General features: G+C 34.5%; 1 protein-coding gene and 1 long non-coding RNA gene across 7 annotated transcripts; both read right to left on the bottom strand.

Annotated features, from left to right (window-relative positions):
• Window positions 1–12553: 12553 nt before the first annotated feature.
• Window positions 12554–59724, bottom strand: PTGR2 (prostaglandin reductase 2). 6 transcript variants are annotated; one of them, XM_074290056.1, is made up of 11 exons: window positions 59519–59601; window positions 55367–55422; window positions 48336–48419; window positions 42097–42215; window positions 30089–30280; window positions 27774–27944; window positions 26470–26679; window positions 22853–22974; window positions 21622–21709; window positions 13947–13986; window positions 12554–12981 (listed from the first exon to the last, which is right to left on the bottom strand). In XM_074290056.1, the coding sequence occupies exons 3-11, from the start codon at window positions 48373–48375 to the stop codon at window positions 12917–12919; spliced, it is 1047 nt and encodes a 348-aa protein (XP_074146157.1). In that variant the 5' UTR covers window positions 48376–48419; window positions 55367–55422; window positions 59519–59601; the 3' UTR covers window positions 12554–12916. The 6 variants fall into 6 exon arrangements, with proteins under 6 accessions (XP_074146157.1, XP_074146154.1, XP_074146156.1 ...); XM_074290053.1 differs by having other exon boundaries at window positions 59473–59592; XM_074290055.1 differs by lacking the exon at window positions 55367–55422 and having other exon boundaries at window positions 59473–59724.
• Window positions 59725–100210: 40486 nt separating this feature from the next.
• On the bottom strand, window positions 100211–104338 carry LOC141553474 (uncharacterized). The gene is made up of 3 exons (XR_012485465.1): window positions 104218–104338; window positions 102442–102586; window positions 100211–100573 (listed from the first exon to the last, which is right to left on the bottom strand). It is a non-coding gene; the product is annotated as an uncharacterized LOC141553474 (long non-coding RNA).
• Between the last annotated feature and the right edge of the window lie 31496 nt (window positions 104339–135834).

The raw sequence follows: 135834 nt of genomic DNA on the forward strand, positions 1-135834 counted from the left end.
ACCTGCAGAGACAACTGATGAACTCCAAATGCACTTTAAATACGCTTTTTCACTCTGTTGTTCTTACTTTTCCTGCTATGTGGCTAATAGAGAAATATGTTTTGCATGATTTCATTTGTATTGTTGACATCCTGTTGCTTATCTTCTCAGGTAGGGAAGGAGATCAAGTGAGAAAGGGAATTTTGAACTCAAAAAAAATTTTTAATAAAAACTTTAAAAATGAATTATAAAAAAAGATGATACCTTCGGAAGCTAATAATTAATGTGCAACAAGAAAATGGTATTTACACACATATATTGTATCTAGGTTATATTGTAACACATGTAAAATGTATGGGATTGCCTGTCATGGGGGGAGGGAGTGGAGGGAGGGAGGGGATAATTTGGAAAAATGAATAAAAAAAAAAAAAAGATGGATGAATATTGAATGGATGAATGAGTTTTAAGAATGGTTAGTTGAAGGAGATGTAACGTAGTGGATAAAGGGTTGAACTCAAAAGTCTGAAAGACCTGGGTTCAGATCCTACTTCAAACCAGTTGTGTGACCTTAGACAAAGTCACGTAGTCTTTCTCAGGGTGTCCTCATCTATAAAACGAAGGCGATGGATTCCACGCCATCTGAGCTCCTTACAAGTCTAAATCTATGAATAAAGTAAGCTAAGTAATGACAGCTAGCCTTTATATAGTACTTACAGATTTACAAAGCATTTCCATATATTATCTCATTTAATCTTCGCAATAACCCTGGAAGGTAGTGATACCATTCTCTTCATTTTACAGCCGAGGAAACACGACCAGAGGTGATTTGCCCATAGTCACAGAACTAATAAATATCTCTGGCTAGATTCAAAAGCTGCTCTTTCTTACTCCAAGCCCCATGCTCTATACACTGCCTTGGGGCGTTGGTTTCCTCATCTATAAAAAGAAGGGGTCTGATTCTATCATTATCATCTAAAATCCCTGGAAAGTCAAAATCTATTTTAAAAAAGCAGATAAAATCTATTTAAATTTTTAAAATCAAATTCCATGTGATCCCAATAATATCCCATTTGATCCTTATAATAACCTATCCCCTTTTAGAAATAAAGTAACTAAGGCTGCCAAAGGTTATATAACTTCCTTAAAATCACACAGGTAATTTAAGTTTTACAACTACTACTAATAAACTACAATGTTCTTATCCACTGGGCCACATAGCATCACTATTTGCTGAATACTGAAAGAAAAGCAAGAAAGTCCCTCTTAAGGTCTCATTATTTTTTTAGTAGTATTTCATTTTTCTAAATACATACAAAGATAGTTTCCAACATTCACCTTTGCAAGACCTCTTGTTCTAAATTTTTCTCCTTCCCCTACCTCTTCCCCAAAACAGCAATCAATCCAATATGGATTAAATGTGCAATTCTTCTAAACATATTTCCATATTTGTTATGCTGGAAAAAAAATCATATCAAAAGAAAAAAAAAACATGAGAAGAAAAAAAAAAAACAAGCAAACAACAACAAAGGTGAAAATACTATGCTTTGATCTGTATTCAGTCTTCAAGGAGTTTCTATTCTAACGAGGGAGACAAAAACTTAAGGTTTCAGCTATAATTCTGTAATGTTCAGGCTAGCATTCTGGAAGTCCTTCGGAGTCTTTAGGTGAAGTGATGAAGGCAGGAGAGCCAGGAGATTTCCAGTCCTTCTCAGCCCTTACATACCTTGGTATGATTATATCATTACAGCACACTATGTATGTGTGAACTAGAGAACCATTATATCACCACATTACATCACCATGCTAAGTAATAAGTATATGTGTACTACCATCATCTATCAATTCCCCTGAATTAACACCTTATTGTAAGTATCCTTGTTTCAAGTATACTTCTCCAGAGTTCTGGCCCTTTGCATCATTCAATGGCATTAAACTCTTTCTGCAACAACAATTACTGACATTTGTAATGGCTACTTTATAGTATCTTCTTTTTCTTTCTTTCTTTTTTTTTTTTTTTTTTTTTTTTGTTCCTTTCATAAGAACAAATAGATATGTAATATTGATGAGAGTTAGGAAAGGGGGAACCCCTTTTGGTTCGACACAAGGATAGTCTAGTGCGCAGAGTACCCTGTAAAGGAATTTACAGGCCCGAAAACCTAGATTGATTTAAAAAAAAAAAAAAAAAAAAAAAAAAAAAAGGTTTATTATAGGAGTTTGGAAGTAAGGGTAAAGGTAGAAAAATGCCAGGGCCAGATGTGGTCCCCTGGCGGACAGGAACCCTTACATGGCCAGAAGGATACCATGTTTTAGGGCTCCTGCAAGGAGTGGACTTCCAGGGTTCCCCTCTTTATAATCTTGAAGGTGGGTGGAGTCCCAGGCTCCTGGCTGGTTTCTGCCAGGGTTGGCATTGAATAGAATTCAGTAGGTTTTTAGATAAGGAAGAAGCTGTGGGGGTTGTAGAAACCTGAGCAGATAGTGGGGGGCTGAGAAAGCCCAAGTTAGCTCAGATCCGGTGGGGGCTGGGAAAGTCCGGATATCATTGGAATTCAAAAGGGACCTCAATCCCCATCAATATCATGTTCATAATGTTCATAAGAACAAATAGATGTAAAATAAATAGGTGAGATAGTTTCATACACATTTTACAGATGAGGAAACAGATACTGAAAAATTAAATGATATGTCCATCTTGCATGGCTAGTAAATATTTAAAGTAGTAATGAAACTTAGGTCTCAATTCCAAATATAGTTCAGAAACTTGTAAATATAGTTTCCTCCAAATTACAATGTGTTAGAGTTAAAAAGCCTAATGAAATTCATCCAGATGAACTCCCTTATTTTATAGATGAGAAAACAGATGCTAAAATATTTAAATGAAAATTAATTAATTTAATTAATTGTTAATTAATTAACAAATTTAAGTGACTAGCCCAAAGTCATACATGACAAGTACTGAAACTAAGACCTGGTTCTAGATCTACTTACAGGTTAATTATTTTTCCTTTTACCTTATCTGAGAACACTAATCATGTTTTTTAATTCCATAATAGTCAAATATAAATTCTATGATTAATTTATTAACTAGAAGAATTTTGACTTGGAGTCAAAATAATTGAATTTAATTCTGACTCTGCAATAACTTGCAAACAAGTTATTTTACCCTCTGGGATTCGATTTGAACTAAATAATCTCCAACTTCTCTATCATTGTTTCATTCCTATCAAAAATCAAATTGGTTTCCAAACTTCAGAGCACTTAAAAACCAAATATGCATATCTTAATGAAAATACACCACAATATATGCAGAATAATCAATCGCATATGCCATTCATTTTCATAGCTTTAAAAGTTCTTTTACAAACAAAGTAAACATCAACACAAAAAAGACAAGTGAGGTAAAGTAAATCAAAGGTTTACCTTCAAATCTTTAGACTTTAACAATCAGAATCAAACAAAGCAATCAAAGAAAACTGGAGAAATACTTAGAATTAGATGGACCAAGATTTGACCATTTGATTTTCCAAACATATTAGCTGCAAATGTTTTTTTTTAAAGTTCCTATTTTATCTCATTTAGATAACTTATTAGATTTATGTAATTGTTATTTAGGAAGTCTTTGTTTAGCATATCTTTTAAAAGTTTCTATGAAGTCCTATACTTTTTCTTCATTGTATCATCATTTATTATTAGTTTTGTTTCATTATGGTCCATAATTATGGAATATGTGTGTGTGTGTATGTGTGTGTGTGTGTGTGTGTGTGTACACAAATAAGCCTGTTTTGATTTTGATTTTTTTTTTTTTTTTTAGTTTTATTTTTTACTTAACCCAAACCTAAAGCCCCATTGGTGGAATTCTTCTCACTGGTAAAATTCAGAGCCTTGCCTGTATGAGAGGTGGGGCACAGTTGGTAGAAGCAATCAGAGGAAAGATTTAATCTGTATCTTTGAATGCTTTTCTAATTCAATCCAATAAACATTTATTAAGCACCTACAAAGTACCAGGTACTATGCTAAGTTCTGGGGATATAATTAATTTTAAAAATTGTTCCAAGCTCTCGATAAGTGCAAAATCCAAGTGTCAGCCTGCTTTGATAAACAGTAGAACAATTTACATATAAGGAGGTGGGGATAAGTATTATCTCAGCTCCTCCCCCTAACAATCATCACTGAAAGATTAGATTAGTTAGTTCTCTCCATAGATAGTGCTTTGTAATTGCTGAGTCAGCTCAATTGTGCTCTACTTCCATTTGGGATTTTCTTGGCAGACATTGGAGTAGTTTTGGTGGGGTTCTAGTGGCAATCAGAGAGTTGTGGAAATCCCCTTTTGATGGGAGGTGAAGGTTCTTCATGACAAAAAATTCACAAACCTGATGAGTTTTAGGTGGCAAAAATGGAAGTTTATTATTGGATGAGAAGTCAGCTTTGTTAGAAAAAATTGATTTCTTCAATGGCAAAGTCCTATTAAAGAAATGGAGGCTGGAACTGAGAAGAGAATGTCTTCTCATCGGATTGAAATTGCTTTGAAGACTTTTTTCAGCCTGAATTTGAATGGAGATTCGGCTATTAATGGAGGTGATTTGCCTTAGAAATGGCTTAGCCAGGAGGATATGCTGTCATAGACTCTCTGGAGTTTGGGGTGCCGGTGAGAGGGTGTCAGGAATCAAAGGGGACAGAATTTCAGAGTGTTAATTTTACAGATTAAAAGAGAACACAGTTTCACACCCCCAACTGTTCCAGCTCACTTCACAGATAAAGAAACTGAGGCAAATAGGAATAAGATCACACTAGTATTTGAGACTTGATTTGAATTCATATAGATAAATGTTCCTGATTCCAAGTACCATGCTCTATCCATTTCATCACCTAGTTGCCCAACAGACAGTTCTAGCTTTATGTAAATTCACATTAAGCAAATTCAAAGAATTCTGGGGAAAAAAAGCCACATTCCCTAAAAACAATTTTGTTACCTTTACTATACAGTATCTATGTTGTCTGTCTCTGTTCCTAGCTCTTGGCTCAATACTCAACAGCCTCTCCACCCTCTCCAAATCAACCACACAAACAAAAAGACACTAACAAAAAGTCTCCAGGTGAAAGCATGGAGAGACAGCTACCGCTGTTGCTACAGCTGAGACCTCCACTACCAAGAGAGATCTTTGTTTGGCTTTGTCATCCTGTCGGAAAGTGTGACCCTGAGTACTGTTGTTGTTTGTCCATTAGTCTGGAAGAGAACCATGCCATCAGGAAGGTGATGTCATGAGATGCAAATGAGTTGGATTTAAGTGATTGAGGGCTGTGCAAAGTCACCAGCCTCACGCTTTCTTCCAGAACCATCTGGCTCCAGTGATCAGATATAGATCAGGATGACTGGAGATTGTCCCAGATGCAGTGAGGGACCTTGGCCTTTCTAAGTGAAAGTCTTTTTACAAGTCTCATTTTGACTGGCACCCATTCACTGATTAAGGATAGGTAAGAAAGAAATGAAACAAAGAATAGCCTGTTTTAACTAGTTACACACACCAAAAAAATCAGTCTGGGAGGGGAAAATCCTCATGATTTCTGGTAGAACAGAAAGAATTGTTATTCAGGATCCAAACAATGATCAAATAGGTTTGACTTGGCCAATCTAGGAGAGCTAGAGTGATTCGGGTTTAAAGCTTGGTCCTTAAGAAAGAAATCTCGCCTGTAAACAGGAAGGAAGGAGGGAGGGAAAGAGGGAAGAATGAAAGAAGGAAAGAGGGAGGGAGGAAGAAGGAAGAAAAATGGGAGAGGAAAAGAGGGGAGGAGAGGGGAAGAAGAAAGGAAGGAGGGAAGAAGGAGGGAGGGAAGGAAAAAAAAAAAGGTAGGAGAGAGAAAGGAGAGGAGGAAGAAGGAAGGAATGCTATGTTTCTGTCCTTGAACCAGCCTTTCCCTTTCTTGTCCTGTTGAGAGATACAAAGCAGACTTTGTTTCCATAAAAGGATTTAATTTTACTAAACTAAAGTACTAACCAGCAGGAGAAATTAAGCAAAACAGGATGTCAGGGCTCATTTTAATGGTCACACAATGTATATGGTGGAAAGGAAAACATACCAAGGGGAAGTATGAACAAGGCTGACTGGGAGGTTGTATAATCTATAGTAATCAGCCAATGGGGAAATAGAGAGGGGACTTGACAGTTGAACAGGTATAAAAGTGCTTGCTCTCTTTTTGGTAAGGTGTGTCTATTTTATACAACACCTGCAGTTACTTAATAAAATGGATTTTAAATTCACCCCTCCCAAGTCCAACAAAGTTATTTTCACACTCTGATTATGTCTGTTCCCCACATATCTGCCCAGTGTCCTTGAACCATCACAGGCAGCTGTGCCAAGAGAGGTCCCTTGGCCTAGCATGATTCCTTCTTTTGCCCTCTCTGCCTGCTGAAAAGACATTCTTTTTCAATGTAGCCTCTCTTTGTCTCTCTCACACATTTCCCTAACAGCACCTTCCCCCTCTTTACCTTTCTATAGGTATTTCTCTGCTAGAAACTTTCTCTTTCTCTGCTAGAGGATTTCTCTGCTAGACCTTTACTTCTCTGCCGGATCTTGCCACTTGGAAGTCAGTCTTCCTAGCAAAGGCTAAATTCCTTACGCCAGGTGCCAATAAGCTTCTTTTGCCAGTCTAACTTTTCGGGTTCATAAATTCATTTACGAAGGATTTGCACCAACCAGAAGGGGATTCCCACAACTCTCTGCCCTGCTCAGAACCTCATCATTGTGAACTCTAGCCAAGTCCATCCTATTCTCATTGACAACTTTATCACATATATAAAGTGAGGCTAAATTCCTGCTTGTTCAGCTTACTCTACTCAAAGGATCCTACAGATAAGGGACCCTTCCCTCCCTGAGCAGGGACATTCTTGCCCTACTAATAATCTTTATGACCAAACACCTTCATTATCTTGAATTATAAAATAGCCATAAGTGGGAGAATTAGGGTTAAGAAGCATAGTGGAGTTAGGGGAGATACAGCATGGAGGGATAAGGATTAAGATACTGGGAGGCAGAGTACTATGGCAAACTGACCCAAAGGAGAGCAGCAGCCATAAGATCCATAAGGTCCATAAGTTCATTAACAGGGAGAATTTAATATCAGGGAGATGAGTGGGATTTCTGACAGGACAGATAAGGATAGGTCTCAGGGGTTTGGCATAACTTGGATTTCTAACTGGAAGACCTCCTCAGATAGGATCATAGGCCTATGATCTCTATTAGCACTTTCTTCCTGCTTGCCTCAGGCATCAGTTCTTTAGTTTCTCTCTAGCAAACTCGACATTCAGAACCTGATCACCAAGGCTTCTACTTTATCCTAACTTACCTCTTTCTCTGGTTAGCATCAACATCCTTCAAGCCACTTATATTCAAAGATCCCCCATGAGGGATCTTTTGTATTCAAGAGTGCCCCTGACCCCTTGTCTTATCTGCTAACATGATTAATAAAATGGTTATTATCCAGAAACTTTGTCTCTCTCAAACTTTGTATAATCCCAATAGAGGCCTTGGGCCATTTCTTTCCTAGGACAATATGCAGTTCTGTTCTCATAGGTCTTGGTTCTTTACCTGACCCCTACTTAAACTCTATAGTTCATTATGATTCTATATGTTGTGCCACAGTTCCCTTTTATTGTCCTGCCTCAGTTTCCCCGAATTGTTCTGCCTCAGTTTCCCTGAATTGTTCTGCCTCAGTTTCCCTGAATTGTTCTGCCTCAGTTTCCTTGAATTGTTCTGCCTCAATCCCGCTGGCTGTAACTTCCCTTTTTTGCTCATTAGAACTGAGATAATTAGGATTATGGAGATCTGACATTCCAGAAGATAAGACTCCAGATGTCCTATCTCAGATACCTAATTGGCATTGTCTATATCTCTAAGTTTCAGACTTCCTGGCTCTAGTTGACCACCCCTTAAGTCCTCCCAATTTGTAAGAATTTATGGTCCTATCTCCAACTTGTCAGAACTACATTGATGGTCCCTGCCTGGAGATTCCTGATCACCAGATTTTGGACTCCACCCCCTGCATTTGTCCATCTACCAGAGCTTTTATATATATATATATGTCATTGAGAACTCTCATTTGCTGCTGGATGCTATGAGACATCAGCCCTAGGAGCAACATGCCCCAAGCACAATCTCTCCCTCTCAAATAAAAATATTAAAAACTCTCTAATTTCTATCTTCCCTCAGGTTCTCCAGCATTACATATAAGGGGTAATTATTGCAAATAATTTACTATGCTCATCTAGGATACATATTTAGTCAGTCATCTATTAATAGATATAAGGATAAATAGTGTATTAACCCATATTTTGTATAAATTACATAGGAATATAGGTTCTAATAGAAGGGCCTCAAACTTATAATAGGCCTCAAACTTTAATGTAATGTTCACTACTTGTTTATCAGCTTTGGAGCTTACTTTTGTAACCACAAGAATGCTGATATGGTTATCTCCATTCTATTTTACAATTCCATGACCAAACCAAGCATGGGCAGTATGTGTATATTAAATCATCCCTGATATGTTCTTGGATCATGTGTATAACCCATACCATCTTCTCTTGCCCAACCTAAGGAAAAACTTATCCATCTTGTGACCATCTAATCAGCAGAAATATTCCCTGCTTTACCCAACTTGTGACTCTGCTGAGACATTATTTTTTATTGTAGCTTAAGTGTCATATGTCAAGTAATGATATTCTTTATTTCCTATAGCTGCATTAGAATATTTAGATCTGGTATTAAGCCTTAAGAAGGTACTGGAAGGAGGGGATGTCTCAGACCATGAGGAAGATCAGGAGTCCACTTCATTAGAAGGGTCTAGGTTCCTTTAATAAAGTATATTGGCTCAGAGTTCTGCTTCAGTTGTTATTCAAGGTGGTTTTTGTTCCATCTGCCTCAGAATGTGTTCTTTCAATGAGGCAATGAAATTAATCTTGTGTATTTTGAAAGGTCAGAAGAGTGAGTCTCTATGGGTCTAGGAGCCAGTGTTCAGGACAGGTTTTGCATTGATCCCAGAATCACTACAGAATGTGAGCTTTGGTAGCAATCTTAAGGACCCAATTCAGTGCAAACTGAGATAAGGATTTATCTGACAGTCATGCTACATTTAGATATGAAATCAGTAGGACCAATAGTACATAGAACTATGTCTGAGACTACTTTTCACAGAAAATGAGGTTGTAAAAGAAGAAGTATTTCCCTGAAGTATTAAAGGAGAAGCTAGTATTTTTGTTGTTATTATTATATCTTCAAAGTGAATATGTTATATAATTATATAATAAATATATATTAGAATAATAAAAATATTAGAATATTTAGGTAATAAATCTGGCATTAAGCCTTCTTAAAATAAGGTACTGTAAGGAGAGAATATCTCAGGCCATGAGGAAGATCTGGAGTCCACTTCATTAGAAGGGTCCAGGTCCCTTTAATAAAGTGTATTGGCTCAGAGTTCTGTTTCAGTTGTTATTGAGTGAATTTTGTCCCAATATCACAACATTTTATCACATAGTTTTTATACTTGATAAGTCAATTTTGGACTCTAATCCTGACAAGATTTGAAAGACTGTGGGTTTTTTTTTTTTTTTAATGAGACATTATTTTAATTGTGAACTTGAAAAATACCAACAAATGTGAGCATTTCCAAATACAAAGAATAGAAAAGGAGGCTTATACATACAAACACAAATCTTTTTTTTTTGTTTCTTTTTAAGTATAATCCACACATTACTTTCAAAGTTGTACAACTTATCTATTTTCCCTTTAGTCTATTAAAAAATACTTCACTGGTGTTCCTTTTTTTCCTCTGCCTATTATTACTGTTCTCTCTCCTATAGCTTTCCTTTCCCCATTAAAACGCTCCTTTGTAATTGATAAGCAACCAAGGAAAACAAATATGCAAACTGGTGATGCAGAAAAATGTGTATCTCATGAAACTATGGTCTTGAAAATAGCTTTCTGATCAAGGTAGCCCAATGACTTGACGCCATAGGACTAAATTGTCTTGTTTGATTTTTTTTGTATTCAAATACATTTGTAAAGGTTTATATTCAACAATAACAAGCATTTATCAATAGCGTTCTACATTCTAGGAATTGTGCTTTAGAGAGAGGTGATAAAAACAGAAATATTGGAAATGCCCAAAAGAAGCTTACTTTTTTTTGGTAATTATATTATGTAAATTAGTAGCTGAAGGTGAAAATTATTCATCATTTCACATGGTGACTTAAGAGTTTAATTCTGAGGTTTAAAGAATGATATTGTTTAGTACCTCTTACTCAAAAATAAGCTGTTTTAATGAGTGGTATTTTACAAATTCCCACTGCACCTTGTAAAATGATATGCTTACAATAGGTGTTTATTAAATATTCACCATATAATCTATTGAATTATTTAAGAACTATTGTGTAATAATTACATGCAGAATACTTGATAGTAAAATGAATCTTAGGTTTATTGTGTAATAATTACATGCAGAATACTTGATAGTAAAATGAATCTTAGGTTTCCCAATTCAAGTTAGAGATGAGTCACTACTCCTGAGGGAATCCTGATTTGGGGGACATGGTGGGAGTGAGGGGGAGAGAAAAGAGAGAGATATAAGAAGAAAGAGAAGACAATATCCACCTGAAGAGATAAGCTGATAACAGAAAGAGAAACAGAAGTTGGGCAGAGATTGCCTACTGATGCATGAAAAACAGCAGCAGGAGGAGAAGAGAAAATAAATTTAAACAGCAGTTTCCAGTAGACAGAACATAAACAGCTTCTTAAGGTGCTGCTAAGAGCTGATTAGAGAAGGTAAAATCCTGCTGTAAGAAGAGATGAATTGCTCTTTTGCAATGAACCAGAAAGCAATTTAAGGAAGCAAATCTGGAAAGCTGAAGACTGTAGAGTTAGGTATGCTATTTCACTGAAAGAATATAATGCAACTGTTGTTTAGGGAAAAAAAAATTTAATGCTGTTTTAAGAGAATAGAGGCCTAGAAAAGGAATAAGTCTGCAGAGCAGGTGAAGCACAAACTGTTTAAGCTCTGCAGTTCAGCTGTAAATTGCCCTGGGCACATTAATATCTTTCTAGTGGTCCACTACTAGGTTTCTTTGTGGGCCCAATTTCCCCCATGGACATAGTATACATTGGTGGAAGAATGTGTCTCACTTTTATAGGTATACTGTTATATTTTAACTATTCAAGCTTTTTTTCTTCTCTTGAAAATATTATTTTATGATATTTTTGTGTGCTTTCCTTATTGATTACTAAATATTTGATGTTTAAGAATCATTTTGACTACTTTGTATAAATGAGAAGCAAAGCAAGTTGTAGGAGTATATCCCTTCCCCATTAGCAGGGTTATTGTTGATAAGCAGTAACTGTATGGTCAACCATTTGGAGGGAACACCCTAACCTCCTGCAGTAGGTACCAACAGGATGAGTGAGTCGGCTTCAGCCTACAGAGGGAAGCTAGAGATATAATTAGAAAACTAATGCCATATTTGTGTATTATTTTAATTTTTAAAAATTAATTATTTTCAATCTTTGAAAATTTTAAATGGAATTGGAGTATACTAAGTCTCTGTTGGCTAATAGTGAAAGGGGAACATAACTGACTGGCCTTAGAAAAGACAGATTTTGCATGTGGATGTTACATAAAGACTTAATGTGTACCTCTTTACTACATTTTATAGAAATTCCTATGAAGATTCTGTCCCTGCTTCCAAAAGTTCTTTTAGTTCTTTTCAAATTATATCTTGAAAGGTAAAAGAAAATATAAATATTTCTGCTTTCCCTTACTCTTAATATTTGTCATTTCATTTATTTTTAAAGAAAGTGCCAGAGAGTTCTTGAGTGACCTGAAGCCAAATTACAAAATCTTAGTTTGAGTTTAGGACATTAACAATATAAGTTCTACTATCCACAAATGCAGTTCTGTTCCCTATTCCCAAAAGTAATTGAAAAATAATATTCATAGTTCTTATACTTTTCCTAATTTTAAACACTTTGAAGAACCACTCAGCTCAAAATACTTGGTAAAAAGATCTAACAGGAATTAACATCATAAATTAGGAATCTAAATTAAATTTTAGGAGTCTAAAATTAATTCAAATATCACTTTCCCATTCATTCCATCTTATGTTTCAATAGATTTTCTACAAATTAAAAGGTTTTCTTCATTGTCAGACTTTTCTTTTCTTTTCTTTTAATGACAATATAGGCAAAATGTGGCTCCCAGAATTTCTTAATGGCTCAGGTGAAGTACACTTAGTAAGATGTAATTGTCACAAAACATAACCAGGATCAAAAGTTATATGTCTATTTTATGCTCCAATAAAACCTTTATACAATGTTCTTAAAGTACTTAAAGACTTGAATTTGTTTGTCTTATTTAAGACATAACACAACTGAAAGATCTAAATACTATCAATGTTTACTTTTTCAGGATTTTAATGCTATTGTTATAGAAGAACATTGTTCCTACCAGAAGCCAAAAGCCAATAATTTGCACTGAATTAAAAATGAAAAATTACCTGAGAAGATTGTCCAAAAGATCCTTGTACAAAGTATCTTCTCAAATATTATTTTATTCAGAACACTAAAAAGTAGCACAAAAATATCTAATACAAACATCATATATAATGCAATCTCCTGAGGGGCAGGGGGATGAAAAATGACTCATGCTGACTTTTGTTACATTATAGTTAGTTATACATTAGGTTTATTAAATTGGAAGAAATAATTATCATTAAGGCTTCTAAGAAGCTAACTTAATCAGTGCTGCAGAATATAGGAAATAAAATGATACAAAATAAAAGTTAAATTAATATTGTAAATCTATTAGTAGATTTCAAAACCTCTCTTATTGAAATTAAAAAGAAATCTGTTTGATGTTCTTGTTCATGTGTAATTCGATGAAGGGAGAAAGATTTTTATTCAGAAATATGAACTATTTGTTTCCCAATATTGCCTCCTGTCATCATAGATTGGAAGGCAACTGAAAAAGAAAAAAAATTATCTTGAATAATTAATGTCAGTTATATAATATCACCAGTTATATAAAAATTATTGTAATAGCTCAAAATAACATTATATATCCATATATTGAAATGGAGTTTTATAATTTTAAATGGTGTTTTAAATTATATCAGTTTGGAAGCATACAGATTAGTCCAAATCAAGGGTAAGAAATGACTTAAACATTGATATCTGCACAGAAAGAAAATGTCCACCTGTTACTAATTATATTCATTCACTGTAAGTTCAGGATAAAAAAATAAGTGAAAAAAAAAAGATTTAAATAATCCCATAGGAAGAATATAAATAACAATGATTATATAAGATGAGAAAATCAAACTAACATCTGTTAATTTAAAAGACTCAGGGTTTTGTGTAAACATGATATTTCACAAGAATAGTTGTTTTTACATTCCTGACAATTATGGATTTCTCCTAAAGCAAAAATAATTCATATTTTCAAAATTGAAAATAAAAGATTTCAGAAAATAAAAAGGTTTTAAGTAAAACAATTCTAAAACAAAATTCTATTGGCTAAGGACATGTGGACACAAGAGAATTTTGAAAATTATGTATGTGGGGACAAAACAAATCTATTTTCATGAGAACTAAATATTAAAAATGTTTCCCAATCTGTGAAAAATAGATAAACTGTGTAATGTACTCCTGATTAATTCTGTAAAATATATGTGGTGCACAAATTATTTGAGAAGTTCAAGAAAGAAGCTTATAAAATGAGACAGTAAAGAGAGACATTCCTCTTAAATTTATTAAGTTGAATTTTTGGTAGAGGTTGAATAAGTTCATATTTCATTCAAATTGTTGTAGTACTTCCCAAAAAACAAAACCATGACATACAACACAGATACAGAAAGGAATGTCTGTTAAAGTACTGTTTCAGAATGAGAACATAAACTTCAATTAAAAAATTTCTGATCCTCTTACCTCCCATGTTTTCCAAACCACTGATGACTGTTTCTCTGATCTACAAATCAGAATAATTGGAATTAATTTTCCTCCTTACTTTGCAAAAAAAAAAACACAACAACAAAAAACTATTTAGACTTCCCTCGTCTGAGAAAGTTAAATACTTCTAATATATAACAAATGGTGTATAAAAGCATATTTATGCTTTTTAGCAGTTTTTATCTATCAACTAATATTATAGTTTTGTTTCTTCCCCCTCTCATACTCCCAAGTTTCTTTGTCAAATAAACAAATACGATTTAACTTTTTTTAAGTTGGAAAATTTAATATGAGTCAATGGTTTGCAATGTTCAAAAACCTTATATCTGTATAACATGACTATTCTTTGATAGTTCTAAACATGGCAGTATTCAATACTTGCAATATCACACATAGGAAAGAAATCAATTATGCCATTATTGTTAACTACATGTTAATGCAGAAGAAATAACAAACTTTTTTTTTTTTTTACCAAATTAAAAAAGCCACAAACAAAACACAAATCTTTATTGTTATTCAATCATTTTCAGTTGTGTTTAACTCTTCATGACTCCATTTGGGTTTTGTTTTTTGGGGGGGTTTGTGGCAAAGATACTGAAGTAATTTGCCATTTCATTCTTTAGTTCATTTTACAGCCTAGGAAACTGAGGCAAATGGGGTTAAGTGACTTGTCCAGGATCATGCACCCAATAAAGTGTCAGAAGCCAGATTTGAACTCATGAAGCTGAATCTCTCTGACTCCAGGCCCAGTACTCTATCTACTGCACTATAACTTTTGTAACGGACTTTTAGTAGAATAACCATATGCTTATTTTCTATTATATAATTTAGATTTTTTACATTAAGTAACAATCTTTTAAAAATAGGGATGTGTGAACATTTTGAAGGGTATATGCAATATTTTGAATCAATCATTCCTCTCTCTTCCCACTCCTATCCCCAAATGACTAAGAAATTAACTGATTTATTTTGAACAGGTTCCTTCTAATTTCTGGTCTCCTTTCCCTCCTATACTTTATCAAAAGTAAACTATTGGATTAGATGATCATTAAGAAATATCTTCTACCTAAAATGCTTTCTTTGATGCACCTGCCCTCTATAATTAGACAGATAGAAAGACTATGGGAATGGAATATTGCATACACCACCGGATTTACTGGGTTGTCATTGTTTATGTTGAATCACTTTTCTCCTTCCCCTCTCCCTTATTCTTTATTATAAGACATGACTCACTGGGTAGGAGGGTGATAAAGGGTATATTAAAAATTGATTTGATATTGAAACAAAAGAAATTTTAAAAAGAAATCCTGCCATGAAAATGGTTTTTTTTTTAAATATTTCTGGAACTTACTGCTTCCTCTCTGTTTCTACTGCCACCTGAAGGAATGCAGTAACAAGGTGACATAATATGGAGAAGAATAAAGATCAGAAATACCAAACTTTGACTCCCTACTTTAGAATGACCAAGTCTCAAATATGGCATGTGGAGGATGATATTAGTTTCAGTTCACAGTGGATCTTTCAAAATAAACTGATAATGATAAACAAGAACAACACCAGAAACATCAGGGCCACTGCACAGATGAGAACATTTTCAGCAGTCACCAATCTATTCTGAATATTACAGTTATCAGTATAGTAAGATAAAAGGTCATTACCCCAGAGAAAGTCAAGATAGTGGAGTAGCTAGAAAAAGTAAAATGAGCTCCGCAAGCAACTTCTCTAAAGAGATTTTAAAAATGCATAGGACTGACTATACATATTTGTACTGGATTTATTTTTCTTTCTCTATGGGCAGAGGGAAGAGGAAGAAAATTTGGAACTAAAAATAAGATTTTTGAAGAAGAAAAGAAAAAGATGTACTAGATTGAATCCTGATTGAGAAACTGGAGGAAAAAAATTTAAAGAGTCATTTTTCAAGCCCATGTCAAACAGAAGTTTGCAGACACTGGGGATCTGGTCAGATGTACACTATTTGAAACATTCCATTGTAGAGAGTTTAGGAGTATTCTACTGCAACTTTACATGTATGCTGCTTAGGCTCACACCCAGGTTAGAAACAAACAGAGCTTAGACCAGTGAAGGAGTAGTCAGACTTTACTCTGAATCATGACCACTCAAATAACACTAAAAACTTGTTAGTCCTCAGCATGATCGGTCCGGCCCTGAGATTCTAGAATAACTCAGTCCTCAGTACCCCTAAGAAAGTAGCAACAGGACTAGCCCACACCTTTCCTACAAAACTAAACAAAGCTTAGACTGAAAATCAGGAAGCAGGCTGGAAGAATGAGCAAACCAAAAAAAGAATCCCAAATTAAAAAGCTATCATGACAACAGAAATGTTCAAGACATAAATCCAGAAGAAAAGTATGATTACAAAATGTCTATAAGCAGAGCTTCAAAGGAAAACACAGCTTGGGATAAATTCAATTAGAATTCCTGGAAGAAATTAATCTAGTTTTTTTTGTTTGTTTATTTTTCATTAAAAAAAAGTTATTATTTTTATAAATTAGAACACTAGAGGAAAACAATTGGAAAAGAAATAAAAGCTAAAGAAGAACAAATGGAAAGTGAAAGAGAAATCTTGACACAAGAGGTATAAAATCTTGCCCTGTGCAACAAATTCCCTGAAAATGAGAATGGATTAAATAGATGCTAATAAATTTATGAATCAGTAAAGAAGTACTAAAACAAAGTAAAAAATGAAAAATATAAGAAAATATAAAACTACCTTATAGCAAAGGGACAGAGAGTTTGAAATATGATATTTCAAAAGCCAAAGAATATAGGCTTACAGAAAGAATCATTTATCCAGCAAAACTAAGCATAATGTTATAGGGGGAAAAAATGAACTTCCAAGAAATAGAGTATTTCCAAGCATAATGAAAAGACCAGAGCTGTAAGGAATTTTGAAGTGCAAACACAGATTTTAAAAGAAGACTGGAAAGGGAGGAGAAAAGAAATATACTATGTGGGGGAAAGAAAAAGTGGATGGGGAAAGATTATCTCATGTAATTAGGGTTGTATGAAACAGCTGATTGAACCTCACTTTCATTTGTATTGATTGATCAAAGGAGGGAAGGATACATATGCATGCACAGTTGAGTACAGAAATACATTTCGCTAAACAGTAAATAAGAAGGAAAGGGGAAAAGAGAAAAAAGAGGGAAGGTAGGATAAGAAGAAATTAGTATCAAGAAAAACCAAACTATAAATCTGTTCAAACATATTCACAGTTCTTGATGATGAGTGAAATGAGCAGAACCAGGAGATCATTATATACTTCAACAACAATACTGTTATGAGGATGTATTCTGATGGACAGGGACCTCTTCAACAATGAGATGAAACAAATCAGTTCCAATAGAGCAGTAATGAACTGAACCAGCTACATCCAGGGAAAGAACTCTGGGGGATGACTATGAACCACTACACAGAATTCCCAATCCCTATATTTTTGTCCGCCTACACTTTTTATTTCTGTCTATATTATAAATGGTGCACATCTGATTCTGGTTCATTATTCATTCACAGTGAATATCCACAGTTCAAATATGTATTGAATGTCTGTTCAGTGAATAAAGCACTATGTTTGATAAAAAGTCCTTACTCATGGGTTTACAATCTAGTTAGGGAGATAAGCCATTCAGTAAAGATCTCCCTCAAAGGTAACACATTCATCAGAAGCTGTTACATGAAAAGTCACTTTTAGAGATTTATATATCAGGAACTCAACATGTAAAATAGCTTTTTGGTGGTATCATCTACCACGATCTGGAATTGGTTAAAAAAAAAAGTTCAGAGTTCACTCTGGTATAGTAGACTAAGAGACTAGGTTATTTTCTTGCCCTGACATTCAGATAGAGCTCTGCTATTTTTGCCTATATTCTTGGTTTCCCAGAATGTATAATAATAAGCTATGGAAATTTCCCTGCATTACAATTCACAGTTATATTGGAACCAGAAAAATGGGACCAGATCAACCGGTTCTTCCCATACCTTGTGATTAATAGATTCCTGCCTCTAGTTCCCAGTATCCCTGTAATTGAGATTGTCATTTACTGAGGTGAAAACCCACCTCTGCTAACAATCTTTACTCTCTTATCCTTAAGTACTTCAGTTCTTTCCCTTTCCAGACTTTCTAGTCCTCCCTTCTATTATGCTTTTTGGAGGCCCCACTTCATGGTAAAACACATAGAAATCTGGCTCTGTCTTATAGAAACTACATCCCTGGCCATCTTCTCTGGAACTGGTGCCCTTTCCAACTGGACCAGGAAGAGAAGTTGACATACTCCTTGATCCTCACTGTTATATCTGTACTGTCCCTTTACCACATTATTCAGCAACTTGTTCTCCTTTGAAGTCCACTTCATCCATCTCTATTACCCTATACAAGTCCTAGTCAACCATCTTCTGGCTTCCAGGTGATTCTCCCACCTTTCTAAAGGAAGTCAATAGCTGTCTCATAATCTACTCACATATTCAAGGACTTGAGTATATATGTTGATGGTCCTGGAAACTTCAATTTACCAACTTGTTCAGCTACTATTTCTTTCTTCTGCCTATAGCTACAGTCATATCTTAGAATTGAAAACTTCACAACTATGCTATTTACTTCCTTGATCTTGAATTCTGGAATACTCTGATTATAATCTTCTCTTATCTTTTCATTTATTCCTTTGTCTCAGTTCTCCTAAACTTATCCTTTGTCTTTAGCACAACTTCCCTACCCCTTCCCCTTGATTGATATTTTTCTTTCCTGTCATCTCTGGAATCAGTCACTTGCCCGAAAGTTTAATCTTGCTCTGTTTACTAGTTCTTTCCCCATTGCTTACAAACAAGTCTAAATCTATTTTTTTTAAAAAAACCTTTACTTGACTCTTCCATTTCTTTAATCTACTGTCCTATATCTCTTCTCCCTTTCATTTCTAAATTCCTAGAGATGATTACCTATACTTGCTTACTTCCTTACCTTTCATTTTATCAATTTCTTTCCATATGATCGATATTAATAATTCCCTATTGTCTTTAAGATAAAATACAAATTCCTCAGGCTGGCATCTAAATCCCTCCATTGTTTGATTCCTACCTATCTTGGGGGCAGCTAGGTGGTGCAGTGGATAGAGCACCAGCCCTAAATTCAGGAGAACCTGAGTTCAAATCTGGTCTCAGACACTTACACTTCCTACCTATGTGACCCTGGGCAAGTCACTTAACCCCAGCTTCAGGGGAAAAAAAAAAAAAAAAGGAATAGATTCCTACCTATCTTTCCTGATTTAACCCATATTCATATTCAGGCACTATATATTCCATCAGGAAGTGGGTAACATGTTTTATTATTAGTCCCATGGAATCATAGTTCATCATTGTTACCCTAATAAGAATTTCTAAGTTTTTGAAAGTTGTTTGTCTTTACAATATCTATTCATTGTATAAAATATTCTATTTATGCTCACTTCACTGTCAATTCATATAAGTATTCCTAGGTTTCTCAAAAACTCTCTCCTTCATCATTTCTTATAGTATAGTAGTAGTAGTAGTAGTAGTAATTCCCCCAATTGATAGATACGCCCTCAGGTTCCAATTCTTTGTCACTACAAAAAGAATTGTGAATGTGTTTTTTAATTAATTAAATTAATTTTTACAAAAATTTTATGCATAGGTAATTTTCCAGCATTGACAATTGCAAAACCTTTTGTTTCAACTTTTCCCCTCCTTTCCTCCACCCCTTCCCCCAGATGGCAGGTTGACCAATACATGTTAAATATGTTAAAGTATAAATTAAATACAATATATGTATACATGTCCAAATAGTTGTTTTGCTGTACAAAAAGAATCGGACTTTGAAACAGTGTACAATTAGCCTTTGAAGGAAATCAAAAATGCAGGCGGACAAAAATAGAGGGATTGGGAATTCTATGTAGTGTTTCATAGTCATCTCCCAGAGTTCTTTCTCTGGGTGTAGCTGGTTCAGTTCATTACTGCTCTATTGGAATTGATTGGTTCCTCTCATTGTTGAAGAGGGCCAGGTCTATCAGAATTGATCATCATATAGTATTGTTGTTGAAGTGTATAATGATCTCCTGGTTTCACTCAGCATCAGTTCATGTAAGTCTCTCCAGGCCTTTCTGAAATCATCCTGCTGGTCATTTCTTATAGAACAATAATATTCCATAATATTCATATGCCACAATTTATTCAGCCATTCTCGAACTGATGGGCATCCACGTAGTTTCCAGTTTCTGGCCACTACAAAGAGGGCTGCCACAAACACAAAATGTACTTTTTGACGGCAGGGATTATTTTGTTTCTCTCTTTATAAGCCCCAGTTACTAGCACGTAGTAACTAGTTAATAAATGCTTGCTGTTTAATTAAGCTAATGATCCAAGTAAACAATTTTCACAATTTAAAAAGGTATTGATCTCCTGAAGAGGCAATGTTCCAGAGAATATGAAAGAGAATGGAATGAGATGTACAAATAGAGGGGTAGGAAAAAAAAGATCCAAAATAAATAAATAGGTAGACCTTGGCAAGGAACTGCCTTTTATTTAGAGTTTGAATCAAAAGAATAAATAATGAGGGATAAATTAAGTCAAGTTAATTATCATTTATTAAGTACCTACTATGTAACAGTTATTGTGCTAAATGCTGGGGACATAGAAAAGCAAAAGATAACTCCTGCTCTTAAGAAACCTAATCTAATAGGAGCATACAACTTGGAAGGAAAGTCCAATGGCTTCTAATCATTAATATATTCTCTAATTAAATAGTAATAGTCTAAATCAAAGAAACTGTGGGTTGTGACCCCAAAGGAGTCATGTACCTGACTAGGAGGGCCATGAAATTATGATTTATTATCAGAAAATGTTGGACTTATTTACCTATTTTATATATCTATATACCCAGGGTGGCTAAAAAATTTCTCAGGCCAAAAGTCATCTTAGGTAGAAAAAGTTTAAAAAATCCTATCTAGATCAGAGGTGTCCAAAATGTGGCTCACAATAATTCCAGCACTTCCTCTAAACCAGATTAAAATGTAATTGAGGAATGTTTAACAAAATAAAAATGTAACACAGCATGGATTTGTTAATTTCTGTTTGGTTTAAAATATATGAAAAAAATTCAACCTTGAATGGATGTATATAGTTGGGAAATAGGTATTTTAATAGGAAATACTATATTAGTATTATTATGAAAATAAATTTGATCTCAACAACCGTCTAAAAGGTTTTGTGGATCCCAAAAGATCCATGAGTGACCCTTTAAGAATCCATGATCTAGAGTTTTATTCTAATCCTATCTCAGTACTGGAATCCTCTCAGAAACAAAGTAATATAATCTTCATATCAAAATGGTTTTTATTTAAATTATCTCTAGTGAGAGATATTGAATTGAATTGAATACTTATCTCACTCCACTTTGAATTTGCTTCTTTGGCTGATCTCAATTCGGAATAAGATACTCCTTGATATTCCCCATAGCACCCCCCCCAACCTTTCCTTCCTCCTCTTGTATGCTGTCTTGCCCCATTAGATTGGAAGCTTCTTGAAGATAAAGAACTGTCCTTTTCACGTTACACAGAAATTCAGGCTGACTACATTAAGGAACAAGATAAAAAGAATAAATTGATAAGGACAAAGGATCAAGTCCTACCTTTAACTTTCCTTCTTTAAACCACTGACTCAGTTGTAGAATTCCAGATTCAAATTTGTCTTTATAATTCAATACCATAAATCTTTCCCTATAAAAAAATAAGACAGCAATCTAAAACAGGAGAAAAGCAATTATCAGACAATTTCGCAAGCTTCTGAAATCTTTTCATGTAACAAATTTCATGGATTAATCATACTTAGTTCAATCAGATGTGGTTTATTTATTTTTTTTTATGTATACACATTTTTTATTCAGAAGATAGAATTTCTTTCTTTTTTTTTTTAATTTTTTATTTTATTTTATAATTATAACATTTTTTGACAGTACATATGCATGGGTAATTTTTTACAACATTATCCCTTGCACTTACTTCTATTCAGATTTTTTCCCTTCCTCCCCCAACCCTCTCCCCCAGATGGCAAGCAGTCTTATATATGTTAAATATATTACAGTATAATTTAGATACAATATATGTGTGTAGAACCGAATTTTTTGTTGCACAGGAAGAAGTGTTTAAAGATGTTTAAAGTGTTTTCAGATGTGGTTTAAATAAATGTAATGGAAATGACATTAGGGAGTCAATGTCAAAATCATTATCTGGGTTAAAAAAATCTATATTTCATGTGGTTTTTAAATATATATCATTTGGTTTCAACTCCAAGGAACAAGATGCCTCTTCCAGGATAAACTCATTATATCTAATCTCATTACGATGATGCTAAATCAAGCCTTGATTAATATTCTCTCCTTCCATCACTTTGGCTGATTAGAAGGCTAGAAGGTAGAGTGCCCAGTTCTTCCCAATACTTTCCTTTGTAGAGGACAGAAGTAGACTCTCATCTCCTCACTCCACTTTGCATCTGCTTCTATGCTTGATCTCAATCCTAGGGAACAAGATGTTCCCTAACATCCCCCTCCCAACACACACCGAAACCTTAACTCCCTCCTTTTGTATGCTATCTCTCCCATTATATTGTAAGTTCCTTGAAGATAAGAACTGTCTTTGTTTTTATGAATTGTATCCCTAGCACTTAGTACCATACCTGGCCTGTAGTAGGCATTTCATAAATGTTTATTGGATTGGATTGGGATGGGACAGTTCTGGGCAAAAAACCTTATCTTTATGTGTATATGTATATGAACACATATATAAATAAAATACATACATAAGTATGTATGTATGTATGTATATGGTTTTAATATGGTGGTAAATAAAGGAAAGAAAGAATACCTGGTGATGTTTCTTGTTTTCAGAACTGACTCTATTTCCGGCAGCAATGGGGGAGGATAAGGGACATCTTTGTTATACTGAGAAATCTGGCCACACAGGATAACATGGCTGTTTTGATTCATCTATTCAAAGAAAATTGATTACAATCCCATCTAAGAAATAGATTTTTCTCTATAAATACTGAATAAAGAGGTGTTTTATAAAAAGTATGTTTTCATAGAATAAATGTCAATGAAAGCATCTTTTGAAGGCACCCTCTCCCCAAACCCTATTCTGTTAAGAATAACTTTGAGGGTATTTTTTTTGGGGGGGGGCGGAGAGACTATCCACAATAATTATTTATGTACATGAAGTGATAAAGAAATGGATACAGAGAGAGGAGGTAAAACTTGCAAACCAGAGGAAAAAAATGTAACATTAGATTTTATAACTTTAAGGAAATAGAAGTTCATCTTCCAAAATATACTTACCTTGAAATTATGCTAAACAATTTAGTTAAGTGTTATATAACAATTCATAATGAAATACAACAACTTTACAAAATATACAACATTTATCCACTTGGAGTCATTTAAGTTTATTCTCCTGGTTTCTCTACTGGAAATGTTGGGAGCAGTAAGTAGAAACTGGATAGTGATAAGACAAACCCTAAAATAGCTTTGTTTCTTTTTGAGAAAGCTTGAGTGAATTCCAAGATCATCCAGCATTTAGTTAGAGCTATCTCATGTATGCCTTTTTCTCAGTATGGCCTGATTAAATTTAATTCTTTTTTCTTTCTAATATATTCTCCATATTCTTTGTGACAAGCATGAAAAACAACAAAAGTTTACTAATTATGAAGGAACAATTTTAATTCATTAACTTGGAAGAATGGGAAAAGGATTAAATTCTCTCATTTGATAGAATGCCTTCCTTAAGGGCAAGGACTGTTTCATTTTTGTATTTGTATTCCCAACTCTGAAGGGTGCCTGGAACCCAGCATAATGCTTAATATATACTTGATGATTAGCAAAAAGCTAAATGTTTGATACTATTTGCAAAACATCCAGCTCCATATCCTTTCACTTCTTCTATTCTGTTCTCTGGAATTCTTGTTTAGTATAATTAACAAATTTATCTGCATCTTAGATCTTTTTCTCTTATGCTACTTCCATCTTCTGATATTTATTGAGACCGACACTCAATGACACTTCATCACTTGTATTCTTTCTAGGATGGGTTGCACTTTTTCTTATGTTCCCCAACTCACTGGTCTCAGGAAGGAGAGGCCCTCACTTCTTGGTCCTCATTTCTGCTTTCAGACAGTCCCACTACTCTCACTCAGCAAACTGGCCACATTTAAGAGTCACTAAATTCACACTGATTATCACTCAGATTCAGGTGTCTATTATCTACCAACCCTCCAGGACATTTCCTCCTTTTTTTTTCTCAATAAATTCAGTACTTGACTCACAGGCTCCTTTTCTGTCCCCGTTCATGCTTTATATTAAGGAACTCAACATGTATTTGATATTTCCTTAAATACTGCTAAATTTCCATGAGCCATTTCTTCACTCATCTCAATTTGATACGTTTTATCTATCCATTATCCAAATATATTATTTTTCCATAATGAGAAACTCTGCCATTTCTCTATTTTATTCTAATCTCCTATAGTTACATCTGTCTTTATGCTGTGAAGACCCATACTCCAAGATCACTCCTCTTTTTATTCCTCTCTTTTCTTATTATTAGAAGATATCTTGTTTTCCAGAGCTAAGGCCCATCAATTCAACTGTGTCCTGAGTTTAGCATAAAAACAATCTTTGCACTCTCCATCAGGATGAAATTTGCTGCAACTAAATCATAGAATTGGCTTAAAACAGCTCCAGGAGGTCCTTGAGCTCACACAGGTATCTCAAGATTTTGGTCCATGAAATGACCAGACTTTTTCTCACTAGGCAAACTTACCACTTTTACACCTCACTACTGTGGTCACAACCTCACTGCTTGGTTCTTTGTCGAGGCTCCACTATATGTATGAAGGCTTAGTCTTGCTGCCTTGGTCTGAGAGGAGACCCTGGCACATATGTCTAGTTCTCCAGCAGAATAAAGAAGACATTTTGCCTATAATCTCTGTGAACTCTGAGTTTTTTTTGTTTTTGCTTTTGTTTTTTTTGGTTTGATTTTGTTTTCAGAATTGATAGTTGACATAAAGCTTTTGCTATAAACTCTGTGGCTCTTTGGTTTTTTATTTTGTCAGAGTTAACAGCTGGTGTACAACCTCTGTCATTCTATTCATTTATTTTCAGTTTGAGATGCCTTATTCCTCTTAAACCTATCCTTCATGCTCATCATGACTTCCAGATTCCTCCAATCTTCAGTACTATCCCAAGTCATTAGCCTCCCTCTCACTCATCCCTTATATCCAGTCAGTTGCATGTCTTGTCATTTCCCCTTCTTCAATATTCTTTCATTCACACTGCTGCCACCCTCGTTCGACCTGGTCAGTACTTTTTGCCTGGATTACTGTGGCAGCCTCCCTTCCTCCTGTGTCTCTCCTTTCCATTCCAACCTCCACAAAGCTGGCAAAGTGATTTTCCTAAAGCACAAGTCTGACAACATCATACCTAAACTCAATAAACTCCAGTGGCTCCCTATTACTTCTAAAATAAAATAAAAACTCCTGTTTTTCACTTAATGATCTTTATACCTGGTCTCTTCCTACCTTTCCAGCCTTCTTAATATATAACTCTTCTGTATATTTTCAAGAGTCTAGCCATGCTGGCCTACTTATAGTTCCTCACACAAAATGCTCATTATGCTTTTGCATTGTTGTTCAGTCATTTTCAGTCATATCCAACTTTTTCATAAAGACACTGAAATGGTTTCCTGCTCCATTTCTTTCTCCAGCTCACTTTACAGATGAAAAAAATTACATTTTACAGTTTTACAGATGATACAAACAAAGGTTACGAGACTTGGTTTATATAGCTAGCAAATGTCTGAGAACTAATTTAAACTCAGGAAGATGAAGAGTCTTCCTAGATCCAGATCTGATGCTCTATCCACCGCTATCTAGCTGCCTTTGCTTGGCTGCTCCCAAATGCCTAAAGTTCACTCTCTTCTCTTGGAAAGAATTCCCATTTTCCTTCAAGATTCAGTTCAAGTACAAGACTCATGCCCTGGATGCTATTAATGCCCTTCCTCTCCAAAACTACCTTATATTTATTTTGTATATGTTTATGAACATATGTAATGTCTCCTCTATTAGAAGATCTACATCTGTTTTGCTTTTACCTGATACTTAGTAGATAATTAATAAGTGCTTGTTGACAATTATCCTTACTATAACTTTGTAAGAGACACAAATTAGATACTGAATATAATTGTACAACAGAATACAATAATAAACTATCAGGCTGTTCTATCAGAGCAAATGAATTTTTGGCTGGCAGTTCAGAGTAATAAAATAGGTGTGGGTGTATACACATATATGTATGTAACAAAACAGGTATGTATGTATAAACATATATGTGTGTGTGTGTGCAAATATATATATATATATATATATATATATAAAATAATAGAAATAAAAAGTTACTTATTTAAATGTATAGCAGGAAGTCATCAATCACCTGGCATATAACAGTATCACTGATGTCACCACCAACATTGTCAAAGTAAACATCTATTCCAGATGGACACAGCTCATGGAGTTGATCTGCCACATTTCCTTTCTTATAATTAATTGCAGCATCAAAGCCCAGTTCTGAGACCAAGATGGAGCACTTCTCATCTGTTCCACAAATTCCCACCACTCTGGAACAGCCTTCCAAATGGCCAATCTATAAGAATAAAAGTCTGAAAATTAAATGATTTTATAGTGTTACACCTAATAGGCAGAAAAGTTGTAAACTGCTACAAGGATGTGCTGGCATTTCAGGTCAGAGCAAAATATTTTAATTTTTAGTCAAAGACTATCACAAGATTTAAAAAGCAAAGCCAGGATATAATACAATGTTTAAAAAACATTATAAAGAAAGACATTATATAGAGTGACTTTATGGATATACAAATGGACATATTAGATACAATTTTATAAAAGAAGTTACAAGATCATTAACATCACAATGCTACATGTGAACCTCAGTTTCTGAGCTTGAGAGCTGTCCAAAAAAGTATTCAAAAAAAATTACACTTCTATAAGTTCTCATTTTGAAGATGTGTTTATTACATTCGTCTGTATAAAATACACATACTTAAAGATATGCCTAAAAAGCATGTTCTAAGGATCACTCATTGATTCTGAAAAAAAATATCAGATAATACAATCAGCGAACAGATAGTTTCATAGAAATAATACTTAACACAGTAATAATTCAAGTGATATTCAAAAGTTACAGTCACCGGGGACTAGACAGGAGCTCAGATTGACACTATTTGATTTGTTCCAAATTATGGCACAACAATTTAACAAAATTATGTATTGTTTAGTTAACATTAAACTGAGTGTCTGGCTTAAGTTCTATATTTTCATCCCCATTAATTTATTGTTTATTTGGAATTTTTAAAAATCACCTAATTTATGATTTTAGTAGATTTACTTTTCAGAATATGAAATTACAAAGAGGTAGATTTTTTTTCTGATTGTTTCTATTATAGCATTCAATTATTTACATCTAATTTTGGTTTTTCTAAATTTCTCATAAGTGGAAAACTAGGCCCCCAAATCAGTATGTTTATTTTTTAATAATAGCAGTAATATAGTTGGCTATTTATATATAACACTTCTATCATAAATATTTAGGCAAAACATTGTGTGTTTTCTCAGTGTATGCTTTTCAGTTTTATACTTTTGCCTGAACAGTTTTATGTTGAGACTTCAGTAATAGATGTTTCTTTTTAAAAATCAAATAAGTCAATGATAAGAAAAGTTTACCTGGCCAGCCAATGATCCACAAGCACCTGCAGCCCCACTGACAACCATTGTCTGGTTGGAACCAACAGTTATGTGACCTTTTTCTTTAATCCCAAGTAAAGAAGTCAATCCTGGCATACCAATAGCACCCAGAAAGTAAGAAAGGTGTCCATCTACAAATTGCGGGTCTACCTAAAATAAAATAAAATATGTACATATTTTATTTCACCCAAGGAATTTTATTAAAGTTTAAGCAGAAAACATTGGTGGAAATGAACCCTGTGTGATTTCTGGTAAAGTAATGATACTTTATGGGAACTAAAGTATAAAGTTTGACTGAAAGCAATATGTCAAAACAGATAAAGAATTGGGATTGGAAATCAGGAAAACCTAGTTCTGCTTATCACAACTGGCTATATGACTATAGGCAAGTCACATAACCTCTCAGTGACCATAAATAACCATTAGACACTAAGCTGCCAAATAGTTGTTAATTTGCAATGGGGGGAGTTTTCCTCAGTGGAACACTATGACATGCCATCAAACAGAAATAGCAACATTAGACTATGGAATCTCTAATTAAAGCCTCAAGCCAAAGTTCAACCTCTAAAATGTCAAATGTTGTGGCAGTGGGAAAATAGGAACTCAAAAAAAGGAAAAGGTCCCTATGTATATAAATACATTTATGGTAGCATTTTGTAGTGTTAAAGAAGTGAATTGTAGGGGCAGCTAGGTGGTGCAGTAGAAAGAGCACCAGCCTTGAAGTCAGGAGGACCTGAGTTCAAATTTGACCTCAGACACTTAACACTTCCTGGATGTGTGACTCTAGGCAAGTCACTTAACCTCAATTGTCTCAGAAAAAAAAAAAAAAAAAAAAAAAAAAAGCAGGAAGAAATTAAATTAGTATTATTTGAATAGATGAACCAGTTGTGATATAGTAATGAAAGAAATAATTTCAGAGAAACTTGGGAGTACTTGAACTTATGCAGAGCATGGTGAGCAGAACCAGGAGAATAATTTAAAATACAACAGTATTGGAGGAAAAGCAATTTTGGAAGACTTGAGAACTTTAAACAATGCACTGACCTATCATAATTTCAGAATACCAATGATGATAAAATCTCCTGACAGAAAGATGATAGACTTAGGATTCAAAGTGAGACACATTCCTGGACATGGTCAATATGAAAATTTGTTTTGCTTGACTATGCACATTTGATATGCAGAATTTTGTTTTTATTTTTTTAGTGGGGAGGGAATGAGATATCAAGGAAGTGAAAAGAATGCTTAAAAATTGAAAAAAAAATTAAGTTTAACCTCCAAGTTTCTGCTTTAGCTGATCAAGATTTTTTTTATTCTATATAGTTCATCCACTAATTAACTATGTGATCTCAGGAAAGTAACTCAATCTGTCTGTTTCATTTTCCTGATCTGTAAAAGAAGGGGGATAGAACTAGATAACCTTCAAGTTCCTTACAGCTAAGATCAGATTTGTAGATCAATCACCAAAAAGAAATGATAACTTTTCACATTTACATAATAACATTTTCAGGTTTGGAAAGCAAACCTTATAACCATGTAAGTCAAGTAATGCAAATACTGTTAGTGGCTGTCACCAGGACTAGCATTAGGTAAACTGTGAAGTAATATTTCAGGACTTCTTCATTGCTCTTTCTGCACCCTACTGCTCCTTTTCCTGCCTCTAAGCACTTATTGTTCTCATGCTGTCTTTCATCTATTTAGCTCTCAACTGCAACATTCCTCCAGTCAGCCACAGGCCAAATTCCTGAGCCTTTTTCCTATGTACTCCTTTCAAAACTGTCTTTTAAGTTAGTTCTTCAGAAACCTCCAACTTCTGCTAGAAAAAAATCTAGTTGAGATGTGTGCTATATTAATGCTGGTACACTAATCATAATAACACATATATGTATTTTAACAGTTACCTTTAACTAATAATGAAAGTTTCAAGTTCTGAGGTAAGTGAGAAATTAGGAGGAAGTGCTCCCAAACCACCATAAAGCATTTAGCTATTACTATGATGTGGCAAAGGTCTCGACTCAATTTTAAGCATAATTATTTCTTCTATGAGTTAGATAGTAAATGAAAGTCATTAACTATACTTTCAATGAAAACATAGCTAATTTTATGTTATTCTTTATATAAATTTTCAGGCAATAAAAAAGAATGAAAAACAAGTAATCAATTAATTATTGGTATAGATTTTGCTACATTTAATGAGCTAACAGGCAGAAGAAATTACATGATTTCATTACTTTCTTGATATTAAGCAGAATCAAATGCCAAGGAAAATATACACACTCTTTATTAAAGATTACCTTTTCAAGGATCTTTCCTTCTAAAATAACCTTAGTTTGCCAGGGCCAATAAAAAGAAGTCACAAAATCGCCTTTAGCCAAATTTGCATATTGGCTCTCTTCTATAATTCCAACTCCTCCACCATCAACCACTTCTGACAGCTGCCAAGGTTTTATATAGTCAGTACCAGTGTCTTCGTTCATTCTACAACGCTGAAAAACGAAAAATTGATTAGGAGAATTCTGAAAATACTGAAATCACCTGTATGTATATATTTAGAAACTATTAAAAAGGGATATGTTAAAAGTATTAAGAAAAAATAAAATAGTGTTATGTGTAAAGCATCCCTCTGAGATATAAAACAAAATTTTATCTTGCCCTTTCCTTTGTCTAAACTATTGTCTATTTAAAGAATGTCTCTTTAAAGGGTATCCGAAAATGCATGTTTAAAGGATATAGAGGACTTCTAATATCCTCTGTTACAATTACATAATACATAATTACGATTATACTGAAACCATGAAGCATTATTATCTCACAAATTCTTCCAATATCAAAACCTGAAAGTATTTATTTTGCTCTTAATTGTCCTTCCCAAAGCCCTTACCCTGACTAAGAACTGTTTTCAATTCAGAATTCACTGCCAGTACTACATTTTTTTTTTGAGCTTATTTCTGGAGGACTTTATTGAACAATGCCAGAAAATTTCACAATGATTATAGTGAAATTTTATATTCAGCTTTAAGTTTTGCAAAGGGCTTTACATAATTTATCTCATTGGATACATTATGAATTTAATGCCATTACTTTTTTTTTTTTTACTTTTAAAAAAATTATAGCTTTTTATTGACAAAACATATGCACGAGTAATTTTTCAACAATGGCCCTTGCAAAAACTTTTCTTCCAACTTTTCCCCTCCTTTCTTTTACCCCCCTCCCCCCCAGATGGCAGGTAGTCCCATACATGTTAAATATGTTAAAAGTATGTATACATATTTATATACTTATCTTGCTACACAAGAAAACTTAGATTTAGAAAGAAGGTAAAAATAACCTGGGAAGAAAAACAAAAATGCAAACAAGCAATAATAGAAAGAGTGTAAATGCTATGTTGTGGTCCACACTCATTTTCCAGTGTTCTTTTACTGGGTGTAGCTGGTTCTGTTTATTACTGATCAACTGGAACTGATTTGGATCCTATCATTGTTGAAGACAGCTATGTCACTCAGAATTGATCATCATATAGTATCGTTGTTGAAGTGTATAATGATCTCCTGGTCCTGTTCATTTCACTCAGCATCAGTTCATGTAAGTCTCTCCAGGCCTCTCTAAAATCATTCTGCTGGTCATTTGTTACAGAACAATAATATTTCATAACATTCATATACCACAATTTATTCAGCCATTCTCCAATTGATGGGCATCCATTCAATTTCTAGTTTCTAGTCACCAGTACTACAGTTAAAAAGAGGTATGCTGAAGATTAGCTATTACTATTTTTAGACGTGTTATTCTTATTAAAAGGTAAGTCTTTAATATTAACAGTGAAAAACCCAACTAAAGAATTGATTCAAGAGTCCCCAGAAGAGGACACTATTAAATCCTAATCAACTTTACCAACAAAAGGAACAGTTCCTAAAGAAGTTAAATATTAATAAGGAACACATTGTTCTAAATAATTTTTAAAATTTGTGATTTAAAAAAATGTAAAGGATACAGGAAGACAAAGCCACAAGCTACAAGGCTTCTTTCTTGATTCTCTGTACATATATAAAAGATTTGGTTACTCTCAAGCAGTCAGGAAAAAAATGCCATTGACAGTGCTCAAAGGGGTATGATTTATTCTATCAGGCAGTTCCACAAAAATCAAGAAAAATCTCCCATTTTAGCAACATTATAAAATAAGGCTTATGAAACCCTACCTAAACAGGAATTATTTAAGTGGTTTGCTGATCATCATAATGACCTCTTGAGGAACAATTTTCATAACCTCATACAAGTTATGAGATGGTTTACTAATACAAATATATAAAAACTTTTAAGTATGAGAATAATAGAGATGACTTGAACAGAAAGAAAGGACAGATAAGGAGCTTCAGAAATACTACAAGCCTGATATAGATGCATGATATATTAATGATGAAGTGTTTCAATTATTAAGCAGAGAAACTAATAATACCTTTTTGCCTTAGTGATAATTTCACCTCTCAAAAAGTGGAGGAACTGATACAAGGAGAATTTCTACTCCAAATCTCATTCTTACTAACAGGGAAAACTGGTTACTGAGGTAGAAATAATGGGATCCCAGGTAAAAGTTACCACTTCTTATGAAAGTTTATGATAGAAAAGAGGAAATCTAGACATTATGTTATCAAATTCTAGAAAGAGAACTGATAGTCTCAGAGTTCAGACTGAAATATTATATTTTGTCTTTTTTTTTCTCATTTTTTCCTATTTGGAATATAGCTAAAGAAGGAAATTGTTTTATATGTTTATACATATCTGAAATAGATTTTATTTTTCTTGCCTTCTCAATAAAGATGTGGGAATAATAGGAAGGAAAGAACTCAAAATAAAATAAAAATGAATTTAAAATTTAAAAAATAGTTAAATCTTGTACTCTCAAAACAAAAAAATTGCTAGGAATACTAAAATTTAGAATTTGAGGATGGTAAGGAAATTTCAGGACAACAAAATGTTTGTTTTTAATGTTTCATTGAAAAAAAAAAGGAAACAGAGGAATTTTGCTTGAGTGGATGATATAACTGAAAACAGAGAAAAGACAGAGCTAATCAATTCTTATTTTATTACTTCATTTCTTTCTGCAGAAAATGATCTTTACATTAAAAATGACAGAACAAAACTAACAAGGAATTGATACCGAAAATATATAAGGAGAGCCTAAGAGAGTTCCTAGCTTTCCTAGATTAAGTCCAATGACTTGGTCCAGATAATTTGAAAAATCTGCCAGATGTGACTATTGAATCATTATCAGTGGCATCAGAAAAACCATGGAAAATGGGTGAGGTACCAAAGGATTGTAGATGGACAAAAACCTGGATTTTAAAAAAAAAAGTGGGAGGGGGGCCAGCTAGATGGCGCAGTGGATAGAGCACCAGCTTTGAAGTCAGGAGGACTTGAGTTCAAATCTGTTCTTAGATACTTAACACTTCTTAGCTGTGTGACCCTGGGCAAGTCACTTAACCCCAGTTGTCTTAGGGGAAAAAAACCAAAAAAAAAAAAAAAACCAACCCAAAAATGGAAGAGAACAGAGACTGCAAACTATTTGCAAAGTCCCCAAATGGTGGGACTTTGATCTCTAAGGAAGTTATTGAAAGGATCATTAGAGAAATGATTGGTAATTATTTAGAAAAGATGAAATTATAGCTATTTTAATAATCTGTGTGTGTTATTATTGTCTTTAGGGCAAATTTATCATTGGATGCCTCGAACATAGTAAGTGCTAAAAAATATTTGAATTTGAATTGGAAAAAGAAACAAAGATCTAGAAGGAAAGCAGTTGTTGCTGTTCAACTTTCATTCTTAAAAAGGGCCAATGATATCATAACGTGATCTCTTGACTAGCTTATGAATTGAGTTAAAGTGTGGCAGAGCTGCACAAGTTGTCAGCCTCAGTCTTTCCTCCAAAGTCACTGAAGTCCAGTGGCAAGACAAAAGTCCGTGATTACAAAGAGACAGCATGGCTTTATCAGGAACAAGTCTTGGCAGACTAACCTTATTTCCTTTTTTGAAAGGATCACTCAAATAATGGATGAAGAGAATGCTATAGATATAATGATTTTGAAGTATGTGAATCTTTGTTGTGTAAATGTTTGCTCTTATTGTTATTAGTCTTTGATCCTTGGATTCTTTGATCCTTACTATAAAGGAGTAGCTTTTTTTCCTTTAATTCCAGGAATAAAATCTAGACTATTATTTTTTATGTTAAACATTTTAAGTACATTTTTCTGAACAAAGAAAAGAGAAAATACTTGGTACTGATATATTTGTCCAGTGAAAGCTACTTCTTAGTTGTATGTCCTTGGGTAACTCACTTAATCCTATTTGCCTCAGTTTCCTCATCTGTAAAATAATTTGGAGAAGGGAATGGCAAACTACTCCAGTATCTTTGCCGAGAAAATACCAAATGGAGTCACAAAGAGTCAAACACAACTAAAAAACAACTGAATTACAAAGTAGTGGTTCTTTTTTTTAACCTCAAGAATATTTACCTAAAATACTATTTTTGTATGCTGAACATTTCAAATACATTTTCTGATTACTGATATACAATAACTCTATAGTTTTTTACATTTAATTTTACAAGTAAAATTTTTAATGATTGGCTTTAAAGCTGATCACCATTTCTTTTTCTTTTTCTTTTTTTAAGCTTTTTATTTCCAAAACATATGCATGGGTAATTTTTCAACATTGACCCTTGCAAAACCTTCTGTTCCAAATTTTCCCCTCCTTCCCCCCACTCTCTCCCCTAGATGGCAGGTAGTCCAACACATGTTAAACATGTTAAAATATTTGCTAAATCCAATATATGTATACATATTTATATAGTTTTCTTGCTACACAAGAAAAATCAGATCAAGAAGGAAAAAAAAAAAACTAGGAAAGAAAACAAAATGCAACAGAAAGAGTGAGAATACTATGTTGTGGTCCACTCAGCTCCCACCAGTCCTCTCTTTGGGTGTGATGCAGATGGCTCTCTTTATCACTGAACAATTGGAATTGATTTAAGCTGATCATTATTTCAAACCTAAATGTCATTCATCTACTTTTCCCTAATGTTTTAAGATATTTCTTAGGGACTTCTCTCTATGACCAAAACAATAGTATTTATTTTCCCATACTTTAATATTTATTAAAAAGTGCTCATTTATATAATGCTTTAAAGTCTTACAAAGGAAGCATTAAAGGAAAAGCCTTAGGCTGGGTACATTTCATTCTCTAGACTCTGCTTCCATGATTCAGCAGCCTTTCTGCTAGTGGTCCCTTCTCCCATAGTGAGTTCTTTCAGGAAGCTATTTTCAGGAAAGCCTCAAACTATCCTTCATTTTTCAAACTTTTCCACTATGCCCCAGAAGTTTTGCTGGGGTAATTCCTGGTTTGAGTAGATTGCTCCCTGCTCCCACCCCGGCAATTTTTATATATTGGTAGTGCAGTAGCTTAGAACATAGGGCCTGGAGTTAGGAAACCTTGAATCAAATCCAATTTCAGATACCTACTAGCTGTGTAATATTGGGCAAGTCACTATTTGCCTCACTTTACTCAACTGTAAAAGTGCGATAATAATAACACTGACTTCCCAAGGTTATTGTGAAGATCACATGAGAAAATAATTATAAAGCCTTTAGCACTATGTGCCTGGCACATAGTAAGTACTATTTAATTATTATTAAATATTGTCTTCCCCCCATTAGAATGTAAATTCCTTAAAGGCAGGGACTATTATTCTTTTTGCTTGTATTTGTATCCTCAGTGATTAACATAATGCCTAGAATATACAAATGCTTACTTAATAAATACCACTGAACTTGACAAGCATTTGTCTATGAGTTTTGTTCAGCTCTTCATGTCTCCATTTGAAATTTTCTTGGCAAAATTTACAGGAGTAGTTTGCCATTTTCTTCTCCAGCTCATTTTATCAATGAATAAACTGAGGCAAACAGGGTTATAAATTGCCCAGGATCATTCAATTAGTAAGTCTGTAAGACCATATTGGAACTCATGAAAAACTTCCTGATTCCAAAACCAACACTATGACTATGGGGTAGATATTGCAAATATTCCAGTTTTACAAATGAGAAACCAAGAACCAAAGAATAACAATAAGAGCAAACATTTACATAGAGCTTTAAGATTTTCTAAATACTTGACCTATATAGTATTATTCCATTTGATTTTTATAACTAACTTGTAAGACAGAAGTTATTCTCATCCTTTTATTTTGTTTTTATTTTTTAAATACTCTTTTATTATTTCCAGTTACATGTGAACATAATCCTCAATATTTATTTTTATAATATTTTTGAGTTCCAAATTTTTCTCTTTCCCTTCTTCCCCTCTTCCCCAAGATGGCAAGTGATCCAATTACAGGCTATATACGTACAATCATATTATCTTCATTTTAGATGAGGATAAAAAAAGGCAAAATTTGCTTTTTCAAAAACATCAGCTGTCCTTTCACAATCCAATGCAAACAATATATCCACAATTTAAGAAACATAGCACTGAACAATATCATCCTTTATAAGTTTAAATAAGAAAAAATATAAAGAAAATGTTTGTTAGATAAAAGCACCAAAACACTGAGCTTCCTAAAGTTTGCAGAAGTAATTACACATCTTAGGGATGCTGTTACGGGTGTCAAGAATAAAAGCAAATTACTTTAGATACTTCATCAAAGTTGTTATAAGATGTTAAAATATACCATTCTTTGAAAATTAGGCCATGCAGTACAATGATCCATGAGTACTCTGAAGGACTTACATTGAAAAATTTTATCTATATCCAGGGAAGGAACTAATTGTGAATGAATACTGATTAAAGCATTCTCTCTCTCTCTCTCTCTCTCTCTCTCTCTCTCTCTCTCTCTCTCTCTCTCTCTCTCTCTCTCTCTCTCTCTCTCTCTTCTTTTCTTTCTTTCTTTTTTTTTTTTTTTTTTTTTTTTGGACTTAATTTTCCTTGAGGATTTTTATTTTCATTAAGGTGGAAAATCTGTTTTCTTTCACAACTTTTTTTTTTTTTTTTTTTTTTTTTTTTTTTTTTTCCTGAGGCAACTGGGGTTAAGTAATTTGCCCAGGGTCACACAGCTCACAACTTGACTTAAGGAAATGTTTTATATAACTTTACATGTGATTTTTAAATTGTGGGTGGGGATAAGGGAGAGAACCTAGAACTCAAAAATTTTATTTTATTTTATTTATTTATTATTTATAATTTTTTTCACAGCATATATGCATGAGTAATTTTTTTTTATAATATTATCCCTTGTATTCATTTTTCCAAATTATCCCCTCCCTCCCTCTACTCCCTCCCCTTGATGACAGGCAATCCAATGCATTTTACATATGTTACAATATAACCTAGATACAATATATGTGTGTAAATACCATTTTCTTGTTGCACATTAAGTATTAGATTCTGAAGGTATAAGTAACCTGGGTAGATAGACAGTAGTGCTAACAATTTACATTAAATTGATCAACTGGAAGTGGAACTCAAAAATTTTAAAAACAAATGTAAAAAAATTGTTTTAAATGTAACTGGGAGAAAATATTAAATAAATAAATCAAATACAAAAGAAAGAAAGAAAGAAAGAAAGAAAGAAAGAAAGAAAGAAAGAAAGAAAGAAAGAAAGGAAGGAAGGAAGGAAGGAAGGAAGGAAGGAAGGAAGGAAGGAAGGAAGGAAGGAAGGAAGGAAGGAAGGAAGGAAGGAAGGAAGGAAGGAAGGAAGGAAGGAAGGAAGGAAGGAAGGAAGGAAGGAAGGAAGGAAGGAAGGAAGGAAGGAAGGAAGGAAGGAAGGAAGGAAGGAAGGAAGGAAGGAAGGAAGGAAGGAAGGAAGGAAGAAGAGAAAGAAAGAAAGAAAGAAAGAAAGAAAGAAAGAAAGAAAGAAAGAAAGAAAGAAAGAAAGAAAGAAAGAAAGAAAGAAAGAAAGAAAGAAAGAAAGAAAGAAAGAAAGAAAGAAAGAAAGAAAATCAGGTTATCCAGTTAAGATATTCCAATACCCTAGTACACTGTACTAAACTCTGGAAATACAAAGAATGGCTAAAGATAGTCACTGCTCTTATGAAGTCTTAAAGAGGAGACAAGATGAAAACAAAACTGAACAAGCAAGAGATAAACTAGAGATAAATTAATCAAGGGAAGGTACTAGAAATAAGGGAGGTAAGGAAAAGCTTTTTGTAGAAGATGGGGTATTAGCTGGGATTTGGAGTAAGCCAGGGACACCAAGAAGTGTAAAGGGAGAGACTACTAGGCACAGTGAATAGATAATAAAAATGCCTGGAATCAAGAGATGGAGTGACTTGTTCAAGGAATAGCCAGAAAGTCAGTGTCACTGGTTTGCAGAATACATGGCAGGAAGGTAAGGTGTAAGAAGACTGAAAGGTAGAAAGGTTGTGAAAGGCCTTGGTTGCTAAACAAGGAGTTTTATATTTAATCCTGGAGGTAATAGGGAGTCACTGGAGTTGCCTGAATAAGGAGTCAGACCTAACTGCTAGGAAGATGAATTTGATGGCTGAATGAACAATAGACAGGAATGAAACTATTTCACTCCTCAACTATTGTAACAATCTAAGCATGAGATGATGAAGCCCTGTACCAGGGGTGTAAATGGGGAGAAAGTGAGAGATATTATTCAGAAATGACAAGATTTGACAAAGCATTGGATATGTGAGGTGAAGGAGAGTGAAGTGTGCATAATGACACTGATGTTGTAAATCTAAGTGGAAGGATAGTTGTATCCTCTATGTAGAAATGTTTGAAATGGGGAAGGTTTCAGAGAAAGATAATGTAATGAGACCCATGATAAACACTAAAACCCTTCTGTGTCTGTTTAATTACTTCACTACTCCACCCAAAGTAAAAAACGACAGAGGCAGCCCTTCACTAATCTGGTTTGGGGCCCAGAAAGCAGAGCCTACCCTCCAATCGCAGGATATCTGCCAAATGATGGCTACACAAGCAAAAGCACCTTCACTGCTAGTGCTATGGATGCTTGGGTATCAGATTATTACTGCTCCCCCTCTAGGTCAGAGGTGAGGAGCTTAGGAGCTTGCCTAGTATAAGGAGGGGAAAGAATAGAGGAGGCAGAACATAAGAATTGGTATAGTTGGGTTGGAGACAAGTCTTTTGATTGGCTATTTTGGGCAGGATGAAATGTGATCCATCTTCCTACCCTCTGACTCAGTGATCACAAAGCCCTTAGTATAATGTCAGTAATGCTCCACTTTGGAGACTGGAGGCTCTAAAAGACCTGTGATCTTTTTAATATTATTTACTCCAATGGTAAAAACCACAATCTATTGCTACCTCCCCCTCCTGTGTGATTCTTGTCTTTTAGTGAATTCATAGGAGGTCTACCCACTCATGATTCTAGGGACATGCTTTATATTGACATAATGATACCATTAGAATATAAATTCCTGTAAAAAATTAAGAAAATATTTTTACAGTTAAAGGTTCTGATAAAAGCCTCATTTCCAAAATATATAGAGAACTGACTCTAATTTGTAAGAAATCAAGCCATTCTCCAATTGATGTGTCATGATTAAAGCAATAATAAAAGTGGAAAATAACAATTATTGGAAAGATTATGGCAGGAAAGACACATTAATGAACCAGCAGAAGAGCTGTGAAATTGTCTGGTCATTCTGGAAAGTAATATAGAACTATACTCAAAAAGTTAGTGAAATATATTTATTCTTTGGCTCAATACCATTAGTAAGCTTATGCTCCAAAAAGATCAAAGAAAAAGGAAGAGGATCAACATATGTTTTTTTTTTTTTTTTTTTTTTTAATAGCAGTGCTTTTTTGTCATAGAAAAGAAACAGAAACAAAATGGTAGCCATTATTCTGAGAATGGCTGAACAAATTACGTTATATGGATGCAATGACCTTCCCTGGCTTCCTTTAAGATCCAACTAAAATTCTGTCTCTTACAAGAAGCCTTTCATCTGTTAATTATATCCTATTTATCCTAAATATAATTGGCTTTGCATATATTTGTTTGCATATTGTCTTCCCCATTAGATTGTAAGCCCTTGAGAGTAGGGACTATCTTTTGCCTTTTTTTGTATCATCAGAGTTTAGCACAGAGCCTAGCACATGTCGTTGTTCAGCTGTTTCAGTTGTGTCCCATTCTTTATAACTCCATTAGGAATTTTCTTGGCAGAGATACTGGAATAGTTTTGCCATTTCCTTCTCCAGCTCATTTTACAGATGAGGAAACTGAGGCAAAAAGGGTTGTGACTTGCTCAGGATTACATAACTATTAAGTTTCTGAGGCTGGATATGAACTCAGGTTTTCCTGACTCCAGGTCTGGAACTCTATAGACTGTGCTACCTGTTTATGGCATATATGCTTGGCACATAGTTGGCATTTAATAAATGTTTTTAATTAATTATTTTATCATAAAAAATGAACAGAGAAATAGACTTAATGAAACCTGAGAGGACTTGTATGAACTGAAACAGAGTCAAATGAGCAGAACCAGAAGATCAAATTAAACAGTGACTACAGTACTGTAAAGAAAAACAACTATGAAAAATTAAATAATTGAAATCAATGCAAAGACCACTGAGAATGATTTGGTTGAGATGTAATGACTGACAGGTATAGAATAAGCCATGTATTTTTAGAAATAGCCAATATATAACTTTATTTTGAGTAACTATACCTATTTGTTACAAGGAAGGATTTTTTGTTTTGGGGTGGAGAAATAATAATACTGATAGCTAGAACCAAAGGAAGGAGGGAAATGAGGAAGAAAAGAAAGAAGGATGGCAGAAAAGGAAAAAGGAAGGAAGAAAACGAAAGGAGGGAGGGAGAAGAAGTGAAGGAAATGGGTTTTTTTATTTATATGTAAAAATAACATTTTTTGTTATACCTATGCATTTTTTAAACAGATTTCCTTATGAATCATGTTGGGAGAGAAAAAGCATTACAAAAGGGAAAAACTATGAGAGAAAAATTAGCAGAAGAAAAAATTATAAAGTGAAGATAGCATGTATTGAATTACATTCAGTCTTCTCCATAATTCTCCCTTTGGATGTGATGGTACTTTCCATCCAAAGCATCTGGTATTGCTGAACTACTGATCACTGAACTACTGAGAAGAACCAAATCTACCACAGTTGATCTTCACACAATCTTGCTTTTATTATGTACAATGTTTTCCTGCTGCTGCTTCTTTCACTCAGCATCAGTTCATGTAAATCTTTCCAAGTATTTCTAAGATCAGTTTCTTCTTTATTTTTATAGAAATATTCCTTTATTTTCATAAACCATAATTTATTCAGCCATTCCCCAATTGATGGGCATCTAATCATTTTCCAACTCTTTTCTACTACAAAAAGAGCTGCTACAAACATTTTTGCATATGTGTCCTTTTCCCTCTTTTATGATTTCTTTGGAATACAGACCAATAGTAGCACTACTGGATCAAAGGGTATTCACAGTTTTATAGCCATTTGAACATAGTTACAAATTGTTTTTCAGAATGGCTGGATCATTTCACAACTCTACCAACACTGCCTTAAGGTGAGAGAAGGAAATGAAGAAAAGAGTGTTAACATTCTTTTTTAAAGAAAACAGGAAAGATAAAATAAGAAACAGAAACAGAAAAACATGACAGTTTTTGAACTACCTTGTTAAATATGATTATAAAAAACCAAACTATATGTTTCAGAAATTTCATATGGAGTTTCTTTTTTCTATTTTTTGTATAGAAAATGTTCATCTTTGTTGATGATTATCAAGTTCATAATGTTAAAAGTAAAAGTTTTAAAAAAAGCTCTGCAATACCCAGGACTAAATGAATTTACTATCATGTCAGCCACAAACAGGAAGATTTAGGGAGCTTTGTTATTTGTAAAGAATCTCAGTATGACTTGAACCTTTATGCTGAAGCTCCTTTATGACAAGACTAAACATCTTTGGTGATCATATATCTCAACTAATATTAAAGGTCATAGGACTGAAAGAAAAGGTTCTCTCTTAGATCTTCAAAAGGAATTTTATAATTTGGACATATGTAGGGAGATATTTTGTTAGAGGAAATACTGTAAGGCAGCATTTTGTTTTATTAAAGCAAATTTTTTAAAATAATCAACAATCAATAACTGGAATTTTATATTCTCTATTCCTTTTAGTCAATAATGTGATGGCTAAAATATGGTATATGCTTGTAAAAGTCTAACTGTTCCCTTCTAATAATTGTTTTCAATACTGCTTATGCAGCCTATTCTCATAAAATTATTATTATTATTTTAATCACACTACCTTGCTACTTACCATATATGGATCCACAGAGAGATAAAGAGTTCTGACTTTTACTTGTCCCTCATTTAATTTATCTGGTAAGTTAATCTCTTCCATACGGAAATTCTCTGCCACCGGGTTGCCATTTTTCCCTAAAATAATGTTGGATAAACAAAAGATCAATAAAATAAAATAATTACTCTAAAATAGAATAATTATGCTTTTAACTATTGTGTTCTTTTTACTATTATTATTAAAGCTTTTTTATTTATTATTTTTTATTTATTTTCAAAATATTTGCATAGATAATTTTCAACATTCACCCTTGCAACACCTTGTATTTCAAATTTTTTCCTTCCCTTCTCCCTACCTTAGATGGGCAAGTAATCCAATATATGTTAAACATAAATTAAATTATATATTTTCACGATTATCATGCTGCACAAGAAAAATCAGATCAAAAAGGGAAAAAAAATGAGAAAGAAAACAAAATGCAAGCAGACAATAATACAAAAAGTGAAAATGCTATGTTGTGATCCATACTCAGCCTCCATAGTCCTCTCTCTGGGTGCAGATGGTTCTCTTCATTACAAGACCATTGAAAGTAGCCTGAATAATCTCATTGGTGAAAAGAGTCATGTCCATCAGAATTGATCATTGTATAATCTTGTTGTTGTAGTGTATAACGATCTCCTAGTTCTGCTCATTTCACTTGGCATCAGTTCACATAAGTCTCTCAAGGCCTCTTTGCAATCATCTTGCTGATCATCTCTTATAGAACAATAAAATTCCATAACATTCATATACCATAACTTATTCAGCCTTTCTCCAACTGTTGGGCATCCACTCATTAACTATTATTTTCTAAAATAATTCCCTTTAGCAGTCATTCCTTTATTCACTTTAAATGACCACTTTCCATCAGCAGCCCCACTTGTTTCCACTCCACAGAACATCATGCATCCCTCAGAATAAGTTGATCAACTGAAACCTCACTACCATGCAGACTGACACAGTTTTTGATAATCAACACCTTCTTAACTCCTTAGTTGCCTCTTCTTTCAGATTAGAAGGCTGGAGGATAAAGCAACAAGCTCCTCCCAAAGTGTTCCTTTATAGAAAGCTCTGAACTTTGGAATTAACTCCATTTTCTATCAGCAGTTCTACTTACTTTTCAATCCAACAAATCTCATGATGCTCTCATATTGAGTGCCCCTATTGCTGCTCCCTTTATTATACTCTACCCCTATTTGATAATAAACAGTCTCTGAGAACAAGGACTGTCTTTTAAAAAAAAATATGTATCCCCAATATTTAGTGCCTGACCCATAGAAGGTATTTAATAAATACTTATTGACTTGAACTGAATAATGTCTGTTTTTGAGCTGCATTTCTCAACAATTTAAAATTATACACTGAGACTAATTTATTCTCTAATTGTTGCTGATTTTATCAAAAATATTTATTTGAAACTACAGATTTTATAACTGGTATTAAGCACAAATCTTTTTATATGTATTTTTAAAAGTTTTATTGATATTTATTGTATTTACCTTAGCTATTTCTTGAATCCTCCCTTTCCCCAAATCTTCCATGTGACAAAAAAAAAAAAAAAGTTAAGCAAAAACATCTGAGACAGAGATTCCATCTGAAATGATATATAGCATTTGGCCCCAGAAGTCACCTATCTCTCTACTGTGAGGAAGATACCATATTTGATTATCTCTTCTTTCGAACCTTGATTGAGTTTTCTTTTTCTTTTCTTTCTTTCTTAATTTTTTTTTTTTTTTTGTTAAATATCTGAGACCAGATTTGAATTCTCCTGAATTCAGGGCTAGTGCTCTATCCACTGCACCACCTAACTACCCCTCTTGATTGGTTTTTCAGTTACTCACTATGATAAGATCTTGCATAACTATGGACAGTTGGCAGAGAAAGAAATAGTGATGGAATTGCTCCCTGAGGCAGGCAGAGAGAGTCATTAATGAGGGAATGTGGGAAAAACAAAACATTAATGCATTGTTGGTGGAATTGTGGACTGATTAAATTATTCTGTAGAGCAATATGGAACCATTCCCAAAGGGCTATAAAACTATGCATATCCTTTGACCTAACAATACCATTATTAAACATGAATCCCTAAAAAGTATCTGTTCAAAAATATTTATAGCAACTCTTTTCTCAGGACAAAGAATTGAACTTTGAGAAGATGCACATCAACTGACTGAATAAACTGTGGTATGTGATTATGATGGAATACTATTGTGCTAAAAGAAATGATTAGAAGGATACTTTCAGAAAATCCTAGAAAGACTTCCATGAGTCATGAAAAGTGAAATGTACTGTGTACAACGTAACAGCAATAATACAAAATGATCAATTGTGAGTGACTTTGCTATTCTCAGCAGTACAATGACTCTAAAGGACCTATAATAGAAAACGCTATCCATGTCCTGAGAAAGAACTGATTGTATTTGAATACTGATTGAAGCATGCTTTTTAAAACTTGTTTTTCTTGAGTTTGGGGGGGGGGGACAATCTGTGTTTTCTTTCACAACATGATTTCTAATGGAAATGTTTTGCATAACTTTTTCTGTGCCTTCTCAATAAGAAGAGTAGAGTACGGAGGGAGGAAGGGAGAGAATTTGGAACTCAAATTTTTAAAACAAATGTTAAAAGTTGTTTTACATGTAATTGGGGGAAAATATCAATGTTAAAAAAGGAAACTATTTGTTCACATTTGGTATTATATATTTGTGTTATTTTCCTATATATCTTAGATATCAAACCTTAATCACTAAACCTTCCATTTACTTTTAGTTCTCAAGATTTAAAATTCAATTCTTTCTGACTATGTGGCCTATCTTCTTTTCATTCACTCTATCAGTGCTGTCTCTCATATTTAATGGTGCATAGCAAGAATTTCCCATCCTTACATTAAAAATGATAATTTAATCCTCACCCAAAATATGAGAATTTAAATCTTTAAAAAGAAAGAATTCTAAAAACAGAGAAGAATGGAGAAATGTTTGGCTAGAAAATGGATTCTAAAAATCACAGTTTTTAACACACATGTAAGCCTTTCTTCCTTTATTTGAATAGTATTTTATTTTTCCAAATACATGCAAAGATAGTTTTTAACATTCATCTTTGCAAAACCTTATATTGCAAATTTTTCTCCCTCACTGCCCCACCTCCTCAAGATAGCAAGCAATTTGATATAGGTTAAACATTATATGTAAATTTGTCAGCATTCAAAATGTAAAATCCTTCTCCAAAGACAAAGTTTCATACTACTGGAGGAAATAGATATCAATAAATCTATTCCAACTATAAAAGAAACCAAAAGATATAAGGAAATTATAACTAAACAGAAAAGATGAAAAAGTTTCAGAATTGAAAATTAGGGAGTTGGTTTCAATGTGCCTCAAAAAAACAACAAGAAACTCCATCTTGTGAGATACTTGGTTATTTTCTGTTACAATGCTCAAGGTGAGCATAAACAAAAAGATCGCAGAGAAGGTAATTGTAGCTTATGCAACAACATCAATAGCAGGAGGTCAAGAAATATTACAAAGAATTTGATAAGACTCTCCACATTAAATAAAGATAAATATTAATACAGAGTGACTACAGAGAATCTATCCATATAATCCTCATGTTAACCAGCCCAATAGCTTCTGGAATCCTTGTCCCCTTCTTTGTGGTGGCCACTTCTGTCTTTGCCTCTATTCTCCTAGTTCGATGTAGTTTCTTATAGCTTCCAACTTCAGTTCCATGGAACTAGGCTCCTCTAAGTCTCTCTTGTGGACTCAATGAATTGACTTTTAAGATTATTCAGAGGTTAAGTTTGTATATGTCTATTGCTTCCTTTCTGAGTATCTCAAGGGACTAACTAATTTACCACTAATAAAGGGATCATCTTTTGATAGCTTAATACCTCATTATTAGCCTTTGCAAGTAGAAATACTAATTAGGATAATCTAAATTAATAATTTTTCTGGCAGGCTTGTGCCTAAAATACAGAGTATGGAATTTATTCCTAAAAGTTAGTAAGATCTTCCAAATGATTATATTTGTAGAAGACATTTGTGCTGACTACATTAATTCCTAGTACACAGCAGAGTCTCCTACATGAGATCTATAGTCATGAAAGAGCTTACAGGAAGAATCTTGAGTTTTTAATGGAAGTAAAATAGTCATTACAACAGAAAGGTTAAAAGAGGCTAGAAATTACACTAGTCAGCAAACACTTAATCTCTTTGTCAAGCAGAGAGATAGAGAAGCTCAATGGCAAAATGCTGTAGGAAGATGTAACAAGAATTTATGTAACAGCAAATAGCAAATAAGAGGAAAAAATGGGTGTGAGGTCTAGATAGAAAAATCAGATTATCCTCTGTCAATTTGCTGATGAAATACAAAGTGTAATAATCACAATAACAATAAGCAATAAGCTTGCAAGGTAAGTAATAAAAATTATTGTCCTAATTTTCTTTCTTTCTTTCTTTCTTTTTTTTTTTAATTGTTTTTATTTACCAGATATTTGCATGGGTAATTTTACAACGTTGACAATTGCCAAACCTTTTGTTCCAATTTTTCTCCTCCTTCCCCCCCCCAGATGGAAGGTTGACCAATACATGTTAAATATATTAGAGTATAAATTAAATACAATATATGTATACATGCATTGTCCTAATTTTCCAGATAAAAGAGAAGCTTAGAAAACGTAATTTTCAAAACAAAAACCAAGATCATGCAACTACTTTCAGAACCAGGATTAAAATCCAGGTCCCTTTACTAGATCATTATTTTTTTCTATTTAACTTAATCTTCATTTTTAATTTGGGTGAAAGGAGACAGGTTGGAAGAGTTCGGGATTAGAGGTGGTTAGCAATACTCATTCCCTGACAAAAAGGAGGGCCACTGGAGTGTTTTTTAATGCATAATATGGAACAGAAGGAAATTCAGAAGGAGGCACAAATAAGCAGGCCAGTTTTGAAAATTAATACATGGAAACATTACATGATTTTTTATATAGGAAGTAGTAATAAATGGAGATACATTTTCATATTCTAGTGCTTTGCACATTGCCTCCCACACAGTAGGCACTTAATAAATATTTAGTGACTAATACATATAATTTGAAATTGGACAGATCTTTTGTTTCTATGGGTTATATTTAGGGATTTTTACCACATTAGAAATTAAAACATCTCCGTACTAATATGAAAACTGTTTTGAATTAAAATCCTTCAGAGTAATACAAACCACACTTTGAGAACTTTGAGGATTCTAGTTCCATTTCTTAATTTTATTGAGGTCTCAAGAGATGAGTGATTTGTCTCAGGTAACAAAATAATTAAGTGATAGACCCAGGATTTGAGTCAGATCATTAAATTACATATCTAATGCTCTTGAGAAAATATCTTTTGAAGAACTCCACTGACTTACTGATGAATGCAGAAAAGATTTATTTACATTCTTGCAAGAATGGATGCCTAAGTGAAAAGATATATCTTTAGGACTCCAAAGGCAGCATTTTATTTCCTATCCTGAAGCACAAAACCCTCCCTTTATTCCCCATTAATTGGATGTTATAGAAGTTACATGACATTAATCTCTATCCCTCATTACATAGCCTGTCCCTGCTCTCAAGGAGTTTACATTCTTTTGGGGGAAGATAATCTCTAACCTTGATTATTCCTTGATGTTTTGGGGAGTTTTGGTTTTCTAATTTAAGTTTCATTTCTCCAATTTACTTTTCATAACTATGGAAAACAAATGCCTATCCATTTTTCACAGCCATCAAGAGACTTCACCTTCTCTGAAGATTTTTAAGAATATGAACTGATAGATAACCTAAAGCACACATAAAATCTATCAACAGATGAACTGCATGAGTTCTGGAACCTCTCCTAGATCTAAGTTTCTATGATTACCCTAGCATAAAAGTAGGTTGATTCTTTCTATAGGAAATGCAGAATACATTTTAAATATCCATAAGTTTGAAAAAGAACAAATAAAAAGAATCTATTCTACATAGTATCATTACTGCAAATGATTCCAAATCAAGGAATACAAAGAAAAGTAATTCAGTTTGTTCACATATTTTGGTCTCTGTACCAGTGTGGAAATTTTTCTGTTTTAATATAATATTATTTTCTATCACCTAATTTTTGCATTTTAGGCCAACAATTGTTATTATTACTTCTTTTTCTTTACGGAAGTAGCAAGTAGTCACAGCTACACATTAATCATAAGCAAATACTTACCAGGTCGGGAATTTAGTATGATTCTATGTACACGCATCATGATGTTCAGGCAGTGGAGCTACAAAAATCTATCTTCAGAGCTTTCTAAAAATTCAGAACCAAATAAAGGGCTTTTAAAAGTTGAATTATCAAAGGAATAAAAGAAAATGCATTAATATCATGTCTGTTACCAACTGAAATAAAGCAGCATATGTATTACCTATTCAAACAGGAACTTCAACTTTTGGTCTTCTCAAAGCCTACTCAATTAAAAAACCCCAAATGGTATTTTCTCCCAAAGCTGGTCATGGTATCTGATTATAAAATTAATGCCCAAATTCCAACTGACTTGGGAAGGAAAATGCCATCTGCAGCCAAAGAGAGAACTATAGACACTGAACATGGTTTGAAGGACAGTATTTTTACCTTATTACCATTTCTTTCTTTCTTGTATTTTTTTTTCCTTTTAGTCTGACTTTTTTTTTTTGGTACAAAATGACAAATATGGAAATATGTTTAAAAGAATTGCACAAATTTAACCTATATCAGATTGCTTGCTGTCTGGGAAAGGTCAGAGGTAAGGGAGGGAAGGAGAGAAATTTGGAAACAAAAGTCTTACAAAAATGAATGTTAAAAACTATCTTTACAAAGATAGTTACAGAGAAATCCAAATTAAGACAACTCTGACAATAACAATTGTTAACCTAAAATGCAAAAATTAGGTTATGAGATAAAAAAAGAAGAAGAAGAAGTGAACATAGCATATGTTGGTTTACATTCAGTCTCCTTATTTCTTTTTTGGATACAGTTGGCATTTTCTGTCCAAAGTCTTTTGGTATTTCTTTGAATCACTGAACCACTGAGAAGAACCTAGTCTTTCTTAGTTGCTCATCATACATTCTTGCTGTTATTATGTACAATGTATTCCTGGTTCTGCTTGTTTCACTTAGCATTGGTTCATGTAAATCTTTCTAGCTCATTCATAATTTTTTATGGAATTATAATATTCCATTGCCTTCATAATTCGGCCATTCCCCAATTGATGAACATCTAAACATTTTCTAAGGAACTGCACATATTTAACACATATTGAATTATTTGCCATCTAGGGGAGGGAGGAGGGGGAAAGGAAAGGAGAAAATAAAATTGGAACACAAGATTTTACAAGGGTAAATTTTGAAAACTATCTATACATGTGTTTTGAAAATAAAAAGGTTTATTTTTTAAAACTTGCTTTAAATGTATTTAGAAAAAAAATACCACTGAAGAAAAAAATTTTTAAATGAAGGACAAAGAAATCAAATAAAAGTAATGCTTATATAAACCATGCCTATTTATCATGAATACTTTCTCTGGGTAACAAGTCAGCAGGCACAGGATATCATAAACATGAAACTTATTTTAAGAAATACATAACAGGGACAGCTAGATGGCGCAGTGGATAGCGTACCAGCCCTGAAGTCAGGAGGACCTAAATTCTAATCTAGCTTTAAGTTTCTGGGCAAATCACTTAACCCCAATCGTCTCAGCAAAAAAAAGAAAAAGAAATATATAATAAATGGTAACCAAGATAGGATTCATATCTGAATTAGCTGTCTCTGGAGAGTTAGCTTAATCTAACTTGTTTGAGCAAAGATCAAAATAAATCTGAGAGTAGAAAACTAAAAATAGAACAAAATATTGGCATACAATTAAAGAAATTCCAGCTTCGTTTATTTGAGTAAATTGTTGATTCCAAGCCAAAGTGAGAAAGGAGCACACAGAGGGTTATCAGGGACAGCTCTGCAAAGACATGGCAATAGGATCTATGTATGAAGGACAACAAACAGGTCGATTTGGTTTGGGTGAGTCACATAGTTCATGAAGGGAAGTAATATAAGTCTGGAGAGGTAAATCAGTGCTAGACAGTAAAGAATAATAAATGTCCATTGTTATTGAATCTGGAGATAATAGGGAGCCACTGAAGCTTCTTGAGAGAGAAATAGAATGGTAACATTTGAATTTAAAGAATATCAGTTTGGATGAATAATTACAATATATGAATGTTATTATTATTGATAAGAAATGATGAGCAGGCAGATTTCAGAAAAGCCTGAAAAGACTTACATGAACTGATATTGAGTGAAGTAAGCAGGACCAGAATACTGTACACAGTAACAGCAAGATTGTGTGATGAGCAAGTATGATAGACTTAGCTCTTCCCAGCAATACAGAGATCCAAGATAATTCCAATAGACTTTGAATGGAAAAATGCCATTTGCATCCAGAGGAAGTACAGACTGAATGCAAATTGAAATATACTACTTTATTTTATTTTGGGGGGGGGGTTACACCTGTACATTAATTTTTTATATATTTCAATACGAGTCACATTGGTAGAGAAAAATCAGAACAAAATGGAAGAAAAAATAGATGAAAATAGTATGCTTTAATCTGTACACAGATCTCTCTCTGGATGAGGATGACACATTCCATCCAAAGTTGCCTTGGATCATTGAATTGCTGAGAACAGCCAAGTGGATCATAATGGGTCATCATACAATCTTGAGATCACTGTGGTTCTACTTGCCTCACTCAGCATCAGTTATATATATATATATATATATATATATATATATATATATATATATCTTTACATGCTTTTCTAACATCAGCTTGTTCATCATTTTTATAAAATAATAATATTTCATTACTTTCACATACCATAACTTATTCAGCCATTCCCCAAGTGGATGGGCATTCACTCAGTTTCCAATTCTTTGCCATCCTAAAGAGCTACTATAAACATTTTTTTGCACATCATAAAAGAGGGGAAAGAACCTATTTGAACTTTTTTTCATTTGTTTTTTCTTTTTTTATTGCTTTTCCCTTTTGTTCTGATTTTTCTTTCACAACATGACTAATATGGAAATATGCTCAAAATGATTATGTACGTAACTTGTATCAGATTGCTGGCTGTCTGGAGGCGGGGGGAGGGAGGGGAAGGTGTAATGTTCGGACTCGCTCTCTGGAGGATCTCTGGACTAATTTTGGTCTTAGGTGGAAGAATCATAAAGGCAAAAGAACCACCAGGAGGATCTCCTTTTCTGTCTTCATCTTCTGTGTCTCTTCTGTATCTGAGTCCTTGTCTGTGTCTCCTCTGTGTCCAAGTCCTCATCTGAGATCGAGCTCAAGCTCTTGTTTCCAGTCCTCTCAGCCCTTAAATACCTCAGTCTAATTACATCATTACATCACATTAAATATATGCCAACTAGAGTGATTATACCATTATATCAGACTAGAGTGATTCTATCATTGTATCATATTAGAGTGATTACATCATTATATCACATTAAGTATATTCGAACTAGAGAATCATCATCTCATCAATCACAGAGGTAACACTCTGCTGTAAGTATCCTTACAAGTATACTTTTCCCAGAGTTCTCCCACTATCAGTGGTTCTCTACAGGGAGGTAAGGAAGAGAAGAAGAAAAAACTTTAGAATTCAAAATCTTACAAAAATGAATATTTTTTTTTAAATTTTTTATTTTATTTTATAATTATAACATTTTTTGACAGTACATATGCATGGGTAATTTTTTACAACATTATCCCTTGCACTTACTTCTATTCAGATTTTTTTCCCTTCCTCCCCCAACCCCCTCCCCCTGATGGCAAGCAGTCTTATATATATTAAATATATTACAGTATAATTTAGATACAATATATGTGTGTAGAACCGAATTTTTTGTTGCACAGGAAGAATTGGATTCAGAAGGTAAAAATAACAGTTTACATTCATTTCCCAGTCCTTTTCTGGATGTAGCTGGTTCTGTCCATCATTAATCAATTGGAATTGGATTAGCTCTTCTCTATGTTGAAGAAATCCACTTCCATCAGCATACATCCTCGTACAGTATCATTGTTGAAGTGTATAATGATCTTCTGGTTCTGCTCGTTTCACTCAGCATCAGTTGATGTAAGTCTCTCCAAGCCTCTCTGTATTTCTCCTGTTGGTCATTTCTTATAGAACAGTAATATTCCATAACATTCATCAAAAATGAATATTGAAAACTCTATTTACATGTTCTTGGAAAAATAAGATACCATTGAGGAAAACAAACAAAATAAAATATTAGTTTGACAGATTTAGGGAGAATGGACTGAGGAGATACTAAATGTAGAAAGACCAATTATTAGGCTAAAACAATCAAGCAGGCAAGAGGTGGAAAGGGTCAAAATTAGTAGTATCTACATGAACAGAGAAAGGGATGGAAGCAAAAAATGTTGTGGTAGAATCAATATGATGACAGCACTGATTTAGTTCATGTTTATCCCCTTATGAAGATCAATTTTGAGAATATCAGAATGTCTTATTTCTAAGTGCACATCCTTCCACTTCACCATACAATAGTCTATTACAACAAAGTATATTACAACAGGTAATAAACAGAAATGGGATGACATTTGAGCTTCAATTATCATGGGACAACATAAAGGAAAACTTCTCCCTTATTGGAGGGCAAGTACTCTTCCCTCCATAAACAATCTCAGATACCAATATGGTAAGTCCCAGTTGCATATGAGAAGAGTTGGAAATTATAGAAGGTAGCATCTGTTAGGTTTTTACTAAGTGCTAATGAGATAATGAGAAATTAGGTTTTTACTAAGTGCTAAGTTAGTACTTGACAATTCTCTAGTTCCGGCCTTTACTGGGAGTTTTACTTGTGAATTCCTGGGGAAGAGCTTGCATGCTTAGGAGGAGCAAGTTCATTGGTTGAAGTAATTTTCCCCAGAAGCCCTTGCATTATCCCACGCCCATTCTCTGGGAGGATAAAAGAACGCAGCTCTGGAGGAAAGAGACTTGAGGCGGCTCTCTGCAGGAAGGGAAGTCGGCTCTCTACAGGAAGAAGAATCTGTCTGAGAGATTTGAGTTGACACAGCAGATCTCCCAGAGAGTGATCGGCAGCTTCTGGAGACAACAGCACATGACAAGCATCCATCTCTCCTTCTTGCTTCTTTTCCCTGGACATTCTTGTTCCATCATTCCAAAATGAGATCACTTGGTCTGTATTTTACCTTCCAGTCAGTCTTGTCAGCTTTAGAGTTTATACAAAGCACTAGCTAATTGTAGTGGTTCATATTCTCTCTTTGACTTAAATATACTTTGTCACAAAAATGGCAACCAGCTCAACTTGCTCAGCCAGTTCTGACATCACATCACCATAAAAATGCCCTACCATTTGTGCAAGCAGTTTGTCTTCTCACTCCCAGTAACACAACCTTATTTTTTTCTCATTCAATCCTATGTTTTATTCAGGTTCACAGAAATATAGAAAAATAAGTGCTTTCTTATTAGGTTATGTCCACTGCAATCATAAAATCTCAATCAATCTTCCTCCCTTTTTCCCTCTCCCTCCCTCCCTCTCTCTTTTCCTTTTCTTCCCCTCTCCCCCTCCCATATCGCCATACATCCATATTTATATTATGAAATTATAGATATATATTTACATATAATCAGCTTTCTTTATTAAAGACTAGCATTTGAGATTGAAGGCGTATAATTTTTAAAATAGCATTATTTTGTACACACACACATACACACATACACACACACACACATATACACAATGTTCAATTATACATGGAAGTTTCTAAATATATGTAGTTCTTATGGGTCTACTCCCCTGCTTCTGATTCACACTTATAGGCTGTGCTCCCCAGGTGTGACAGGTACAATATCTTAGGCCACATTCCATGTGGATAAGTTTAGTTTTTCTTTAAAAGGTATTGAAACTGACCTCAATATTTAATTGGCTCAGACAATTGATGTGGCTCCCTGGTGACTCCAGGATAAAATTTTCCCTGCTCTCTGATGCTTGGTGGACCACCATGGACAATATAGATGTGCTTAGTTAAATCAATATAGTGTCCTTCACAATATTTTCCCCCTGTTATGACTGAGTAAATTGCCTTTTGTTAACTGTCAGATTATCTAAGAGTGTTTTATGTCTTCCAATATAAAACCCAAGGTACAAGACCAGTCTGATAAACTCTGGCCTTCAACACCAATTACCCTAAGTTTAAGATATCATGTAAGTCCACATTTCAAAAATTATAGCTTCTGAGCTATGTATTCAGCAATGAATTTAACAAATTAGCTCAAAGGCATTCACTGAATTGGCATAGTGAAAACAGTAGCTACAAGATAATTCCCCAATAAATCTGGGGCATTAAAACAGAAGCACACATATCCAAGACAGCTCACATCTTATATAACTTTTTCTAGGATTCACCTATATAACATCAAGTTCTAGTGCAATGAGACATTTTTCTTTTTGCTGAGGCAATTAGGGTTAAGTGACTTGCTCAGGGTCACACAGCCAAAAGTATTAAATGTCTGAGGCTAGATGTGAACTCAGGTCCTCCTGACTTCAGAGGTGCTGCTCTATCCACTACACCAAATTAGCTGTCCCCTGATGAGACATTTTGAGAATGGAAAGAACATTGGACAAGTAAAATTTTAAAAATCAGGATTTTTTAGTTTTGAACAAGTCATTCAACCTCTAAGAATGTTTTCTAAACAGTAAAATGGACAATATTATTTACCACATGCTAGTATTTTAAAAATTAAATGAGTGGATATATGTAAAATGTTAATAAAAATATAACCATAATTTTGGACATCTGGATTGTTTCTAATCTATTACTGTTGCACCCTGTTTGAGCTACTTTCATGCTACTTATGGGTTGGATCTCCTAGAAGGCTGCTGTTATGTCCACAGATTCTAGGGTACCTACATGCTATAGTTCATGAACCCCTACCTAGTGTTCCCATCAGTGAGCCAACAGACACAATTAGCAAAGGCATTTACTAAGAAGGCAAATTAAAACTTTCCTGAACTCTAAGTACATTGTAATGAAACATACATGTAGGAAACACTTGGGGTTAAATCAACTAATTCACAACTTCAGTACTATTATAGGCCCCTGATACCTTTCTCTTTTTAGAATCCTACAAATCTATATAGGATAAATACAATAATCCCCACCCCCTCAACTCCCCTTACCGGTTTCCTCCAGAGATAGTTCTCGGCTATAACTACAGAAATGCCAAATTCTTTTCCTTTAAAAAAAAATAAAAAATTAAAGCTTTTTTATTTTCAAAACACACGCATAGATAATTTTCAACAACATTCACCCTTGCAAAAACATGTGTTCCAAATTTTTTTCTTACCCTTTCCCACTACACACCTGTCACTACCACTATACACCTGTCAGATTGGCTAAGATGACAGGAAAAAATAATGATGAATATTGGAGGGGATGCGGGAAAACTGGGATATTGATGCATTGCTGATAGAGCTGTGAACGAATCTAACCATTCTGGAAAGCAATCTGGAATTATGCCCCAAAAGTTATCAAACTATGCATACCCTTAGATCCAGCAGTGTTACGACTGGGCTGATATCCCAAGAGATACTAAAGAAGGGAAAGGAACCTGTATGTGCCAAAATGTTTGTGGCAGCCCTTTTTGTAGTGGCTAGAAACTGGAAACTGAATAGATGCCCATCAATTGGAGAATGGTTGGGTAAATTGTGGTATATGAATGTTATGGAATATTATTATTCTATAAAATGACCAGCAGGATGAATACAGAGAGGGTTGGAGAGATTTATATGAACTAATGCTAAGTGAAATGAGCAAAACCAGGAGATCATTATACACAGCAACAATACTGTATGAGGATGTATTCTGATGGAAGTGGATATCTTTTACAAAGAGAAGATCTAATTCAGTTCCAATTGATCAGCAATGGACAGAATCAGCCAGATCCAGAGAAAAAATACTGGGAAATGAGTGTGAACTGTTTGCATTTTTGTTTTTCTTCCCAAGTTATTTTTATCTTCTGAATCCAATTCTCCCTGTGCAACAAGAGAACTGTTCAGTTCTGCACACATATACTGTACCTAGGATATACTATAACAAATTTAACATGCATAAGACTGCTTGCCATCTAGGGGAGGTGGTGGAGGGAGGGAAGAGGAAAGTTGGAACACAAGTGAGTGCAAGATTTAATGTTGTAAAAAATTACCCATGCATATGTACTGTCAATAAAAAGTTATAATTAAAAAAAAAAAGAGCCATGTCTGTCAGAATTGATTATTGTATAATCTTATTGTTGCCCTGTATAACATTCTTTTGGTTCTACTTCACTCAGCAACAGTTCATGTAAGTCTCTCCAGACTTATCTGAAATCATCCTGATGATCATTTCTTATAGAACAATAATATAATATAACATTCAAATACTGTAAATTATTCAGCCATTCTTCAACTGATGGGCATCCATTCAGTTTCCAGTTTCTTGCTACTACAAAAAGGGCTGCTATAAACATTTTTGCACACATGGGTCCCTTTCCCTCTTTTATGATCTCTTTGGGATTCAGACTCAGTAAAGACACTACTGAATTAAAGGGTATGCACATTTTGATAGCCCTTTGGGCATAGTTCCAAATTGCTCTCCAGAATGGTTGGATCAATTCACAACTCCACCAACAATTATTAGTGTCCCAATTTTCCTACATCTCCTTCTAAATTCATCATTATCTTTTCCTGTCATTTTAGCCAATCTGAGAGCTGTGTAGTGGTACCTCAGAGTTGTCTTAATTTGCATTTCTCTGATCAATAATTGTTTAGAATGTGCCAAACTCTCTTCAAGGCTTAGCTAAAGACCCCAGAGATAGGACCCATTTTCACCCCAGCCAATCACATTCCCTTACTACTTCAGAGAAGCAGTAAGTTCACAGTTCACATTTTGTAAAGGGAATGCTGAGTGCTGTTAACAAGTTAATATTCCATCATCTCTTTATTTACTCCTTGCTCTTTATGACATCAACTACTGGGCAAGGGGCGGGGGTCATACCATGATTACATATAGCATTATTCTGAGCATTTTTGTGCTAATTACATTTTTTTTTCTTTCTGGTTATTTCTTTGAGATGTGTTCCTGAAGCAGAATTACTGAGTCAAACTAAGGAAAAAGTTTTACAACTCTTGTTACATATTGCCAGACTGCATTCCTAACTGAACCATATTCTTTTTTTTATTAATTTTAAAAAAAATTTATTTATTTATAATTTTTTGACAGTATATATGCATGAGTAATTTTTTTTATAACATTAACCCTTGTATTCATTTTTCCAAATTATCCCCTCCCTCCCTCTACTCCCTCCTCTTGGTGACAGGCAATCCCATACATTTTACATGTGTTACAATATAACCTAGATACAATATATGTGTGTAAATACCATTTTCTTGTTGCACATTAAGTATTAGATTCCGAAGGTATAAGTAACCTGGGTAGATAGACAGTAGTGCCAACAATTTACATTCACTTCCCAGTGTTCCTTCTCTGGGTGTAGTTGTTTCTGTCCATAATTGATCAACTGGAAGTGAGTTGGATCTTCTTTATGTTGAAGATATCCATTTCCATCAGAATACATCTTCATACAGCATTGAAGTGTACAGAGATCTTCTGGTACTGAACCATATTCTTACTAACATTGAGAGACTTTTTTAAAAATCACTTTTGCTGATTTAATAAGTACATAATAATGCTTTATGGTGGATTTGATTTGCATCTCTTTTATTGCTAATGAAATTATAAATTTTTCCAAGTGACTTATTGATTATTTTTAAAGAATGGTAAAAGAGCTATACCACTTATGAAAAAGGACTCATTGTTGTTCAGTCCTTTCAGTGGTTTCCAACTCTTTGTGATTCTTGTGGATACAGGATTTGACCCAGACTAAGGAAGATCTGAGTTCAAACATAACATTAACTGTATCACTCTGGGCAAGTCACTTAACCTGTCTACCTCAGTTTCCTCAACTGTAAAATGCAAATAATAACACCTCATTTCACAGGATTGTTATGAGGATCAAATGAAATATTATTTGTAAAGCTTTTAGAATATTGCCTGGCACTTAATAGAATTTTAATTCCTTTTATTCCACCTGCCATTTGAATGTAATCATATATTGAAACAGGAACAAAGTAATATAACATAGGGGATAAAAGTAAAAATCATCACTTTTTGTTGCTCCATAAATATCTTAATTCTGATCTACCAATGTGCATGAGTTATAGCACAGTTATAGAAACTCCTTGTGGGGAGAGGAAGTAGCGAATGAAGATGCATTCTGTTACTGTTTCTTACTTGAAACAGAAAGCCCATTTCCTGTCTGACAAAGAAATATCCTGACATGAAGTTACATAATTGTTATTCCTACTTGATGAGAATGGTTTTTCCCCCCCAAGCTGTGTGACCCTGGGCAAGTCACTTCCTCCTGTTTGTCTCAGTTTCCTCATCTGTAAAATGAGCTGGAGAAGGAAATGGAAAACCACTCCAGTATTTTTGCCAAGAAAACCCCGTGTCTTACGGGCTCCTAGGAGTTCTGATGGAACACTAGCCTCACTTGACTGCATTTTTAGGGCTGCTCCTCCACGTATGGCACACTTCCACCATAATTTCTGCCTCCTGTCTTCGGCAGGTCTCAACTAAAGTGCCACTTTTTGCAGTTCCTCCTAAATAGCAGTGCCTTTCCCCTGCACCTGTCCCTAAATTATCCTGCATATATCTTGTTAATTGTTTTGCGTGCCGTCTACCCCAAACACACCTGGAGTTCCTTAATTGCAGGGACATATCCCCAGTACTTAACACAGCACCCGGCACATGCCGTGTTTAATAAAGGCTTGCTGACTTATATTGGTGCAGGGCAAAATCTGAGAGTCCTAGCGCCTGGATTCAAATCCCAGTGTGATTTCTGGGCAAATCATTTAACCTCTCCGACGCCGGAAAGTTATGTAACCTCTGAATATCAAGTTTCTTCCTTGGTTTAAAAAAAAAAAGGTTAGATTCGATGGCCATCTTTAAAAGGTCCGTCCCAGACCTCGTCCCAGTCACTCAGTTCCTAGGAGTGTCCCACAGCAGGCCCAACGAGGCAGCTGGACGCCCGGGGAGCAGACCGGATCGGGGAGGTGGGGCAGATCTTGGGCTACGGGAGAGGTGGAGGTGGGGAGTAATATTCGAGCCCCACCCCCTCCCCCAGCGCTTTCCGAGGTGTGCGCGTCCCCCCCTCCGGTTACTCAGCTCCTTCGCTCCCGTAACTTACCGCTGGGGCCTGGGAGATCTTAATCAGACCTGGGGCGGTCACTCACCCGTAGAGAGTCTTCGGAGAGGACGCTGCTGTGTTAGGGGTGGACCTCCAAGGTCTTGCAGACTGAAACTGCCTGCCTTGCGCATGCGCCTGGCTCCTCCATCCCGCCTCGGCTTCCAGTCCCGAGGACCCGAGCACTTTTGCCCCAGTTGGAAAGGAGCCACTCCGGTCCCACAAAAACCTCCCTCGTAGCCCTACTTAAAACTCTTACTCCTTCAAAAGCTCTGTGGTGGCGCAGCGGAAAAGAACCTAGGCCTGCAGCCAGAAAGATCTGAAATAAAACCTGTCGCGCTTATTATTAACTGGGGTCCCTGAACGAGTCTCGAGCTCTATGTACCCCGATTTTCTGACCTATATCCCCCGTTTTTTTGTGAAAATCAAATGGGATCATATTTGGAAAGTCTTCTGCAAAAAGTGTTGGTTTTTATTGTTTTGTTTTGTTTTTTAATGTTAAAGAGTCTGGGTCAGAGGGTCTTAATCTTTCTTTGTGTCAAGGACACAGTTGTGTTTAAATACATAAAATACATGGCGTTACAAAGGAACCGATTACATTGAAACACAATTGAGATTCATTAGCACAGTTTGATAAAAATATCACATCAACTTATACTTGTTGCAACCAATCAATTCAATCAAGTCTCCTGGGTTGATTGATGAAATTGCAAAATGTAAAACTATAATTTATAAAATTACAAAATGTAACAGACAATGAGATGTAAGGGCTACATTTGGGATATTTTCAGTGGTAGCATTTCTAAGTTGTAAGACGTGGTCCGTTTCAGAACATGAGTGATATAGTCACAGCCCAACAACATATTTACATAAGAAAGAGCTAGGAGATTCCGTTAAGGCTGATAAAGAAAATTAATATACTAGTGTCTTTTCTCCATCCTCTTACTGATGTAAATAAACAGCTAAGACAAAGAATATCGGAGTTGAATCTGCTAACAATCAGACTTCAGAAACAGTGTAGATGAAAGCCTGCCATGGAAGAAGTTACTCTTCATTTTTTCCTTTGTATTTCTTGGAGAATTACAGTAAAAGAGTGGGAGGAGGGAGGTGGTATCTCTTTCCTTCTTTCACTATCAGGATCCCTGTGCCAAGACCACCCCCTCTTTTTACTCTTCTCTTTTTATTATTAGGAGACACCCTGTTTTCCTGAGCTAAGGCCCAGCAAACAAACTGTGTGTCTGGCACGACAACAATCCTTTGCACTCATCCTCGGGACAGACCCTGCCACTACAAAATCGCAGACTTGTTTCACACCAGCTCCAGGTGGTCTCTAAGATCAGACCAGCACCTTCAAACCCATCTTCCAGTCATGAAGCCTTACTATTAATCAAACTTGTCTCATCATTACAGTTCTTGTTGTCAAGACTACAACTTCACTTTATACTCCTTGCTTTATGTATTAAGGTTTGTGCTCACTAAAGGGGGTCTCCTCCTGGAAGAGACCCTCACACATGTGTCTAGTTTCCTTCCTCCAGGGGAATAATTTTTTTCCTTTACAACCTGTATAAGCTCTTTCACATGTTTTTCTGAATTAACTGTGGTTGTGATAACCTGTGTGAGCTCTTTGGTATTTTCAGAGTTATTAACAGTTGTACAACCTTTGTGACTTTTTGGTCATTTGTTTTCAGATTTGACACCCCCAACAACAATGGCTTATTTTAGAAGCAAATAGATATAGGAAGGAGGCATATACTGCATACAGCCTGTGAGAAGAGACCAGTTACAAAGTCATGAAGAGTAGAATTTGGCCTCTAAAGATCCTCCTCAGGAGATGACAATCCCCCAGATTCCTCTTGGGTTCCAGTTCTTTGAAAAAGTGCACAGCAATATAGTAGGCAAAGATATCAGCTGAATCCCAAAAAGAGGGCAAGGATGATTACAACCAAGCACTGAAGTAGAGTCCAATGGAGACTGATAGAGACTGTGTGACTGAGGTTGGCAGAAATGGTTTGAGAACATCAGTCCTCCTATAGCTCTGAAGCGTCAGAGGCATGAATGCTGCCATATTCCTTAGCCACATGAGTTCCCTCTGATGCCATGTATATTTACGAGACAGTCTACCCCAGGTTTGTGGAAATATTTTGTTATTCCTGCTATGCCATATGCTATGCTATTATGCCTCCTCCCTTCATTGTGCCTCTCTGACACTACACAACCCTGGTACAAGCTTCAAACCATCAGGCCTGAACTGTTGCAATAGATTTTTAGTTGGTCTCTTTATCTGTCCTCCACTCAATTGTTATGCTAATCTTTCTAAATCTTGTTACCTTCAACCCAATCACTTAGTGCCTCCCTTGGACCTCTAGGATCAACTATAAAATCTGCTTGAACCAAGAGAACATTATAAATAGCAACAACAAGATTATGTGATGATCAACTGATGGATTTGGCTCTTCTCAATAATGTGATTGAAGGCAATTCCAATAGACTTGGAATGGAAAATCTGCATCCAGAGTGAATTATGGAGACTGAATGTGGATCAAAACAAAATATTTTTAACTTTTTTGTTTGTTTTTCCTTTCCCATGCTTTTCCCCCCCTTTTGATCTTATTTTTCTTGCACAAAATGACAAATATGGAAATATTTTAAAATAATTGCATATATTTAACCTATATCAGATTGCTGTCTTGGGGAGGGAGGAGCTAAAGGTGAGAGGGAGAAAAATTTGGAACACAAAGTGTTATGAAACATGAATGTTGAAACTATATTTACATGTATTTTGAAAAATAAAATACTATTGAAGTTTTAAAATATTTTTAAAAAATCTTTTGCTTGGCTTTTAAAGTCCAAAATAACCTTTCTAGCCTTCTTACACTTTACTCACTCTCAAAGATTCTAAGATCCAGTCATCCTGCCCTTTCTGCTCTTCTTGGAATCAGACATTCCATCTGGAGATTCTGGTATTTTCTCTGACTGTCCCCAAGCCTGAAATGCTGTTCCCCCTCACCTTTCCCTCTTGGCTTCTATAGCTTCCTTCAGGTCCAGGTTAAAATCCCATCCTGAATCTCCTTAATAGTAGTGCTTTCTCTCAATGATTTTCTCCAGTTTATCCTGCATGTATCCAATTTGTTTGAGTTTTGTCTCTTTCATTAGACTGTGATCTCCTTTAAGGGTAGTGACTAGATTTTTTTTTTGGGGGGGGCCTTTCTTTGTATCCTCAATGCTTACTTGACACAGAGCCTGCCATACAGTAAGTGCTTAAATAATAAATAACTGACTGCTTTAGGTATCTGGATACAGAAAATATCTTGAGTAGTCTCCAAAGTTACCCAACCTTCACATTTAACTTTAGATACTAGTTCTGTTACATTGGGTAAGTTACTGCCTTACTTTCCTCATCTGTAAAATGGAAATGAGAGTAACACTTACTTCATATGGTTGCTTTGAAGATAAAAAGGGGTTGTTTGTAAATAGTTTTGCAAACTACAAAGTGTTATATAAATACTGGTTATTATTATAAATTAATAATATAGCGACTTCATCTGAAAATGCTTGCAACATTTCACATCTATGAATTAGTACCTCTATTTAAAAAAATTAACAGAAATATGTTTTCTCTTTCTCTCACTGAGAAAATGGGATGACACAAAGACTTGCAATATATCATTATAATAATTATCAGTTTGCTCTGTATCATTTCATACAAGTCTGCTGAAGACATCCAATAAAAGATCCAACCAACAAATTCTCTATATTATATTCTCCATAGGGTTCCCTCAACCAATAAATTAAGTTAAACATTTAATTCTCTGATAGATGATTTCATTTGACAAAATCTATTAAGCATCTACTATATTGAAGTTACTGCACTAGTGCTGTTAATAGACAAAAACAAAAAAATTGTTTAATATGCTGTTAAAAACCTCAAGAAGTTTATATTCCACTAAGGGGATGCAGGAAACATACAAAGTACAATATAAGGTAAATTGAGAAGAAAGAATTGACTAACAATAGTGAAGAAGGTGTCACTGAGATTGAGACACCTGAACTAAAAACCAAGCTGAGAAGTAAGTATATTATCATAGAAGCAGTAAGGAACTATTGAAGATTTTTTTAAAAAAAGTTTTACTGATATGATTCAGAATTAAGATTCTTGTTTTTGCATTATATTTACAGCTTACTCCCACTCCTTGGAAGGTTTTTATGATAAAATAAAACAACTAAATAAATTAAATAAAAATAGTAGTAGATTTACTTAAAGGGAAGTTAGTTAATATTGTAGAAGAAGAAGGCCTGAGTTCAAGTTCAGCCTCAGGCACTAGCCCTGTGTCTCTGGACAAGTTACTTAATTTCTGTATGCCTCACTTTCCTTGTCGGTAAAATGGGAATGAAAGTAGGACTTAACTCACAGTTATTGTGAAGATAAAATGAAATATTTATAAATCATTTTCTAAACTATAAAGTGCTATAGAAATGCTTGTTATTATAAAAATCAATAATAGTGACTTTGTCTGAAAGGGCATACAACATTTCACATCTATGAAATAGTAACTCCATTTTAAAAAACTTAACAAAGGGGCCATTTTCTCCCTCTTTCACCTATTAGAGGGGGAAAAAATTTCTAATCCTTCCCTAAATCTACTTTCCCTTTTTCCTCATTCTTATCTGTTGAGTTGAATGCATTTCTATACCAAATTATTTGTGTATGCGCTCTGGCTTTTTTTGACCAGTTTAGATGAAAATAAAAGCCTGTTCCATCCTTTCCATGTTTGTAGGTAGTTCTATTTAGATAGCCTGATTATATGTCTTAACAGTTCTCCCATCTTTTCTCCCATTTTCCTTTACTCTATACTTTTTCTTCCCCTCCCTTTTCATTTTTCTTGCCATCTTCCAAACACAATGAGACCATTCAGAGGGTTTTTTGTCTCATCTGACAACCTCTAGATTCCTTGGGACTGACATGATCAGACCTGTCTCTGTCCTCCCTATTTGAGTATCTACTTCTCCACCTAACTGTACTTATTATCCTAGCTCTTTCCTTTTTTGCCATTCCAAAGAATCCCAGTCCTGCCTCCGAGTTCACCTGATCCCGATCCAAACCACACTCCGATTTCTATTGGACAGTATTTGCCTTTTCTCCCCAACACCTAACCCCAACCCTCTTCCCCCTCCCGGACTTGCTTGCTTCAATCAAAGATAAATGATCTCCCTTCTATGGGTTGAATATGACTTTTCAGTGGATTGCTTGCCTTTGAGTGTGGTGGAATAACTAACTATATTGAAAGCCCCCCAGTAGAGGGCTCCATAGACCTTAGTCTGGAGCAATAGCTGGAAATACAAAATGCTTCTTTGTTTCTAAAAGGAATTTGCTACTTTGTGCTAAGCAAACTTTGGAGTTAAGGAGTAGGGGCTAATCACTAGCACCCTTGATAACACCTGGAATCCTTCTGGACTCTTTTGCTGACCCTGGTCCAGTAGAGACTATTTACGGGACTTTAATCCTGACCCAGGACAGGCGTCTTCATCTTTAAAATGGGGTGGATAATGTAGGGTATCCCCAAAGTCTTAATTCAGCTTGAAGCTTATTAAAACGACACTAAACTTTTGGGATGTCCTGTACACGTACACATATCTACATTACAAAGCTGCTGTGGTGATTAAATGATTGTATGCTTAAAAAGAAGAGTGAATAAGAAAAGCTTGATTTTTCCCAAGCCCATGTGATGAAATCACAGAATTTATAGGAAAAGTGGCAGAAAGAAGGTGTTAAGATTGTAAATGAAGTATAAAGCAGGATATATACTTTCTTACCCTTTTAGGAGATTTGAAGCTTTTTGGTTATTGCTGGTGCAATTAGAGAGGAACTAAGCCATTGGGCTAGCCAACCATCAATCACATTCCCAGTGACCATTTTAAAAATCAGAATACATTTTAATTAAGCATTCAAGACAAACCAAAGCTCTGAAGAATAGGAGACCTAAAGAGGAAATCATTTCTCTGGGAGAGGAAGTAGAGTTTTCTGAAGGGAGAGTCCCTTTAGATGATATTTTATAGAAGAGTTATTCTAACAGTTAACATCTCATGTTGCAGGGAATGAGCCCAGATAGTAGAGGCAGAAGAGAGCTCTGATGAGTGTGAACTTTGTGAGTTGAGCTAGAGAAGCCCAGGCCCCTGGAATCAGATTGAGTGACCTGACCGAGCACAAGAGAAGCAACATAAGAAGAAGCATTAGAAAGGAATGGACACTGGGGCCCTGTAGTGTTGTATTAGTTGCCATAATCAGATGTATTTCTTAAGTTTGTGCCTCTCTAGTAGTGTATTCTATGTATATGCTCACTTTTCCACAAAACACAATGAATATTTGTGGAAGAGTGTACCATACTATTATTGTTTCTATAATGCCATCTCAGTAAATGTCTTTGCTTTGAGATAATTGTAGCTACAGGCTGACTATTAAAGGCAATTATGCCAGTAGAGGTTTGTGACTTATAGTTTTGGGATATTGGACCTACAAAATACTTTGAATATCAGTCAGTTGCCCTCCTAGAACCTGTGAATGTGAGTTGGGGGAAGGGGTTTACTCTAGAGGAGTCACTATCCTGTATTTAAAGCATTTTGCAAACTTTAAATGCTATATAAATGTTAGTTATTATTTTTATTATTCATGGTATCCAGCATAGAAAAACACTCTGTACTAATCCAGGAGTCCTAGAAGTTCTGTCTGGCAGTAAAAGAGTCTGGGGAACATTCAGTGCTATAGGACTGCTATATACTCTGACATGATAGAGACTATAAGCAAAAAGATAAGTTAGAAGGCAGTCATAAAAGTTCAGGTTAGAGGTCATAAGTGATGACTGATTAAGGTTAGTACCAAATCAGCCATCAGGAGACAGGGAGTATCCAGTAAATGAGATATTTCTGTCTCCTTAAAGTTTTGACCTTTTATGGCTCCTGCAAATGTTTCCTGTTCCTGTCTTTTACCACGTTGGTAGAGACACAAACGAAATCAATTTTACTCCCTCCAGACTCAGCCATGAAATATAAAATGGTTTAGAATTTCTTACCATAAGCTCACCATGTTCCCACAATGCTTTGGGAACAATGATCTCCTTAATGGGGAGAGGGCTCTGAATGTCTTATACCAGCAGGCCAGCAGGTCATGTGTTAGCATGTTGTGTAGGAATATCACTAAAGTTGTTGGGGGGTTTTAATTGGAAAAGTACAACCCTTTAAAAAAGCTTTTTTAAATAAACTTGAAATCAAATAAAATGTACATTTCCATATACAGAATAGAACATAAGAGGAAGATTGTAAATAAAACTAAAGGTATCCATTATATAACCTTGCTTTTATTTTTAAATATATTATCAATTCAACTTCTAGTTTTCAAAGCTGTTCTTTTTTTTCCCTTTTTTCCTGACCTTACTTCTGTTATTTTCTCTCTTCTGTAAAGGCAATCTTTTTTGTGTCCTCCCCTATCTTCCTTTACTCTCACTTCTTCAAATGAAAAAAAAAAAAAAGCTTCTTTGTATCAAATATTCAAATAATGTGAAAAAAAAAGTTCACATTAGCTATTTCTGAAAACATTCAACTACTTCTGCCCTATAGTTCATCAAGATGTAAGGTTTAAGAAACATCTCTGAGAAGAAAGGGAAGGAGGAAATACAAGGAGAGAACATAGGAAAACAGTGAATTTAGATGCCAAGGACTTGAGTTTATTTTATTATTTTTTTTATTTACAAAACATATGCATGGGTAATTTTTCAACATTGACCCTTGCAAAAACTTCTGTTCCAAAATTTCCCCTCCTTCCCCCCACCCCTCCCCTACATGGCAGATAGTCCAACACATGTTAAATATGTTAAAATATATGTGTTAAATACAATATATGTATACATATTTATACAGGTATCTTGCTGCGAAGAAAAATCAGATCTAGAAAGAAAAAAAGCCTGAGAAGGAAAACAAAAATACAAGCAAACAATAACAGAAAGAATGAAAATGCTATGTTGTGGTTCACACTCAGTTCCTTTCTCTGGATGTATGTGGCTCTCTTCATTACTGAACAGTTGGAACTGGTTTGAATCATCTCATTCCAAGGACCTGAGTTTAAATGAATGAATGAGTATTTATTAGTCATTTATTATAAACTAAGTTCTGCAATAATACTGGACAAATAGAAAAACAATACAGCCCCTGCTCTTAAGGAGCTCTTATTCTGATAAGAGACATATTGTTTGTCTTTTGTTTTCAGAGATGACCAAGGTCATCATAAGTGACATCAGTTGGGTTTAAGTAAAGCAGAGCTATACAAAGTTGTCAGCTTCACTCTCTCTTCCCTAGTCAATTGAAGTCCAGTTGCTTGATTAAAAATCAGGATGACTGGGGATGGCCCAGGACACAGTGGATGATTTTGGCATCTTCTGTGTCTGACCAAGCTCTAAGTGCTTCACAATGTCTACTTCAGCCACTTCCATGGCCATCAGAACAAATTATTCTTACCTGCCCATTCTACCAAAGGAAGTCTTCACATACTTGGGGAGGTATCTCCCTAATTTATTAATAGGCTTGAGGCCTGTCAGTTACCTTCAATCTGATTTAGCCCATCTGTGAGACAATTTTACTAGGATGTGGCTACTAGGTATGCTATTAGCTTCTTGAAATCACAGGTGAAAGCTGGGTGAAGGTATATACCAAAGGTGGATGAGTAGCCCTGAAAAGGGCTTGGCAAGCTCTCACATCTCCTATATATCTATAAAACAACATATATAAGAGGTTTCAGTTGCAAGTGAAATGGAAAGGCTGACTGATCTTTAGGATGCAAAGGCAAAACAAATAGTAATACATGTTTCTTAATCTCATTTACATTGATAAAACCACATCTAAGTTTGGTGGTGGGAAATGTATTTATTTATAAATCCTGACTCTATTTCTTGCTACCTATGTGACCTAGGTTAACCTTTCTGACTTTGTTTCCTCATGAATCAAATGAGTAACTACAGGACCTTTAAAGACCCTTACAATTCTGAAACTTTGGTCTATGAGCTATAAAAAAAAATGCCTAACTTATTTGAGATTTTTATAAATCACACTAGATATATCACTGAGGTATACTGAGGTCACTGAGGCATCTTTTACAAATGAAGAGAACAGTAGGAAGCCAGAGAGAAACGAAAGAAAGAAAGAAAAGAAAGAAAGAAAGAAAGAAGAGAAAGAAAGAAAGAAAGAAAGAAAGAAAGAAAGAAAGAAAGAAAGAAAGAAAGAAAGAAAGAAAGAAAGAAAGAAGAAAGAAAGAAGGAAAGAAAGAAGAAGAGAGAGAGAGAGAGAGATGAGAGAGAGAGAAGAGAAAGAAAGAAAGAAAGAAAGAAAGAAGAAAGAAAGAAAGAAAGAAAGAAAGAAAGAAAGAAAGAAAGAAAGAAAGAAAAGAAAGAAAGAAAGAAGAAGAGAGAAGAGAGAAAGAGAGAAGAAAGAAAGAAAGAAAGAAAGAAAGAAAGAAAGAAAGAAAGAAAGAAGAAGAAAGAAAGAAAGAAAGAGAAAGAAAGAGAGAAAGAGAGAAAGAAGAAAGAAAGAAAGAAAGAAGAGAGAGAGAAAGAAAGAAAGAGAGAAAGAAAGAAAGAAGAAAGAAAGAAAGAAAGAAAGAAAGAGAGCAAGAGAGAAAGAAAGAAAGAGAGAAGAAAGAAAGAAAGAAAGAAAGAAAGAAAGAAAGAAAGAAAGAAAGAAAGAAGAAAATGAAGAAGAAGAAGAAAATTCTTCTATTAAATTTAAAGTTAGGTAACATCTTATCTTGCTTTTGCAAGTGTATCTATAGAACTTGTATATGGGCAAGCAATTAATACATACTTTTTCATTCATTCATTAGGTATATTTTACAATTTTATCTCTTCAAGTAAATTGTCTTTCCCCCTCCCCTTATCACTACAATATTATAGATAGTTGATTATCCCTAGTCGTGGGAAATAAATTCAAAGGAATTGGGATTTAGAACAAGTTGTGTAGAGACAAAGTTGAAACAGATTGTGAAAATATGAATGTTGCATTGATCTTTTACACCAATAAGGTCAGGAGCTCATATATCTTTTAGCCTCAGCACTCTATGAATTCTAAAATAACATGCCTAGCCAGGTGCTTTTCTGATGATACCACATAGTGGTATTAATCACCAAAGAGCAACATATCACAAAAATAATATATTCTGTTATGAAATGGAAACCTTTATCCTAATGGCATAACTGAACAAAAGAACAAAAACTTAAATAGATTTTAATTCTTTGACAAGTTTATCAGTGTGGGTGCTCTCTCTGTGAGAAAGCATGGATTTGCATCCTATCCATGTCTTCTTCTCCTCTATAAATCTTCCTGATGCTTTTTCATAAATCCTCCTGACATATCAAAGACTTGCCTCTGTGTCTTTAAATATTTCACAAATACTAGTGCAGCACTCAGGCATTCTATTCTTCTCTATGTGACTGACCCATTTCCTTTCTGAGAATATATTTCCATGAAAATGTCTTTTATACGACTTCTTGTATCCAAGTCATTGTTGATAACATACTGCAGCCTGCCCATACTTGCTATGCCTTTTAGATAACCCACAATTTTATTTCTTCACAGTTGTTGTTCTATGATTCACATTTATATAGCCTCCATTTATATAAGGGAGCAGTTTATGATCACTGAAACAAAGATGTGAAAGCTGAATTACAATATTCAGTGACTAAAAGCTAGCATGGATTCATCAAGAACAGGTCATGGGGGACTAACTCCATTTCCTTTTGTGATGGAGTTTCCAGACTGTGGTATCAAAGTATTTCAACAATATATTTGACACACTCTTTTGGTATATTATTATGGACAAGATACAAAAATGAGGGCTGAATGATTTATTGCAGTTCGGTACATTTGAAATTGGCTAAATTACCAGGCCCAGAGAGTCATGATTAATGGATTAATGTCTTCCTTGAAGAGAATTTCTATTATAATGCCCTAGAGATCTGTTCTTTGTTCTATTTATTTCAATTTTTTAGAATTTCAATGACTTACTTGGATGAAGGCATAGATGATATCCTTATCAGATCTTCTGATGAAACAAAGCTTAGGGATATAGGTAACAGCTAGGTAGCTAGGTGGGGCAGTGAATAAAGTGCCAGGTCTGGATTCAGGAAGAATTATCTTCTTCAGTTCAGCCTCAGACACTATGTGATCCTGGGCAAGTCACTTACTCCTGTTTGCCTCAGTTTCCTCATTTGTAAAATGAGCTGGAGAAAGCAATGGCAAACCACTCTGGTATCTTTGCCAAGAAAACCCCAGATTGAGTTAGAGTTGGTGACAATTGAAACAACAACAAAATGTTTGAATGATAGAATAGGTATCCAAAAAGATCTTGCCAAAGGTCAGGAAAAATTGGCTGAAAGTGATAAGATGAAATGCAATAGGAGTGATCCTTTTTAATATCTTCACTGAGAATATCCTTAACCTGTATATAGATCATTCTCATAAAGGTTTTATAAATGGGAAAGTAGATATTTATGTTAGTAGCTGTTACTCTTTCTTTTTATTCCCTTTTGGGGGAGAGGACATTAAATAATGTCCAAGATTCCCTTCCCCCATGCTTTGGTATCTTTCCCTCACTCACATATCTTGATTGTTAATTCTTCAAAATCCTCACAATTAGGGTGTTTTTCCTCCACTATATATGTTTCATCTGATCTGCTTCTCTTATTTTTGTTCTCTGTAGTGACATTTTTTCCTCCCTTATTTGCATATCTGTGACTGTGGTATTAGAATTCAAGTGGAGTGGTTCCACTGTCTTTGAGTATTTGAGTGATAGAAACATAAAGAAACCAAAGATTTTTTTTTAATTTTTTATTTTATTTTTTTATTATATATATATATATATTTTATAATATTATCCCTTGTATTCATTTTTCCAAATTACCCCCCCTCCCTCTATTCCCTCCCCCCGACGACAGGCAATACCATACATTTTACATGTGTTACAATATAGTCTAGGTACAATACATGTGTGTGAATATCATTTTCTTGTTGCACAATAAACATTAGAATCCGAAGGTACATGCAACCTGGGCAGACAGATATTAGTGCTAACAATTTACATTCCCCTCCCAGTGTTTCTTCTCTGGGTGTAGCTACCTCTGTCCATCATTGATCAACTGGAAGTGAGTTGGATCTTCTTTATGTTGAAGATTTCCACTTCCATCAGAATACATCCTCATACAGTATTGTTGTTGAAGTGTACAGTGATCTTCTGGTTCTGCTCATTTCACTCAGCATCAGTTGATTTAAGTCTCTCCAGGCCTCTCTATATTCCTCCTGCTGGTCATTTCTTACCGAGCAATAATATTCCATAACCTTCATATACCACAATTTACCCAACCATTCTCCAACTGATGGACATCCATTCATCTTCCAGTTTCTAGCTACAACAAAAAGAGCTGCCACAAACATTTTGGCACATATATGTTTCTTTCCGCTCTTTAGTATTTCTTTGGGATATAATCCCAGTAGTAGCGCTGCTGGGTCAAAGGGTATGCACAGTTTGATAACTTTTTGGGCATAATTCCAGATTGCTCTCCAGAATGGCTGGATTCTTTCACAACTCCACCAGCAATGTATCAGTGTCCCAATTTCCCCACATCCCCTCCAACATTTGTCATTATTTGTTCCTGTCATCTTAGCCAATCTGACAGGTGTGTAGTGGTATCTCAGAGTGGTCTTAATTTGCATTTCTCTGATCAGTAGTGATTTGGAACACTCTTTCATGTGAGTGGATATAGTTTCAATTTCTTCCTCTGAGAATTGTCTGTTCATATCCTTTGACCATTTATCAATTGGAGAATGGTTTGGTTTCTTATAAATTATGGTCAGTTCTCTATATATTTTGGAAATGAGACCTTTGTCAGAACCTTTGTTTTTAAAGATATTTTCCCAATTTGTTACTTCCCTTCTAATCTTGTTTGCATTAGTATTATTTGTACAGAAACTTTTTAGTTTGATGTAATCAAAATCTTCTATTTTGTGATCAATAATGATCTCTAGTTCTCCTCTGGTCATAAATTCCTTCCTCCTCCACAAGTCTGAGAGGTAGATTATCCTCTGTTCCTCTAATCTATTTATTATCTCCCTCTTTATGCCTAAATCATGGACCCATTTTGATCTTATCTTGGTATATGGTGTTAAGTGTGGATCCATATCTAATTTCTGCCATACTAATTTCCAGTTTTCCCAACAGTTTTTTCCGAATAATGAATTTTTATCCCTAATGTTGGAATCTTTGGGTTTGTCAAAGATTAGATTGCTATAGATGTACCCTTTTTTGTCCTTTGTATCTAATCTGTTCCACTGATCTACCGGTCTATTTCTTAGCCAATACCAAATGGTTTTGGTGACTGCTGCTATATAATATAGCTTTAGATCAGGTACACTTAGACCACCTTCCTCTGAGTTTTTTTTCATTAGTTCCCTTGCAATTCTTGACCTTTTATTCTTCCATATGAATTTTGTTGTTATTTTTTCTAGGTCATTAAAATAGTTTCTTGGGAGTCTGATTGGTATAGCACTAAATAAATAGATTAGTTTGGGGAGTATTGTCATCTTTATTATATTCGCTCGGCCTATCCAAGAGCACTGAATGTCTTTCCAATTATTTAAATCTGATTTTATTTTTGTGGCAAGTGTTTTGTAATTTTTCTCATATAATTCCTGACTTTTCTTTGGTAGATGGATTCCCAAATATTTTATACTCTCAACATTTGTTTGGAATGGAATTTCTCTTTGTATCTCTTGCTGTTGCATTTTGTTAGTGATATATAAAAATGCCGAGGATTTATGTGGATTTATTTTGTATCCTGCCACTTTGCTGAAATTTTGAATTATTTCTAGTAGCTTTTTAGCAGAGTCTTTGGGGTTCTCTAAGTATACCATCATGTCATCTGCAAAAAGTGATAGTTTAATTTCCTCATTTCCTACTCTAATTCCTTGAATCTCTTTCTCGGCTCTTATTGCCGAGGCTAGCGAGAAACCAAAGATTTTGTTGCAATATGTAACAAAGGCAGAATTTATAATAAAAAAAATTAGGGTGATCACCAGCTCCCTGGGCTCTAGCAGGACCTTTGTGTCTTGCCCCAAGTAAATATTCCTGGCATTAGAAGGATTGCTAGTCATATCTGTTCCTCACCATAGCTGTTTCTTGTGGGGATTCCTTCTACAATTAGTGATATGTTAACCCATGGGAGATTGCATCCCTGTGAACATGGAGAACTCTTTGTTATTATGCATATTCCTGTGCTTTTAATTAGTGACTTTTGCTTTGAACTAATATATCCTCTGACTGACTGACAAAAGAAACACACTTATGGGGGCCCATGAACTGTTTTTAGTGTTTGTTAGTGGAAGACAACCTCATCTTCCCAGATCTTCATATTTCCTTTGAAGTTTTACAAAACATAATTCCTGGGATAATTTTAAGGGATATAGCCACACTACAAACTAGAGACATAGGAAGAGTTAGAAGGAATTTTCTAACTCCAAGTCAGATAGGACACTGGAATCAGGGTATTTGAGCCTAGCAAGAGGAAAAGCAATTAAAAGGGAAGACTTAATTTTAGCTTTACAGTTGCTGTCTTTTGTTTGCCAGTTGGCTAGAATACATAGACCTGGATTATGACTGAAATAATTTAGCCCTTTGTTATAAAGAAAGATCAGAGCTTCTTACACTTTTTCCACTTGCAACCCCTTTTCACATAAGAAATTTTTACACAATCCCAAGTATATGTATGTAAAATAGGAATACAAAATCAAACATTTACTGATAATAAATCATAATCTCATGACCCTCACATTCATGAGTTGCAATGAGAATGACTATTTACCATCCACACTCCATCAGAAGATAGCAAAGAACAACAGGTAATCCAATGATGCTACAAAGCTAAAGACTAATAGCATCTTATTAGAGATACCCAGCATCAGCAAATGCATCCAGCAGTTAAGTCTAGTAACAAAAGCATTCTGTAGCTGACATAACCAGAGCAGAGCAAAGATATCAGGAAAGCAAATGTCCTAAGTTCAGTAGAAAAAGCAGCTTACCTGATTACATTACTAGGAGGGCAGCAGCATCTCTGAAGGATTGAAGTACGAATTTGTCCAGACTTCATGTGGACAGTACCCCACTATCTATATTCCTGGTCATACCTGTGGCCTGTATGAGTCCTCTCCACCACTGGTGGCATGTTAACCTATAGGAGACTGCATTTTTGTGGATCTGGAGAAATCCTGGTTATCACACATATTGCCAGATGTTTAGTGAATGTCTTTTGTACACTGAGGCAGGTCATAAGCTATGATTTTGAGTGAATAGCATGCTTCAAGCCTGAGGAAGCATGCAGGGACTCATTGTGAAGAGATGCTCCAAGTGCTACAAGAATAAATGAATTGGGAAAAAACAAATTGCAAATGAAATAGACAAGAAAAAGAAACAAATCCAATAATATCTGAGGGTACTAGCATTCTTCAAAGAAAATATAAGTCAATAATATGATGACAATTCCCCCAAAACTAATTTGACCTGTTAGTTCATTAAAGAACTATATGAGAAGTGATGTTTCCATTGTACAGTACTTTGCTCTGGGCAAGCCATATCCAAAATAAGATGTGCAATGCTATCTATCTTATTTTAAGAGGATTTTCAAAGGCTGAAATATTTCCAGATAGTAGTATAAGAAGGGTGATAAGGGGACTAGAAATTGCATAATATGTATAAGGTTAGATGGAGTGTAGCTATACTGCAAAACTAGAGGCAGATTTTGGTTTAATAATTAGGGGGAGGGAACTTTCCAACAATTAGAGCTATCCAAAATGGTTAAGATATACCTTAATAGATACTGAATTCACACAATACTTCACTGTTGGTGGAGCCATGAATTAGTATAGCCCCGTTGAAAGTAATTTGCAATTATGCAAAAAAAAATCACTAAAATGTCCATACACTTTTGTTAGAGTCAAGGGCAGATCTCAAAGGCAGAGTATAAGTCATTCCGAAGCTTATTCTGCCAGAGCCTGATAAACAGGGTGTTGATGGTATTGAGTAAGCCTCAGTAATGAGGGAAAGCCTCCTCACTCTTGCTGATCATGCTTTAACTTGTGCACTCTCAGTCACGTGATCTGGGGACTATAAAAAGGGGGTTGCAGAAAAGGGGAGAACGCCGGAGGTAACTCTAGGAGGAAGAAATGGGGAGAAAAAGGGAAAAAACTGTGGAGGGAATGCTAGAGGGAATGTCAGGGAACACCATTATGTAAAAGTGATAGAATAAAGACCTACTGCCACATACTTGAGTGACTCAGATGTTCTGTGGGGAACCTCTAGAGAGGTAGCTCTCCGATTGAGATAATTGGAGCTGGAAGACTTCTGAAGACCTGGGGAAGGTAAGAAACCAGTTGACCCCTGCTGAAGTAAGCAGCAGGGAGTTAACATACTTTGATCCAAAGATTCTACTATTTAGTATATAGTCCCAAAGAAGTCAGAGTCAAAAGAAAAGTCAATTTTCTCAAATACTCTAATATATTAATAAAAAGAGCTCCATAAATGCTAGACATTATTATAAAGAAGTTTTTATAGTAGCAAAGTATGAAAATAAAGTAGATGCCCATCAAATAGGAATACCTAAAGAAACTGTGGTGTGAATATAATAAAATATAACACCACCTCAAGAAATAATGAATGCAAAGAATTCAGAGACATATGAGAAAGCTACATGAACTAACTGATGCAAAATGAAGTAAGCAGAAGTAAGTAGAATTAATATATATATGTATACAATGATTATAGAATTTTAAGCAAAAAAACCTTGAATACCATGTGACTATAATGATTAAACTTGGCCCTGAAGGAGATTAGAGAAAATGTTCCTCCCTCCCTTTCTTTGCACCGGACAGGGACTATAAGTATAAAATATGGCATAAACTGTCAGCTATATTTACTGTGTTTAGTGTGTTGCACTGATTTTTTTCTCTTTCTTTTAACATTTTATTATAAGGGATGGCCATCTCGGGGGAAGGGGGTGAATATAATCAGAAATGAATATGATATAAACGTAAAATATATCAACAAAGGGGTATTTTTTCTTTCTCCTCCCACATCAATAGCAACAGTTTTTTTTTATAGTGGAACAACTTTCCTTGTAAGAGACTCTATACCCAGCAAAAAGCAGAGAGTTTGGCTGCAGAGAGGAGTAGTTCCAGGAAACCAAGTAGAGTGATCTGCCCAACAGAGTCACCAAACTCTGTGCAGGAAGCAGCATGAAGATTCCATAAGGAAAAACACACACACACACACACCAAACATAAGGAGTATGCAGTATTAGAAGTATGAATTACTTTGCTTGTATCCTCTATGTGTATGCTTCTCTAGTAGTATATTCTATACATTTTCCCACTCCTTCCATTAATACTGTGTGCATTTGCAAAAGAGTGCACTTCAGGTCTATGTTGGAAATATTTTGTAGAGACTATTCATGCTAAATTCTAGCTAGTAGGATTAGGAGTAGGAGAACACTTTTTTTAACCAGCTTCACTCCAGATTTCTCAACCATTCAGGAACTTCTTCCTCCTGGAAGATGAAAGTCCTAGAACTCACACCTCTAGAAGAATCCTCTGCCCTTGTGACTTTTCCCAGAATCCTCCATTTAAACAGGTATCCTAAACCAACTATGTCTTGGTGTTGTTTCTTAATGTCTGTCTCCCTTTTTAAAAAAAACTCTCATCTGATCCAACTATCCCTCTTAGCTATCCTACCATAACTCTCCTTTCTTTTGTGGCTAAATTCCTTGTGAAAACTTTATACAATTAATGTCTCTACTTCCTGTTATATCACTTCATTTCATTGACAATCTGATTCCAACCTCATCATCAAATGAAATGCCCTCTACAAAGTCATTGATGATCTCTTACTTGCAAAATCTAATGGCCTTTTCTCAATCTTCATCCTTCATCTTTCTTCAGACTTTAACACTGCAATCATTCTCTTTTCCTGGATATTCTCTTCTCTCTAGTTTTTTGGTGACCCTCTCTCCTGATTTTTCTATCTCAGAATTCTTTCTTGGTTCTTCATCTGTGTCATTTCCACTAAACATGATTATTCCTTAATAATCTGTCTTCAACCATCTTTTTTTTCTTCTACTGTCTCACTTGGTAATTTCATCAGCACCCAGAGGGTCAGTTTTCATCTTTATACAAGTGATTCTCAGATCTATACATCTAGCTCTAAGCTCTCTCCTAAGTTCTAGTCTTGCATTACCATTTGCCTCTTGGACATCTCAAACTGGATATCTTCTAGGCTTTTTTAACTAAAAATGATCCAAATGGAGCTCATAATCTTCTTTTCAAAACTCTTCCCTCTTCCCAACTTCCCTATAACTGCACCATCATCCTTTCAATGACCTAGATTCACAACTTCAGTTTCAGCTTAAATTTATCTCTCTTACTCATTCCAGACATTCAATCTTCTACCAAATATTGTCATTTCTACCTTCACAAAACCTCATGAATATGTTCCCTTCTTTCCTCTGACATGGCCTAAACTCTAGTTCAAACTAGAATTTAAAATAGTCTTCTGCTTTGTCTTCCTGTCTTAAAATTCTAAATCTCTCCTCAATTCAGTTCCTTTTTCACTCAGTTGCCAAAGTAATCTTCCTAAAGTGAAGATCTGATTATGTCAGACTCTGCACCTCATCACCCCAACTCTGATACATGTGGATCAGATATAGAATTTTGGGGGGAACATTAAAAATCTTTTACAACCTGACCTCTAACTTTTCTAGCCTTCTTATACTTTACTCCCCTACACAACATTCTCTGATTCAGTGATGCTCTTTTTATCATCTATCTATCTATCTATCTATCTATCTATCTATCTATCTATCTATCTATCTATCTGTCTATCACTGTTCTCTGCACAATGGAAATTCCATTGCCCAGTTCCATGTCTTTTCATTAACTGTATCCCTTACTTAGAATTTTCTTCATCTTCATCTCTACCTCCTTGCTCCTTGTTTCCTTCAAGACTCATTTCAAAACCCACCTTTTTCAAGGGGCCTTTCCTGGTCCTTTCTTTCTACACACTAGTGCCTTCCTTCTGAGATTACCTTATGCAATCTTGTATGTTTCTAATTGTTTGCATGTTGTCTCCCCATTAGAATGTTAGCCACTTGAGGGAAAGACTGTTTTGTTTTTTTACTTTTTTATATTCCCAACATCTAGTAGTGACAGATAGTAAGATTTTAATAAATCCTCAATCAACAGATGCACATCAGTTGGGAAATGGCTGAATGAATTGTGGTATATGATTATGAATATAATTATTCTATGGGAAATGATGATGTTCTTAGAAAAACCTAGAAATTCCTCTATGAACTTAAGCAAAGTGAAATGTACTGTGTACAAAGTAATAGCGATGTTGTGAAATGATCATCTGGGAATGAGTTTTCTATTCTCAACAAAACAATTATCTATGGCTATTTTGAAGGACTTATGATGAAGAATGCTATCATAGAGCAATTTGGAACTATGCCAAAGGGCAATCAAAATGTGCATACCCTTTGATTCAGCAGTGTCTCTACTGTTTCTGTATCCCAAAGAGATCATAAAAAAAGGGAAAGGACTCACATGTGCAAAAATGTTTGTAGCAGTTCTTTTTTTTTTTTTTTTTTTTTTTTTTTTTTGTAGTGGCAAAGAACTCTGGAAAGTGAGTGGATACCCATCATTTGGCAGAATAAGTTATGAATGTAATGGAATATTATTGTTCTATAAGAAACAATCATCAAGATGACTTCAAAAAGGCCTGGAAAGACTTCCATGAACGGAGATGCTAAATGAAGTGAGTGGAACCAAGAGAACACTGTACACAGTAACAGCAAGATTATGTGATGATCAACTCTAATAGACTTGGATCTTTTCAACAATGAGATGATTCAGGCCAATTCCAATGGACTTGTGAAGAAGAGACTCATCTACACCTGGAGAGAGTACTATGGGGACTGAATATGGATCACAGCATAGTATTTTCACCCTTTTTTGTTGTTATTGTTGTTTGTTTGTTTTTCTGATTTTTTTTCTCTTTTCTATTTGATTTTTCTTGTGCAGCATGATAAATTTGGAAATATGTTTAGAAGCATTGCACACATTTAACCTATATTGGATTACTTGCTGTCTAGGGGAAGGAAAAGGTGGAAAGGAAGGAAGAAAAATATGGAATATAAGATTTTGCAAGGGTGAATGTTGAAAATTATCTTTGCATGTATTTGGAAAAATAAAAAAGCTATTATATATAAAAAAGAATGCTATCCATACCCAGAGAAAGAATTGATTGTGTCTGAATACAGATTGAAGCATACTTTTTTTAAAACTTTATTTTTCTTGAGGGCTTTTTTTGAGGAGATCTATGTTTTTTTTTTGTTTTGTTTTGTTTTTCACAACATGAGTTTTATAGAAATGTTTTGTATAACTTCACATGTACCTTCTTAATTGGGAGTGGGGAGAAAAAAACTCAAAGTTTTAAAAATAAATATAAAAATTGTTTTACATGTAATTGGAGAAAGTAAAAATATTAAATTTCAAAAAAAAAAAGAAAAATACTTGATAGATTTGTTGATATAAAACCTACTTGTCAGAGGATGCTAAATAATCTTATCTATTTATATGGTAAACTATATATAGACTATATATATTTATACAATAAACATATTACTTTTTTATTTGTCCACATGTTCTCTTTCTTCAACTGTATCCTTTGGTGCCTCATGATGGCATGATGGTCCTAGGTTCAGAAAAGATATTCCAGTGAATCATAAGTTCTGGTAGCTACCTCCAAGCTGTAAAAGCTTTAAGAAAGGGTTGAGATAAAAGCTATGCCTGAGTCAGAAACCAGGCCATATCAGTCACCAGGTTGGTCACAAAATGATGGCCTCTTTGGATCTTAGAACTTCTAATGTCTCTCTATTGCTATTTCTAGCTGCACTGGGAATTTAGACTTCACCCTTAACTTCTGGTTCTGATAGGTGAGTCTTTTGCCTTATCTTACAGGAAACAGATATCTACACTACTTTCTGCAGTCTCCTCACAGGAACTAATCTCTGACTATCCCCATCCCACTGGAACTTGGACTCTATCCCTGACTCTGTGCCTCACCCTCTCTGAGATAAATCTTATGTCTTATCTTTTAGAAGGCAGGATACTTCCAGCATCCTCTACACCATGTTTCCCATCTGCCTTTTTCAGACTCTCTTATGAGTTATCTTCTTGTAGAATGCAAGTTCCTTGAAGTTAGGAACTGTTTTGTTTTCTTGTATTTATATATAAGGAACTTAACATAATGCTAAAAACTGCTGAGAGTCCAACTTCTAGAAGGATTGATATGTAACTGTGATAACTAACATTTTTATGTTTTATGGCTGGCAAACAAACTATAAATTTTCAAAATAAATAAAATTTTACATATATCATTTCATTTTATTTTCAAATAGTCCTGTAGTATAAGAATTATAAGAGGTTAAAGTAAAAGAATTTATAAATTATTACACATATACATAAATATATACATTGTAAGAATTATAAAGAGATTAAATTTGATTACATATTATTGCTTTTATATTGACCTAAGTAGAATAATATTTGTATTTCACATAACTTGCTAAAGTCCCTCATTTTTCACAAATTATTTGATTAAGGAGGATGATCTGATAAATTTTTTCCAAGATTTGCTGCATCACTACATAATATAATTTATTTTATTAAGAGTTAATGGTTTATATATGTAAAGATAATATATTAATAAATATATTTATTTATTATATGTATATACATATATAATGCATATATAAAATATAAATAAAATACACACACATATACATATATATGTAAATATAATATATCTTATAGAGTTGGCTTAATATTTAAGAGTTTTAGTTGTCCTGGTCACCTCTGAAGAAATATATACATACCTTTGAAGGACTTGTAACTTTGGAAGATTGCAGCAAACTCCAGACGATTTTGCTGTCTTACCTTGTTACTATTGAAGATGGAAATAACTGCACTGGCAAAACTTTCCGGCGAATGCCCATAATGGAATAACTTATGCTATATAAATGTGATGGAATATTATTGTTCTATATGATGAGCATGCTAATTTCAAAAATCATTGTACTTAGTGGAAGTGAAAATCCCATATGTATTTATTTATTTAATTAATTTTTACAAAAATGTTATGCATAAGTAATTTTCCATCATTGACAATTGCAAAACCTTTTGTTTCAACTTTTGCCCTCCTTCCCCCAGATGGCAGGTTGACCACTACATGTTAAATATATTAAAGTATAAGTTAAATACAGTATATGTATGCATGTCTAAACAGTATGTATTTATTTATATTTATGTTTTCTCTCCCTTTGGATTGTAAGCTCCTTGAAGGCAGAATCTATTTGCTTTTTTTAAAAATCCCTTATACAGGAATTATATATATGCACATGTCTTGGCATATGGTAAACCAAATAATTAATACTTGTTTACTGTTCAGTATTACTTTATGGTCTCTCTCAAATTTAAAATTCTTCGATTCCTTCTTTATTTTTATTATTTTTTCTCAAGTACATAGAAAAACAACTTTTTCCATTTTAAAAAAAGTGTCCAAAGTCTAAGTGAATAGTTTATAAGTGTCTAAACTCAGCATGTCCAAAATTTAACTCATTATCTTTCTCTTAAAACCTATTCTTTTTCCTACTTTCCCTATGGAATAGGGGAATTGATCAGGGGAATCCTTAATTGATTTGATGAGTACTAGTTGTAGATTTTTTTTTTATCAGAAGGAGTATACTTCCCATAAAACTAGACACATATGTTCGTGTGAGAAATGATTCATTTGAGGCCCTACTCTATTCCAATCAGTATTAATCAGTTCAATATTTTACATAAATAATATAGAAATAATTAGATAAGAAGTTCTTATAGTAGGCCTTTATAACGAGTTTCAGACTTTAATGTAATATTTGCCAGTTATGAAACTCCTTTGTGAATCCACAAGAGTGCTGAATGATATCTCCATTATATTTTACTCAAATTCCATATCTGAACCCAACATGGGTAGGATAACTTGATTCTTTGGGAAGTTCCCCCCAACTTGTTTTTGTACTTCTGAACCACTCATTCTTCTCAAGTGATTATCTTATGACAATTTTATGACCACTTAGTCATAACCTGTGACCCCATATTTTACCCCTACTAATGGATCATTTTTGGCTCTCTACAACAAAGTCTATCAATCAGTGAGAGTTTGTATTTTATCATACTTCTTTTCCATATTCGGTATCTGTGTGGGACAGAAGCGATCACAAAAGCAACCAGAGACTTTCAGAATAAGAAAAGCAAAAAAGGATTTATTATGATTTCCCAAGAAAGGGCAACTCCCATCTGACGAGATGCTTGTCAGTAAAGTGCAAAGTACAGACTGAAAAACACAAGATTAAATAGAAGAGTCTCCCTTCCCTTTGACCTTTTCTCCCATTGTCTGAGGGAGTTCAAGCTTATACTCTAAATTCAGAAATCTATCCCAGAAACAAAAGAATAAATTGTATTTAAAACAAGTACTTAAATGCTAATTAAGAGTTGGGGAAAACAGGAGAAGATTGTCCATTTAAGACAGCTTTCTAATTATATTTTAACTTGTTATTGCAAAGTATCAAGTCATTATTAGAACATAGGTCAAAGCCATATCCTTATGAGAGAGCCACATCCTTCCCTCAATTTATCCCATACCGTGTCAAATCCTATAAAAACAAGTTCCTGGGTATCCAAGACCATGGGAATATCTGGGTCCACTTCAGTAGAGAGAACTATGAACTCTAATGAAGTGCCTTTGGCTCAGAGCTGTGTCTCAGTGGTTTTTCTTGCAAATTGGGCAATCATAATCCCCACATTATTCTCTTGCTGAAGGAACATGACTGTCTCCTGTGAATGGTCTCTAATGATGACTGGTGTTGAATCCAAGATGACTAGCAATTGAGAGTTGGGGAAAATACATTATAATTGGTGTAACTAGCTCTTGTGTTCTATAAGGTTGCTGCTATTATTTGTCCCTCATTCCCAAAGAGGATGATGACATCAGGGAGGTGATGCCATGACATGAAAGTTAATTGGATTTACATGAGAGAGGTCTGTGAAAGGTCACCTGCCTCCCTTTCCCTTCAAAACCATCTGAGTGCAGGCAAGATAGAGATCAAGACAACTATAGAGATGGTGCTGAATGAAATGACTTTTTAAAGCTAAGGTCTTCAACAGGTCTCAGTTTAATTGAGAGCATACTCATTCAGTTATTAAGCAATTGAGGCAAAGAATCTCTTCTTTCACCTAGTCTTCCCCCCCCAAAAAAAATTCTAAATAAATAAAGAAATCTGGAAGGGGAAGACCCTTGTGTTTATTGACCAAAACTAGTAATGAAAAGGCCCACCTCTTCTAATTTTCATTTCTCTCTTTTTTTTTTTTTCTCTCCTGGACTTTCATACTGGAGTGCAGCATTTAAAAATGAAGGAATTTTTCCATTCCTCATTGCCACAGGAGCAGAAAAGTGTGACTTGTAGGAAACTAGCATGCATCAAACAGCCTATGCTTTCCTTCCAGCCTAAGAGTGGAGTTTTTAGTACCTCTAGTTCCTGGTTGTCCTTCTTTTGATTTTCTATTTTGTTTCTGAAGTACGCATTAGAAACTAGCAATACTAAGAATGGGCATTTCCAATCTGTGGGGTCATTCCACTGATAATTCACAATTTGCAAGTTCCTAAAAAGACTTACATCAATTGATGCTGTGAAATGAGCAGAACTAGGAGAACACTGTATACAGTAACAAACTTTGTGTGATGATCAACTATGATTGACTTAGCTCTTCTGAGCAACACAAAGATAAAAGATTCATGATGGAAAAATGCTGACCACAGGTCAAAGCATACTATTATATTCACTTTTTGGGTTTTTTTCCCCTTTTGTTCTGAATCTTCTTTTACAACATGACCAATGTGGAAATATGTTTAACACATTTGTACATGAATAGCCTATATCAGATTGCTTACTGTCTTGGGGAAGGAGGAAGGAAGGGAGGAACAGAGAAAAAGTTGGAGTTCAAAATCTTACAAAGATGAATGTTGAAAACTACCTTTATATGTAATTAGAAAAAAATAAAATATTATTAAATTAAAAAAAAATAGAAAAAGAAAATTCCTAGGTAAGGTGTGAGTCAGTCAGAGGAAACTTTTTTTATAGAAGCAAGTACATAAAATACTAGACTTGGAATCAGAAAACTCTGATCTAAAATCTTGTCTCAAATATCTACTAGCTGTATGATCCTGGGTAAATCATGATTCCTCTCAGCTTTAATTTCCACATCTAAAACAGAAAAAATAGTAGGAGAGTTCCTTCCTGTATTGCTGTATGGATCAAATGAGATATGTAAACTGCCTAGCAAGCCTTAAAATTCTATGTAAATATTTTCTATTATAGTTTATCTCTCAAATTATCAACAAGAAGATCCTGTAGATGAAGAACTAAATAAAGCCATGCCATCCATGATAGGGCCAAGAGATCTTAACTTTGCTAACTTCCCATGTTATTGTGAATTTCTTATGCAGTACAGATCCAAAGTGAATGGGAAATAGGTTTTCAGCAGTCCCCAACAGGGTCTTTACCTTCTGAAGGGAGTCTAATGAGTATAATGGGCTATCTTAGTGTTTTATATATATTTCTGTTCATGTGTGCCGTGAGTACTTGGATCTTACACATTTTCTGTAATGGAGAAACTAAAAAGTGGCCTCATCCTAAACATTTGTATTGTAGACTATGTACCTTTGGAGGAGACTTTGTTACCTATAAAATAGGGAAAGGAATCAGCCATACTTAAGTATTTGTTTTGTTGTTGTTGTTTTTGTTTTAGAGATTTTCTTGGCATTTTCTTCCAAGGTAGAGCAAAACCAAAGAACCAGATCCTGAAATCAGAGCCTCTGTGTATGTATATGTGGGCAAGAGTCCAAGCCCCCAGGGTCCATATGAACCCTAGCAGGATGTTGGGCCGCAAACGATATATATGTCTGGCAAAGGTACTGTCCCACTTCTATTTAGCCAGGTTTGCACTCTAGGAATCAATTTTTTACTTTCTCTTCAAAATATCTATTCAGTTGCCAAGTCTTCATGATTGCCCACAACATATCTTGCATCTGTCTGTCTCTCTGCATTCACATAGCCACCATCCTAATTCAGGTCCTTATCTCCTCTTGCCAACTGAACAGCTGCAATAGCTTCCTAATTGATTGTCCTATTCTGTCTCTTCTTTCTCCAAATAATCTACCTAGTTGCAAAATTAATGTTCCTGTGATACATTTCTGATCATATATATTCTTACATCCCCAAGAAGCTTCAATAGTTCCTTTTTGCCTCTAAGATACAATTTTGGCATTTCATTCCCTTCATAAACTGGCTCCATCTTGCCTTTGTAGACTGATTTTACATTGTTTCTCTTCATACACTTCATGTTCTATCCAAACTGGCTTATTTGCCATCTTACCTTCTATCATAATAACTTTGTCCAGCTGTTTCTCATGCATAGAAGTGTAAGCTCTTTGAGTAAGGGGACTATTTTTTGCCCCTTCTTCTATCCCCATGGCTTAGCTCATTTCCTTTAACTTAATAGGTATTTAATAAATATTTGTTGGCTGACTGATTATTGCCTCCTTATCTTGGAGTTCTTAACTCTGTTTGGGGTTCACCTCAAGGGCCTCCATCAAGAGTTCTTCCTTGATTCCCCCAAGTTATTAGCAATTCCTTCATCCCTGAAATCATTTTGTATTTTCTCCAAACATATTTTGATTACTTAACTGTGTACAAGTTGTTTCCTCCAGCACAATAGTTTTGTTTTTAACTTTGTATTCCTACAACCTAGTGCAATACCTGCTACACAGCTGATATTTAATAATTGTACTGGAACAGTAGATTATAAATTATTCAAGCTTAGCATTTATGTCTATTTAACTTACAATGAGTAGGGTAGCACCAATCATAATTAGATGATAAATGTTTCTTGATGATGAGAATTGTTCATAATTATGCAAATGCCCCCACAAAATTCATGTTTTTAAAACAATAATAGCATTATAAGAGTAGAGTTACCATTTATATTGTTGAAGTCATGGGAAGATGGAAGATAGACACTTTCTTTCAAGACAGTTTAGGTACCATCTTCTGCAAGAGGTTTGAGGCTTTAAAGTCTGTACTAGTTTGTCTGGTAGTTAGTTCTGTCTTCTCTCAATAACTTTGTATTTATTTTATATATATTTTGTATTCATTTTTCTGCATGGATCCTATCTTCCTTTCCCCCAGCTTAACATAAGTTCATTGGGACAGAGACTTTCATTTTTGTCTATCTTTTGTATCTACCATAGAGTCATGTACATACTTAGGCATATAAAAAGATTTGTCAAATGAATTAATACATATATCTTACAAATGAAAGACCAGTTTCAATACCTCTTGCTATAGAAACTATAGCTATTACTATTGTTATCTTTAAGAAGCTTTGAATTTGTAGAAAAAAAAACCCTGAGTTTTAACTGCTATTTTAAAGAGTTAGTTGTTTGTAAGAGATCTTTTTAACAGTGATGGCTTAAGAGAAACAGTGAAAAGATGGGGGGGGGAGGGGATATAGAAAATGTCTTTCCTCAGAGGATTGGATTTACCATTTATATTGTGAAAAAATGAGAAAAAGGTTCTTGGAAAAATTCAGCCTGAAATTTTGAAAGCTGAATAGTGGGGCTGTTCTTTAGAAGTGAGAAATCAAGATTAACTGTTAATAATGACATATCTGGCTGTGAGTTTTTTCATTGCTAAACTGATGTAAATAATTATCTTTATATTCTTATTAATTATAAGATTAATAAATTAAATTAGCTAGTCCTTTGATTTGTATTTCTATCTTAAGGTTTTGACATATAGTAAGAGAGAATCTTTTCCATCTTATTAAATAAATAATATTTAATAACCTGGAGTTCTGGCTCTGAATTAATTATTTAGCAGATGAGAAAAATGTTACAATTTTAGTCATTAATAAGTAAATTTGAAAACATATCGGGGCAGCTAGGTGGAGCAGTGGATAGAGCACCAGCCCTGAATTCAGGAGGACCAGAGTTCAAATCTGGTCTCAGACACTTAAACACTTCCTAGCTGTGTGATCCTGGACAAGTCACTTAACCCCAGCCTCAGAGAAAAAAAAAAAGAAAGAAAACATATTCCTGAATTACCTTGGAATTTAAAATGATGAGAATGAATATGGTAGTGAATCAAATAACTTAAGAAGTGATCATTCTTATATATATATATATATGTATTGTCTATGTGGATAAGCTAGGTGAAGATCTGTTTGATTCCAAATCCTGCTATGCTACATTATTTCTCAATGGATAAGAGTTTAGTAATTGATGTAACTGTGTGTGTATATATGCTAAAATTCATGTTGTATCAATGAATTGATAATGAATTGACTTTCTATAATTGAACTAGCTTATAGCAATAATGGAACAAGTAATTAAAATAGCAAATCCATTTTTATTAAGAATTTTGTGAGTGTGGCATTAATTTTTGATAGTCTGAATGAAAGCTATCTATGAATCTTACTAAGTATCTAAGTTTCCAGCAAATAGATAAAATGTGTAAGGCTACATTCAGATAAGAAAAAGGACCTTTCCCTCTCTCATCTCATTCCTGCCCCAAAAGATTCTACTCAGCATAGAAATAATATTTATCTTTCCCCTTATTCTAGCATGAAATATGGACATTCTAAGATATTAGACAAAGGTTGTTAGAAATGCCCACATCTGTTGGGACTTTTTTTAATTTAAAAAGATCAAGTGAAAACCTAAATTTTGAAGAAAACTCCATTCTTATGCTAAATTTCACCTCTATCTTCTAGTGTAAATTCACCACTGGCAATTATGAACTCTTAAAGTAAAAATAATAAAAAGATTTTCTAGGATTTCAAAACTAGAAGGAATATTGAAGATAAACTAATTCAATACCTTTGCATAAATATCTATATTTAAGACTGGAAGTGTATGTTTACCTGGATGGTTCGAGTTTGTGAAACTTCTTAGATAATAAACTCTTGGGCAACATTTTTGAAAATTGGAATTCCATGAATGTTGATCTTTTCCTCACCTCCTGTCTCATGTATTTAGTAATATCGTCCAGTTGAGGACACTGCTGAGCTGCCATTTTATGATTTGAATTCCCCAACAGCCAGAATATTAAAACTGTAATCTGAGGCCTCATTCTTTTAATGCTTCATATGGAAAAGTTTAGGACTTAGAATGATAGCCTATTGTTGTTATAGTGTGAAATTATACCTATTTGAAATGGCATAAGATGAGATAGTACCACATGGAATTCTTTGCCAAAAGACTTAATCACCTGTTACTACAGAAAAATTATGTTACAACCAAAAAAGATGTGCAATTCATTTTACAAGTTGTAAAAGGCAGGAATAGGGAGGGCAAAGCAGAGCAAAACAACTAACTTTTTAGCTACAAAAATCTACCTTTAATCTAGACAATAAATAGCCAGTTGTTGTAGGAAGGAAATTTAGAAAGCAATTAATATAAACTTACTTGTATTTTTCCCACTACATGGGTGGCTTTTAGTGGAGTTTCATGAAAGTATAGGCTGTTAGCATGCCAGTTTTGTTACTATGGTATGAAATTAAAGGGTTTTAAAGAGCTGTACATGACATGTTTGTAGCTCCATCAGCATTTTTTCCTATACTTCTTTGTATGTTGAAATATTAATAATAATGTAATATAATTTTAATAAATAATATATAAAGAAATTTTAAAAAAGAAAGTATAGACTGAAGGGCAATTTAAAAATTTTAAATCTTTTTTTTTTTGGCTACTTCATGCAATGTGATACTTTTGTAATAATAAAAACTTCTGTTTGACCCAGGGAGCTAAAGAGATTGCTCCCTCTTCCACTAACAGGTTCCTTTACTTTGGAGCCACACATATGAATCAGTTTTAGACTTAAGATAACCTGACCATTCAAAAGAAGTTCTTGAACTGTTTGCCTGTTTACATCCCCGTCTCAGAGGTTTTTTTTTTTTTTTTAAACTTAATTTACTTAAGAAATTTACTTAAAACTAATTTGGTTCATGTAGAATCTCTCCAAAATGGAAAGTAAAAAGGTACTCTATATATTATGCAAACCATGTATAAGACAGCTATTTATTTTCTTCATAGAAAAATGTTTTAACACAAAGACTCAGAAAAACTTAAACTACTAGCAATAATTACATAGCTACTGATATACTCTCCTAAGAGGTTGACCTGTGATAGACTGTGAATTCCTCAAGGGCAGGGATTGTCTTTTATCTTTCTTTTATCCCCAGAACTTTACTCAAAACTTGGTACATAGTGAGTACTTAATATTTACTTGCTGACAAATATCAAAACATGGAGTATTTGTGGAACTACTAAATAAGACATGGAACACTTCATCTCATCCATGCACTGTTTCTCTCAAACTCTCATCTTCTACCAAACCATTCCAAGGCTTAGGTTCATCCTTCTTTTGGTGATCATTTCCTCCCCAAAGTACTGTCTTGATCGTAGAAAGGGCACATGTTGCAATGCATTTAATCATGACTGTGGAGCCAGGATTTTCTGACTTTTCAGACCCACAGGATTAGCCATCACAGGTGGGGTTTCAAGGAATCACCTTAAATTTATTCTATCATTCTATATCAAAAAAGTCTTCATCACTGAGTCATATTTCCCTGGAAGTAGTAAGGGTGAAGGCTCAGCACTCAGAGGTGTGTGCTCCAATCCAATTCCTTAAACATTTTCTAAAACAGGGAGAAATGATGTTCAGAAACACATTATATGCCAGGAATGAAAGCTGGCAAAAAGTGATTTAAGTGCAATTGAGAAGGAAAATTTACCCCTTCCCATCTTCTATCAATGTCAGTTTCAACAGTAACGATGCAATAATATTTATACTGGCTTTTCAATATAGAGGCTAGGTAAACTTAGGGTTTTGTAAACTCTGAAGCACTTGATAATCCGAAATATCATTTATTATTTAGAGAAACATAAGTTAATGACAGCAATTTTCTTTGCATAATTCTAGTGAGCAGCACACATCAGCAAAAGTTCAAGGACATTTGAGTAACAGAAAAGGTGACTCAACATTAACTTGGTACAAGCAATAATACCATACTGGTCCACATTCTCAGGTCATGTGTCATGAGTTAGAAAAGAAAAGAAAGTTGCATTGTGGTAGCACCCAAACTAAGGTCATATATTAAGCTATTTACCAGGAACAAATTAGTGTTATCAGAAATGAGCATTTAGGATTAAAAATGCAAATTGGCTTAATCTACATACCTAAATATCATAAGTCATTTCCTGGGATGAGCTTCTATAAACACTGATTATTCTATTAAATGCAAAGTCAGTCTAGAATTTACACATTTTAAAGTAGTATTATTTTCATTTCTTTTTTGCCAACACCATCACTACTGTATTTCCTTTGTCTTCTTTGCTTTTATCTTCCCAGGATATTCTCCCTTCACCCATTTTCCTCCCTCTGATAAAGAGAGGAAAAATAATATATTATGTTAAAATTTTGATAAAGCCTGGAAATTGGCTAATCAAAACTGGAGAGGTGTGGTAACAAAAGGAAATAGAAATGATTGTCAAATATTCCCTCCACCATTGACCTTAGGATGGTGACAAGTAACCTCAACTCTCTATATTAGGACTGGAGGAAAGAAACAAGAGAAGATCACAACCTTTCTGCTTTTCTCCTTACTTTCATATTCTGTGTTTGAATGAATAAGTTGATCTCATTCCTTTTTCACTCTTTTGAAGTCTTCAGCCTAGAATAGATGAGACACTAATGAGGACAGAAAGAATTGGGAGTATAAAGGGTGATGAGAAGGGAAATGAAGCAAGCAGATTACAGTGGGATTGTGGTAAAAGCAATATGTTTCCCTATATCCTGTATTGTAGTATCAGTGAGCCTATATTTCTCCATGAGGACGTTTTAAGAGACAAAGTAACACCCAGTTTCAATAATAGTAGTGACTGACACATAGAATTGTAGTCCCATTTCTCCAAACCAGTTTGGCAATCTCCTAAAGGACAACCCTGCAGCACTGTGTCTCCTATTTAGGGAAGAAAAGCATAGATGAAAAAAAAGATAGATGAGTGACATGGTCAACATGAAGTGGACCCCCTTTTTCAGCCATAGGCATGTGAGGTACTAGCTTTTGGGAATTTACAAAGGTGCTTTTCATAATTATCACATTATTAGATCTTAACAACAACTCTATGAGACATACAGGGCAGGTACTTTTATCTCTAATTTGCTGATGAGGAAATTGAGGCTTAAAAGTTGGGATTTGTCCATTATCACACAGCTAGTAGCATCTGAGGCTGGATTAAATGAAGGTTTCCTTCCTACAAATCCAAGAAAGACTCATATTCAATTCCTTTAGCTCGAGAAGAGACCTTGGATATATCTTCTTCCTTTTTCAATAAGCAAACCATCAGGCCCATTTCAAAGACTCTAAGTCTTTTTAGAAAAGACATTTAGTTCCATTTTCTCCTTTTTTGAATATCCAGTTCCTAGAAGAACTAGTTTGTTTTAATTTCAGGTAGGACACCTAGCATATTTGCATTTTTTAGAAACCAAGAATTTTAGCACTAAAAGGGATCTTCTATACCATCTGATCTACCCTTATCACTTTAGAGATGAAGAAACAGAGGTTCCAAGGGGAGAAGTGACTTTCTGGTCATACTGGTAGTTAGTGGAAAAATGACACAAGAAATTCATGTATCCTAATGACTACTTTGTGGCTCTTTCCAGTATATTGTTCTGTACCCTCTTCTAAAAACTGGTTATATTAAGGTTGTAGACAGTTTTAAATACAATTGCAAGCTATACTATAAGTTAGATTTTGTCGTCCCTAACTCAATATTTTCATATTAAAATCAGTTTTCTAGGAAGGGACTGATATTCGTTCACTTTGAAGTGTAAATAACTGTTATTGTTGCTGTTGTTGAGTCATTTTTAGTTATTTTTGACTCTTGGTAATCCCATTTGGAGTTTTCTTGGCAAAGATACTGGAGTAATTTGCCATTTCTTTTTCCAGTTCAGTTTACAGATGAGGAAACTGAGGTATACATAGTTAAGTGATTAGCCCAAAGTCAGAGCTCATAGATATTTGACAATTCATGAAGATGAATCTTCTTGACTCCGCCTGCATCCTATCCACTGCACTACCTGGTTGAGGAAAGCTTAAAATATTATCTCAGAATATCTTCAACATAAAGGAGATCCAACTCACTTCCAGCTAATCAATGATGGACAGAAACAGCTACACCCAGAGAAGGAACACTGGGAAATGAATGTAAAATATTAGCACTATTGTTTATCTATCCAGGTTACTTATACCTTTGGAAACCAATACTTAACGTGCAACAAGAAAATTGGATTTACACACATATATTGTATCTAGGTTATACTGTAACACATGTAAAATGTATGGGATTGCCTGTCATCTAGGGGAGGGAGTAAAGGGAGGGAGGGGAAAATTTGGAAAAATGAATACAAGGGATAATTTTTTTAAAAAAAATTACTCATGCATATGTGCTGTCAAAAAATTTATAATTATAAAATTAATTTTTAAAAAATGTTACCTCAGCAACATGGTTTACATGGTCAACCACACTTGTAGGTCACCTCTCATCCTGCTACTTGATTCATTCCCTTATTTAACCTTACTATTCCTACCTCTATAGTAACCCAGGAGTCTATTTGAATTTTTTTTCAAATAAAGAAAAATTGCAACATCTTTCTCTTTAATTAATGAATTTATTCAACCTGCCATTCCAGGTGATTAAATATTATTTATTGAATAAAATGGAAAATTAGAGTTATTTTTCCTAACAGTAGTTGGTTGTAGCTTTCTTTATAATAAATACCTTACTCTCTGTGATTAAATAAATATTAAAATGTCCAAATATACAATTTTAGAAAGAACTCAAGTAAGCACCATGTATGGTGTGCTGGGATTGGAGTCAGCAAGACCTTAGTTTACATTCTGTCTTAGAACTTACTAGTTGTGTGATACTGGACATGTCACTTAACTTTCATGTGTGTTAGTTTTCTTATCTGTGAAATGAGGGAATTTGACTTGAGGATCAGCAAAGTCCCTTCCAGATTGAAGTCCATGATTCTATGATCAAAAATAAAGCAAAGACACAGATAATTATTGATAACATTTTTAACTGTGAGAAATGTCAAAGTCAGAGTTACTCCTTCTTCCATCCAGGGGAGAGGCAAAGTGATGATTCTGATAAGAGTGGGGTTCATCTGATACCTATTTCCCCACCCCTTTCTCCTTTCTTCTTTCTCCCTACTCTTGAAACTCTTAAGAACAGATGCAATCCATCCATAGGGCCTGCTTTCTTATTAAGCTCCTTCAATATCTTTTAATGACATTAGGGTTATGAAAAGTGATTTGTTTCTTCACTGCCATTAGAATGCTAGCTCTACATCATTACTTTGAAGCTCTTCCTAATTGCTCAGAACAATTTACCTTTCTACATTTCTCTGGATTCTTGTGTTTGTATTTCAAAGTTCCTATTCAGTTCTAATCCTGAACGACTTTTTCCTAGATGCTGCAGTACTATAAATACCAAACTATTTTTTTTCTTTACCAAAGGAACTAGATTTTGACTATAATATTTATGAGACTTTCCCTTTTGGGTCTCCTCTAAGGAATTAAATTCTTTCTTTCTATACTTTGCCTTCAAGTACTAACACATATAAGAAGTTTTCATTTATGTTTGAAGTGTCCTAGGTTTTTACAATTATTGTTATTATTTTAATCATGAGTTTCAAAAGGTCCAGTGATCCTTAATTTTTTTTCTCCTTTAGTGGTTATCTTATATTTTTTCTGTATTTTTAGTCTTCTGATTTTGTTCTAACATTTCTTGTTGCCTCTTGGAGTTGTTGATTTACTTTTTGGTCTTCTCTGTTTTTGAGGGAGTCCATTGTTTGATTTACTACATTCTCTTCTAGGTTACTTATTCTACTTCCATTTCTTTCCTCCAAAGTTCTTGTTTTATTTTTTCTATGTATTCATGTATTCATTACAGAAATTTAATTTGTTTCTTTTGATTTTGCTTGTAATTGTTAGGGATTTATTCTCTTCTTTAGGGGGATCTTTAGATTTACAGTAATTTTTAATGCTGGTAGATGTTTCCTTTGATTTACTCATCTCTCCAACTTTAGTTACTGAATTGGGACTTTGTGACAAAATAAATCTAGTACCCTGATGATGTAATTTTGGGTGGGATGGTTGTACCTGGATCCATTGAGGTCTTATAGTGACCTCTACTTTTTGGAGCTAGGCATTCCTGAATCTTTAAGGCTCAGATTGATGAATTTTCAGGGGCCTCTTTGGCATCTCAGGACAATGTTAGGAACCTCAAGACCCCTGGCATGGGAAGTTCAGATCTGAATATGGAAAAACTGTGCTAATCAGTGATGTGACTAATTACCAAAGCTTTCTTTGATATGTACAGAAGCTCTCTTTGCTGCGGGGAGGAGTTTCTCCTTTTCTATTCTCTGTGGACTTCTGGTTAACTTTTTATCCAATTTCTTTACTATAATTTCACTTTTAATTTCTTAATCATTATAGAGATTGGTATGAACTTCAGGATTTTGTTAGGAGAAATGTGGAAGCTGGGCAATCTGCATTTAGATAGCTATCTTGGCAGGAAGTTAAGAAAGATTTCAAGTGTATTACCAGAGGAAAAATGTTCCTACTTTCCATACTCAGTATCAATAGAAACCTGGCTCCTTAGTGATGAATCCTTCAGCTATGAAAGTCCATGAAACTGACAAAAACTTTTAAATGGCCCTCATTTTTATGTGTCCTCAACTTTTACAGTGGCAGTAGTAGAAGTGGCAGAAAAATAGGTTAAAGATGATGAGAATCACAGATTTTAGAGCACATGAAAATATTAATTTAATTAATATCTCTCAAAATAGGAGATCTTTGTCCAAAGATCATTGAGTTTAGTTAGTCCTAGAGAAAATGAATCACTTCAACACTGATTTCCTCCTAGTTAGTGAATGAATAAATGAATGAAAAAATATTTGTTGGTGTCATTATGTTCAAGTCTAAATGATGGGAATACAACAATAAGCTATCAAGTCAGTTTCTGTCCTAAAAGATTTCGCGTTCTAATGGTAGGTGACAACATTTAGAAGACATTTAGAGGGGGTGGAGGAGGAGGAGTATGTGTGGTGACATGGTTTGGAAATAGCCCAAAAGTTTTGTGGAAACTTGGTTCTGTGCATGAAATGATAAAAGTTTACTTCTCAGAGTCCAGGTTCTCAGGGACAGAGCCCAGGGAGGGAGGCAAAGAAGATGATCAAAAAAAGACCAAAAGCCATAATAAAAAAAAATGCAGCTAAATGGAAATCTAGCTCATGGGTTTTCTTTGGAGAGATGTTTAAGAAAGTTGATGAAACTGGTTTCATCATGCATCCAAAGAAAACAAGAAGCCCAATCTAACAGGACATCTGATTATTTTAGCTCATGATAATCATCAACAAAAAGACCACAATGAAAATAAGTGCAATTTATCTGCCAACTTCTGTTGCAGAGCAAAGAAAAAGATTCAGAAAAAAATTCTGTGAATAAATTGACAATATCCTCCAAAAGAGACCGACATGTACTTTGATATGCCATGTTTCAGTGTAACATAGGGGAAATCAACAAAAAACTTTTTTTTCCAGAATTATGGTTAATGATCAAGAAATAACAAATCAAAGACTGGTAGGTTCTATAGAAAACTCCCAACTGTATATAACTTAATACTTTTTTTCAAGAAGAGAGTTATAAATAGTTATGATGAACACCAAGTATCTTCGCAAAGAAATTAAATTGGCTATATCTTAAGATGTCATTTTGCTTCATAGGATTTATAAAGATAAAGTTGAGAGAAACCATAGAGTTCACCTAGTCCAATACTCTTATTTTATAGCTTCTTTATGAAGCTATAAACCTTCTGAGAGGTTTCATGACTTTTCCAAATTCACACAGGTAGTAAGTTGCCAAGCAGGAATTCAAATTCAGGTCCTGTGACTTCAACTTCATCAGTCTTTCCACTGTACCTCATTAAGTACAATCAGATCATCAGCTTGTTAGAATACTATTGATACTGACTTAATATAATGATCCAGTATAATTTAAGTCAGTATATCAGTGAAAAATCTATACAGGGGCTTACTTATACTCAAAGTTCAATATTATTTCTACTATGGTTTAAACAGGTTAAATCTATAATCTTTCCAGAAATTATCTGACCTTTAATTTCTTTTACATCCATTCTTTTCAGCATTGGACAGGAGAGTAATTATTTCAAAGACTGTTTCCCCAAATAACTTATTTTCCATGCTATCAGAAGAGATCATTAATTAATTTCAGTCATGTCCAACTCTTTATGATCCCATTTCAGGTGTTCTTAGCAGATATTGGAGTGTTTTGCTATTTCCTTCTCCACCTCATTTTATGGATCAAGAAATTGAAGCAAATAGGGTTAAGTGACTTGACCAAGGTCACACAGCTATTAAGTATCTGAGGCCAAATTTGAACTCAGAAAGTAGTTCCTTACTGCAGGCCAGGAACTCTTATCCACTATATCCCCAGCATGTATTAAGTATCTTCAAGTACAAGTAGAAAGAAAAAGAACAAAAAACAAAAAAACATCTCTACCCTCTATTCTAAGGGGAGGATAGGGTAAGATGATATAAAAGGAAGCTAGAAAGAAAAACAGGGGAGGAAAGAGACTTAGGTACCCAGCCCAAAGGCATGATAGAGAAAGTTCAGAATATAGACTGGAACGGAATAAAACTTGGCTGGCCTAGTTTCCCTCCTTAAATGTAAGTTCTGGAAGAGCTATTCAATTAGAGGGTATTTCCACAGATTAATTCCAAAGCTTGAATGAGACTTTTAGATGAAAAGCTAGGATGTGATAGAGAAAATCTAGAGAGGAAACATAATATGGACTCTAGTCTAACTCAATTATTTCCTAGATCAGCCTGAAGGAAACACAATACAAGCTGTTATACTCCTTCATTCCCCAAATCTCTTTGTTCTCTAATGAGTGTTAGTGGTACTAACTTTTGACTTCTAAGGGTACCAAGTTTTGTCAGAGTAATGGCAATGGGCATGCATTGGGCAAAAATAATGGGCAGCTCTAGACTCCACCAAGAAATCCAAGGAAATTCCCATGATGCCAGACTGGGAAATGAACCTGCAAAAATGGTAAGTCAGCTACAGTTTTCTTTCTCACCTCTTGGGAAAAGAGTAGTTAATGTTTGGTTTTCTTCCTAAATCCTTCTGGACATAGTCTAGTCAATAGACATGGAAGAAAAGTACCCTGAGTTAGATAGAGGTTTGGGAAAAGGGAGAGGCAGTTATGGAAAGGGATCTTGGACTGCCTTGAGCAGAATCATGAAATTCTGCCCAAAAGTTCCAGAGCATTTATTTCTCTAGGAGCAAGATAGTATACCAGTGAAAAGATAATAGAAAAAGGTGGTCAATCCACATGTACATAGTGAAACTTAACTATGTATTATAAATTCAGGTCTATCCCTGGGAAAATTATAAAGGAAGCAAAGTTATTTTCTCAACCCCCTCCCAGCCTTATCTTTTTCTGCTTTTTCTTAAGTTGACAATACCTGTTTTTAAGGGTGTACTTGTAAATATTTAATAATAGGCTCTTGGGGAAGGGGAGTATGCCCATGCCACTTTAAATTTTAATTTGTATTATCAACATTTTCTACAGCACTTTTTTAAACATAAATGATCAGCTAAATAATAAAGTGATCCTGATTTGTAGCTCTTTGCATATTTTTGAAGCTTAAATGCTTATTCTTTTTAAACATTTTATTTTATTCTGAATTTAAGAAATAAAATAAATGTTTCCATAACATAGCAGCATAGAAAAAAATAAAGATGAGTTTACACGAAACTGCAAATTTATTATGTATTTGTTTTTCCTTTTAAATATATAATAAAATTATCATGTAATTTAAATTTTTTTTCTTCCCTTCCCTCCTTCTCTTTCAAAAGATGGCTACCATTAGACATGCACACACACGTATATGAAGACAATACTATTATATGTATATATAATATATATGTAAAACCACTCTATACATACTTCAATTTATCTGTTCTTTCTCTGGATGCAGATAGCCTCCTCCCTCATATATTTTTTTGTAATTAATTTGGGCATTTATAATAGTCAAAATGACTTAATCACTCAAAGTTGTTCTTAAAACAATATTGCTCTTACTCTATACAGTGTTCTCCTGGTTCTGCTCCTTTTGTTCTCCATTATTTCATACAAAGTTTATCCATGTTTTTCTAATATTATTGAGCTCATCCTTCCTTGTAGCACAGTAGTATTCCATCATAATCATATACTACAGCTTGTTCAGTCCAATTGACAGGCAAGCTTGCAATTTCCAGTTCTTTGTCACCACAAAGAAAGCTGTTATAAATATTTTAGAACATCTTGGAAAACAAACTCATAAGAGGTATTACTGGGTCAAAAGTATAAATAGTTTAATAATTCTTTGGGCATAATTCCATAATCTCTTAAATTTAACATTCTCCTTTCCAAGTTAAATCAACTCCACTACACCACTACCTCCTTCCCATCTCAAATCAGTATCCCATCATAGCCTCCATCCAGCGGCATTACTTTTACCTAGAGGTAATCCAGGAAAATTGCCATGATGCCAGAAAGGGAAACAGAATCTGCAAAAATAGTGTCAATTACAGTTTTCTTTCTTACTTCTTGGAAAAACAGTTAATGTTTGGCTTTCTTCCTAAATCCTTCCAGACATAGTCTTGAAGCCAATCGGCCAAGAAGTTACAATCTCCTGAGTGTGATGAAACTAGATTAAAATGTAATTGGGAAATGTTTGACAAAATAAATAAAAATACAAATAACAGTGTTAATCATTAGTCTTCTAAGTCCATAGGTGGCCCATAGATGTCCGTTTCTATTGCATTTTGAATACCACAGCTCCTCATTATACTACCCATGGAAATTCTGCTCTCAGGGAAGAATCTGATATGTTCTTTCATGCTAAGATGTAAATAAGAGATAAAGAATTAATGGAAAATAGCATTGTACGTTAGAAAGAGAACTACCTTAAGAATCAGGGAAAGGGGACAGCTAGGTGGCGCAGTGGATAGAGCACCAGCCCTGAAGTCAGGAGGACCTGAGTTCAAATCTGGTCTCAGACACTTAACACTTCCTAGCTGTGTGACCCTGGGCAAGTCACTTAACCCCAGTTGCAACAGGAAAAAAAAAAGTCAGGGGAAAAAACAGGTTCAAGTCTTTCTGCTGATATATATTAGTTGTATGGTTTAGACATCTTTCTAAGACTAAATTACAGAGCAAGTCCTCAGTTACACTGATGGAGGGAATTTCTTTTTTGAGAGTTCCACATATTCATGAAATAAATAGACAAAACATTTTATTAACACTTAGTACTTGCATTTGTTAAATATTTATGCTAAAAGTAAAGGAAACATATATAAATAAGCCAGATAGTCCTTGCCCTCAAGAAACTCTGATTTTCTTCTGTAAGTAAAAATGGTACTGGGTGGGGATGTATATGGATGTTCCCAAGATCATATGATGAGATGACGGCCCAAGAATGAGCTACAGAACTGTTCTTGGCAAGATAAGGTGAAATCCCACTGTCAGATTTCAACATGGTTCAAGGGACAGGGTCCAAGGTTCACACAGGAGGGAGATGGGGGATGATGACCAGAATGGAGTTGCATAGGGTGAGGATGACTGGAAAATGACAAAAGTCCTGGTCAAAAAATGGTAGAATTAATTCTATACCCTCAGTGCTGTTTGCATTTCAAATCAACTTCAAATTGTAGATTTTCTGGCATTAGCAATCTGTAACAATTTGGGGGGAGAAGAGGAAGAAATAGGAAGATCTGTCAGTTTCTTTGAAATAATCCTATGTTCAAAGCTGTCTCTATGAAAAAGTATAACATGGCAATTAAACCTAGAAACAGTAAAATAAACAACAAAAAACCCCATTCTACTCTTCCAATCTTTCTCTGATAATAAAAGACATATCTGTTATTATCTTCATTTTACAGATAAAGGGACTTAGATACAAAGAAGTAAGCCATATTTTGTAAGTGAATGGTTAGCTGTACCATTTCTGGATCTAGGTTCGAATCTTTTGGACCAGTGCCCTTTCAATTCAAATGAATACTAATCCATGTTTTGAAACATCTTGTATTCTTATTCCTGATATTTCCTGAATCTTTTGTCTCCAGCTTGTCCAACAAAAAGAACAAGAATAAATTGTCCTTTTTTTTAGCCATAAAAATCAATAATCAATGCCATAAATCAACTAATCACCAGGCATTTAACAATGCTTGTTGGAGTCAGGCCCTCTGCTAGGCACTTGGGTTATAATGACAAAATTAAATAGTTCCTTCCTAAAAAAAGTTTATATTCTTATAGGCAATAGCAAAAGGATATGTAATGAAACCTGATAATAGGACATTTATTTATTGTTAGCTTTTAGAAAAGGATATTTATTTTGAAGATATAGTAATATATAAAGTACAAACTTTCTCCCCTAGAACTTTGGGGACTCATTCTCTCCTACCCTATTCAGTCTTTGGGAGAGTGATCCCAAATTTAGTTCAGTTCCTACATAGCATAGGAAAAAGTGCCATAAATTTCTTATCTAAATGGATACTCGGGGCATTGATGCTTATCTGGTTGCAGAGCCAGATGGCACAGGATTCCTGGAAACCCTGATGCTTTCCTGACATATTGTAATTCACAAGGCAAGCCTCCAGATTAGTCTTCCTCACTTTGAATGAAAGAATAAAAGCAGAAGGAGGTAATGGACCAAGAATTGTTTTCACAGGGCTGCAGTACAGTAAAAGATAAAGTTCAAGGCTTCTCCACTCAAAGCTTTACCTCTTAACACACACCATCAAGGAAAGAGTCAAACCACTAGATTGTAGCCAAAAGAGTAAAGTTCTACATTGGAGCATTTAAAACAAATTGAGTGGGCTGCTTTAGGACAAAGGTAGGGACACAACATGGATAGTAAGCCTTCCACGTAGTTCTGGGTTGATGGTGTTCTACCTTTTTTAATCACTTACCCTTCACCCCCTTAATCACTCTCTTGAGTTTAGAGGTGACAACTTTCAAGCCTCTAATGAGGCTATTGCTATATCTACTGCAACTTAGTCTCTCTTAGCTTAATAAAAGAGAGACTAAGCGACAGTGCAAAATGGTACACTGGAGGGTCTAAAGAGGCAAAACGAATAGCTTCTGGGAGATGGCGGAGAAGCCAAAGCAACTCCTGATCTTGTATCCTCTGATGTCCTGCTTACTAAAATACATGGAAAAGGAATTCCAGGCCGTGGTGACAGTCTTCCTCTTATCCCAAAGACTCTGAAAAATCAAAGTGTTAGGCTCAATTCCCAACCCACTTTTTTTTCTTTTTCTTTTTTTCTCCTCTCCTCTTTTCTCCTCTTCTCTCCTTCTTTCCTCCTTATCTTCCTTCCTTCCTTCCTTTTTTTCAAGTAATTCCTTAAGAAGTTGTGTGTATAGATGTGCAAAAATGTTTGTGGTAGACCTTTTTGTCGTGGCAAGAAACTGGAAACTGAGTGGATGCCCATCAATTGGAGAATGGATGAATAAATTGTGGTATATGAATGTTATGGAATATTACTGTTCTGTAAGAAATGATCAGGAGGATGATTTCAGAAAGGCTTGGAGAGACTTACATGAGCTGATGTTGAGTGAAATGAGCAGAAGCAAGAGATCAATGCTGATGAACATGACTCTTCCCAACAATGAGATGATTGAGGCCAGTTCCAATGATCTTGCAATGAAGAGAGCCATCTGCATCCAGAGAGAGGACTGTGGAAACTGAATGTGGAACACAGCATAGCATTTTCACTTTTTTATTATTGTCTGCTTACATTTTATCTTCTTTCTCTTTTTCTTTCCTTTTTGATCTGATTTTTCTTGTGCAGCAAGAGAATTGTATAAATATTTACACATACTGGATTTAACATGTATAACATATATTGGATTGCTTGCCATCTAGGGGAAGGTGTGGGGGGGGAAAGGGGAAAATCTGAACACAAGACTATACAAGGGTCAATATTGAAAAAAATTATCTGTGCATATGTTTTGAAAATAAAAAGCTTTTAAAAAAAGTTGTGTATCTATTTAATTAAAGCTTTTTAATTTTCAAAACATGTGCAAAAGAGTTATTTGTAAAAATAGTTTTTAGTGTTTATTTTATAAGATTTTGAACTCCAAAATTTTCTCCCTCACTCCCTTCCCTTCCCCCCACTCAAGAGGTTAGCAATCTGATATAGGTCATACATGTGCAATCATATTAAACACATTTCCACATCATGAATTCATTTTTCTGAATGTTTTACAATATATAAAAACAAAATACATAGAATTATAATACTGAAATATGGTTATTAAAATATATATTTTAAAATTTGTGGACTCCATACTAAGAATCTCTGGTGTAGAAGGAAAGCCTTACTCGAACACAGATAGTAAGGCAGGTAGGTGGCATAGTGGATAGTGTTGGGCCTAGAATCAGGAAGACTTATTTTTGCAAATTTGTAAATTTAAACACTTACTAGCTATGTGGCCTTGGGCCAGTTACTTAACCCTATTTGCCTCAGTTTCCGCATCTGTAAAATGAATTGGAAAAGGAAATGACAAAACACCAGTATTTTTGCCAAGAAAATCCCCCCAAAATGTGATCACAACGAGTTGTACATGACCGAAACAATTCAATAACAACAACAAAAAAAAATAAATAGCAACAAATTTATGCCTTATTCCTGCCAATGGTACTACCATGGAATAAGGCATAAACAGGAAAAAAAAAAAAGACAAAAGACAAAAGAAGAAAAATTAAAGGGAAGCAGGAAAAGCAAAGAAACACAAAAGAAACCTGCAATGGTAAGCAATGATAGAATATCAGGAATAACCACCTCCCAGACCTCTTAGTCAGCCAAGTACCTTGGAGTCAAACCAGATAACAGCAAGTCAGCAGTGGTAGATAAGGAATCAGGAGCCATGCAAGCAGAAAAAAGATTGTTTGAGGCAGGTACATTTTAGGGATCAGAGTAATAAATGAGTCAGAATCAAATAGGCAAGCCAGAGTTAGAGCATACATGAATGGTATCAGTATATACCACAGATCAGAAACCAGGTAAAGAGAAACAAAACTCAGAAAGACATAAATAGAGCAGAATGGGACAGAAGAAGTCCAAACAAATAGTCAAGAACACAGATCTATATAAATGAAAAGAGTAAGATAAATATCAAGACAAGGAATAGTACTGATTGTTAAAGCAGAAGGCTACCTTACCTCAGGAACCAAAATCCCTAAATATGATGGACCTGAGGCTTTCCAGTACAGAATTAAGAACCCCAAAGGAGCAGCTAGATAGGGATAGAGCACCAACACTGGAGTCAAAAGAACCTGGGTTCAAATTCGAGCTCAGACATTTAATACTTACTAGCTGTGCAATCCTGGGCAAATCACTTAACTCCAATAGCCTCACCAAAAAACAACAATTATGAACCCCTACTTGTAGTGATAAATGCCTGAAAAAGCAGTTTCCGACGTGAGTTTCTTGCTGTACACCAGATCATAATAATTCTTGTCTCTTCCAACCTTATTTTTCTAAATCCCAATGGAATTTGAACTTAAACAAAACTGGTGACATATGATGTGATGCTCAGATCATCTAGTCCAATCCTCTCTCTTTACTAATGAAGAAACAAATTCACAAGAGATTGTGACTTGTCTATAGTCACATAACTACAAATTATTGAAAGAGAGATTCAAACCCAGGTATCTCCAGATTTCAAGTCAGATGTTGCCTCCATGAAGCCACTATGATGTTTTTAAGTTCTTTTATTTTTATGAATTGAGATGGTTTTTTAAATAAGACGCATTTTAAACAATGAGAAAAAAAAAGAATCTGATGTTGCTTTTAAGTCATAACTAAGAATTTAACTAAAAACTATGGACTTGACAAATACAGGCTATTTCAAAAGTCTTTATTTTAAACTTCAGCTGAAAAAATTGCACTAAGACTCTTGAAGCACCCTAAATAGCCACCAACCTTGAATGGTTAATTTTCAGATATGTTTGAGTGATTGGAACACAAGATTATAAGGGATATCTATATTTAACGGTAACTCTAGTCATAACATTATGAAAACAAACATAATGACCAAATGTCTGACATCATGTAGCTCAGACTTTTTTTTAATTTTTAATTTTTTCTAATCTATGGGCTTTGACCCAAAATGGAAAATTTGAACCCAAAGAGAATGTTGACATATTCTTTGAACAAGTACGGACAAAGTAGAAATGAGAAATAGTTTGTCAACAGAAAACTGGAAGAGTATGGACAGATTCCTGTGGGAACGAGTTGTTCTCATTGGTGACCCAGTTTTCAAGATCTGGGCTAGAAAATGAATGACTATATTACCACTTAATTAGAAACTTCTGACAGGACCTAAAGCCCAGTTAGCTGTGTTACACATTTTTAAAAATTGCATTTTATTGTGTTTTAGAGTTTACAAAGTACTTTCACAGCTATTATCTCACCACACTTTGTCTGGTAAGTGAAGCAGATCCCATCTCTGACACATGTGGCTTTCAGCAAGAAACTTAATGTCCCTAAGCCTTGGTTTCTTCATCTTTGTAAGAAGGGAGTTAAACTAGATGATCTCCAAAATCCCTTCCAATTCTAAATCTGTGATCCTACATTGCTATTTCTGTCTGACAGATGAGAAAACTGAAGCACTGAAAAACTGTGACTTGCCAAAGGCTATGGAACTAGGACATAATGATGATGATAAACAATAGGTAACTTTTATATGGTACTTACTATGTGCCAGGCACCATGCTAAGTGCTTTATAATTATGTCATTTGGTTTGTAGCAGCTTTTTTTGTACTGACAAGGAACTGGAAATTGATTGGATGCTCATCAGCTAGAGAATGGCAGAATAAGTTATGGTATAGGAATGTAATAGAATATTATTGTTTTATAAGAAATGACCAGCAGGATGATTTCAGAACAGCCAGGAAAGCCCTACATGAACTGATGCTGAGTGAAGTGAGAAGAACCAGGAGACTATTGTACACAGTAACAACAAGATTATGTGATGATCAACTGTGATGAATTTGGCTCTTCTCAACAATTCAGTAATTCAAGATCATCCCAATAGACTTAGAATGGAACATGCCATCTGCATCCAGAAAGAAAACTGTGGAGAGTGAATGTAATTCGAAGTGCAGTATTTTCACTGTTTTGTTTTTTGTTTTTTTTTGTTTTTTATCTTTCCCCTTTTGGCCTTGTTTTTCTTGCACAGCATGACAAATTTGGAAATATGTTTTAAAGGATTGCACATAGTTAATTTAGATTATTTGCTGTCTTGAGGAAGAGGGAAGAGAAACAGGGAAGAAGAAAAATTTGGAATACAAAGCTTTATAAAAATGAATGTTGAAAACTATATTTATATGTATTTGAAAAGATAAAATAATAATTGTGTCATCTGATCCTCACAACAATCTGAAAAGTAAGTACTATTATTATCCCCATTTTATAAATGAGGAAACTGAGGCAAAAGGTTAACTGACTTGCTCAGGGTCATGTAGCTAGTAAGGGTGCATCAGCAAAGCAGAAAAGAAGGCCTCTAAAGCCATTTCCATTAATAAAATCATCAGTTTCTGTGATGAACTATTTAATACTGCCAATGACTTTTGTGGCAAGAATTTTCATTAAATGTGGCTATAACATACACAGGAGCAGTTTCTGGGCTGTATTTCCACAAGGGTTGCTTCCCCAAATGACAGCTTTAGGCACTGAACTGGAAGCATTGCTATTCCCCAAACTCCTGGGCCCAGGGTCTTGATCTGCTTCTCTCAGAGATTGAGTAGAGCTGGTGATTATGGTGGGTGAAAAATGAAATGGCTGAGGAAACAAAAGTTCTGAGCATATCAATTTATTAAACAATGAACTACAGTGCCCAACAAATGGCACCAGACCTCCTCAGCTTAGGCTTGAAGCCAGTACAAGGGGAGACATTATGTATTATATACATTTATACAACATTCAGTAATCTGATTCCTAATTTGATGAAAGTTTAGGGGGCAGCTGAGTGGCGCAGTGGTGGTTTGGGGAACACTGATATTCCAGTCTTTTAAGCTCAGGGTTCTGGGTTGTCTTTTCCAGGTCTGAAGGGAGATAATGGTCAAGGTGAAAGTAGTGGTGTGACTTGCCTTTTATTTGCCCTTCAGGGAATAATAAGCCTAGGAATGTAGGTTGGAGCCAAATTGCGAAAGCTAAACCCAAAATTGACCACGGATGTGGATTTAGCTTCTTGATCTCACATAGAATATTTAAAGAGAGAAGTTGTTCTCTGCTGCTGACATCGGAACATAAAAGCCGTTTTGCTAAAACTATTTACTGGTTTACTAGGGTGTAGCAGCTTTGCATGCTACAGCTTTTTTAAAGCCACAGGTGAGAGTTAGGTGGAGCAGGTGGACACCAAAGTGGAAAGCAGCCCAGAAAAGAGCTCAGCAGCCCTACACCAGAGGTACTAGTCTTTTTGGACACTGCCCCACTGGATCCTCTTCTTTTTTCTCTCTTTACTCCTTCGCATGGTAGTAACATTCCCACAGATTTAATTACCATCTCTAAAAGAATCTGGTGATTCTCAAGTCTTCTTAACCTCTCTATTGACCTCCAATCTTGTATCTTCAATTGTTTTCCAAAAACATCTCAATAGATATCTTAAAAACTCGTCCCAATCTGAAATTATTTTCTTTCTCCCTACACTCTCCTAACTTCTGTATTACTATCAAAGGTACAACCATCCTCCCAGTCTCTCAGATCTAATCTTAAGTGTCATCTTCAACTCTTCACCATCTCTCATCTTCCATATCCAATCTGTTATCAAAGCCTGATGATTTCACTTTTGTAAGATCTCTAAAATATTCTCCCTTCAATAGAAGATGTCATCCACATCCAGAGAGACCTATGAAACTAAATGTGAATCAAAGCATAGTATTTTCATATTTTGCATTTATTTATTTACTTTTTCTTTCTTTTGGTTTTTTTTCCCTTTTGGTCTGATTTTTCTCGCACATCATGACAAATATGGAAATATATTTAAAAGGATTGCACATGTTTTACCTACATCAGATTGCTTCCTATCTTAGGGAAGGGAGAAGGAGAAAAAAATTAGAACACAAAATCTTGCAAAAATGAATGTTGAAAACTATCTTTACATGTATTGGGAAAAATAAAATATTATTGAGAAAAAAACAAAAAAATATTCTCCCTTCTCTCCTCTGACAATACTAACACCCTAGTGCAGGCCCTTATCAACTCATATTTGTAGTATTTGTACTATATAGCCTGCTGGTGGATCTGCCTACCTAAAGTCTCTCCCTACTCCAATCCATCCTCATTTCAGTCACTAAAATTATTTTTCTAAAGTACAGATATGGCATGTCACTTTTCCCTTCTTAATAGACTCCTATGCCTCCCTATGACCTCAGGGATCAAATATAATATCCTCTATTTTATATTTGAAGTTCTTTGTAGCTTACCCCCTCAATATTTCCAAGCTTCTTAAACCCTTTTCTTTTCCTCACACTATTCAAACCAATGGTGCTGGCCTTCTTGCTGTTACAGAAACAAGACACTTGATTTCTCAGCTCCTAACATCTTCTCTGGGTTCCCTATGTCTGGCATGTATGTTCTCCTTCCTCATTGCCACCTTTTGGCTTCTCTAACTTTGGTCAAGTCCCAGTAAAAATCCTATCTTCTACAAAAAGCATTTACCGATCCTTTTTAATTCTAGTGTCTTCCCTAATAATAATTTTTAAATTTTCTTTGTGTGTAGCTTATTTGTACACATTTGTTTGCTTGTAGTCTTCCCCATAAGATTAAGCTCCTTGAAAGCAGGGACCATCTTTTGCTTCTTTTTGTACCCCATAATGTCTGGCATATGTTAGGTGTTTAATAAATGTTTATTGACTGGCCACCAGGTTCTGAGATTTGTCACCTTGAATCTCATAAATAATTCATTTTTTCTACAATCAGTAGCTCAGGGTTTTGTATCTTGAGGATACTCAGATTGTCAAGATTACTTTCAATGATTTTTATTTTCTCCTTATTCTAAAGACACCTTCCCTGCTTATCAGAGTTGATCAAGAACTAGAAGATAGGTGGTATAGTATAGTGGAAAAAGCAAGGATTTTGGAGTTAAGCTTTTTCTACAAAACTTGCTGGTGCTTTGTGTTTATTTAGTATTTTATTTTTCCCAATTATATATAAAACAATTTTAAACTTTCATTTTTAAAATTTTGAGTTTCAAATTCTTTCCCTTCCTCCCTCCCCACACCACCTCATTAAGAATGTAAACAATTCAATACAGGTTATACTTGTATAATTATGCAAAACATTTCCATAATAGTCATGATGTAAAAGAAATCGCTCAAGAAAGATAAAGTTTAAAAAAAAGTATGCATCATTCTCTATTCAGACATCATCAGTTCTTTCTCTGCATATGGATAACTTATGATAACAAAAGTCCTTCGGTGTTGTCTTGGATCATTGTGTTGCTGAGAATAGTGATGACATTCATAGCTGATCATCTTACAATATTGCTGTTACTTTGTACACAGTACATTTTCACTTTGCATCAGTTCCAGGGTTTTTCTGAGAGCATCCTGCTCATCATTTCTTACAGTATAATAGTATTCCATCATAATTACATATCACAATTTATTCAGCTACTCCCAATTAAAAGTTTCCTTTCAATTTCCAATTCTTTGTCCCCAGAAAAGAGGTGCTATTAATATTTTTATACATATAGATCCTTTTTCTTTTTGTTTTTAAATCTTTTTTTGGATGCAGACTAGTAGTGGTATTGCTAGGTCAAAGGGTATGCATGGTTTTATAGCTGTTTGGGTGTAGCTCCAAATTGCTCTACAGAATGGTTAAATCAGTTCTCAATTCCATCAACTTTGCATTAATGTCTCATTTTTCCTTCATCTCCTCCAACATGTGTCATTTTTTACTATCCTATTAGCTAACCTAATAAGTATGTGGTAATACTTCAAAATTGTTTTAATTTGCATTTCTGCAATCAATAGTGAGTTAGAATATTTTAATATGATTATAGATAGCTATGATGACTTTATCTGAAAGCTGTTCTTAACTTTTGATCATCATTTAATTGAGGAATGACTTATTTTTATAAATTTGACTCAATTCTCTGTATGTTTGAGAAATGAGGCCTTTATCAGAGAAATTTGCTTCAAAATTTTTTCACAATTGCTCTTGTTAATATATCTCCCCCATTTATTCTATTCTCTCTCTTCTTTTATCCTGCCCCTCCTCTAAAGTATTTCACTTCTGTCAACTACCTCCCTTAATCTGCCCTCCTTTTTATTACACATGCCCTTTTTTATTCCCTTCCCCTCCTACTATCCTGTATGTTAGATAGATTTACTCAGTTAAATGTGTATGTTATTCCCTCTTTGAGCCAGTTCAGATGAGAGGAAGGTTCACCCATTCCTCCTTAACTTCTTTTTCTTCACTTCCACTGTAAAAGCTTTCTCTTGCCTCTTTTACCTGTGATAATTTACCCCATTCTATCTCTTCCTTTCCTCTCTCTCTCTCACTGATGTTTTGTGATTAAAAAAAAAAAGAACAGAAATTAAGTGCTTGGATTTGGTCAGGGAGTGTTAAACAAATTGTTGGATGAAACATTGTTGTGCTACATGGCATGATCAATACAGCCAGATCATGCGTAGTACAAATTATGAACTCCTGAAGTGGCTACATTACTTGGATCCACAGTCTATATTTCCATTGTCCTAGAACTAATTATCATATTTTATATAATTATAACATGAAATCATACATATTTAAATACACATAACCCTTTTAATGAATTCATTATTTGTATTAATTGGCAACTAGCCATATGAGACATGCAGAGAAATATGGGAAGACTGATGCAAAATGAAGTAAGCCATACTAGGAAAACAAATGCATAATGATTATAATGATGTAATGGTAAAGGACAATGCAATCACTCTGAAAATTGTATAATTACAATGATCAGCCTTATTCCTGGCAAAGAGGTGAGAAAATGTGCTTTCCTTCTTTCACTGGAGTGTTGGAGGAGTATAGGTCTGAAATGTTGAATACCATATCAGACACAGTTTATGTGATGTATGGTTTTGTGATTTTTTCTATCTTTGTTATAAAGGAAAGATCATAGACAGTGGGAGGAGAGGAGTATATTTGGAAATGAATGTGATATAAACAATTAAAGGCATAAATAGACAAAAAAAACACTCATTGGTGCTTTTCAAATGTGAATTTGACTAATGACAAGGGTGCTAAGTTTTTATATCAACTTTTCATTAATATGTGTGGGGGTGAAGAATAAAGAGATAAGTCACATAACTATTAAGATTTTCTTTTACACAAAGTAACACTCCCTCAGCATTTTCTTGGCAGCTTGTAACACATGCTTTTGCACTATTCCATTCCCAACAGATTGTACTAATGGGTCTGCCATCCCTGGAAATTCTGCCGTATTTTGACACCATCATATTCTCAGGGACAACCATTTGAACCTACTCTTCCACAAATCAAGTAGCATTTTACATTTTGATCAGATGTCTTCAAATGTATGACCTTGAATACATATTTTTAAAAACCAACAACAACAACATTAAATGTGTATTTGGACCTGTTGATTCAAATCAATTTTGATATAGGTTCAAGGTATAATTCTAAATGAAAATTGCTCAATCTTATTAACCAGTTTCAAAAAGTGAGTTTTTACCAACCCTGTTCCTGAAATGTAACAGTTCCACAACTACCACATACAACAATAATCACTATCTGAGTGATTTTATTGGTTGCAGCTAGAAAGTTTGTCACATTTTCATTTTAAATTAATTTTTATCATGAACAATTAAAATCCCATGTCCTCTCCTCCTCAACTTTTGCATTCTCAGTTCAAGGGAGAATATTTTTGTCAAGCCTAATTTTAAAAATATGGTTCAATCTCCATTCCATGCAGCATCTCTATTCATAGGCTAGGGAGCAATTACAAATCAAATAGCAAAGTATTTTTTATTAAGAGAAAATAACAAGATAACTCACAGGAAAATGGGAGTTGAAAACATTCTCCTCCATCTCATATCATAGGCACAGGCATCCACAGAAAAGTAATAATTCCAAAAATAATAGGTGAAGCTAGGAAACTCTTTGTAGGGGAAGAAAAAGGATGGGAAATTAACCTCTAATTTCCCACATTCTTCCAGATTGGTTTTAGTAATCAGACATATATAGATGCTTCTCCTGTATAATAATTTGCCTTAATGACTGTAGACTTACCTGCATGGCTCCTATTCCTAATTCTGACCAATGACTATCTTCCAAGTCATGGTAGGAAGTATTAGGTGCATCCCAAAACACTTCTCCATAGCTACCTTTTTTATTCTTCCTTGTTCCTCCTTTTTCCTCAGTTACATTTAAGACAAATTTTTACATTTGTTTTTAAAACTTTGAGTTCTAAATTCTCTCCCTTTTTCCCACTCTCATCCCCCATTAAAGTTATGTGAAAATTTTCCATAAAAGTCATGTTGTGAAAGAAAACGTAGATCTCCCCCTTAAAAAATTCAAGAAAAATAAAGTGAGAAAGAAAGAGAGAGAGAGAGAGAGAGAGAGAGAGAGAGAGAAAGAGAGAGAAAGAGAGAAAGAGAGTGAGAGAGAGAAAGAGAGAGAGAGAAAGAGAGAAAGAGAGTGAGAGAGAGAGGGAGAGAGAGAGAGAGTGAGAGAGAGAGAGAGAGAGAGGGAGAGAGAGAGAGAGAGAGAAAGAGAGGGAGAGAGAGAGGTAGGGAGGGAGGGAGGGAAGGGGAGAGAGAGAGAGAGAGAAAGAGAGAGAGAGAGAGAAAGAAAGAGAGAGAGAGAGAGAGAGAGAGAGAGAGAGAGAGAGAGAGAGAGAGAGAGAGAGAGACACAGAGACACAGAGACACAGAGACACAGAGAGAGAATGATTCAATCTGTATTCAGACACAATCAGTTCTTTTTCTGGGTTTAGACAGCATTCATCATAAGTTCTTCAGAGTAGTTGTGGATCATTGTATTGTTGAGAGTAGCAAAGTCATTCATAGCTAATCATCTCATAACATTGCTATTACTTTATACACAGTACATTTCACTTTGCTTGAGTTCATGGTGGGCTTTCCAGGTTTTTCTGAAAGTATCCTGCTCATCATTTCCCACAGAATAATAATATTCCATTATAATCATATACCATAATTCATTCTTGTTGGTTTGAGTTGTTTATAGGCATCAATAAATATACTGTCACTACTAGGTGCTGAGAATAAAAAAAAAAAAGTTAAAAACAAAACTTTTTTTTCCTCAAGTGGCTAACATTCTAGTGGGGAGATAATATGTAAACAATTAAAAACATACAATCACATACCATAATTTGACCATTCCCCAACTGATGGGCATCCCCTCAACGTCCAATTTTTTGCCCTGAGAAAAGAAATAAATATAAGAAGTTTTCAATATTTTGTGGATATATGTCCTTTTTTCTTTTTTAAAAAAAATCTCTTTGGGATTCATGCCTAGAAGAGGTATTGTTAGATCAAAAAATATGCATGATTTTATAGCCCTTTGGTCATAGTTCATCTTTTTTTGATCAATTGAAGCATGGATAGCGTTTTTTATTAATTTGACTCAGTTCCCTTTATGTTTGAGAAATGAGACCTTATCACAGAAATTTGTTTCAAAATTCTTTTTACAATTACTATTGCTAGCTTTATCCCATTTATTCTATTTTCTCTTTCTTTTCACCCTATTCATCCTCAAAATTGTTTTGCTATCAACCATTCACTCCCAATATGCCCTCTCTTTCATCACCCTCCCTCTTCCCATATCCCATTTCCCTTCTACTTTCCTGCAGGGTAAGATAAATTTCTATACCCATATTGAGTGTGTGTTATTTCCTCTTTAAGCTAGTTCTGATGAGAGTATAGAGTCACTCATTTCCCTTTCCTCCCTCTTTTCCCCTCCATTGTAAAATGTTTTTCTTGCTTCTTTTCATAATAATTTACAGCATTTTACTTCTCCCTTTCCTTTTCTCCCAGTACATTTCTCCCCTTAATTTCACCATTAAAAAAAGATATTATCCCTTCATATTCAACTCATACCTGTGCCCTTTGTAAATATATACTTTTTATTACTGCTATAATAATGAAAAAGTTCTAATGAGTTACAAGTATCATTCACCCACATAGGAATGTAAACAGATAAAATCCCTTATTCTATCCCTTTCCTGATTAACTTCTTGTGCTTCCCCTGAGTCCTATATTTGAAAATCAAAATTTCTATTTAGCTCTGGTCTTTTAATCACAAATGCCTGAAAATCCTCATTTCATTGAATTTCTGCCTTTTCCCCTGAAGGAGCATACTCAGTTTTGCTAAATAAGTGATTCTTGATTATAATCCTAGCTCCATTGCTCTCCAAAATGTCATATTCCAAGCCCTCTGGGCCTTTAATGTAGAAGCTGCTAAATCTTGTGTTATCCTGATTATGACTCCATTGTACTTGAATTATTTCTTTCTGGATGCTTGCAATATTTTCTCCTTGACTTGGAATTTCTGGAATTTGATTATAATATTCCTGGGAGTTTTAATTTTGAGATCTCTTTCAGGAGGTGATCAGTGTATATTTTCAATTTCTATTTAACCTCTGGTTTTAGAATATCATGTCAGTTTTACTTGAGAATTTCTTCAAAGATGATGTCCAGGCTCTTTTTTTTTTATCATAACTTTCAGGTAGACCAATAATTTTTAATTATCTTTTTTCAATCCATTTTCCAGGTTTTTCCACTGAGACACTTTACTTTTTTCCCTATTTTTTCATTTTTAAAAAACTTTGCTTTATTACATCTTAATTTCTCATAGTCATTAGCTTCCATTTGTTCAATTCTATTTTTTAAGGAATTATTTTCCTTAGTGAGCTTTTGCACTTCCTTTCTCATTTGGCCAATTTTGCTTTTTAAGGCATTCTTCTCATTAGCTTTTTAGATCTCCTTTTGCATCACTCTCAGTTCTCTTCCTAATTTTCCCTTTATCTCTCATTTTCAAAATTCCTTTTAAGCTCTTTTATGGCCTGAGAGCAATTCTTATTTTTCTCAGAGGCTTTGGGTGCAGGAGCTTTGACTTTGTAATCTTCTTCTAAGTGTGTGTTTTAATCTTCCTTGTTACCTACCATAATAACTTTCTATAGTCCGAATCTTTTTTTCTGTTATCTGCTCATTTTCCTAGCCTATTACTTGGCTTTTAACTCTTTGTTAAAGTAGGAATCTGTTACCAGGGTGAACTATCCTAAGCTTCTGGAATTTTGTGCAACTATTTTCAGAGATCCTTCTAGGGATCTCTGACCACAAGCCCTCTTTTTTGCCTTAGAATTGTCAGGGAATGTCCTGTTCTCCCCAACTATAAGACTTAATGTGCTGGCATTACTACTGGGCTTATATCCCAAAGAGATTTTAAAGAAGGGAAAGGGACCTGTATGTGCAAGAATGTTTGTGGCAGCCCTCTTTGTAGTGGCCAGAAACTGGAAACTACGTGGATGCCCATCAATTGGAGATTGGCTGAATAAACTGTGGTGTTTGAATATTATGGAATATTATTGTTCTGTAAGAAATGACCAACAGGATGATTTCAGAGAGGCCTGGAGAGACTGACATGAACTGATGCTGAGTGAAATGAGCAAGACCAAGAGATCATTGTATACTTCAACAACAATACTATATGATGATCAATTCTGATGGACGTGGCCCTATTCAACAATGAGATGAACCAAATCAGTTCCAATAGAGCAGTAATGAACTGAATCAGCTACACCCAGTGAAAGAACTCTGGGAGATGACTATGAACCACTACATAGAATTCCCAATCCCTCTATTTTTGTCCGCCTGCATTTTTGATTTCCTTCACAGGCTAATTGTACACTATTTCAAAATCCCATTCTTTTTGTACAGCAAAACAACTGTTTGGATATGTATACATATATTGTATTTAATTTATACTTTAACATATTTAATATGTATTGGTCAACCTGCCATCTGCGGGAGAGGATGGGGGGAAGGAGGGAAAAAGTTGGAACAAAAGATTTTGCAATTGTCAATGCTGAAAAATTACCCATGCATAAAAATTTTGTAAAAATTAATTAAATAAAAAAAGACTTAATGTGCTGAAGCAAAAGACTCCTTCCTCAGTGCTAATAAAGATGCCTCCTGTGAGCTAAGGCCCTCAGGTGCCAACACCACCACTGCCCATGCCCACTCTTGGTTTGTTGTTTTCCCACCCTACTGACCTTTCTTGCTGATCTTAAAAATTCATCTTTGATGTCTCTGGGCTAATAGGTCTAGCAGGGTTGCTGCTGACTTAGAAGTCTATAAGCCTGTTTCTACTTTGCTGACATGGGGCTGGGATTGAGACCAGGACTGCACTGGTGCTTCCTGCACTGGGACTGCATGCTAGACTCCCACCCTGTTGCCACAGCCCTTTCCTGCTGACTTTCTAAGATGTTTTTGGCTGGGAAATGTTCTACTCTGTCATATTCAGATGCTCTAAAATTTATTTAGAGTCATCATTTAAAGAAATTTGGAGTGGTTTGAGCGAGATATCAGTAAGTTCCTGCCTTTCCTCCACCATCTTAGCTCTGCCTTTAAATGTTTTATTTTAAACTTAACACTTACATGAATTCATTATCTCATTAATATAGATGGTCCTTTAAACAATACAAATTATAATTCATCCAAACCTTGTATTGATTCTAGTTCATGTTCAACAGTTAGCATACCCAATGTATTGGAAGGTTTTTTTGTGTGTTTTGTTTTCTCTTGATATTAACTGATATTAATATGATAACAGAAGAGCACATAGGCCACCCAACATTTAACCATTACTTTTTCCATATGATTAGCTTGTTTTCTTTTTCAATTACACATATTTTAATGACAATGCCATATCAAGACATCCCAAGATCTTCCAGGGCATATGTGTATCTCTTTCCTCTTCTACCACTTGCAAATCAGTAATACCATTCTTGGAAAGAGTGTCATCTAACTGTATTTGCTATCTTTGTGACTTCCTAAACTAAAATACTCCTCCATGCACACTTCTCCCCTTTATGTTTTATCTTCTCTATTAAAATGTAAACTTCTTGAGAACATATTCTGTCTACCTTGTGTATTTGTAACCCCAAATGATTTTTTATTCATTTGGGTAGTCATTCATTTATTCTTTTTTTTTTTTTAAGAAGCAATTGGCTAGTAAGTGTTAAGTGTCTGAGGTTGAATTTGAACTGAGGTCCTCTTGACTCCAAGCTACTGCTCTATCTACTGCTCCATCTAACTGTCCCTTCATTTATTCATTCTTGATCCTTATTTGTGCAAGTTAAATATAAGTGTTGTGTGTCACTTTATAAGTATTCTCAACCCATCAAGCTGCCAAAAGACGGAAAGGGGAAGTTCTGCAATCATCAAAGATATAACAAAATAAGATATCTTCTCCCTCTTTGGTCCAGATAGGCTCACTTCTACATATACATGTATATGTACATATACATATATATGCACACATGCTTATATATAGCATATGTATACATAAATGTGTGTATATATTATCTACCTGTCTAGAGGAAATTTGTTTTGATTCTCATGGGGTTCTTAATTGTTCCTTGCTCATTTTATTTCCTGTTTATCACTTTGGCCTGGATAATTGCAGAGTCTCTGGGAAAAGGTTTATGATCTTCCAGGGAAGAAATCATTACTCTTCTGCCTTTGCATTCTATGTCCCATGTTAGGTACTGGATGCATCTTCTGTTTTTATTCTGATTCACCAGCTTCCCAATTTTTATCACTGGGGCTGATATCAAATTTGAGAAAAAGGTTAGTAGCTACTACTTTCTTTATATTATATAGAAGTAAATAGTAGCCAGAGAAAGAATGATTATGAAAGGACTTATTGGTAATGTCCATTAGAAATAATGGAACCTCTATGAAAGCAATTCTAGCATGAATGATTTTAGCTCCTCATAGAAAGAAGGGTAAAATGATTTCCTAGGAATATTTCAAGTAAAGAGACAGCATCCTTCCCAACTCTAGGACAAAGAGTAAAGGTCAGAGTTTATCTCACCCAGTCATTGCTCAGCAATTACTGCAGCAGAGATTCTAAAAGTCAATTGTCAATGTCTTTAAAGAACAGAGGAGAACAGGTATCTGGTTCTGCAAAGTCCCCCTGGCATTTACATATAGGATGATCCAGAAAATGACTCACAGATCTGGATTTTTTTTTTCTCTCCTCCCTCTCTTCTTCTCCCTTTCCTCTACCTCCCTCCCCCTCTGTTTAATCATTGTAGACACACCTAGAATATCCCAAGTTTCATGATATCAGTGACTAATGGAATCCTGGGAAACCACCTCTACCTCAATGACTGTTCTGAAGCAGAACCAGATTCTGATAAAGAGTTAAATTTGTTAAGTATGACAGCCTGATCCCACTCTCCATATGTTGTCCATTTCCTCCTGAGATACATTCAATTTTACTTCAAAGAGTTCTGTGACCACCAGGAACAACCATACAATATCACTCAAAATTTGCCATTGAAAATCAATACAACTAATTTGTTTGTAACTATTAAATATATATATATATGTGTGTATATAGTAACTATTATGGCTTTAGAGTTGGAAATGCCCTCAGAGATCATTGAATCTTGTCCCTTCATTCTTTTTTTTTCAGATGACCTACAGAAGTTAAAAGGTTGGTCTTAAGTCACACAATGACAAACCTGGGTTTTGAACCAGTGTTCCTCCTATAAACCACATACCTTCCCAAGTGTATCTTATGGTCTTTGTATTTAAAAACATTAATTTCAATATATAAAATATTATTGAAAAATTTCTATCATTTCCTCTAGGTCTTCAGAAGAATCTTTTTTATAAACTGATTTTTATTACTTTGAAAGACTTTTTTGAACTGATGAAAAGCAAAGTATGCAGAACCAGGAAATCAATATACACAATAATAACAATATTGTAATAATAATAAATTGTGAGACTGAGCAACTCTGATCACTATAGTCACCCATGACAATTCCAACAGACTCATGATGAAAAATGATATCCATTTCCATATACAGAATTGACATAGACTCTGAATGCAAACTGAAACATATTTTCCCCTCTTTATTTTTCTTGTTTTTCCCTTCTTTCTCTTTTCTTTTAATAATATGGCTAATGTAGAAATATATTTTGCATGACTTCATATGACTAATAGATATTGTACTTCTTGTCTTCTTAATAGAGAAGGAGTGAAGGGAAAGAGAATTTGGAATTGAAAATAAAAATAAAAATTAAATTGACTTTCATTCATCTTTCCTTTTACATTTTTTTTTGGGGGGTCCTGATTTGATAGAAACTGGATAGGTCTTTCTGTGAAGAAGATGAAAAGAATTCTTGCAAAGAAACCATTTATTGTCTCAAGTGAACTGGTGTGGATTGTATCCATGGAACTGAAAAATTACTTAACATTTTGCTTGAGGACAACAACTCTGATTATGATCATTCTCTCAGCTAAAATATTGTAAGTCATTATCTATTTCTTTGTTGTATTATTGATATCATTATTAATAAGGTTACATTCAGTAACTTTAATAATTAATTTTAAAAAACTAATGGATTACACATGTGTATATATAAACACACACATATGTATACATACATATATATCTATATATGACAGCTTTCCAGTTTATTAAATAAATAATATTTAATGAACTGATGGGGGCTCTGAACTTAGTTGATTGAGAGACATAGTGAAATTTTGTTAGTTAATGAAGAAATATTTAAGTATGCTCTGGATTCTCCTAATGCTCAGGATGATGAGTTATTACAAATATTTTTATATTGTTCTATGCATTAAAATTATGCTTCAATACTTTTTTCATTCTTTTCTTTGTTTTTTTTAAACTTTTTTTTGCAAGTTTTCTCACTCAGTTTCCCAATCAAATCCAAAAGGTAAAACACAATCCTTGTAACAAATAAGCATAGTAAAGGAAAACAAATCCACATATTTGCCATGTTCAAAAATGTATGGTTCATTCTGCACCATTGATGAGGTCCTGGGTCATTAGGTGGGGCCTGGCAGAATAAAGCCTGAAGTATTGATAAGATTGCTCCCTGAGGCAAGCAAAGAAGGGCATTGATGGGGATAATTTCAACCTTATAGTCCCACCTTGTCTGGAGTCTTGAGTAGCCCCACTCACTATAAATTTTCCCTATAAATCTGTCCATAGTTTATGTCATCTTCACTAAATATCTTCTGGAATTAGCCTGCCACAATATTCTGCTTCATGGTTTCTTTCTCTTCACCCTTCCCCATACCTCATGTTGTCTTTCCTTTCATCTCCTCCACCATACCTTATGGTATCTTTTTCCTTACCCCCCCATCCATGCCTAATGATGTCTAATTATATGCTCTCCCAACTCTTTTTCATATTTATCATTCTTGGTGTCTATTGTATTTCTTCATTTTGTCTGTAATCTCATAAATGAACTTATCTCATGCCAAAAAAAATGGCCATAGTGAATCCTTCACATGACCAAACTCCAACATTTGGTGCGTGAACATCAATCTCATCATTTGGGGCTAAACTTCAAACACATCACTTTGAGTCAATAACTTCCTTGTCAGGACTGGATGGCATGTGTCATCATCAGTCCTCTAGTATCAAGGTTGGGCTTTGCAATAATTGGAGTTCTTAAGTCTCTTAAAGTAGTTTTTTGTTTTTTTTACACAGTTGTTGTTACTATAGAAATTGCATTCCTTGTTCTTCTTGCTTTACTCTGTATTATCAGAGTAAAGTTTTCTTGATTTTCACTGAAAGTTTCTTTAGTCATTTCTCATCCACAATGATATATTGTGTTTTAAGCAATAATTGCCTAATTATTCCCCAATTAATGGATGCCTCCTTAGTTTCCAGTCCTTTGTCACTTCCATGGTATTTTAGATATGAAAATAATGTGTCAGGTCATCAGTGGCATGTATTGAGTAACCACAGCGATGCTCATCAATTGGAAAATGACTAGACAAATTATGCTACATGAATATAATGAAGAAATAAAGGGATGGTTTAAGGAAAACCTAGAAAAAGCAATACGAATTGATATAAACTATAATAAATATAACCAAGAGAAAAATTTACATAGAAACATTATAAAAAGAAATAATTGTGAAATGCTTAAGAATCAATGCAATAAACAATCATGATTTCAAAGAACTGGTGATATGCTGCCTATTCCTGATAGCAAAGTAACAAACTGAAGATACAAAAAAAGATATATATTTTCTACATAACCAGTGTGAGGATTTATCTTGTCAACTATGCATTATATAATATAAAGGTTTTATTTTTTTCCTCTTAATTGGAGGGATATAACAATGAATTTTTTTTTTTTACACAAAAGAAGATCATTAGAAGGGAAACAGAAAGCTGGGGGAGGGAATTTTACACCTGATGTGTAAAATTCTGATGTGTTTCTGATAAAGGCCTTATTTCTAAAATGTAAAGAAAATTGACTCAATTTTATAAGAGTACAAGTCATTTCTTAATTGATTAATCAAAGGATATGAACAGATAACTTTAAGATGAAGAAATTAAAGCCCTCTATAATCATATGAAAAAATGCTCTAAATCACTATTGTTTAGAGAAATGCAAATTAAGACAACTCTGAGGTACCACTTCACACCTCTCAAATTGGCTAAGAAAAAGATAGTAATAAATGATGGAGTGGATGTGGGACAACTGGGTCACTAATCCATTGTTGATGAAATTGTGAACTGATTGCAACCATTCTGGAGAACAATTTGGAACTATGCCCAAAGGGCTATCAAATTGTGCATACCTTTTGATCCAATAGTATCTCTATTAGATCTGTATCCCAAAGAGATCATAAAAGAGAGAAAAGAATCTACATGTGCAAAAATGTTTGTAGCAGCTTTTTTTATAGTGGCAAAAAACTAGAAATTGAGTAGATATCCATCAGTTAGAGAATGGCTAAATAAATTATAGTATATGAAGATAATGGAATATTATTGTTCTATAAGAAATAATGAGCAGGCTGATTTCAGAAAAGCCTCCAGAGACTTACAGGAATTGAAGGTAAGTGAAGTGAGCAGAACTAAGGGGACATTGTACAAGGTAACAACAAGATTATATGATGATCAATTGTGATGGTCTTTGCTCTTTTCAACGGTGAGATAATTCAAAGCAATTCCAATAAACTTGTGATAGAAAGTGTCATCTGCATCCAGAAAGAGAACTATGGAGATTGAATTGGATCAAAGCATATATTTTCACTTTTGTTGTTGTTTGCTTGCTTTTTTTCTCTTTCTAATTTTTTTCTCTTTTTGATCTGATTTTTTTTTTTAGTAACATGACAAATATGGAAATATATTTGGGGAGTGAAGGAGAAGAGAGGAAGAAAACTTTCAACCACCAAGTTTTGCAAAGGTGAATGTTGAAAACTATTTTTGCGTATTTGAAAACATAAAATACTATTTAAAAAAAAGATGATCATTAAAGCATTTCTTTAAAATGTACAGAATAAAATAGAATGAAAACCAAAAAAGAAAGAAAAGAAATTATTTTCTTTTCTGCTATATGTAAAAATATTCATCTTATTTTAGTTTAATTCAGCATTTTTTTTAAATAAATGTGTGTGTGTGTGTGTGTGTGTGTGTGTGTGTGTGTGTGTGTGTGTGTGTGTGTAAAATGAAGGGTATAGTATAAATAAGATCCCCCCTGCAAATTAAGTTATTTTCATTAAAAAACATTGAGACTATCCTCAAGATTTGATTGGCTGAAGGCACTGAAAGCAGGTTATTGATATCATTACTAGAATACACAGCCATTAAGAACTCCAGGACTCAGGGCAGCTAGGTGACGCAGTGGACAGAGCACCAGCCTTGAATTCAGGAGGACCCGAGTTCAAATTTGATCTCAGACACTTAACACTTCCTAGTTGTGTGACCCTGGGCAAATCACTTAACCCCAGCCTCAGGAAAAAAAAAAAACAAAAACCTCCAGGACTTCTTTTAAACTTGGCTGCTAGAAAAAGATGAGAAACTCAGGAAAGAGGCCTTAGCTCAAATAAATGAACTTAGGGCTTCCACAATTTCTCTGTTAAATATCCTTGTCCTGCCCACTACTTTCAGTAATTATTAAATGATCCACAAATGTCTCATTTTGTTTCAGTACTAAAATTAATCTACCAGGAGACTGGTCTGAGGAAAGTCCAACTAAGAACAAAAGACTGGACTATATGACCTCTGAGATCCTTTCCTGTTTTAAAACTATGAAATCTCTACTATTCCTTCTAGTTCTACCTATAATAATCTTTTTTCGCTTGCCAAAAAGATTATTTTATGGAGAACCCACACAAGGCAAGCACTTACAAGGTGGTTGAGAAAAGAAATACAAAGACATTCTCAAGGTCTCTCTTAAGAACTTTAGAATTGATTGTATGATATGGGAGACACTGGCACAAGACCATTCAGGATCTGGCGTTCCCTCATCAGAGAAGAACTGTGCTCTATGAGCAAAATAAAATTGAGTTCACTCAAAAGAAATGTGAAACACAATGTTAGAGAATCCACCCCCAAATGTTCATAGGGCCTATCTGTGTCTGACCAGTGACAAAACGCTCCAAGCTCCTATTGATGGGATCAGCCACAATCAGACACATTAACTTGACTCTAACATAGTAACATCATTTTGGTCCTCTTTGAGAACAAAGGACAACAACCAATCAAATCTATGAAATCATAATTATGGTCTATGATATTGTTTGGGGGTGGTCATAAGATTTAGAAGTGATAGAACTTACAAGTCATTCTTAATCCCTCATTTTACAAGTAAGAAAACTGAGACCCACAGAAGTAAAACTGGCTTACCCATGGTCACATAGGTCCAAAGCAAAACAGCAAGGATTTAAACCAAAGTTCTCTGGTGCTAAATCCAGTGAGCTTTCCTCTATAGTAGTAGTCTGATTTGGAAAAAAAATTACATTTATGATCCTATCAATAAGAATTCCAGCATGTTGGATCAACAAGGATATTGGGATTAAACCAATTTTCCCACACTCTCTACTGTTCCTGTCTGCACTGAATCAAAATCCTTGGAAACTCATTCAGATGGAAAATAAAATCTTAAAATATAATGGTTTGGTTTACTTGGGACTCATGAATTAAATAAGTGAAAAACTGAAGGTGTTGCTGACAGAATGAAATGAGAACAAATTTCCCATTTGAAAAACATTAACATGCTTGCAAAACCAAATGGAACAGACATTAGTCTAAGGAGATTTAATTTGCTAATTGAGTCTCTAAAGAACAAAGAAAAAAAGAAAATAGAATCTTACTATGAACTTTCTTTGTTGTTGTTTTCATTAAAGTGAAAAATGTCTAAGCTGCAAATTATTGGCAGCAAATGGCTTTGGTTATGGCTACACCAAATCCTGGAAGCCACAGAAAAAACTAGTAACAGACAAAACAAAGTGTATTTGGTCACTTAATCTGTAGTGAGGGACAGTGTAGCAAACAATGAAAAGAACTAAAATTGGATTTTATTTGCATTCTTCTCTTCTGGTAAGAGTACAAGTAGAATTATTGACTATAAAACTTTCCAATCATTTCCAGAGGAAAAAATCACATCCTTCTCATTTTACAGAGTAAGAAATTCAAACTTGGAAAGGGTCCAGGATTTATTCAAGGCCACAGACAGAATTTGAATTCAGGCCATTTAAAATCTAGTGGTCTTGGGGCAGCTAGGTGGTGCAATGGATAGAGCACCAGCCCTGAAGTCAGGGGGACCTAAGTTCAAATCTGACCTCAGACACATAACGCTTCCTAACTGTGTGACCTTAGGCAAGTCACTTAATCCCAACTGCCTCAGCCAAAAAAAAAAAAAAAAAAAAATCTAGTGGTCTTTTCACTTACTTCCACAATGCATATAGTATTTTTATTTTAATGGGATTATTCTTTTTAGAAAATAAATTATGTAACATAATTTTCCTTTTTTAAATATTTTATGAATGTTCTGTTTTTATATCACTTTCATTTACACATATATGTAAACTGTTATGTGTAATATTCCACACCTGTACTTCTCCTAATTGTTTAACAAATGAAGTAAGGTACATATAATCATCTCTTCTCTGGAACCCAGTTTGACTGATCATTATAAGCATGTAACTTCCATCAATTTTTGCTTGATAATTGTTAAATATCACTTAAAGATACAGATATCTGTTTAGCGGAACAATAAAGTGTAAGCAGCTGTTATTAAGGTGTCCCTTCCTGGCGCTGATAGATATAAGTAACCTGAAAGTATCCTACCAAACAAACTTGTATATTGCCCAACAAAAATCGGTAGGTCAAAGACGGGTGGTTGCAGATAGGAAGAATGAAATATCTTGTCCTGTACACACTTTGGGACTGAGTCATCTGTAGTGAGCAAGTTGTCCTAGAATGTTCTATTTTGTAAGCATGCATAAGAATGTGTTTCTTTGAAGGTGCTAGATTGTGGAACCCATTAATATCATAGAACCATAGAATCTCACAGTATGGGAAGGCTAATGCTGAAGACTGCCACCAAATATCAGCAAGATCATAGCCTGTACACATATGATAAAACATATTTTAAAAGTGTGTACAACTATTTCAAAGTCCAATTCTTTTTGTACAGCAAAACAACTATTTGTACATGTGTGTGTATATATATATATGGTATTTAATTTATACTTCAACATATTTAATATGAATTGGTCAACCTGCCATCTGAGGGGGGAGGAGGGGAAAAATTAGAACAAAAGGTTTGGCAATTGTCAATGTTGTAAAATTACTCATGCATATATCTAGAAATAAAAAATATTAAAATAAAAAAGTGTGTACATTTTTTTTTGCTTGACTATACTTATTCATTATAAGGAAGGGCTTCTATTTGGGGGAGAAGAGAGAATTACAGGATAGTAGCAATAATGAAAAGAAGAGAAGAAAAGATGGAAGAGAGTCAATGAAATATTAAATATATATATATAGAAGGAGGCAGGAGGAAATTTGAGGACATTAAAAACAATCTATCATATTAAATTTCATATATACATATTGCTTGCTTAATATTGTATGTATCTACTTATATATATATATATATATATATATATATACACACACACATTTATGTATTGCTTGCTTTATATATATGTATATACACACACATATATCTGCATACAGATATATACATATGATAAATATACATATATTTATATTAACATAGCATAATGAATATGTATATATACCTATTATGTATGTTGTTATAACTATGTAATTATAATGTATATACACTTTTTTTTTTGAGGCTGGGGTTAAGTGACTTGCTCAGGGTCACACAGCTAGGAGGTGTTAAGTGTCTGAGATCAGATTTGAACTCTGGTCCTCCTGAATTCAGGGCTGGTGCTCTATCCACTGCTCCACCTAGCTGCCCCTCACATATTTTAACTGTATAGAATTTCAGTATATAATGTGTTCTGTTCTTTATTTATTGAAAGGTCCATGTTTGTTAAGGTTGTTAAATTTATAAGAAAAAAGAAAAAAAAATTAAATGCAAAATCCAGTATCTTTCATTTAGTAAATTTTCCTATTGTAATAAATAATGATTTATTTAGAGGTTGAAACTTAAAAGTAGACCATCATTTTTGGAGTAATTATTCCCATCTCACATTATTTTTCTTTATCTGGCAAAGATTCAGCTTTCATAGGAGTGAGTTGCACTTATTTGTAATGTGCTTTGGTTTTCTTTTGTTCTCACTTGGGGAAGGTGAAAGGGTGAGTATGCAGATTTTGGCTAATTAAGACAAATAACATATTTTTTGGAAAAATAATGAATATGTATCATCCAATTATAGTATTGACACTGTCATAACTATAATGAAGAATCATTGTGATAGAGAACATTCCAGACACAGGTTGAAAATTATTCAAATAAGCAACCAACAGAAAGTTGACTATCCAGTTTACTTTAAAGCAGGTAAATCTGAGGATGTTCTTAAGAAAATACATACATTTTTGTCACTACCTCAAGCAGATTCAGTTCAATGTGATTCAATACAATCATGCATTTATTAAGCATTTACTGTATTCTAGGTGCTGTATCTTGGGGTATACAAAGACAAAAATAAAGCAGATTTGCTGTTAAGATATGTATACAATATAAACACAGATATTGATTGTTGGAGGAGATTGATTGAGTTAATCAATCAAGATACCTCATCTCCCTTTAAATGATGAAGCAACTAGGGGGAAATAACCAATTAATTTCGATCATAAAATTTGGTTTTAATCAATCAATCAAAAATGGATCATAGACTAAGTGGAAAAGGCCCTTGGAACTGGATTATCACCTAGGAATCATGTTCTGATTGGCTAAGGAAACCTGGTCACACTCTAAAGTATCTTTAAAATATCAAGCAAATTTCATACACATGTTATAGATAAATAAATGCAAAGTTATTTCAGAGATGGAATTGAAGAAAGGATATCAACAGCTGGGGGATGAGTAAAGGCAGGTTAAGTGTCACAGTAGATGGAGTGCTGGAACAGAAATAAGGAATACTTGAGTTCAAATCCTGCCTCAGACACTTCTTGTCTATAAACCTCTTTTGACTTCACTTTCCTCATTTATAAAAGGGGAATAATAATAACACTTACTTTCCAGGGTTGTTGTGAGGATCAAACAAGATCATATTTATAAAGTACTTTGCAAACCTCAGAGTTATTAAAGTTAAAAGATACCTATTATTTCTTGGGGCACAGCACCTCATTAGTGTCTCTGAGGCAAACAGATTTGTGGGGGGAAAGGGATAAAATCCCTCTATAAAATTTATATTTATAAAATCTATAAAAAATTAAAATATTTTTAAATTAAATAGATAAAATCCATCCTATAACTATGTTTTACATATCAGTAAAACTGTGCTTCTAATGAGACAGAAGGAGGTTTAAGAACAAGATGAGGTAAACTCACATAGCAGATCAAGCCAGGTCATTTGACTGGTTCCGGGCTCCCTCCTGGATCCCTAATCCAGTACCACTTCCTACACACACACACACACACACACACACACACACACACACACACACACACCTCAAACTGTTAAAAGCACAGGTTATGCCTCAGGTCCCTGGACAAATGCCCAGTTCCCTCTGGACTAATTTGACCTTGGTTTGAAGCAGAGAAAATGAATAAAGCTTTCTTTCTCAAGCTCTATTGCAAGGGAAGAACATTAAAGGCCTATTTCTTGGGCTATTCAGAGGATTAGAGGCAAATTTTAAAAATGGGACTAGGTGGATTAGCCATGTGTTTCAGTGAGTGATTTAAAATTATTACTTGTCTCTTTTGCCTTTAAATCTTAAGTATTTGAAATGTACACAGGCTTGGCAGGCTCTGACCAGAGCCAGCTGAGTGCAAAGATAACATGTAAAAGCCATCTGTTGTCATGCTTAATATTAGTGTTCGAACCTTCTCCAACACATTGGATTACATCAAGCTTAATGGGAAAGGAGAGAATGATGACAACTGCAGTACACTGGTTTCAAATGGCAGCTTGTACAGCCTGTGGGATGTATTAAAGAATCCCAAGGGACAAAAAGCCTGAGAGAAATGAAGAGGATAGACAAATGGAGCAATTTTGTTATTTCCTTGTTAAAATTTATACTTCTTTTAATAATAAAAAAACCTATAATTCCACCCAACAATTAAGTTTGTTATATATTTCTATTTTCTGTTTTCCTTTGTGTAACCCTTGGCTCAAAGGTCATTTGCATAAAACTATCCTTTTTGGTGGAGATTGATTATCCAATATCCCTCCAAATCTGTGGGGGGAGGGAAGTGAAAGAGTAAGAATGAGGGTGCATTGGGTAATCTATCTCCATCAGTGGGGGTAGATTACTGGTGACTATTATATTTACAATAAAAATTTTAAATTTAAATAAACAAAAAATACTGAACTTAGCATAAAACAATCCATGTTAGTGTTTTGACTTGTTCTCAAAGAAGACCATGACATCAGGGAGGTGATGCCATAACATACAAGTGAATTGGATTTAAGTGAAGGAGGGAATGGTTTAGAGGGAAATATAATGATTTATATTTTGACTATGTTGGCTATGTCTATTGAATATCCATTTTGAGATATCTGAAAGGCAGTTAAAGATTTTACATTGAAAGTCAGCAGTGGGACAAAGTAGATAGCTCTGACAATTATGAGCACAAGAACACAAAATTATGTGATGCTCAACCATGATGAGTGAGGCTCTCCTTATCAATAAAATGATTCAATGCAATTCTCAAGATTTGGGATGGAAAATGCCAATCATATCCAGAGCAAGAACTATGGAGACTGAATGGGGATCAAAACATAGCATTTTTGCCTTTTTATTTATTTTTTTTCTTTCTCGAGGTTTTTTTCCCCTTTTGGTCTGATTTTTTTTTTTTTTACAACATAATATGAAAATATGTTTAAAAGTCTAGCACATATTTAATTTATATCAAATTGCTTGTGATCTGGAAGGGAGGGAGGGAGAAGATGAGGGAGAAAAATTTAGAATACAAAGTTTTACAAAAATGAATGTTGAAAACTACCTTTAAATGTATTTGGAAATTTTTATCATTTCTTTTAGCATAGAAATGATAAATTCATAGGCGATCACCATGAAGTAATATATAGAGAGGAGTGGGCTCAAGGACAGAATCCTGAGGGACACCTACAGTGATCTTCTTAAATCACAAACCTGACGGTTTTCCCTATTCAATCAATTCTAGTGGTTTATATTGCATCTAGGATCAAAAATAAAATACTCTGGCCTTTAAAGCCTTCCATAACCTGGCGCCCTCCTAATTTTCAGTCTTCTTACACTCTACAGCTTCCTTCCTCCACCACATACTGTGTGACCTAGTGATACTGGTTTATTGGATGATCCTCATACTGGACACATCATCTCCTGATTGCATTTTCCCTTGCTATCTCCCTCAACACTTCCTACTCCTGGCTTCCCTGCTGAAGTCCCTCCTCTTCAAGATGCTTTTTCTAATCCTCCCTTAATGCTAATGCCGTCCTTCCACTGATTATCTCCAATTGATCCTGTATGTGTATGTGTATGTGTATACTTGTTTGCATGTTGTTTCCTTCATTAAGAGTGACCTCCTTAAAAGCACGGATTATCTTTCTTTGCATCCTCAGGGCTTGATACAGTGCCTCGCCCATAGTATGTTCTTAATAAATTCTAACTGACTGATTACCAAACCTGAGATAATCCAGGGTCAGTGACATTAACTGTAGAGTAATCATGAGGATTAACTCAACACAGATTTTCCACAGAAGATGTGTCAAGGACAGACTTTCTCAAAAATTAGTCAAGAAAACTGGACGTAGTAGCACACAACTATATTCCCCTATGACTGGAAAAGCTCAGGCTGGTTAATCATCTGTCCTGAGGTGCAGTAGAACTAAAGAAAACTGGCATCAACATGGCAAGCTTCCAGAATCAGGAGGTCACAAGGATGGCAAAGGAAGAATAAATTGGCTAAGTTAGGTCAAAACTTCAAGTAGTAAAGCTTCAGTGATAATCAGCAGTGAAATCAGGCTTGTAAATGACCATAGCACTTTCAGTCTGAACAACACAGGAAATAATGTTATTATTCGAGCATTTTTCAGTTGTGTGCAACTCTTCATGAACCTATTTGAGGTTTTATTGGCAAAGATATTAGAGTGGTCTGCCACTTTCTTCTTCAGCTCACTTTTTAGTTAAAGAAACCGAGGCACACAGGGTCAAGTGATTTGACCAGTTACACAGTTAGTAAGAGCCTGAGGCTAGATTTGACCTCATTAAGATGAATCTTCTTGATTTAGGCCTGCCATTCTACCCACTGCACCAAGATAGAGAGGTCCAGTCTCAAAAAACCAAAATAAACCCAAAGATGATTACAGAAAAAAACTGATTATGAGTCAGATATGCTTGCCCTGGCCAATTAGCATTCTAAAACTTCAAGAATGGGAAGTGATGTCAACAGTAAAACTGTTTTGTTTTCTATATGAGCAGGAATAATACAGACTCATATTATATTGTTGTCCTCTAACCATCACATAGACACTGATGTTAGCTTATATTAGGCTAATGGAAAAATGTAAAACTCTATAGGTCTAGAGGAGGGTGCACTTCATCTAGAAATAACTAAGGGGATATTGACAAAATTCCCCATATTCATTCTTCTTTAGGTATCCAGCTTGTTATAATTCAGATACTCCTATCAACCCTTATTTTAAATGTGTGTATGTGTGTGTGTGCGTGTGTGTGTCTGGTATGTGTTGGATTTTGAGTTTTCCTTTTAGTGCAGAAGTGATATTTATGACATAATCATTCATTTAGAGAACATTTACTGCTAAGTATTGGGGAATGAGTGGAAGAATCTCATCACTTTTCCATCCCTTGGAAAAACATCATAAACTTTGGAGAGTATGGGCTCTATAATTGATTGGGTTATTGTCTAGGTTATTGTCTAAGGATGATAGCAAGCAGCAAGATCGCTCAGTGGATAGAGCTTTGGGTCTAAAGTTAATAAGACCAGAATTCAAATTTGGCCTCAGATACTTACTGGCTGTATGATCATGAGCAAGTCACTTAATCCTATTTTCTTTAGTTCCCTCATCTGTAAAATGAGCTAGAGAAAGAAATGGCAACCATTCTAGTATCTTTGCCAATAAAACCTCAAAAGAAGTCATCAAGAGTTGGACGTAATTGAAAAATTACTGAACAATCCAAAATTAAATTTGATTAAGATTGGCTACAGCAGCTCTCTTACCTACTAAATTATAGAGGTTGAAATCTGCAGAAGAAAGCATAGAGACTTGAAGTAAAATATAAGAATCAGAATGGGTGCAGTCAGAGAGGATTCGGTTCAGTTTCCATCTGTGCTATTTACTTGCTCTGTAGTCTTGGGTAAATCACATTAACTTTCTGTGTCTTAGTTTTCTTTATAAAATTTATATCTATGTATGTGTGTGTATAAACATAAAATATAAGATTTATAATATTATAAAGTTATATATAAATCAAATGAAATGGTGATGTCCAGATGTCCTTGCAATGTATTGTGAGGGAAGAGAATAGTGCTAGGAGTCTGGAGGGCATAGGCACAGGGTCAGTAGTATACTGGCAGATGTTTAACAGGTTCTCTGGAGGAGACAGAAATATGAATTATATAAGTTTAAATTTAAATCTGCATTACTTACATTTTCTCTATCAATATCCTAAGTCATAATTCAACAAAACAATAAATCAAGTTTTTATTTTTATTATTTGCAGTTTTCTGAGATGTAAATGCTCACACCAAAAATTTGATAATCTGCTTTCCCCAATCTAACCTCAGAATACTTGTGGCAGATTGTATGATATGATGGGTCCTCTATCATGATAGAAGTAATAAATTGGTGCCTCTTCTCTCATCTAAGAGGTATATAGAACAAACAGTCTAAAATGTTTTAGGGGACTGGAGAAGTGGTGAAATAAAGGCAAACAGGGAAGGGAGAAGTTCTCAAATGTTACAGGACATCCAAGTCCAGCTGTCTCTTCGGTAAGAATGTTCATAGTAGAGTTAGATCTTCAAGCTCATTTCTGGCACAAATTATTTAGGTTCTTCTTCCAAATCAAGTTCATCTTTCCATTCCATTCTAGTGAGGTCAGACAATACAGAATATTATGTTCAGTTGGGGGCACCACATTTTAGGAGAAACTTTGGTAGGCTAGATAAGTCTCCTGAGAGGTTTCAAAATCCTATCATATGAAAATTCATTTGAGGCACTAGAATGTGTAGCTTAAAGAAGACAAGGCTATATAACAGCTTATATATTTTGCTTGTTCCCAGGAAGCAGAGTTAGGACCAATGAGTGGAAGGTATAGAGAGGTTGATTTCAGTTTTGTAGTGTTTCCTAAACAGAGCTGCTTCAAAATGTAGTGGTTGGTTCCCAAAGATAGTTGGCTCATTGCTCTTAGATATCTTCTTTTTTAATTAAAGCTTTTTATTTTTCAAAACATATGTGTGGACAATTCTTCAACATTAGCTCTTGCAAAACCTTGTTTTCTGATTTTCCTTCCCTTTTCTAAAAAAGAAGATAGGATATTATTTTTAAAGTGGTAGATTAGGTTTTTTTAAAAACAGGTTAAATGGGTAAGAAGCATATAAATACTACAACAGTAGTTGTATCAGTGGCCTACTTAGCCTGAAACTGGGCTTCGAGAACAAGTTGGATTACAGATACAAAAATGTTTGTAGTAATTCTTTTTCTTTGTGTTCCAGGGAACTGGAAATTGAGTGGATGCCCATCAGTTGGGGAATTGCTGCATAAATTATGGTATATGAAGGTACTGGAAATTATTGTTCTATAAGAAATGAGGAGCAAGCTGATTTTAGAAAAGCCTGGAGACACTTACATGAACTGATGCTGACTGAGGTGAACAGAATGAGAAAAACATTGTACATAGTGACAAGAAGATTATGTGATGATCAACTGTGATGGATTTGGTTCTTTTTAACAATGAGGTGATTCAGGGCAGTTCCAAGAGATTTGTGATAGAAAGTGTCATCCACATCCAAAGAGAGAATTATGAAGACTGAATGTGACTCAAAACATGGCATTTTTAACTTTTTTGTATTGTTGGTTTGCTTTTTTCCCCGTTCTCATGTTTTTTTTTTTTCTTTTGATCTTTTTCCTTGGCTCAGAATAACAAATATAGAAATATGTTTTGAAGAATTACACACATTTAACCTATGTCAGATTGCTTGGCGTCTTGGGGAGGGAGGAGAGGGAAAAGAATGAGAAAAATTTAGAACAAAAAGTTTTGCAAAGGTGTATGTTGAAAACTATCTTTGCATGTATATGCAAAATAAAATAAATACCATTTAAAAATAAAAACACCATTAAAAAAAAAAAAAAGAAGAACAAATTGGATTAACTGAAATTCAGACTTCAGCTTGAAGCCATGGTGGAAGGGGTGGGAGTAATAGAGATCAGCCCGTCTCTCCTCTCAGCTCTACCTGCCCTTCTTTGTCTTGACAAAGATCTGGTATACTTGTGAAAGTTGCTCTCAGAAATGTTGCAGCTTGTAAGTAATTGTGAAGTGTTGTAATTTTCTGCATTTTTTAAGAAGCAAACTGAAAATTCAAGTTATACTCAAAATGTTACCTAATTTATCAATCACATTGGGACAATTTTGCATTTTCAAAACACACATTGTAGCAGAACTGCTTGTACCAATCAGTAAACTATTAAATGTTTACTATGTGTTAGGCATGGGGGATACAGTTATTAGAGTGAAACAGTTCCTATCCTGAAAGATAATACTATATGTGTGTGTGTGTGTGTGTGTGTGTGTGTGTGTGTGTGTGTGTGTGTGTGTGAATTATCATGGTATTACAGTATTCCTTCCACCTACAAATCTAAGTGGAAGACAAACCTTCCACATTGAACCAACATCTAAAAGTAGCAAGAAGAATGTGAAAGAACCCTTCCACTACTGTGTAGTTAATTCTGCTCTCAGGGAATTTAACTTCAACAAATTTTTGTGTGAATCAATAGAAATTAGCAATTTGTGTAGCATAATTGAAGATTCTTCAGACTCCCCTAATATTTACAAATCTGGCAGTGAAGAAAGTTGAGTCAAGAGAAAATAGGCTAGATAGATATTACTTACCATAATTAGGTGTGACTGATTTATTCCTGACTTTTAATTATTTTTAAAAGCACAAAATGGTATCATATTTTATGAAAAGCTATTGCTGTAGTTGTATGATTTTTAAAAAGCTATTCTTGTTATTTATATAATCTATTTTCTTTTTAATTTTCCTAATACTAAATCCCACATTTCATTCCTAGTATAAATCCAACCTTGTTACAGTGTATAATTTTTTCAATATTTTGCTATAGCTTTTTTGATAATATTCATTCGTTTTGCAGAGATATTCATTAGAGATATTGGTCTAAGCAGGGCATTTAAACATTTTCCACTCACATCACCTTTTGGTCTGGGAATTTTTTTGTGTGTATAAGTATATAAAATAGGTACATAGATCAAACTTTGCTGAAAATAAATTATAATTTTGTGGTCCCCACATTCAGTTACAAGATCTCCTATGAAGTTATGCATTATAGTTTAAGAAACTGAGGTTTATATGATGAGGTTAAGGTCGGGCATCAAATAATGAGATTGGATACCAAATGATGGCCTCTGGAAGCAATTCCCTGTTCAAATATGAGATGCAAGGCACATGTGAAGAATTCACAATGGCATTTCTTTTTGCCAAAAGGTATTTATGAGAAAAGGTTGCAGACAAATACAAAGGTAAAATAGATACCAAGAGTGTCAAATATGAAAAACTATTGGGAAAGCATATCATTTCCAATTTCCAATTCCATTTAATGATTAGCAATAGAATAGACAAGTTCTCTAGTGGAACTCACAATTAACCAGGAAAAAGGGATATACCATGAAGGAGGAATATGCCATTGACCAGTAGGCTAAATCCATAAAGCAGTTTAGCACCCTGAAAGAGTTTGTTAGGTATAACAAGGAGAAAGAAATCTTGAGGCATGGTGGGAAAGAGGGAATAGGAAGGAATATACAATGAGGAAGAATATTGTGGCAGGTTAACCCAAAAGGGATTTAGCAAAGATGGCATAGGCCATGAGATAGATTTACAGGGGAAATTTAACTTCAAGGATTTGACATCATAATTTGGCTTATTGAGTATAATAAAGTGGGGTTTCCCAAGACCTCCATGATAGTGGGACTGTAAGGCTGAGGTGATGCCCATCAGTGACTTTTCCTGCTTGCCTTAGGGAGTATTAAAATTGGTATTTCAGGCTTTCTCTGCCAACCC

This window comes from Sminthopsis crassicaudata, chromosome 2 (assembly GCF_048593235.1).
Source record: "Sminthopsis crassicaudata isolate SCR6 chromosome 2, ASM4859323v1, whole genome shotgun sequence".
NCBI lineage: Eukaryota > Metazoa > Chordata > Mammalia > Dasyuromorphia > Dasyuridae > Sminthopsis > Sminthopsis crassicaudata.

What these genes read in the sequence shown, in the direction of transcription:
- PTGR2 (XM_074290055.1), bottom strand. Translation starts at nt 48,375, where the DNA reads ATGATGCGTGTACATAGAATCATACTAAATTCCCGACCTG. An exon ending in TCTCTGTGGATCCATATATG is followed by an intron (nt 30,281 to 42,096) that starts GTAAGTAGCAAG and finishes TTCGTTTTTCAG; the next exon opens with CGTTGTAGAATGAACGAAGA. An exon ending in GTGATACTGTTATATGCCAG is followed by an intron (nt 22,975 to 26,469) that starts GTGATTGATGAC and finishes TTCTTTGAATAG; the next exon opens with ATGAATCAAAACAGCCATGT.